This window comes from Cuculus canorus, chromosome 1 (genome assembly GCF_017976375.1).
Source record: "Cuculus canorus isolate bCucCan1 chromosome 1, bCucCan1.pri, whole genome shotgun sequence".
Lineage (NCBI taxonomy): Eukaryota > Metazoa > Chordata > Aves > Cuculiformes > Cuculidae > Cuculus > Cuculus canorus.
The window spans coordinates 44,318,660-44,462,838 of NC_071401.1; the positions used below are offsets into that span (position 1 = coordinate 44,318,660).

Consider the following 144,179-nt stretch of genomic DNA (forward strand, 5'->3'; position numbering starts at 1 on the left):
GAAGAAGAAAAAAAGTGGCCAGAAAAATAAGATAGAGTGGAAGAAAATAGGCTCTGTGGGAAGCCTCCTCCAAAGTGGCCTGCAATGTCTCAGGTCAATGCCATTATTCTTTTGAGATTGATGGGATTTTGCTCTTGGCTTTTGAGCAGTCAGGATCTCACTTTTGATGCTTATCACCCATGCTTGACCTTGCAGGCAAGGAAGTCATTGCAGTTTGTAGTGCCTCAAAAAATAACTTGTGTCACATGCTTTTTGGGCTCAGTATGTGTCAGAAAGGCAGATATATTTATTGCGTCTAAAGTTCATCAAAGTCAGATTTCTGTATTGGATCACTTTGTTTACAGAGCAGGATGAAAGCTGGGCATGTCTAGATTTATCCTACATGTTGACTCACAACTATCCTATTTGAAGCCAAAAACCACTCCTAGTTATGCTTTCAGTCCCCAACAGCAGCTGCCAACCAGTAAAAGTAGATAACAGCAGAGACAAACTTTCAATCTGCTTTAATCTGAAACTTGAGTCTTGGTAGAAGAGGAATTTTAGCTGTAGGAAATAGTTATTGGAGGTACGTTAAGAGTCCTCTCTTCAGTGATCAATAAATCAACAACTTTATAAGCAGTAGAAGTTCTTGCATCTGGAAAGCTGACCCTAGCTACACCCTTCAGTGCCAAAATTGGTAAGTTCATGTTATAGCAATAAGCTTACCTGTGGAACTTGGAAATGGGGATTAATTTGAAATATAACTAACTAACTGACTAACCAACCAACGAACTAACTAACTAAAATTAAGGGCATTTGTGTTTGACTTTGTGTTTTTTTCAATATTACCTCGGCTTAATTTACAAGTACCATTTCCCCTACACTCCTGCCATATGTAATCTGGGCTCTGATTTTCATGAAAATTTCTTTTTTTTTCCCCTCTCAGCTCTGCATTAACATGGAACTTCTTTAAGCTTGAATCAGGACACTGTTCGAGTAGCTAGACTAAAAAGTCTAGAGTAAAAAGTTCTATTGATGCAAAATCCAATTCATACATACTTAGCAGATTTGGAATAACAAGACAATAAGAAGACTTGCCACCTTTTTCTAGAACTGTTTCAAGCAGAGATGATACTGAGTGGACACAGAAACCTAATATCTTAAAGCTATGTTGCCATTCTGTCTTTATCAATTCCTATATTTTATTTAGGAGTTGATTACATTTCAGTTGGAAAAGAAGGATGACAGTACTGCTTTATTGAATTACGTGGAGACTTCCACTTTATTTAAGATGTGTCTTCCCCTCGAAAACACGGCTTGAAGGATAAGGATTGGGATGGCTACTTTGAGACAGACAAAGAACCAAGTTAGATATTACTTATCTACAGATTTTTATATTTTTTAAAAAAAAAAAACTGAAGCAATATACTGTCTCCCACTGGTAGATTTAAACAAATGGCATCTGTAGTGACTTCCTCAAAACCTTTCCAAACCAGAAATATTTAATCTATACTTGCATTTATATCTTGCCCTATTTAAGTTTCCTTTCACCCATCACACACAAACTTTCTGTAAGAATGCAGACAGTAGGTCTCATGCACCTACCTGATATTTGCTCTTTGAGTTTAGCTTAGCATTTGTTCCTAAAGAGTTTAGAAAATGTATTTGAAATCATTTAATCTAACATATTGAATTGAAATACCCAGTAGATAGAAGGTTATGTTTACTTGAATGGGAAACGATAGGCTTAGTTACTCCCCAGGCCTCAACAGGTTTCCAAGTTCAGGTAAGATTTTTTCTACCAGTATGAATAATTGTTTTGGCATCTGAGTCAATTGACTCAGTCACCTCGGGCAGCTGAAATCTGTTTCAAACTGTTTGTAAAACAAGCAATAGGATGAGAAGAAATGGCCTCAAGTTGTACCAGGAGATGTTTAGATTGGATATTAAGAAAAATTTCTTTGCTGAAAGAGTGGTGAAGCATTGGAACAGACTGCCCAGGGAAGTGGTGGAGTGCCCATCCCTGGAGCTGTTCAAAAAGTGTGCAGATGTGGCACTTCAGCACATGGTTTAGTAGGCATGGTGGTGTTGGGCTGCAGATCCTAGAGGTCTTTTCCAACCTTAACCATTCTATGAAAATATTGCAGGAAAATTCATGATATGTTATGCGTTAACTCTGGATACAAGTAGGGTACCAATCACAAATGAAAAAGCATGTCATGAACTACAAACTCAGGATGTCCCTTGCTACCACATCAGCCTTGTTGACCCAGACCTTTCAAGCCCTGCAGGCAGTGCTGACAGTGGCAAGGAATCACTAGACCAGACTCTTTTGGGGCTAAGTCATTACTGCATATTTTCAAATGTATGGTCTTACACTAAGACTGGTAATTTCTTGAAAGCAAGAAAGCATCCTGGCCATGCATGCTTGGACCAGTGCTACTGTTGTGCAGCTCAGTTCTTTGTAGTTGCCAATGAAGTGATACATCATTCCTCCTTACTTCTGTGAGCTCTTGCTGCAGGTGTGTTCTCCATACAGATTTTTCTGAAGTCAAATTTTCCACAAATAACACAATATCTAAAAGATGGCTATCATCCAAAGCTAAATAGCATGAGCCCTCTGAACACATGTATAAAGCAAGCCAATGAGCCAAGAATATACTTTTTTTATAAAAAGAAGTTTAAGAAGTCTATGGAGTGTATTTTCTCTTCTTTTGTGCAAGAAAGGAGAATGATCGATACCTCCAACCAAATGAAGTGGGTTTAAGCTGCCATTTCTCCCTCCTGAAGTCTCACTCTTGTGTTGGAAAAAGTTCTTCCATTTGTTGCACTGAAGAGTTGAGAACAGGTTTTATTTTCATTGCTCTATTTCCACCTAGTGTTCAAGATGCACATTGCACTAAATTCTAAGTATGTTCTAGAACAGCTAACTCCAAATCAGTATTGGTCTCGATTTGGAGGGAACATGCATTACAAATAAGCTACTGGACATAGTGATGTTACATATGTCTTCTACAAAGAGGTATTTGCAGTAGCTCCTGGTCTAAACGCTGTCAAGTATCTGCTATGGGCTTTGATGCACAATCTGTTCAGAAACAAGTGTCAGGTATTTAGTTTAAATGTTAGAATCTCTCTTGTGGATGTAACATTTGTGTAAGTCCTGTTCTCAAGTGAAGGCTCATGAACACATATGAATAAGAAGGGCACATCCTGGTCATTGAGAAGCATTTATTACTCTCACGAGCTAGCGTGTGCTTAGGATGAAGTCTAGAAAGGGGTAATTAAACCACCTGGAAGTTTTGAGGGGGTCTCATCTGAATAGATTTTCCCCATATATCTCAAACAATAAAGTACCTTTTCCACATTATAAAAACTTTAATAACGGAACAGGAAGATTCTAAAACTCATGCTGCAGTAAGGAAGTAGGAGAGATTTTGTGCTGAGCTATGACAATTTTTTTTTTTTCAAAAGGTTGAGTAGAGCATAACTAAAGACACAACTTGTAAATCTACCTTGCAAAACTTAGCAGGAGGCTTATGGACAGATAAAATGACATGTAGGCAACACAAGTGATGTATTAAATCTCTTTTGTGTTTTAAGACAAAATTAATTAGTGTTACACTTTATAATGTGCGACATAAGCTTACAGAAAGTGAAAAAACACCCATTTGGTATGGCAAATATCAAGCAGCACTTTGTTTGACACAAATATGGCAATAACTTCGATAAAAAAACATGCTTTTTACCCCTGCATTTCTGCAGCAAAATCTAGATACAGAGATTCTATCTATTTACCTGTTCTTGTAACCAGCACAAAGTAGCTAAATTAATCTTAGCTACACCACCAGCACCATCTGAAAAACACAGGATGGTTATTTCTCAGAGCATCTGATGTGTAGGGAGATGGAGCCTCCTGCCTCCAGACTTTGTAGTTTGGACATTGTCTTTAGGAAAAAGGCTTCAATTCCTGCATTTCTATTGTGGTCTCTCTTTGAGCACATGCACAACGTAGATGAGGTAGTGTCCAGACTAAGACACTGCAGTGTCCTTCACTCAGGACAGTGTACCAACTGCTGGTTTACGATGACAGATAGGAGGCAGCACAGCTGTGGCCACCTTCTTTTTCTGGATACAAGCAAGGCACCAATCACAAATGAAACAGCATGTCATGGACTATGCATGAAACTAGAGATGCCCTTTGCTACTGCACCATCTCTGGTCACATTGATTTAATAATAAAGTATCAGCAGTAGCTCTGTTTTCTGAAGTGCCCAGCAATCACTGCTGAGTTAGGCAATGCCTGAAAATATGTATTGCACCGAACTCTTTTTCAGCTCTTTGTAGGGGAGTATCGCCTCTGGGTACTCCTCACCTGCTTTAGATGTGAGCCAAACACCAAGCTGCTTGCTCCAAACCAGGGAGATATATACAGAGAGGCATACGCTTATGTGGCTGAAGAACTCTGAATACGATGACTGGCCTATGAAATTTACATTTTCTAGAGACAGGCAAGAGCTACGCTAAGGTGCTCAGAATTACAGCTTTGGATTTAAATTTCATTTTGCAGAACAGTTTGTTTAACCTTTTAAAAGACTAAGTGGACTAAATGGACTCCATAGGTCAGCAGTGATCTAGCAGAACCTTCTTGTTAAAATATTGGATTTTTACCACTGTGACCATTACAGTGAACTTTGAACTACAGAATGGCTTACACCAGCTGGCCTGGTCCAGCCTTCTTGTTTGAATAGTAAAAATTTTATTTACAGTCAAATTCTTCTTATTTGTGGAATATTTTTAATTGAATAATGATTTTAGTGGAGAATACATGGGGAGAGGGAAGTAAACAGCACTATCATATTCTCCATTGTTACCTGAAAGCTATGTTCCTGAAAGGGTGCTTTCTGCATTGAAGCATGGATCTGCTTTGATTTGAAACCTAAAATCACCTGGCAGGAGTTGCAAACTAGGGAAGGGATTGCTGTGTACGTAGCTCTGCACTACAGAAAGCAGCCTCTGAAGAGAGTAGGGTCTATATGTGAGGAAGTCTGACCCATCTGGGAACAGCTGCTCTTGTTTTGGAGTGTGGTAAGGTGAGGGGCTGTTTATTCTCTGCAGTTGCTTCGTTAGTTGAAGACTGAGTCTTTATGTCACTTCAGGCAGAGTGGGACTGAGACAATGTCCTTCCAGGGGGATGGAAGGCAGGACTTTGTTACAGGGGAAAGAAAGTACTACTGGTATCTAAACCCAACTATAAATGAGTGCAAGCAGAATATACGATCTAATGAAGGATGGGAAGCTTCAAGATTACTTGATACAATTAAAAGTAGTACATTCATCTCAAGTAATTATTTGTAATAATATGTGTAGCATTTCTTACCCTATAATCCTTCAAGGAACTGCTCTGGGCAAAATAAAAACGTATTGCCTTTGAGGACTGTATTTATGTAAATACTTAATAGATTGTGATTAAATTAAATTAGCACTACGCATCCTCTTTAGACTTGTGCATATTGTCCTGTCCTGTGATCTTTGGGCTATAGGTATCTAGATGCAAATTTTTTATTTTGAGAGAACATGGAAAAATACATAAATTGTTACAGCTAAAAGTGAACCTGAGTTCAATATTTGTAGCATTTCAATGCCAATATCATATTTTGAATCACTCTTTTCTGTTGCCAAGACTGGTAGAAAGAAGGACACTTCTGCTTTTAATGCTTTCAGTATAGAGGTATGTACACGCTAGATTAGATTAAACACCATCCAGGCCAGTAATTTGTTTCTGACAGAGCCCAGAGTCAGATGCCTCAGAGGAAGGTGCAAGAACCTGCAGACAGAAGTAAGGGCACTGCTCATCTTTTAGCATGGAGATAATAAATCTGTTCACACAGCTTGAGCAGCCTCCTGAAGATTCATCTGGTGGTGCCAGAAATAATGAATAAACTCTTTGCAGATTTTTCTGTCTATGGTACTGAGTGATTCTGAAATACAGCAGAAGCTCAAAAGTCTGATCCTTCCTTTGGTGTAACAAAATGTAGGAGCTGCTGTGACTTGGAGGCTGAGAGGCAGCTGCAGCAATAGCTAGGGCAGACCCCAGCCCAACATCCATAACAATTCATACGTGGACATGCCTATGCACAGGTACAGAAAACCCCTATCTAATGACAGAAGTAAGCAGATATTTCCAAGTATCTGTTACAAGGGATTAATCCAACCCCTTGTGTTCAATGTTGTTGTATGAGGATTTTAGAACTTGCATCTGACCTTTGTCTTAGTCCTGCGTTTCTTCCTGGATTTAGGGGCAGAATTTGTGAAGATCTCAACAAGAGTATTGGAACAGTACAGGGAAGGGCAGACATAGCCAGAGGATCCAGTGAGGTGTCCGCCACTCACACTGGCATTAAAAACTCTGAGTCAAGATGTCTCTGCCTGCCTTAAATGATGCATTGAGTCAGAGACCCCTGAATACGGAGCCACCTGAAACTCCCTTTCCCTTTATTTAGTCACTTAGGTGTGGTCAACACAACAATACTAAGGGCAGGAGATGTCTCATATCTGGCTTACAGGTGCCTTGTTCTGAACTGTATCAATCTGGAACCAGACACAGGTGGGTGCCCACCATCATTACTTCAAAGTACTTACTAAGGATCACTCCATTCAACACAAATTGAGGAAAAAGTAATACAAGGGTCATGTGTGTGGCTACCTTGTGTCCAGAGACTCTGCATGTGCAGCCCAGGGACCAGAGCTGGAGCTCCTCCTGTTTGGATGGCACCCTGCCTGTGACAGCTATAGAAAAAGCTTGGAACATCAGTTTTGTACATGAGTATATTTAAGCTTATTTTTTACAAGCATGTTATTTACTGTGGAATTAAAATGTATGAACTAGTGGGTATAGTTTCCCTCATCTGTACACTGTCTATGATGTCTGCTTCTACTCTGTGGTTATACATTTGCCTGGATGCATATTCTATACCTTTGCTGAATAAATCAAACCTATTATATATTTTACCTTTCTTAATACTACCGCTTATGAGATACTGTGCCTGTGCATTCAGATTAGCTTAGATGATTATCACAGAGCAAAACTTCTAGTAGTTGCACAAAACTATAATGATTAAATGCTATTTGACTTGGGGGGATGTTGCAGTATATAATAATATGCTTATTTATTGTGTTCAGATCTTTTGCTTCTAATAAAAATTTATATTTACATTTAAACAGCTTCCTGTATGTGAATTTCAGTTTTTGACCTTGTGCTATTCTTTCTTTTTCCAAACTTTTTAATAGTCATCTCTGTTGCAACACAAGAATGAAAATAAATCAGTATATTTTAGTAATTACAGTAAATTAATTAGAAGGTAGAAGTGGAGATAATTTACATTTCACTGACTTTATAATTACAGAGTTGCCAATATACATGTGATTACCTCCTTCCTTCTTCATTATTAAATGAAGAGTTCAAGGAAGCCCTTAATCTTTTCTACTTACCATTGTTGCAGAGATGGATTTGGCAAGGATGGGAGAAAAAGAGGAAGGAAACAGGTTAGCGCTTTCCCATGTACATAATTACAGAGAGAGAGTGTAGACTGCTTTTCAAAGCACTTTCCCTGTGGGGAAGTAGCAATTTATAGTTTACATACAACTTAGGGAGAAGAGACATTATCACTCAGAATAGGAAGAAGGAAGGTCTACGCTTTAGATGGTTGAATCTAGCCTAATGAAGTCACTAGTGGTGTATCCAGCACTTAGTCTGGGCCAATACTGTTCACCATCTTCAATAATGACCTGGACAGTGGAGCATCTTCAGCAGGTTCACAAAAAACAGCAAGTTCAATAAAAAACTTGGTTGGACTGGCTGAGTGACAGATTGTTGTGCTACCGTTCAGAGGGACCTTGGCAAGATGGAGAACAGGGCAAAAAGGATTCTCATCAGCTTCAAAAATCATAGAGGCAAAGTCTGTGGAGGAATAACCCCAGGCACCAGTACACAGTGGGGGCTCAGTGGCTGGGAAGTTACTTTGCTTAGAAGGTCCTTGGAGTGGTCCAGAAGGTGGACAACAGATGACTATGAGCCAGCAATGCACTCTTCATGGCAAATACAGGCCAGCAGCCTCCTGGGATACGGTAGTAAGAGCATTGCCAGTAGCTTGAGGGTGGTGATCCTTCCTCTATTCACCATTGTTGAGGCCACAATTGGAGTACTGCATACAATTCTGGACTACCCAGTGCAAGAAAGATATGGACTTACTGGAGTGAGTCCAGTGTGGGGCCACAATGATATTTAAAGGACTGGAGCATGTTTCATATGAGAAGAGGCTGATAGAGGAAGGAACAGAAGGCTTCGGAGCAACTCATCAGGGAAGGGAATAAAGAGGCAGCCAGATTCTTCTCGCTAGTGTCCACTGACGGGACAAGAGGCAACAGGCATGAAATTAAAAATTAAATTCCATCTAATAACAAGAAAACACTTAACTGCAGGGTTAGTCAAGCACTGAAACAGATTCTCAGACAAGTTGTGGAATCTCTGTCCTTGTAGATATTCAAAGCCCAACCGGACACCAGAAGGTAAAGCAAAAGCTGCATGGACAAGCAAAGCAAAATAAGGAATTGGTTCACTTCTTCCCATTGGCAGGCAGACGATTGGCCGTCTCCAGGAAAGTTGGGTTCCTTCATACATAACAGATACTTGGTAAGACAAATGCCATTAACTTAAAAAGTCCCCCTTTCCTCCTCTCCTCCAGCTTTTATTCCTGATCATAATACCACATGGTATGCGATATCCTTTAGTTGGAGTCGACTGTCTCTGCTGTATCCCCTCGCAAGTTCTTGTGCACCCCCAGCCTACTTGCTGGTGGGGCAACATGAGAAACAGAAAAGGCCTTGTGCCTGTGCAAGCACTGCTCAGCAATAATGAAAATAAACCTCTGTTATCAACACAGGTTTGGTCACAGATCCAAAATACAGTGACTATGAAGAAAATTCTATCTCAGTCAAAACCGGTACAGTCAGTCTTAAAGGCTAGTGGTGGAGAGACATAAGAAAGAGGTCTTTTTTTTTTTTTGAGTTATTGCCTGCTTTGGATCAGATGAATTCCTTAATATCTAAAGTGATAATGGTTCCCGTCCTCGAGTTTTACCCTTCCCCGTAACGCCTGAAAGATATCAAAGACCACTAACATGAAAACAGATGTTGAGATCAGAAAACATTCTTCCATATGGAAAAGATGTTGTACGGGGAATAATTTGAAATTTCCCATATTACCCAGTTATGTTTTTAATGGCTTTTCCCATATATGTATGTGTAGAGATTTGAGCAAGGTGTAATTTGTAAATGAGAAGAAAGCTAATGTAGTACTACAAAAAACTTATGACGTACTCCGAAAGGCCATAGATGGCTCCTCCTAAGTGTTAGGAAAGTCCTTTCAATTGAATACCTGTGGGAGACTACTCTTGTATTAAAAAAATCTGTAGCTATTAGGGCAGGGGAAAAAATCTAAGCAAGAGAAATCACTAGTAACAATGTGCTTGAATTTACAGAGAGGTTCAAATATTGATTTTGAGGTATGAACTGTCCTTTTGGCTCAGTAGTTAATAAATTAAAATGCTAACTTTAAGAGCTGGTTTTCTGACTGGTGTAAACCACCTAATAGCACACTACAATGACGGGGTAGTCTTGCCCTGCCCTATATCTTTCTCCTTAAGCACAGAATCATTGAATCACAAAATAGTTTGGGTTGGAAGAACCATAAAAGATCCTCCCCCCATATTCAGGGACACTTTCTGCTGGATTACCTTGCTCAAAGCCTCATCCAGCCTGGCCTTGAACATCTCCAGGGATGGGGAATCCATGACTTCTCTGGGCAACCTCTTCCAGTGCCTCACCACCCTCACAGGAATTTTTTTTTTCCTAATATCTAATCTAAATCTCCCCTCTTTCAGTTTAAAACGGCTCCCTTTTGTCCTATCCCTGCATTCTGTGATAAAGAGCCCCTCCCCAGCTTTCCTGTATGCTTTGCTTCAGTTCTTTTAATTGTGAGATTAGTGAATTGGATCACAATGTCTGCTGATCTGACTGCCACAAACTAAGGGACTAGTTGGAGAGCATGTTCAAGGGCAGTACAGAGAAGGCAGAGCTATTCGTTTTGGTGGGAATGTGGTAAAAGATCAGTTTAAACTAATAATGAAACCACACCCTTGCTGTTCACTGCAAAACCTATTGTCAACACCCGTTTACTGGGTCACTGCGCTGTACAGCTAGATAAATGACAGAGATACTGATTCATAACAGTCACCGTGGTGCTTCCTGAACGGGTGGACCCTGCAATTATACCTTTGACTGTTTAGGAAACTGACCTCACAGAACCCTGAGAAAAAATGTATTAAGAGACTATAACTGAACTCGCCTTTCTGCATGAACCTCCGAGTATAACTCATTTGTGGTATTGTCTTTAAATCCCTTGGTTCCCTTGTTGGCAGCTGAGCAGCCATCCTTTCTCTTGCTGTGTGTTATTTGCTCTTTCTGCCGCATAATTCAGATGTTAATCTGTCCCAATCACAAACCATGTGGAAGGAATATCTGGCATGCCATGCACTGTTCATGACATAGCTCTCATGCAACATCACTGCTCATTCTGTCTTTCTCGATTTGATTGCAGATTTCTGGGGAGATAGTTGCTCTATTTTTTATACCAACACTTCTATCATTGCCTAAAAAAAAAGTAGGAAACATTAATTTTCATATGCAAGGCTACACTTCTTGAAACCCTTGATGAGCGCAGATCGTAGGATTTGCAATGTCAGTATGTGAGATCAGATCTTTGACCTTCTGGGTCTTTTTCTGCTTGCTTCCATTTTCACTTTGACATCTTTCTCTTTCATTTCTCTTTCAGTTCTTCTTTGGTTACTTTGCTACCTGCTTCCAAATTTCAGTCTCCATCTGGTCTGCTTCTTCCAAACAGTGGCACTTACAAGTCACATCCCCGCTCTCCTCTTTTAATGGACTATGTTTTGGTTTGGCTAACAATGATTTTTGTATGTGTCATAGTACTTCCTTATTACTTTGGAAGGGGGATTTAAAACATGTACTTGCTCAAATAACTAAATACTGGACCCTTTGGCACTGCATGTCAACCTTTTGGCACTGAATGTTTCTGCTATACTGAATGTCAAAATAGCACTGTAAGTAGTATTATGCAGCAGGAAAGATTAAAAATTTAACATACTTACCAGCCCGGGGGAAAAAGAAAGTGGTTTAAAATGTTTCCTAGAGAGTGAGATTGAACCCTTCCAAAGAAAGACTGCAGCCTTATTGTATTGTGCAGGCTGAAGTTGGTATATACATTGTGCTCTGCTCATTCTATTCTCCTATACTAAGCAAGGGATTGAAATTTATATTCCAGTCATCACTTGAGAAATCTATTTAAGAAATATTGCTTTCAGTGTCAATTGGAATTATCCTTAATTCCACTAGGATATTCAGAAGGAGAAAATACCGAGTAGATCTGCAAGGCTCAAAGCCAATGCTATGTGTATAAGAGATTTCAGATTATGTCCATTCTCCATGCAAAATTTCTGAGAAACAAGAAAATTCAGGTTAAAAATCATAGAATCACAGAAATCATAAAATCACTGAGTTTAGAAAAGACCTCTAAGATCATCAAGTCTGCCAGCCCAACACTACTGTGCGTAGTAAACCATGTCTTTATCTAAGGGTATTTTGAACCCCTCCAAGGATGATGACTCCCACTGCTTCCCTGGGCAGCCTATTCCTATTCTTCATCACTGTTTCAGAAAAGAGATCTTTTCTAATATCTAATATAAACCTCTCCTGGTGCAACTTGGGGCCATTTCCTCTCATCCTATCGCTTGTTACTTGGGAGAAGAGACCAACACCCACTTTACTACAAGCTCCTTTCAGGTAGGCATAGAGAGTGATAAAGTCTCCCCTCAGCCTCCTTTTCTCCAGGTTAAACAATCCCAGTTCTCTCAGCCACTCCTCATAAAACTTGTGCTCCAACCCTTCGCTCTTCATATGATTTTTGTCAGCTATCCTGGGAACCTGCAGCCCTGGCTTTGGATTAGGGTATTTCAGACCTTCAAGTGGTGGCCCCAGAAACGCTAACAAATAACTTCTGTACTGCTCCGAGTGGAGAAATAGTTTGATCCAAGCGTTGCCTGTCCTCACCACAAGTATTTTTACAGAAAACCACAAAATTTTACTGGCTGGACTTGATGGCATGTGAATTCTGCCCTCCAAGGAGTGCAAAGAACAGCAGTTCTGGCAGTTTTGTTTCCTCACATGACAGCAAAAAAAAAAAAAAACGAAAAAAACCCCAGAGAGACCAACCAATGTGACACACACTGCTACACTGGATTTTGTGGTATCACTTAAAAAGAGAGGCAGGGTGCAGCTCAGCTGCTTGTAACCACAGAAACAGAAAATGTTATTTGGAAGGAAGGAGGAAGTACACCAACTCTCCTATGTCTCAAACTTGACAGTGTCTCTTTAAAATGTTCTTAAACCTGTTTAGCACACCCCTATTTTTCACCACTCCCTGAGAGCATACACCTCTTATAGCAACTTGTAAATCAAGAAAAACCAAACCCAGCAATTTATTCTCTAGTATGCGGTGGCTATTTTCACACGCCCAACCTGGTCATATAATTAAGCTACAACATAGCTCGCTGACTCGGAGCTTTCTATTTCAACCTAAAATGTGTTTAGCACTATCAGTTTAAGTTTCAAATATTCTGGAACAGAATTGCATATTGCAAAATGAAAATCAATAAAAGAGAAAGATTTCAAAGACTGTGATTAAGGCATGATACTATGGAGATTCTGTTCACAGGTTCTTAGAAGATGCAAAATCTCGTTTATACTGGTTTGTCTGCATTTCAAGGATGAATACAGTGAACTACAAGCAGCTAAATCTAAAAATTCAAGTCCTACTGTTGCTGTAACTAGAGGGTTAAAATCCAGAAATATCTGATATATTCCTTCTGAAAATAAAAGGAATATTTCCTTTGTACCTGTGAATGAAAGGTACAGAACTGCCAGAAAAGTACAATGATTTTTTCTCTCCTCTTGTCTTGCAGTTTTTTTGTGGGTCAAATTCTCACATAGCTAGATTATAGCTTCCTTGTCAAGCTTTTTGTCTAAGTGGCCACAGTGAACAGGAAAGTAAGTTTCTACAGTGCATTGCAGTTTTTGATGTGATATAAGTGCAGTACTGCTGAGACTGCAGAATGAGCTTTGTGACTTCAATTTTGGCCAGACACAGAGAAAAAAAAATCTGCATGCTTATTTCTTTTTCATTTTAATTTGGCAAGAAGCAAAAATTTTATTTTAAATCCTGCCATTACATGAGATTCATCTGACACATCTAGGTGTTTACAATGTAGATGTACATCTACATCTGATTTGTCATCTTGGGCTTCCTGGAGAAAAATAGTAACTTCTAGAGCCCAATACTCCGACCTACTTTAGTCTTCTACATCAGAGTAAGATAAATTACTTTAGGGGAGCCTTGAGTGACAAATCTAAACACAGAAGCCTAGCTTTAGATGTAGCCTAGCTTTTTTGTTAAATAGAGTCTGTGATGGAAAATCTTGCCCAGCTCTGAGAAAACAAATGTTTGAAAAGAGCTGTTACATGTTTGACTTCCCCTTTCGTTGAGCAAAGTTCACTTTATTTACTTAGACATTAATTCACATTTAATTTTCTCAGTATAATAGCATGTACAAGGATCCAGAGCAGCCCACTCTTGAAATTACAGAGTTCTTGCTATACTTCTGTAGCACTGTGGCAGGATCTGGAACTTCAGGAACTGATATGGGACTCCATGGTTACATCCAGATAATTATAAGAATTCTGCTCTGACTCTTTTCCCTTGTAACATCACACAAAATATTTTGAAATCTTCCTGTTCTAATGCCCAGCCCTTGTTGTCATTGCACAACAGCAGTAAAAACAAATGAAAAAAACCTTCAGCTCAATACTTTGTGTACTGAACATTGAAACTTATGTAAAAGATTGTTTCTGCCAACATTCTTTCCAAAGTACTCACAGTTTTGAAAACAATTATTCAGAAGAATATAATTTACTCAGAATAAAAGGGAAGGAGAAGTTGATATTTAAAATGTACTGACTTCCTCACCATTGTAACAGTCTAATGGCCAGATTATATCAAAAGAGAAGTATTTTGTAAAGGCAAGAAGAGAGCTCAGTTGTTTCTTCAGCTTCTCAGCCCATGAAACCTTACTTGCAGATGAGTAAATTTAGGAAATATATTCTCCTTTCTTTCACATAGTTCTCTTTGTGATTGAAACCTGCACCTGAATATCCTTGGAATATGCTATTAATCCTCTGCTTCTGTGATCAAAGGAGGGCAATGACACAGCTAAATACTTCTGCAGAGAAGCTGGAAGGGGAACGTGAAGGGAAGATGCCACTTTTGTGATACCATTTTCTATTTTACTCCTGCAGGTGACCTACATTTCAACACATATCATAAATCTGCCTTGCTATTTTATCTGTTGTTTGAACAGCTGAACGATTTTATGTGACTGCAAAGGTATTTGTGAGTAAGAAAAGGGTCTTAAAAGTGTGCTAACAAAATACAGTGCTCTCCATATTTACATATATACATACTCTCTGCATTTGTCATGTAACTAGCAAAGAAATTCAGTCTGAAGAAATTAAAATTGCAATGCTGACTCACCTGACAGTTGGTTTATTTTAATACCTAAAGAATCAGCATTCTACAAAGAGTTGATATCAAATTGATTGTATTGTTCATTGTTTACAACAAAGGAAAAGGAAACAATTTTAGTGCAATTTTAGTTATGTGCCTCATGCAAATTGTGGCCATGGGGCATAATATAGGAGTGGCAATCCTTGGTCAACCCAAAGGTCTATTTAGCCCAATATTCCATCTCTAATAGTGAACAAAAGCAGATGCTGAGGGAAGAGTTGGAAGGACAGCACATAAGTTGCTTTCCCTAAATGCTTTTACACGAGTGTCTATGAGTTTGCATGTTGGGGTCTTTCTTACACAACTATACTCTCTGTTTACTTAGTAACAAGCAATGGATTTCTATTCCAACATCTTGTCTTGTTTCTCATTGAACTGTATTATGGCCAAGTACACACACACGCATCCACACATATGCACACAAGTAGAGATTATAGATGTATGTAAACAAACTGTTGTATTTCATAAACTATTGGAAACACAACTTTCTGCAGCAAGGACAGATTACATACATATCATAGGAAGAAACACCTCTTTTTCCTTCTCTCCTCACCCCTCTGCCAGCTCAATTTTGATGCAAAATAGCTCTTGTACTGGGGGGAATTGTAATATACCCTTCTCATACTGTCTGTGATTTTTTTTACATCACTGATACTTCCTTTCAGATATTCCTTTACCACACTGAGAGGAACGTAGATGATGAATTTATTCCCTGTGTGAAGAAGTAACTTTGTTTCTTTGATCATCTTTTTTTGTCCTTCTCTGAACCTTTTTAAGTTCAGCTCTGTCCTTTCTGATTCCTGTCTCCAGCCTTTGTCTTGTTTCTGCAGTTATTGATTTTGGAATGTATTTTCTAACAACTCTTCTACAGGAGGTCATTCTGTACCACAGCAGCATCTTCCAGGAATGAGGAAAACCCTGCCTTTCTTCCCTGCTTCTATTCAGCTTTGATGTGGATAGAGAAAAGGATCATAATCTGTTATATTTGGCTGGCATGCACAGCAGTTACATGTGCTGATAACACCTGCGTCGAACCCATCCGCCAAATGAAGATTTCATCAAATGGGTGGGATATTGGTTCATGGGGTTTTTTTTTGATTGGCACAAAATTTCCATATAGGTTTTCAAATGACAGTTAAGTTCTCAATCAACTATTTTGACCCAAATAGTAAAAGAAATATTCATCATTACAAGAGAAAAGGCTACTTAGGTCTAGCAGATAATCCCTGCACAATACCAGGACAAAGAGAGAAACTCTGTCTATCAGACAGGTATAATTTGAAGCTCCTCATGTGAAATAATTTGATAGGGGAGATATATGTCCTTACCTGCTGCATAAAAAGAATACCCTGTGGGGGTTGTGTACTATGTATTTACAGTGCTCACGACGAATGAATTGGTATAAGAAAATTTCAGATAGGGATTGGGAAGAAACTTTCCTCCCTGTAATTTCTGCTCCTCTAACATTGTTTAACGAGATGGCTTTCCCTGAGATCAGTCCTGTTGGTTCTTTCTCACAGCTCTCTCAGTGAGGATTTTTAGGAGATGGGGATATTATAAAGTCTCCCTTACTGTTTTCTGAAAAATGCCCACCTAATCATAATTCTCACACTCCCAGCACTATTGCCCAGAGTTTGACTTTAGTTTCTTTAACCTCCTGTATGAATGTTCTTTGTTAATTCAGATGATGGTATCACATTAACAAATAAGCTATTTATCAATCATATAAGCTACAAAACTGGTTACAGCTGGTATCATACAGATGTCATTTGACTTGGCCACGTTTTCATCACAATTTTCCTTAGATAACTGATTTTATCAGTAACTCTTTGTGTTGTTTAGCTAAGGTAGTAATGGCAGTGTTGTAAGATCAAGATGCACAAGATAGGCTGAAAGGCGGGTTAAACTGAAAGAGGCAAGATTTGAATTAGATATTAGGAAGAATTTTTTTACTGTGAGGGTGGTGAGGCACTGGAACAGGTTCCCCAGGGAAACTATGGATGCCTTCCAGCATGTCCGCTTTTATCAACTGATCCGTGCTGGGGGTTTTCTTGAAGCCAGGCAGATTCTGTCCCACAATGCCTCATCCCTGAAAGTGTTCAGGGCCAAGCTTTGAGCAACCAGTGGAAGGGGGTTGGAACTGGATGGGCTTTAATGTCTCTTTCAACCCAACCCATTCTACGATTCTAAATTTACTATACTATGGATCAAACTTTCAGGGACTTCAGCAAGACATTTCACTCATTTGCAGAGCAGGGAGGTATTTGTATTGTGGGAAAATCTGGCCCAATAATGCTAAAGATTATGTATCTCCATGAAATGTGCTGGCATCATATTAGGGCTATAAATTGGAGAAGGGTGGATTTAGACTAGACCTTAGGAAGAATTTCTTCACCATGAGAGTAGTGAGACACTGGCACAGGTTGCCAAGGGAAGTTGTGGATGCCCCATCCCTGGAGGTATTCAAGGCCAGGTTGGATGGGGTCTTGGGCAGCCTGATCTAGCGGGACATGTCCCTGCCCATGGCAGGAGGGTTGGAACTAGATGATCTTTAAGGTCCCTTCCAACTCGAACTATTCTAAGATTCTATGATTCTATAATTCTATGATTCTATCTGCTATGATTAGCACTTTTCTCTGCCAAGCAATTTTAGGAAGGAAAATAGAAAACGGTATTTAGCCGTTTTCTCTGGCAACTAGAGGCAGTGAAAAGGTTTACACATTTTGTGTATTATTTATAACATTTTTTTCTTCCTTCCTAGTTTATGAACTTTGCCACACCTTTTGGGAGAACAATGGGCCGCCAAACACTAAGGTTTTCTTAGCATTTAAAATATGCATATGAAAAATGTCTGACGGTGCTTCCTGTACTCAGGCAGGTGTGGTTAAATAAGACTGCATACCTTACACTAACCAGCTGAAAGGTCTTCCCTGGAAATGGCAATCTGCAATAGCAATAGGAAACATGCTCTGGGCTGGCAAAAGCTGATCCGTAGAACTCAGCGTTATCCTTTCATATCAGGCTTACTGAAATGTACTCACTCTAACAGTAACATAATATCAAGCCACAGTTTAGATAAATTTTGGCAGCTAAAAGCCATACAGTTGAGCTTCTAAAATCCTCCGAACTCTCTCCACAATGAAAAGGGAGAGGGAAATGAGAAGAAAAAGACTTACAGGCTGGAAACTAAGACTACAGATTTAATGAAGTTGTAACAACAATACTAATAATGAAAATAATTAGAAAGCAACAAAATATATACAAATATATGAGATTGTGCCCCCATCCCTTGATGACTATATGTCACCATAAATGCTGCAGAGCAGACATGAGGGAATGGGTCCACAGCTAGCAGGGAGCTGCCCTTGGGAATTGGAATCAGGAGCACACGAATCTGGGATCAGGAGCAACCAGCCAGATGAAGTCCTCACTGGGTATCAGCCATTGCAGAAGAGAATCAGACCCTTGTGATCTTTCAATTTTATACCAAGTATGACGTACATGGGACAGAATATCAGTATTCTGATAGAATATTCTATCAGTATTGGTCAGTTTAGGGTAGCCTGCCCTATTCACATCTCCTCACAGGTGCAGCTCCTTTTCCAACAGCTTGAAGATGGCCTCGGTTAAGTATAAGCATTGGCCTTTTTGCATAACAACGCACTGCGTTATCACTTTAGAGAAGAACATTGTCTCAAAAACATGGAGTTAGTTTTCAGAGAACGAAGTCACTCACAGCAACCGAGTTAGTCACAAAACTGACTCCAATTCCCCTTAAACTACGACATCTAGTGAAAGCGTCTTTAAGTTGTTCAGCCTCCACACAACAGCTGTTGCTGCATGATATCACAAAATTGCTCTTCACTCTGCCTATTTTAATTATTCAAGTGATAAATTCTGAAAAGTACAATATGAAAATAAAATGAAGAATTCCACATATAATATCTAAATATTCACTTAGACAGTGGTGGGACCAATATTTGTTGTGTCATGGTGAAATGGCTGTAGCATTATTTTCTCTCCAGTGAATATTTAAACATCAGGGAGGTAGAAAAACTGTGGTAATTGTGTTCCCTCCTAGAAAAATTATAACTGAGTGGTTAAGGGAGTCTGGTGGTAGAAGTGGGCTGCTGTTTAAAGGAGGAATGATTTGAACTTGGCCATTGGCTAATTGACTTTTCCAAGTGGTAGACTGTTGTTTTCTTGTTCTATCCTTTGAAAGGGTTAGGCATGCTTGGAGATGAGCATTGCATAGGGATTATGCAGAGGAGTTCTGACTTTCTGAGTACTAGGGGAGGAACAAAGTTGTTAAGAAGGACCCCAGGTGCTTAGTGCTGCCAGTAGCTGGCCTTTGCAAAGCTGCCCACAACATTGTTTGTGTACCTTTAAAACCTGCATTTTAGTCTGAGGTACAATGCCCATGGAGAAAGGGAGTTTCCATCTCATGTCACATCAGTAGTTCAGTTTGAGATGTCTCTCTAGAAGCAGGAGGACCAGAATCTTCGGGAGGAAGTTACAGAAATCCCATGGGAGTCTAATGATAGAATAACCTGCCCATGGCAAAAATCCGACTCCTTAGTTCTCCCTCTCCTCTCTGTTACAGTCACGAATGCTATTGGGATTCACACAACCATTTTTGTGTCTAGTTCTGAATCACTCATACCTCCTGTTTAGGGTGTGCCTGTAGGCAATATATTCCACTGGTTAATTATTTTGACCAGGGGTGAAAAATACCTCTTCACACAGGTAGCATAGAGAAGTCCCAAGAATCCCCTTATTTTACATGCGGCTGGACTGGGAATTAAGGGAGGAGAAGTCCTTGGGTTAGTCACCTTCAAGAGGAAGGTGTCATCCTTATGCATGAGCACCTCTTCCTTTTCTATGCTAAGTAGTAGTATATTTGCTGCACTGAGTGCTTTTTTTCCCCCTAAATGATTCTTTTCCTTTTGACTTAATAATAATAGCAAGACAATAGTTTACCAATCCTACCTGGAAGGTTTGAATTATTACAGGATGTCTCTACTGGAGGACTCTGTGTGTGAAAAAAACATATTCAATAATGTGATGCTCCCTTTTGGGGAGGAGTCACAGAATGGTATTTGTCCAAAAAGTTGCCTGCTGAGTCATTGCTTATTCCCATCTCTCTCTAGTGAATCTACATAAAAGCTCAAGGCTGACTGCATTATGCTATTTTTATATGACAGCCATCTCAAAAATCTTAATAAGGACGTAGAGGTAGCACAATATTTTGCAGTATGCTTTATACTTAAAAATGGAAATGTAACAGAAATTGACAAGAAAATCATGTAGAGAAAATTCATCTTACTAGCAGTCAAGAGATGTAAACTAAAGCCAAGTACAGAGAACACAACCATCTTGTTCAGAGAATGGTGAGAATTGGGAAGTACGATAATGTATTGCCACTGCAGGGTGCTACATACATTTGACTTTAATAACACCGAATAAACCATTTAATCTTAAATTATGGCATTTATGAGCTAGTTATGCTCACTTTTCTGCCAGTGCTACTGTATTTTAAAAGTCAATGTCCCCTTCTGGCACTTTCTTGGGAGGAATTTTAAGAACTCTTTGGATGACAAATAAGCCTAAGCCTCCATTGTTGAGGCATTTAAAACGAGCTTGCTATAAATAGCCTCCAAAATATGTTAGCAGTCTAAGCAGCAAGAGACAGTGACCTCTGATTACTAATCAGTAATATGTCTGTATTGCTTGTAATTAATAAATTAGAAAGAGCATTTGACATAGGCAGGAATTCTAAGACCTTTCCATTGTCTCTCATAAATCATGCCAGGCCATGCACTCTGATAGTGTGAATCAAGTTGTCGGAATTATTTTGGTGAGGTTATATCCCATCGTATCAGCTGCAGATGTGGCCATTTACGTTTATATCTATTTTTCAGAGAAGTTCCTCTTCTTTCTTGAGAGAATGGCCAGCAAAAGCAAAGTGTTTACTGAACTCACAGCAAGCTCCCACCATAGACATTATGGTGATAGGTAGATATGAAATTAGCTACTTCCATTACCAAAGCACTTTACTGTTTGAACTAAAAAAAAAATCCTTTAGCTCTGATATATCAATAGTAAAGCATGGTCCAATGTGGTGATTACACCTACTGATTAAAAGTCATCGGAGGAAGGGGCGTATACTCATTTGTTGGGGTTTTTTTGCATCACTTTTTTGACACTGCTGAAAATCTGGGTCCAGAACATTATCTCTGCTACACCTGGAGCATTTTCTTGTGAATGAGAAAGGGACTAAATGAGATGATATTAAAATCGCAGAATCACAGCATGACTTGAGTTGGAAGCGACCCACAGGTATCGATTCCAACTCCTATCTCCGCATAGGACAACCCCGACTCTGATACAGTCTGACCAATTAAATTTCACTGTATCTATTTTTCTGTCCTCCTCCAATCAAATAAGGACCTTAAATTAGAGAATGAAACAAAACCATTCTCTAAAACAGGGAGTAGAACACTTCACACAGCCTGGATGGCTACTTCTGTTATACATCATCTGCGATACAGCAAGGCAAAGCTGGATAAGTCCAAGGCTCAGCTGGAGCTGAACTTGGCAAGAGAAACAAAGAATAACAGGAAGGGCTTCTACAGTTATGTCAACCAGAAAAGGAAGGTTAAAGAAAGCAACTCCCTGCAATGAACAAAAATGGTAGCTTTGTATCAATGGACAAGGCAAAGAATGAGGCACTCAGCCACTTTTTCTCCTCAGTCTTTGCTGGTAACTGTTCTCCTCAGCCCTCCTAAGTCAATATCACCAACAAGATGGGGACCAAAGGGGTAAAGCCTCTCCCAGTGTAGGGAAAGATCAGGTTCATCACCACCTGAGCCACCTGAACATCAATAAATCTGTCAGGCTAGATGAGATGCATCACAGACTCCTGAGGGAACTGGCTGATGTGGCTGCCAAGCCACTCTCCATGATATTTGAAAAGTCACAGCAGTCAGGGGAAGTCCCTGGTGACTGGAAAAAGGGCATCACTGTGTCTATTTTTAAAAAGGGTAGAAAGGATGACCCTGGGAACCACAGACCTGTCAGCCTCACCTCTGTGCCTGGGAAGATCATGGAACAAATCCTCCTAGAAGCTATGCTAAAGCACATGGAGGACGGGGAGGTGCAGCCAGCATGGCTTCGCCAAGGGCCAGTCCTGCCTCAACAACCTAGTGGCTTTCTGTGATGGGATGATGATATCAGTGGACCCAGGAAAAGCAATGATGTTATCTGTCTGGACTTCTGTAAAGCCTTTAACATGGTCCAGCACAACATCCTTCTCTCTAAACTGGAGAGATGTGAATTTGATGGGTGGTCTGTTTCTGGGTAAGGAATTGGTTGGAAAGTTATGTTCAGAGAGTAGTGGTCAATGACTCAAAGTCCAGATGGAGATCTGTGACAAGTGGTGTACCTCAGGGGTCTGTACTGGGACCAGTGCTGTTTAATATTTTCCTTGATGATATAGACAGCGAGATCAAGTGCACCCTCAGCAAGTTTGCACTGGCTTATTTTGTGCAGAAGAACTGGCTTTCTGTATCCATATTTTCTTCTCTGTGTTCAAAGTTTATAAATACAGAAACATAGAATCATTAAAGTTGCAAAAGACCTCGAAGATCATCCAGTCCAACCATCAGCCCAACACCACTGTGCCTAATAAACCATGTCCCTAAGTGCCATGTGTATGTTTCTTGAACACCTCCAGGGAAGGAGACTACACTAATTTCTTGGGCAGCTTGTTTCAATGCTTGACCGCTCTTGTGGTAAATAATTTTTTCTACTATCCAATCTAAAGGAATTTTTCTGTAGAAAAATAAAAATTTAATTTCTCTAGACTGCGTTGGTTACATCTCTAACCAACCAATTTTCTTCTTGATAAACATATGCTATATTATACCTGAACACGCCAGGACTGCTGCAAATACTTTTCACTTTCAGAAACATGGAAGATGAGATGTACAAAGTTCAGAAAGGTTTGCTTGTTTGTACTCATTAATTCTAAAACTTGTGGTAATTAGCTGTTTATACTTGGTGTTTTCTTGTCTATTGCTCTGCTTCATCAGCTGTCTTTCATCTGATATACCGATGTTTAGACTATAACTTCATGCTAGTAGGTACCAAGCCCACAAAGAGGTAACCATCAGCAAAAACAAGGACTAGAAATATTGCTATATATAGACGTATACTCCTTTGCGTCTGAGTTTACTTCTTTTATGTTGAAAGGAATTTTTAATTTTCACAGAAAACACTTGGACTAAAGTTTACTCAGAATCTTCTATAACTGCGTCCTGCATATTTCATTTCAAAAGCTCCCCAAATATAAAATAAGTGTGGGCTTGTATAAAATACTTTAAAAAGAGACTTTGTATCTTAAACAGAACAATAGGGTCATATACAGCATTTGTGTAAGGGGGCTGATGTTCCTTGCTACTGTATTTGTTAGTAGCAAGGCAGTTCTTAGCCTGCAAAGAAATGTATTGCAGACACTGTCAAGGGGAAAAAAAAAAAAAAGGAAGGTAGTTTCTTCTCTCCTTTCAGTTTGTTCCAGGCTGTACTGAAAGAGACTGCACGGATAAGAGGGACTTGCAACCAGATCTTATGTGGGAGGGTTTTCCCCCACAGCTCTTTTGCTTCTCCCCACATAACTCGAACAACACAAACATTTGATGCATATCAGATTTCAGCGTGTGCTCCCTCTGTAACACTTGTGCAGAATTTTCCTTTCATGAAATACGGTGTTTATCCTGTTCACCTGTATAAATACCTGACACCGTCTGGCTGAGAGGCAGGCCTGCAACCTATATTTCTGTGGAAAATCCAAATGTCTGTAGTGCGTTTTTCCAAATAGTAATTGCTTGGCTTTCTCTTTCAAGGTCTGCGAAACATTTCATTTGGTGAAATCCAGCCTTACTGCACTTGAAAAGTACAGCAAGAACAGAGGTATAAAAACGCACCAGTACTTCTAATTGATCTGGTATTTCTATAAGGAGCCACCCTTTTCCACACCTCCTTCCACCTCCTTAAGTGACTCAGCCTCTGAAGGGAAGTCTCTTGACTTTTCAGACAGTTGGATGGGGAACAACAGTTCAGCTCTCTGTCTGCTTTGATTGTACCTCACTTCCAGGTGTCTCCAGGTTGACTTACCACGCTGAGCCACTCTAGGATACCAGCTTCTACCATACCTAGGTAAGGGTGTTTATTTTTCTGGTTTTATATACCGCGTAGCAGAAGTCCTACATATTCAGATGTTCTGTGATTTCTTAGTGTTCCATTTAGGATTCTTTTTCAAAGGATCTGATTTTCAAGAATTGTGGAGGACTTGACTGTGAAAACTCAGATCTTGAAGTATTTCTGTTTAGGAGTTCAGATATAATGTCATTTTTTGCTCTTTGTTTTGTTTTATCATTACTTTATGCTTTCTTTGGAAATTTCGTGATAATGAAAGAGTATTAAAATATCATTTGTTTTAATTTGTTTCAAGTATAGGATTTTGGGGAAAAAAATTGCAACAGTTTCTTTTCATTTCCACCATTATGAGATGTACAGCAAAACCACCAATTCTACTTTAATACAATGACATCTGTACCATGAAATGACCCTCTGTATAAGGAGAAATGGTTCCCCATTAAAAATCTAGCAAAGTGATATGAAAGAATCTAATAAAAAATATTAAAATCATCATTTCCCTCCTACAGTCTATCAAACAAATTATTTTTAAAAGCCATCTAAAACTGATCATATATTTCTAATTTGAAAAAGCATACAAATTTGTGTTCTGACTTAGCAGCTCATTTTACATTAGTGACAGTTCCAAAAAATGTCTTTCAAAACAGACTCTCCTCCGCCCACGTCCTGAAAAACCAGTTCTGAGACCTCTCTCTGCTACAAAAAGCCAAATTATTTCTGTTGTACATTCACGTGTTCTCTAGTCCTATCTTGCATCTTCTAACCTTGCCTATTTTCTCTTTTACACACATACACGCTATTTCTATTCTCTGCGAGGGTTGTTATCAGTTCTGTGGCCTGAACTGTATAGTAAAATACTTATTTAAACACAATATATTATTTCCAAAAGTTTACAAATATATTATATGGTTATTGCTCTGGTATGTAACTCTTGAAAAAAAATAACTCTAGGAACATATTTTTGTTGTTTAATATCCGTATAATAAAAGCAGTTATTTTTACATATATTTTTCAGCAAAAGAACAAAAAGACTAGGTAACTGCCAAATGAAGGACTGATGTTAGAATTCTGAAGAATAAGAATAATACTCAAGTATTTAGTTATTAAGTGCTGACTATACACTTGGTATTGTACTGAGTTAGCAACGCCATTATTCTTTCTGTTCCACGACCCGACCGACAATCTTGAGCTATAGCAGTAGATACTGGAAAGTTTCATAGGGAAGAAAGTGCTGCACCTGTTGAATGTGCAGAACTGCGCCTGACAGAACGGGTCTTTGAGGCTTTTTAGGAGATCATATGTTTGGAAGTGTGAAGCATGGTACCGGTTTGGGTGGCTCTAACTGAGATGGTTCTTTGAAAACAGCCTGTATCTCTGATCAAGAAGTGAAGCAGTGTTTACAAACACATTTTTATTATTTGAGTCAAAGTATGGGTAGCCAGGGCTGACAGCATAGTCTCAGCGCTTCTGATACTCAAGGGGAGAAATTATCAACATAGAGAACAGCAAAATTGGTGTTGACTTCCAAACCAGCAAGATTTCACCTCACACGCTTGTGGATGTCTATCTAGAGGAACAACTATAATGATGTGTCTTCCCAGTGTCTTATTTCTAAGGCTTCAAAATCCTTATGTGTATCAAGTCAGAATAGCTTTAATAAGTTTCTTGCTCACACATGTAGGTCTTACCATATTCAAGAGAAATGGAGCAAATAACAGTTTGCTGACCTGCACAGAAGTTGTTAACCAAAGGCAAGGAAATACGGCAGTGTGCTTTGAAACTGTGATTAAATAGGGTCGAATGTGCTTATATTTAGAATATCATGTTGTCTGCATTCATCTCATAGGAAAGAAAGATAAACATTGTAGTACAGAATTAACATTAACAGTTCAACTGGACATACCTCTCCTACCCCCTGAAACAAAAAGTAAAGTTGAAGTAAACCTTAATTTTATTTGCTTATAAATACTTATTCTATTCAAAACTCCTCCTGGACGGCAGTGAAAATAAGCAAAAGGCTTAAAATGTAAAGGATGTGGAGAATTATTTTGCTAACCTTTTATTATATTTCTATTGGAATAGTTCTAAAACTTTGAGCTCTGATTACTCACAAGACATTGATTATTCAGCTTAAGAGCAGAACAATCCTTCAAGAAGATAAATTTTGGTTGAAAGTTTCATATTTAGGATAAGGAAAGAGCAAAGTATCTGTTTATTGTCTCCTTCGAATGGCAGATATTAGATGGTTTTGAAAAGTTGGAACTTTAAGGATGTGTGGCAAATAGCAGTCAGTAAGTGGTATGAGAAACCTGTCTATTCCAAACAGCATTTCACGTGGTGGCTTCTCTACAATCCAGGCTGCTTTAGCAATGCAGCAGAAGAAATTAGAAGACAGAAAAATTCTGGAATATATTTTTCAAACTAGTTGTTCACCTACAAATTTTTGTGTCATTAATATCAGTAGGCTGGTGGCTATTTGAGGCATTCACATTTGGCAATGCTTAATATGCAAAACTACAGTATGAAAACAAATGTTTCTACTTTTAAAAGCAGAAGGTGTACTTCCCTCAACACTCCCTCAACATCAACTATGTTGAATTGCTTACTATAGAATGTGATGACATGCAGTACATCTAAGCTGCAGAAAGAAATATTGTTTATTAAAAGCAAAATACATATACTCTAAATATTCATAAATAAGGTCTTAATCACTGTCATAGCTAGAAGCTAAAGAACAAAGACTTTTTTTTGGTTGTGACTAGTTCAGTCTGATGTGGAAAACATGACTGTCACAGGAAATATTATACTTAGGTATTTTTTTAAATATAGCAATACATATATGTGAAACCTAATTACGTAGAAAGTTACAGCCAAGAGCAGAAGAAGGCAGGCAAGAGGCTCTGTGTTGGAAGAATGGGTGTGTTCAGACCAGCTGAAAACTAGAAGGTCTAGCTTTGAGAATTTAAGGCATGCCTGAGGTCTTCTGCTGATCAGTCACTACAGGATGCAGAACGGCGATGCAGAATTGTGAATATGGTTATTTATGATAAAAATAGAATTGGAGATCTGTGTCACTTTCTGAATAACTTGCTACCAGCTTGGAGGGGTGTTTGACTTTCCATAACATCATGTCTGAAATTTTTTTTTGATTTCTCTGTGATTCTATTTGGATTTCCCTAAAAATGGAGGAGGGTCTGAATCCAAGAATGGCATGTCTTAAAACTTCTTGGGAATTGCTCAATGGACTGCCTTGGGCAGTTTTAATTTTCTTTTAAACTTTCCTGACGCTGTTTTTAAATTCAAATTACACTAGAGCTGCATTCCTGTTTGTTTTTGTTTTGCATTCCAGCTGAGCTGTTTTCCTTCAGTGGTTGACATCTTATTAAGAATGCCTGAACATAGCTTACTACTATAGTATAGAAGCATGTCACTTCTCTTTCTCACAATTTCATTTACAAAGCTAAAAACTGTTTTTCTCTTACGTGAACTGTGGACTGAAGATAAACAGTCTATTGACCTGTGTGAATAAGCTGAAAGATGGTAGGTTTAAAGCAGATTTTTTCCTGTGAGGGTGGCGAGGCACTGGCACAAGTTGCCCAGAACAATTTTGGATGCCCCATCCCTGGAGGTGTTCAAAGTCAGGTTGGATGAGGCTTTGAGCAACCTGATCCACTGGAAGTTGTCCCCGCTCATGTCAAGGGCGTTGGAACTGGATGATGTTTAAGGTCCCTTCAATCCGAAACCATTCTATGATTCTATGAACAGTGTGATGATTCCAGATCTTTGTGAGCTGAAGTTTTCAAACTAGTGTAATCTTCACAGTCTCCTGTCCATTTCCCTTTCCACATACACAAATAAAAACATACACATACTTAGTTCACAATAGTGAAGACCAAAAAAATACTGCTCTGTTAAGTTGTATTCTGCCTCTTTATGCAAGATTCTTTTAATTTCTTACATCTCGAAATGTAAATCTTACTATAACACTTCTTGGTTATCTGTGATAATGATTAAAGTAGAATATATTTTTAATTTGCATTTTAAATTTTAATGGATTAATCTTTGATATACAACTTAAAAGTTCTGAAGCAAGAAGTATACCTTAGGGACAATATGGCAGTATTCTGTAAAACTAATGCCTGCATTTAAAATGTCACAACAACTGGCACATTTTCAGTGCTGACTGTAAAAGGGAGTGTGCCTGTTTCTCATATTCATTTATGCAAATTAGTTTCAGGCTTGGAGTTTAGGTAGTAGTTTATACAGGATGCCATACACATGTGCAACAGAAATATTATTTTGCCCTAGAAGCATTTAAAAATGAATACAGGACAAAAGACAAAACAATGTTTCATTTAATAATGGAAGATGAAAGAAATATGCTTGCTCTAGACTGATTTTAGTCCTTTGATGGAATTTCTTTTGCCATGCATTGATAAAAGCAGGAGTTGCAAACCTGTCTCCCAGTTGCTTTTCAGGTCTTAGGGTCATTAATGCATTTGTAGTTATTCTGTGTATTTTAAAGACAAGCTTCAAAATGAATGGATTTTTTCCTTTAAGATAATTTTTATTTCAGAACAAATGTCTAAGGCTTTCTTGTTTATTTTTAGCAAAGGTTTATGATACTTTCTTGCCAGTTCTTTGAGAAATTTCAGTTCCCACCATGAATCTGTGGAAAATAAGGCTATAATATAGAAGGCAACATAGCCATTTCCTGTCATTTTTAATGAAAAATATTTAAATTGCAAAATGTGTCTTTTTAATAAGATATTCCAAGCCTTAGAATGACCACATTTGGTTTAATTTCCACAAAAGAAGGCTATGTTTTCAAAGCTTTATGATTCAATTCTCTTAGGAAATGGCTTTAGAAGTCTTTATTAGAAAATAAATCTAAGTTCCTTCTATACAAAACTACTGCTTTTTCTCCAGATGAAGAAGTGCCAGCACTCACTGATTGTGAAATATACTGAAATGTCAGACTCTCTATTACCCTGGGGCTCATTGAAATAAAGACCGGTGTCAGATGTCCAGCTGTTGCTAAGCTGAAAACTTAAATAAATCAGAACCCTCTCTATCATCTTGTGACAGTTCAGGAAAATTTATAGCAAGTTTGATTATTATTGAAAAGTGATTGCTCGATAACCTACCTAAACAGTTTCTAGGAAATTCAGCGTATGTGTGCTTAAAATCACTCATCAGAAATTTTGACAGATATTTTATAATCTATTGCAAAATAAATAAGGCTCACCATAGCCCTGAGCATGTTTTTACCAGGTGGGAATCTAATCCAGCAGTCACATATTTTCTGTGCACACAGTGCCAATGTATACTTGGTATCAACAGCTACAGTAAAAAGAAAGGAGTGTGGCTCAGGTTCTTCCAATCGACATATCAGAATTTTAAACTCCTGTAAACATTCAGAATTTCAAAACTGGGTATGATATGTGTGGACTTTTGGACTCCAATACTATATTATATCTTTAGTTTCTAAATATCTTTACTTTCTAAAGAGATCCGTATATGTTTACATCCAGATCTTGGTTTCTGGCTTTCTTCTCGTGGCAAACCTGGTCACTTTTAGCAATTGTCTGGCAGTAAAAACATAGAAAATGAAAGTCTGCACTAAGTGCAATTCATTGTGGCATCCACTAGTTTTATGATTCAATGTCAGCATTACTTCCAGTATATTATTTTGATAAAATTCAACATCTTCACCTTCCATCAGTAAAGAAACAGACATAGGCTCTGGTCTCTTGTTCCACTCTGCCTAAGGTGAATGAGCAACACACTCAATATCTGCAAAAAAACCAGGATAGCTCTGTCACTCAGATAACTGGGAATGTTTCTGATTTTTAATGATTGCTTCACAAAAAAAATGTTTTCTGGTGTTTCTGTAGATTTTAGCAGCCTGGCCAGTGGAGCTGGTTGGGAGCTTTCCAGCTTAACATTGTGTCCTTCAAAGATGCTGTTTTTCAAAAAGGAATCCTTTTGCTTAAGAAAGTCAATGTTAGGATCGCTTTTTTTTTTTCTCTTACTTAAGTGGAGTTTTTTTGTCATTAAAATGTCATTATGTTCTGCTTGATGCTTTCTCTAGGAAAGCTGATATTCAAAATCCAGTTTCAAAGCATAATATGAAATCTTTTGGGTAGATCAACTCCCAGATAATATTTTTTTTTTAAATCAGCAGTCTTGGAGGCTTATTTTTTAACTTGATTTGAGATAAGGGAAGAAGTCAATGACTGCAGAACTGCTGCAGGGCAGAAGAATCTGTCTTGGAGCAGGGAACACTGAAGCTGCGAGATCAGTCAGCAGGGCTGGGTGCGCCCACATGAGCTCCAGGCGTAGCTCTGAGCCACAGGCTGATAGCATCGTCCTATTAAGCTGATCACCTCACCCCATTCTTCATTACCCTATCTTCTTCTCTGAAGGCTCTCACCACCTGACGGAGTTCTCAGGGAAGGAGCTTCCAACAAGGAACAGGAGGGACAAGCACTGTGACAGGCAGAGACACAGGGCAGGGATACACATAGTCACCATCACTGAGGGTAAAGCCACCTCCATGCCTGAGCTTCAGCTCAAAGCAGGCTGCAGCTAGTGTTAGAATCAGAGCATTGTGGAATCATAGAATCATAGAATGGTTTGGGTTGGAAGGGACCTTAAAGATCATCCAGTTTCAACCTCCCTGCCATATGCAGGAACACTCTCCACTAGATCAGCTTGCTCAAATCTTCATCCAACCTGGTCTTGAATGCCCCCAGGGATGGGGCATCCACAACTACTCTGGGCAACCTGTTCACTGTCCTCATTAAGAGAAGTCATTCCACCCTGTCAGATGAAACTTGTGTGAACAGTTGATCAAACTAGTGAACGAACTAAAACTGTCTTTGGGGCTGATTCCTAATTTTACCACCACCTCTCCTTTTCTTTTTTTTTTTTTATGTGTGTGTTTGTGTGTGTTTTCTTTTAGGTTCGCACAGAAGGACAGCCCACTGAACAAAATGTCAGCTTTCAGCATACGAAAACAGTCTTCTAATCAAAGCGGTAAAACGGAGTCTCCTTAATTTTCTGCTTTCAGGACACTTAGGCATTTAGGCACAGGCCTCTTCCTTTCCGGTTATCACCATGTCCATCACGTAGCTCCTTCACAGGGCACCCCATCACTCTTCAGATGTGAAAGGTCGGTTATTAGATTTACAGTAGGACCCACTTCACCCACCGAGCCTACGATGTTGTGCATAAGCTTTCACTGGCAGACATTTAGGCTGAAACACGAGCAGTGTGGTGTGATGGAGCAGTGGAGCTGGGCAGTGCAGCACAAGATGGTACTTTGTTCCACAGAGGCGTATCGTTGCTGGTGAAACCCCACAGGAGCATAGCAGCTGAGAGGACAGTGGGCAGAGAGGGCATCACCACTGTTTCTTTGATTTGTCCAGGGGAAATGAGGAGAAATGGAGGGGGAAGGGAGAAGAAAAGCTATTGTCAGATAGGATGCGTTGTTCTTCTGGAGGGACAAAAATTGTGGAGTAAACTACTATAGAAAGTAGTTTACTTTCTATACAGAGAAATGAAAACTGGAGACACGATGAAATTTGAACATGCAAAATAATTCTAAAGAGTAAAAGGTTTTGTGTTGGATGAGGACCTGGTTTGGATGGCACATGCCAGGCCTCAGTACACCAAAATGGGTGCACACATGGCAGCAAGAAGCTTGACTCTTTTGCATTAAGGACATAAACTTTTTATTGCCAAAATAAGAAGGGGATAAGTTCTATCTGCCTGTCTCACGTGACCTGAACTGTTGTATCAAATCTATATTTAATTTTCAGTTGAAATTTGGGAGACAATATATTAGACAAGAAATGAGTCTTTGAGCAGTGAAAGATGTCCCTGCCCACGGCAGGGGGGTTGGAACTGGCTGATATTTAAGGTCCCTTCCAACTCATATAATTCTGTGATTCTATGAAATAAGTAATCTTCAGCAAAACTTGTGCATTAGCAAATTTCTTGTGATATTTAATTAAAAGAAAACTCAATATATATTCCTTGGATCCTGCCTTTATAGATTTCCCAAACTCTTTTTTGTGCTAAGCAATTAAGAAAGCCATGATTTCTGTGGCATCCAGATGATTTTTATTTAAGTAATAACAGCTCTCCTAAAATGCTATTGGAAAAAAAATGGCCAATATTACATATGCAAGGTTAATTTTAATAGTTGGATATATATTGAGTGCTTCTTAAACATATAGAAATGCTTTTGTTATGTTTGTGTCATTGAGGAGTTTTTCTTCAAGATTCATAGTTGGTTATGATTGTCAGTGGAGTACAGATTAAATATATTGCAGACAATTGGAAGCATCTTTGGCTAAAACTATTAGTATTAAAGGAATGCTGGAATCATTTCCTCCCCTTTAGCTGCCAGCTGCTATCCTTGCTGTAGAGAAGGTTTGTCTCTGGAATGCATATATTTGATTTCACATTTTTTCCACTTAATAAAGTTAACTTTATTTTTTTAATACAATTAATTGTACCAAATTAAAAATATCTAAATACATTCGAGAATGGGAGACTACAGCTTTTGCTTTTGGATCTTCATTTGAATCCTTAATTATTGGATGTTGCAAAGTTTTTTTCTATCTATACATGTTCATCCCAGTTACTATCACATGCCAGTCGTTGCTAGTATTAGCAATACATTGAAAACACTGAATAGTTAGATAAAATGCACTTAATATGGTCTTGTCTGCTAATTACAACTATTTCCATTCTTAACAGTGACTATGAGGCAATGCTATTGTTTAAACTGATGGAGATCCTTCCACTTTTCGTTTTGCAAGTATTTATTTTAATAGATATTTTAATGAACCACTGGACCTATGCAGGCAAGGCTGGAGTGTCTACATTTTTTGAGATCTTCAAAGTCAGCTTTTAGTAAACATTTTTAAGACAAAAACTTGCTCAACTGTCAGTGAACAGACTGATGCAGAAGCCATGCAGAGAAGACAGATAACTTTTTGTTCTTAATGTACTGTGATTGTCAGCATACTCTTACAAATCTCATCTTTGATGCGCCTGTTCATTTCTCAATGGTCTCAAGGGGCTGCATATAGGCTGCTTGAAAAAAGAAAGACAAACCTTGGCATCAGGGCCAAGAGATAGCAACAGACATTTGCTCTATCACACCTTGTTTTCTAAATGTTTGTCACATCTCTAGCAGCTCAGTCTTTGAGAGAGCAAATCCAACAGAACCAGAGAATGCTTTCATCTAGGCAAACATGAATGATGAGTCCAATCCTTTAATTTCCTTGCTGGCCTTCTTCCATTTGGCAGTATGATCATATCGACAGTGAACTACAACAGATAAGAGCAGATACAATTTGGGTCACGTTTTTAGACTGAATTTTATCTTTTTACTGCACTGCTGTTCATTCATGAGAAAAATGTATTCAAATAATCAGTCTTGGCCATTGTCATTTAAAATAAATGTTTTGGTGTTTTGGTTTTATTTGGTATTCCACTAAAGTAGCTATTTGACATTTTTCATATTATCACCACAACTGAAATTCTTGGATTAAAAGCAAGAGCTAGAAATCACAGGAAAATGCCAAAACATAGCCCTGACAAATGTCGTAATACTGACTGCATGTAATTTCTGTGAAGTATGGTCTTTCTGTACGCAATAGTAAGGTCAAATGTTCTTACTGAACACCAGATAATGTTTCCTGAAATATGGTGGCGTTCAACTCCTTTTGCATGGATGTTCAGAGACTGAGGAATTCATAGAGAAAATTATGAAGGTCTCTGAAAGAAAACCTGAGAAACTCAGTCAGTTTGTTGATTAACTGCATGCTACTGACAAATATTTTGCTTATTTAACCTTTCATAGAATCATAGAACCACTAAATTGGAAAAGACCTCTTAGATCTTTGAGTCCAACTATTCGTATCTGCCACTAAACCATGTCCCTGAGCACCTCCTTTACCCATGTTTTAAATACCTCCAGGGATGGTGACTCAACTACCTCCCTGGGCAGCCTCTGACAGTGTCCAATGACCCTTTCTGCAGAAAATTTTTTCCTGATGTTCAGTCTAAACCTTCCCTGGCGCAGCTTGAGGCCATTCCCACTTGTCCTATCACCTGTCACTTGGGAGAAGAGGCCAGCACCCACTTCTCTACAACCTTGTTTCAGGTAGTTGTAGAGAGCATCATCTTCTCTTTTATGGGAAAGTTTAGGGCAAGTATCACAATTAAAAAATGGAGTTTCTAATTTTACTCAACTTTTAGTTATGTGTTTTAAAGGGGAATGTTAAAATGGCAGAATATGTTCCCCTTCACCTCAAATAGGCCGATTATATGAATCTTAAGTGGGAAGGAAAAGAAATGAGAATACTAGACAACAGTCTTTGAATTGCTTTGCTTGTTTCCCGGCCAAACCCTTTATAAAGGGAAGCCAAATGAGACAAACATCAGCTTTCCAATACAGTGAGGAACAGATGTTATCACAAATCAAGTGAATATTTTATTGTCAGTTCCTCAATATACTAAGTATCAGTGTTGTTGGGCACAGATATTTTAGGTTTTTTTCATAAGTAGATAAGGCTTCCGTGTTCATGTCCTGTCTGTCCCTCCCAATAACCTTTGAATCCATACACCAATTTTAGTTTAATATAGCATAAAGATACAGACCTTAATGGTATTGTTTTTATTAGAAGTTTAGCAAAACTACATAGCTGGTTAGAAAAGAGAACCTGTTCATGTTCATGTTGCCCTATGTGGATCCATTAGAGCGAGTCCAGAGGAGGCCACAAAAATGATCAGAGGGTTGGAGCACCTCCCATACAAGGACAGGCTGAGAGAGCTGGGGTTGTTCAGCCAAGAGAAGAGAAGGCTCTGGGGACACCTTATAGAAGCCTTCCAGTACTTAAAAAGGGCCTAGAGGAAGGCTGGGGAGAGGCTCTTTATCGGGGAATGCAGGGATAGGGTGAGGGGAATGGTTTTAAGCTGAGAGAAAGGAGATTTAAATTAGATATTAGGAAACTGTCAAGTTTGAAGGGATTAAGCCACAAACTTTTCAAGGGAATGGTCTGCACTAAACAGGAGTGATAGCTGAAGATTCAATCTGTGCTAAATTTTACATATTTCATCCTTTCTAATAATGCTTTACATTTCCAAAATTACCCCATACGTTCTTTTTCAAGATAAGTTTCTTTGCGTTTGCAGATAATCAGAGCCCCTCTGTTGCAATTAAAAGCAAACAGCAGGCTACTCATGATGTCAATAAACGACGGACCCTTTTGCAAGATAACAGCTGGATAAAGAAGAGGCCTGAAGAGGAAAGGTAAGAAAGAGAAGAAATAAGTTTCTTGTGCATTTAGGTCAGTGTGCTATGTATATTTTCTTTAAGTGTCTACCTTTTCATGAATGGTATCAACCAGAATTATGTAAATTTCATCAAATAACTGTTGTTTGCTTATTGATATTGATTGTCTTTTGGAAGTATAAGACTGCTGGATGTTCAATGACTAAGTTTTTCATTGGGATTTTTGAGCACTGAGCATTTAATGATATGTCAGGCTTCTGCTCTACAAGAAAAATCCCACATTTCATATATTTAGGTTGCAAGAATGCAATCTGGCTCTTTCTTTTTACAAGCATGAAGATTATAAATTTTGACAAGCTCTTTTAAGGAGCTTGAGTCAGAATCAGTTGAGATTTACTGTCATGCAAACTAGGACTTGTATTACACTGGAAACTCCACCTTTAGACCACGCCCTCATGACTTGTTCTGCGTACAGCACGTAGGAAGAGGTAATTCTTACTCCAAAATGTCTGGAGTCATAAAATGCAAAGATCTGTAGCTGCTGTGGTTATGGTGGTAGCAGACAGCTGTGAAATCTGGTTGAAGACAGAAATCCCTGTCTAGAAACAATTTTCTATTTTTAATATTCACATTTTAAATAACCCCTGTCTTTCTTTTGTTTGAAGTGCTGATGAAAACTATGGAAGGGCTGTGCTTAATCAATACAAGTCCCAAGATAGCCTCAACAGGTACAGTAGAGTATCTGAACACTTTTCTAATGATATTGTAAAAGAAAATTGAGTATTTTTTTTTATTATATCCTGTTTATAGAAAGAGCTTTGTTTACTTTTACTCTATACATATTTCCACCATAAATCTGACTTCTATGTCAATAATTGTTAAGTCAATAACTGCAGTGGATGTAGGGCTGGATCTGCCAACACTTGGATAATCTGAAATCCTGTATGATACCTTAATTCAAGACATATATATTGTTTTATTGGTGATGAGTTTTTTAATAAAAACATTGACCAAAGTGGCCTTTCTAACCTTTTTTATAGCAGTAGCACAAATGAAAAGGAAGATCAGAAAGCTGTACTTGGACGATACAGGTCTGATACTAACCTGGATAGGTAAGTGGTTTTTCTGTATGTATTTTATTTTGTGACTCTCATACCTGTGAAAGGTCTTAAAAATAAAAGCATGACAGAAATCAGTAGGGCTTTAAAAAATGTTGTGATTTATTAAACATCTAAGTAGATGACTTTGAATGATTTTTGGATGAATTGTCAACTAGACAAATGAGAATGTGATTTGAGAAAATGTTCTTTTGACATCTTGCATTTCTTTTGCTGTATCAATTTCTGTGTATTCTTGTCCTCATAAATATAAGTATCTCTGCATAGATGATACCCACTCCTCCACGGTTTCCATTTTCAAACTATAAATGAAATTAGTATCTTTAATAGTTAAATAGAATATGGCTATGTCCTCGGTTCTTTGCAAATCCTTGCTGCCACTTCATACCAGGGTCAGTAGAAATATCAGAATCATATATTTATCATGCAGGTACTTAATTGGAATGCCCTCTTCAGCCTTCATCTCTGTTAAGACATGACCATATCTGTGTTTTCAGATTCTTTCTGTGTCCTCCATCTCCAAAGTTCAGCTTCCATTGATACCTGGTGTCACCAGCCTGCTGAGCTAAGAGTTGCAGCACTCAAATCCACACTGTGGAAAAAGTGCACTTGTTGGGTTAAATCTTAGCACTCTCTAATTTTGTTTGATGGTCTTTACTTCTGTAGTAAGAAACAATGAAAAAGAGTGGCGTAAAATTCACCTTTTCCATAGAAGCCTGAAACAGAATAAGCTACAGAGCTGTGTGATATCACCCCTTTATCAATTCTTCCACGGGCTGGGGAACCCTGCTGTATTTGTCCACTCATCACAAGGGAGATGTTCTATATTTCAATTTAGCTGTTGCTTTTTCTATTTCAATATTTCTTTTTTGATCTGGGAGTCCAAATCTCCACAACAGGTATTTAAGGTGGAAACACACTTTGTACGTATAAAGGAGTACATCAACATGGTTAATTTACTCTTCGTTCCCTTGTACTTCATAATATTGAATTTGCTTTTTTGAGAGCTCCTGAGAACTGAGCTTTCATTTTCATAACTATCTATGTAACTCCAAGACCTCTTTACTGAGTGAAAACAGCTGGTTCAGAGATCAATTGTTTTTCTTGGCAGCCACTACTTTGTATCTAAGAAAAGCGAATGTCGTCTGCCATTTTAGAAATCTGAAATGCTAGCAGATGACTTCTGAAAGCCTTGCTTGTCAGCATTTGTTTTGCCTATCATGAGTTGGTGTCACTGGCATGCAGCACCATTTCACTTCCCTTCTTTTCCAGATAATTTGTGAACATATGGAAAAACACAAATCTCATACAAATCTCTCCTTCCACTTTGAAAAAAATTGTCATTTATTCCAAAACTTTGTTTCCTACCTTTCAACCGGCTATTTATGCATGAAAGGACCTTCTCTATTACCACATTGGATTATCAGTTTATTTAAGAGTCCTTAAAACAAATTTCTATGAAGCCCTTTGGAAATTCAAGTAGAGTATGACTTCAAAACAATTTTTAAGTCTTTATTTTCATGCATAGAGACCTGATTGCTAATTTAGAAGTCATAGAACAATTCCACTTTCTACAGTGTTGCTGAACAGCATTGTCCTTTTCTACTCTACCTATGTCTTTTTGCTTTATGCCGAGATATTAAGATATTTGAATTCTTTTAGGTTATAAGGTGACTGTCTTTGTGTTTTCCTGTACACAAACATGTAACATAAATTGTTCTTAATATGCAACAGATGGCAGAGAACACAAAAAAAGGATTATAGGTATGAATATATACTTCTGACAACTAGTGCAGAGTACGTTCATAAATGAAGTGAATAATGATAGTTTTGTCTTGAAGTTATTATAATGAGGAAGCTGCTTTCAAGTTGCTTATATTTCCTCACTGATATTCTCAAAACTATGGAATATAACCATTCTAAGATTAATTTGTGCACACCCATTGCTAGCAGGCATTTGTGTAAGGGATGACCACGTGTTCTACATCTTCTCAAACTTGCAACCTAAGGCACAAAAGGGTGTGGTAATTTATTTTCTATTGGCACCTTTTTGTTAGCTTGCAGTCAAATTTGGTACTTCCACTTCCTCTGTGAAAGATGTTCTCTATTGGGTGCAATTCCCTTATTTTCTTATAAATTATTTCTGGCAAGCACAACTGTAATACATAGACTTCCAAGCTTAGACCAGCTTGTAGAACAGCTATATCGTTTTTCTGTTTAAAATTAAAAGGCAGGGCTGAAAATGGAGCATGCTCCTGGGATGTAGAATAAAGTCTAAAGGACTGCTCCTAGCAGGCAGTTCTTGAGGAGAATCATCTTGGTATTGGAGATTTCTTAGAGCTGTTCACAGGATTTATTTTAGGTCACGTTGTCTATTTGGAAAATAATTTTTATCTAGCTAAGATGCTGTAAAATAGTAGTCTTTTATCCTGTAAAATGTCTGAGGATTTACGTGTTTTCAAGCCAGAGATCTGAACATCTTCCCATAATTCTGATTTGTATCTCTTCTGTAATATTCCAAAAGACAAGGATGAAAGAATCTTGGTCTATGTGGATGAATGTCTCTTCAACAGCTACTTCTTAAAATGGCAATTTTAAAAAAAAAAATTCCAAAATAAACTGTTTGAGGAGTATAGGAGTAATTTGGAGTTCTTCATTTGTAAATATGACAGTGAAAACACATCTAAAAGCCATTTTAAGCACGGATTTTTTTCTTCCTGGATACTGCCCTATCTAAGTTCAAAGAAGGTGTGGTTTGATATAAATTTTGCTTAACCCAATGTCTACCAAAGCTGAACATTGGTTGCAGTATTAAGAATCTGGTACAGATGTTGCAGATGGATACATAGAATTGTACCACCGGCTGCAAGCACAAAAAAACCCACCAAACACAGTGAAGTTGTTGGCAGAAATCCATAGCTTGATAGAAGCAGATGTGCATACACTTGTACTGACACGTAGATCTACACATCATAACACAGACAATGATTGCATTATGCAGACGATCACAGACAGCCTTTCTGGATGGGAGGAAAAGTTTTATTTATCCATTTCATTCTCTCTTATTATTAGCAACTAACTAATTATTTGACAAAAGAATAAAATAGCAACAATGAAAATTACATTGCTATTTTTCCAAGTATTAAATGCTGCTAATTCCAGAATAGTTTTCAGGAAGAATGAATACTAACCACGTATATAGCAATCAGAACTGAAGAGAAGGGACTGAAGCAAATCAGACATTTTAATTGTCTGCTTTATTAATAATCTAATCTTTTGAAATGGTAGAAATTATTTGAAAATTAACTGAGAGCAAACCAGAAACCACCGTTTGGTTGTGATATGAACCTAGTTTGCACATCTTGAACGTTGCATGCAATATTTCACTTATGTGCAAAACTAAAGGAGAACCAGAAAAAAATTAAGAGAAAGGATGATCACAGGGATGAATCAGCTCTCATACATGGAATGTCTGAAGAGACAAAGCTCCCTCAGCTTTGAAAACATATATATTATTTTACTATGATATAAGGAAAGTGACTTTGAGGGCGGCGAGGCACTGACACAGGTTGTCCAGAGAAGCCGTGGCTGCTCCATCCCTGGAGGTGTTCAAGGCCAGGCCAGATGAGGCTCTGAGCAACCTGACCGAGTGGAAGGTGTCCCTGCCCATGACAGGGGAGGTGGGCTTGGAATTGGATGATCTTTAAGGTCCCTTCCAACCCAAACTATTCTATGATTCTATGACTAAGCAAGGAATACATTCTGTTTGTTGCACTGTAAGAATGAGATACTGTATGAAATGTTTAGGTAATGATTTAAAAATAAGAAAAAAAAACCAACAGAAAAGAAGACCACACTTTTTCCCCTTATCACATATGTTAATTGTAGGAGTCAAACCTACAGGGTATGGCAGAGGCCAGAAATCCAGAAATGTAAATTGATTCAGAAAAACATGTAAGAAGATGGATCATTGATCCAACGATGTTTGCTGGAGACGGTATTCTGGGTGCAAACAGAGGATATTCTTTGATCACTGTTTATCAGAAGCTGAAAAGTTGTACAAGGAGAAATTAACGTTACACCTACCTTTCTTCTGTCACGTTTTTCAAAGCTTCTGCTACATTGGGCAGCAATGGAGTAGGATTCCAGATGGACCAGTTAAGTCTTTAAAATGAGCAAATACAAAACTACTTAAAGTATTGTGCAGAAAGCTTGAAAATATGAAATAAAACATGAAAGAAATGACGGTTTATAGGCTAGTTCTGAATTAGATGAAACGCACGTTTGCATCTGTAATAATGCTAGCAAGTTTAGTGAGACCTCTAGTGATCTTTTGAGTAACTGTAACTGCCAGTCACAGTCCCAAACTGCCAGCGGTGCGAGACAGTTATTTGAGCAATTAAATCTAAGATTTTATAAAGGCACAGAGCACATGCTGGTTCAGATTGTGACCAAGAGCTCCCTTAGTGGCTCATCATTACACACACCAGTATTCTGTGATACTTGGCTTAAGGCAGGACACAAAATGTTTCGTGCATTGCAGTTCTAGCATTAATTATTTTGTATCTATAGCTTCAGTTTATAGATGGGAATAGATAAGTAAAACTTAGTAATTCTATATGTAAAGAAGTTGTAGCTCAGAACGAGTTCCAGCAGTTCGAATCAAATATTTAAGATAACCCTCTCAATGTGGTATGTGTTTTCTATTTCAATGTACATCACTTTATATATGAGCTTTTCTGAGCCCCCTGTTCTTTTTAAGCAATATTCCATTTATGGGAAGAATGTTGAAATAAAGTGAGCACTTCAGTTGTTTCACCTCTGACAGCTACATTGTGCTTTCCATGAAAATTCCAAAGGGCTTCAGACAGCAACTGTAGAATCCATAAAGAGGTTGAAAATTATGATTGTTTCTTAGCATGTATTTCATCGCTTAATACAATCAATTCAAACACCAATATTTATTCCTGTAGGTCACTACCGTGCTTTATCAGGGATTTTACACCAGAGTATTTTCAAATCACATTGATCTCTAAAGGCTATGAAGAAAATGAGACCGTTTATGTCTGAAGGGATGGCGAGGGAGTGGGAAAGGGAGTGGTTTGTACATTGCTTGACTGAACATTGCTTTCTTTCTAATATTCTGGTCTAATTCAGAGGAGTTGTAATAAATTGTTAACAACAATGAGGCTCAATAGAGTACATGAATTAGTGCGTGAATATAACCTTTTGAAAGAGTTTTTTTCACTAAGCTACTTAGATTCTTCAGATGTTAATGTGCTAAATTTCTATTCATTCAGCTTTTCTTCTATTGATTCCATTCTATTCTTCTACACCTATTTCGGTACTGGGGAATTTTTATTCTGTACACAGAGCAAAGTGATTCTCCATATTTTAACTTTATTGAAAGTGTTTTGTTGTTTGTTTTTCTTTTTTTAAAAATCTAGAGTGTGCATTATAAATAACTTCTGTGTTTTTGACAGAATTCCAGCCAGAAGTAATGACGATAAAATAAATAAGTCCCCAACTCTGAATAACAAGCAAGGCAACAGGTATGAGTTTTGGAAACTTCATCATCTAAGTATTATGTATTATATTTTATCAACTTCAGGACATGGTTTAGTAGGCATGGTGTCATTGGGCTGATGTTTGGATTTCATGAACTTAGAGATCTTTTCCAACTTCTATGATTTTATGTATCATGCATCATTTATCATGCATTATCATAAAAGTATTCTATATTATCATAACTTTTGATTACATGTACATACCAAGAACATAGAGAGAAATTATTTTGTATGGCATATGGCCTAATAGTAGCTTCAGTTTTCCATCTGACATCAAATGCAGACATCTGTATCTAGGTTACCATAGGCTATTTTTATAGCCAATGGGGAGCAAAAGCACCTTTTGGAGCACAGTCATCTGATGTCACTCAGATATTTTCTTTAGAATAAGAGGAATTTTCCTTAAAAATGCCTGTTTCTCCAAGCAGATTACACATGTACTCAGCATAGCAATTACTTAAGAAACAAAATATTTTAAATACAGAAAAAGTGAAAGAATAAGAATGTTTTGAATACAGTTCAGCATGGGTATGTTCTAAAGCTCTACATTTCTCTGCATGAATTCTACCAAATATAAAGCGTATTTTAGAGGAAAGAGTACAAGAAAAAAATCTGATTAAGGTTTTCAGTGGAAAATGCCATTGAATGTTGCCAATGGAAAAGTTGAGTACTGAATTATAAAAAACACTCTTTTTGATAGACATGCTGATTTTTCCAGTGGAAAGCTGTTCTTTTTTCAGAAGGTAATTTTTTTTAAATGCATCTTGAAATGAATTTTTAATTTAAAATAAATCATGATTTTTTTACATGCTATTAAAAAAGTTGTTATGATTCAGAGATAGCCACATTATGTATGTAACATAACTACACAACGATGAATATTTCTTTTCTAAAGAATTTATTTCTCTTGCCTAATTGAAATTTTTATTTAGAAAAAGAAATTCAGGAGAGCTCAGCCATCACTTTTCTAAGTGTAAATGAACAAATACACCTCTTTGTGTTTCCATCAATGTCAGTGGTGTTCTCTCAGTACCAAATCACACTGAATATAGTTGCTCGTGAAGACTGAGCGTAGCAATTAAATGTCATCTTGCGAAATGTTGAGATATTACTCTGAAGAGCAAATGAGTATCTCTGGCGTTTAAAGTTCAAGTGAGGTCATTCTTTTCAATCATGTTTTTGCACCATTATGTTGTAAATCATAGTGATGGTGACATATGAAACATCATATAAATTTGATTTCACATTATTTTGTCCAGACATGATTCTTTTGGTACACCTACCATGAATTCTAAAGCAGGACTTCAGTGAGACATAAATGGTCTATTTTTTTCCTGTCAGAGAGTAATAAAATTATATTTAAAGCTGTTCTTCAGATATTCTCATTACATTAAGAATTGCAGAGGACAAGAGGCTAACTTTTTAATAAACATCATGAGAAAAATCACTGGCTTGGAATTTCTGTTGTTAGGAGTATGAGGAATACTGGCTCCTTTCATGGGCATATCATGAAATAGAGCAGCATTGACGTAACTGAATAAGAAACATGAAAATTAAGGTATGAAAAATAAGGATATGAATATTGTAGTGACTGGAGACTGAAGTGTGGGTACAGGAGGCAAGATTTTCAGATGTCAGAAATTACTTTATATATCGAACATATCTTTTATCTAAGGATCAGAATTCCTTAAGGTATCCAAAATCTTTCACCCTTCGAGGTATTTCCAAAATTTCAGCTGGCATATAAACATAGTCATACCATTTACCATATTGAGACATGATTTCTTATCTTTTTTTTTTTTTTGATTTAAAATGATGCACTTATTGAAGATGAAAGAATTAAGTATATTTCTTTAACAGATTGTCTTGGACTCCTAATGCAGCACCCACAAACACTGCTACAACTTCTCCAATCAAGAAAAAAAGGTATTCATTACCACCATTGCTTCCTTGCCAGAGGAGATGTAGCATTTTATTAAGCCTCAGTAATACATCACAATTACATAAAAAAAATATCAACTTTCTCCTCTAGCACCCCTAACTCCTTGGTAAGCTTCAAGAATTAAACTTCCTCATGCTTTGCCTTTTTTCATAGTATAACTGTGTCGGAAGGCTGTCTCAGTAGAGTCGGTTTTGTGAGCCTGGTAGACATAGCACAACAGATGCTGACTCTTTGCTGCAGCCCCTAAGTCAGCGAGCATATGCCTTTTTGGTGTCTAAATTGAAAGCATTGTAGCTCACTGTAATTGTGACCAGCTGAAATCTATGATGCCAAACTTGACCCTGTGTTGTTACAGTATATACAAATGGCACAGTTTTCTGCATAATATACGGACAGCTTTAAAAATTTGTATTTTAGACAGTATTAGCTGAGCAAGAATAAAAACAGGGTGTAGAATAAAGAAGAACATTTTTAATTTAAAGTGTACTACTGGTGATGATACATCCTTCCCACCTCCAAATTCTGTTTGTTTGTGATTTTGTCTTTCATATTTAATGCATAAAAAATGTGATTAGTAAAATTACGAAAATAGAAATTAAGATGTTATTGTCTTCATATTAACAAATCTGTTTGCTCAGTGGAAGTTTGTGGCAGTTTCAGGCCACTAGTTCTCTCCAGGCTCTTTGAAGATGTGAAAGGTCATCACTGAATTGCACTGTTTATGGTGTGATTGCTTTTTCCTCATGAAAAATTATTGGATTGATAGTTTTGAGGGGAAAAAAAGAGAACTGAAATTGTTTGTGATGCATATGTAAACTCTAATACCAGCCTGAATGTGTTTCTTCAGTTTGTACTTGACACCTTTTCTTTTGTGAATTCTGTCTGGTTGTCCTTCCCATGAGCGATCCATTCAGGTTGCAGAAAAGACCACCTACATTCAGCAAATACAGTTCTCACAACAATGATTAAAATTAATATATTATTTCCAATTCCATTCTGTTGTCTGGGAAAAAAAATAGTCTACACTGTATCTCTATGCAGTATCTCAAAATAACAATTTAAGAAAAATTCCCAGTATTTCTACATCACTTCTGACATTATAACATTCAGAGTATGCTGTTCAGCTCCACGGCACTAAACTAATACTCAAAAAATTACTTGTTAACACTGACAGGCAATCTTGGATGCCTCCTCCAGTTTCGAGTAGTAAGACCACAACGGAAAGAGTGGAAACTAAAGAGTAAGTATTGATGATCGCTAGTTATTTCCCAATTCTGGGGTAGAGCTGATTCTGGGGGTAAGCCAACAAAGCAGTTCTTTGAGGGACTGAGTTTGATAAGTAAAATGGCAGAAGAGAAAGTATGCCATGCTGCTATGCATCGATGCAAATAACCACAACTAAAAAAGATCACTTTCAGTCTTAAAGATGGGTGGAGCAAAAAGCTGGGTCCTTTCTTCAGTCATAGACTTATAGAATTACAGAATGGTTTGGGTTGGAAGCGACCTTAAAGATCATCCAGTTCCAACTCCCATGCCATGAGCAAGGACACCTTCCACTGGATCAGGCTGCCCAAAGCCCCATCCAACCTGGCCTTGAACACTTCCAGGGATGGGATACCCATGACTTCCCTGGGAAACCTGGGCCAGTGGCTCACCACTCTCACAGGAAAAAAATTCTTCTTAATATCTACTCTAAATCTCCCCTTTCAACTCAAACCCATTACCTCTCATCCTATCAACTACTCTCCCTGACAAAGAGCCCCCATAAAGAGCTTTCCTGTAGGAAATATAACAACGTTTTGTTGTTCTGCTACCTTCATGAAGGGAGTTCAGCAGTCATGGGTTTGTGGGGGGGTTTTGGTCAGTTTCATTATTTATTTACCTTTTCTGATCCTGAGACATGATTCCAGCCTTCTGCAGTAAAGCATGATGTGTAAATTTTGTAGAGTGCTTTGCTTCAGATCCAAGACGATAAAGCACACTTTACAGAACACTCTAAAAGAAATCGGAATTCAAGTTAAGAATATAAGCAGCACATTGTAATTGAGTTTTTTTGTTGTGAATTGTGTGAAAACAAAACACTTTTGATCAGTATGATTGACTGGAGAATGTTGTTTGAAGAGTGATTGTCTTAGTAACATATAATATATATGATTAGAATTTAGTATTATGCTACATGAGTTAAACATATTATCTTCCTCATTAACAAACAAAGAAAAATACCGTTATGGAAAGAAGGAAAAGTAAAATTAATTGCTACTAATTGATCTAAAATCTTGCAAAGTGCTTAGATACTTGGTTTCTGAAATATTAACTCTTTTCTTTCTCTAGGACCGCTTCAGAAAATTCAGAGGATCCAGTGACGTATGTTTTGTGTTCTTTGCTTCTTAATAGATCTAGAAATGCAACATAATCCTATGCACAAATGTTATCATTTTACATTTGTTTGTAATACAAACCATGTATAATTTATCTGGAAGGGTTCCTCCATAGTCAGTGTCACAAAAGTGCATGAAGAAGATGTGCTTCGTTGCAGAAATGTAATTATTTTCACACAATTTAGAACATTCCATTGGATATTTATTCAAATTTAAAAACTGTCTGTAGTTGCATAAAAGATTAAAAACTGCTTCACAATGTTTGTTCCATAGTTATGCATCTTGCTAACACAAATGCTCTTTTATATTAAATTTATGCTTTAAAGAGAGAGTGAAAAAGAGAATGTGAGCAAAGTGAAGAAAACAAAAGCAGTAAATGAAAAAGCTGTGCACATGTAAAGACTTGTAATAGCAGGAGTTAACGTAAGAGGAATTGGCATAAAGTGCTGTAAACTTTCTTGTCTGCAAATTGCTCTAATTTTAGAAAATAAATTTATTAAATTAATTCATTAATTAAATAAACAAATATTTCACATGGTATAAACTAGAAAAAGATTACTTAACCAACCCATCATCTTATGGATAATAATTAAGAAAGCTACACAACTTATCATAGTTTAGTTTCCTAATAGAAAGTTTCTCTAGAGCATGCAACTGTCATTTCCAACCGTTTTGGCCACCTTCTCCCTTTGTTATAATTTATTTAAATTTTAATATTCCTGTAGTGACTGATCTGAGTGTTCACAGAAATAAGCAAAATTAGGAAGGTGTAATTATTATTTAATTTTTAAAAAATTAACACTTTGCTAAATAAGTGAAAAGTGAGTCTTTACTAAATGAGTAAAATTTATTTAGTGGGTAGTAGAAAAGTATTTTAAAATTCCTTTATTACTAAAATGATTTTGAAACGGTAAAGAAACTGCACATGATTATTATACTGCATCCATGCTAGCAAAACAACTAGTCCCGGAATACTGATTTTCAAAAGGCTCAGTGACTGCAGTAATCTAGTGAATTAAAGCATTACATAGCTCTTTATATGTGTATTCTTTGCATATATATATATATATATTTATATATATAATTCTTTATACGATATATATATTTACACATTTTATATATATATAAAGGAAAAATAAACCCTGAAAAAAAGTTTCTCTAAGGAAATCCAAACTCTCTGTGGTAACGCTTGTAAGAAATATAACATCTATAATGCTAATCCACTTTGATGATATAATGTGTTTCCAAGTATCTTCTTGTGCCTTAAGTCTATTTTCACCATTCCTATTGCAGGACTACCTCTTCCTCAGAACAGGTGACCCCTCAGAAACCAAAGACTGATGGGGATGATCAAGCTAAAGCAAGGTAACATAATCAGACATAATCAAAACAATGTATAAACATTGATAAATCTGATAAATTTGATATTAAGTTCTCAATTTGTTTGATTTCCATATTTTGACAGTTCATTTGGATAGGCTGTGTGATAAATGCAGTATTTATCTGCTACTAACAATGGGCCTAGATGTGCAAACCTGTGGTTCCATCTCCTTCACTTTCTAAGTTATCTGTCTCAGACGTTTCATTTTTTATTCTTTCAATTTGTCTAGCCTGCATCTTAAACAGCAGCATATAGATGTTTATGAAATAGATAAATTGCAGTAGTATGGATTATATAGTATATTTTCTTCTATCTTTAACAAATCGTGGGAGAGGTAATATCTACACACTACTATGTGCATAAAAAACCCCCAATCTTGTGCACTGTAGTGTTAACATTTTAAATAATAAAATCTCAACATATACCATTTAGTATTATGAAATTAGTACATTTAAACAGATGGACTTATTCTTGTGATATGAGTTAGAAGGCGTATGTACTAACATATTTTGGAAAATGTACAGAATACTATGAAAACTATTGACGGAGAAGACATATTTTTTAATTATTTTTTTTACTGCAATTCCATCAAATTATAAGGTTCTCTACTGTGGGAGATGTTACAGTTTTCAAAATCATCAGCAATAACCATGCAAAGAATTAGACTCTGTGACTTTGACCAGAATAAAATGCCTGAATATGCAATTAAAAAGTGAGTGAAGCAGAAACAGATTTCTAGATATGCACTGAGAATTACGGTAGCTCATTTTGCATTTTCACCTGGGAATATTCAATGATGCAGACACTACCATTAGTTTAAAATAGCTGATTTTATTTAATTTTATTCATAAAGTACAGTTTTCCAAGGTCTGAAGCCACAGTCTATATTATTTTGAATTGTGCTCCCCTTCCCCAGAGCCTCCAGTACGTAAAACAATTAAGAAAACCATCCAAAAGATGTCTGACTGTAATCTTTAGGAGGAAACCGGTGTTTCGGTGTCAACAAATGTGAAAGTTGTCAGAGAATTAAATATGCCACTGTGTTAACCAGGGGAGTCATGGCCATTCTTCACTGTAAAGGCTTGTTAAGGCCTTTCTTAATCCTTACCCTCCATCAGTTCCCATTCATCATCCCCCAGTAGCTCATTACAATCTCAAGCTTTGTTTTTCCATCCCTCCATTGGTGGAGAGCTGGAGGAATATTTTACTGATCTACAAGTTTCTATGGTAACATCATGCTGCTACAGCTATTTGTGATAGTATATAAACTACGAGTAGCCTGTAATCTTAGTGGGCAAAATTCAGCCCTCTCTACTCCTGCTCTAATTACTTTTCATTCAGCTGGTCCTTCAGATGTCATCCATCTGCTGCTGATGTGTTAGCTTCACAAAACCACAGATTTCTGTGAAATATATGCTAACCAAAAATGCATTAAGCAGCTGCCAGCAGAAGTGCCTTTTTCTATTAAAGATGTCGGATAAATGCTACACTTATTAAGTGCAAAAATTATTGTGTCGCACAAGGGAAGTAAACAGTTACATGAAAAATATTTTGTTTCACCAACTTTCATTAGAATATTAGAATTTATATATATATAATTTATGTTCAACAACATTTGTTAGAATAATATTTTATCTTACATCCTTTAATTTCCCGTAATTTTGCTTAGAATGGAAAGATTTTCAGGTCATGCTTTTTAAGTCATAGTTAATTGATTATTTGTCTTTCACTGGGGGTTCTGATATGGATGTTAAAGGAATAATGAATTAATTTCAGTTTAAAATGAGTGCAAAATGGAAATTTGTTTTCTCAAATTGGTCAATGATACAAGCGAAATCTTTTGGAAGGGATTTACCCTTGGTTTATTCAGGTAGGAGAAGAGGAGACTGAGGGGACACTTCATCATGATCTGCAGCTTTCTCACAAGAGGAGGAGTAGGTGCTGATCTCTTCTTTCTGGCTGCCAATGATAGGACCAAAGGGAATGGCAGGAAGAAGTGCCAGGGGAAGCTTAGGTTGGATATTAGGAAAGAGTTCTTCAACCCGAGGGTGGTGGAGCACTGGAACAGTCTCCCCAGAGAAGTAGTCAAGGAGCCAAGCCTGACAATATTCAGGAAGCATTTGGAGAACGTCCTCACACACATGATGGGAATTTTGGAGTTGTCCTATGCAGAGGCACAAGTTAGACCTGATGGTCTATGTGGGGCCCTTCCAACTCAGGATGTTCTATGATTCTATGATTCTACCCGAAATGTCAGATACAATGTCTTTTGGATAAAACTGTAAGCTTCTCTGTGCACTGTTCCATGCAAGGCCTAACACTAATTCTATTAAAGTAAAGAGCAATAGTTTTCAAGCACAACAGTTAGGCATGGAATCCATCTTAAAACACAGAGTATGCAATAATATATATAGCATATTTGTAGGCATGGACATAAGATCTCCTTTTGGAGATGATTAACAGAATGGGATAGGCATCTCATGATTAGTTAGGGCATCTGCAGGTACCCTAGACAACACAGGCAGGCTAAGATCCAGAAAAAGTGAAGATAACCACTGTCCAATAATTTATTTTTCAGAGCATAATAAGTCATGCTCAAATAACATCTCTGTGTTACAAACGCAGCAGCTTATGAGCATTGCGCTGGAGACACACAGAAACATTTATTGTTTGTCTTTTATTCTTTGCTTATTGAGTTATTTTTGTCTTTTATTTCCATTTAAGAGGAGATACATGAATTTACTCTGTGTTTTTCCATTACAGAATTTTAGCAACCTTAAATGCAGGTGTTTAAAAACCTGCATTTTTTATAGAATTATGTTCTGTAGGCAATCATGTTAAACCACTTCAAATGTCCTGACGGTGTTTAACACAGCTTCAGTCAACCTTTCATTAATGACTACGGTTAGAAAGTGAAAACGTATATTTCCATAATCTGCTTATATATGGAGTTCACTTGGGTTCAACAATGCTCCTTCCTTGCACATACATAAAGTTATGGTATTTGGCACAGTGGGCCACATTTACCAGTGCAGTAATAAAGATATTACCAGCAAATGATGCAGAACAATCAGGAAGCTCTACGTCTGAGAGTTCACAAATTATAAAAGTAATTAATTTATCTTTTATTTTGCATAGATATATTAGAATTTCCTTTGGACATATCTCAGGAGAAGCTTCTGAGGTGATAGTAACTCGAGCTATATAAGAACTTAGAGAGAGATCTCACTCAGCTCTTAAAGGATCCATAGTGAGATTGTCTGCTATCAGTGAACCACTATGAGTCTGTAGGGGCACAGGGCATGTTGGAGAAACTTTTACATAAGCTTGTCTTTTTAGTATGACATCAAGAACAGAGTTAGATTGAAGAAAATATTTCAGCTGTGTATTTGTCTGTATGTGGATGAGAGAGGTAACAGAAAGCAGGAACATTTCTTTGACATTATTAGACAGATATTACATTCTTGGGTCTTTATCATTAAATTTTCTGTAAAGTACAGTACCCTGAATATTAGTTCTGTTGATAGTTTTCCTATGCTGTAATGGGTAATACACTGTAATTACTCCTGACAAATGGAATCACAGAATAGTTTGGGTTGGAAGGGACCTTAAAGATCATCTAGTTCCACCCCACTAGTCCCACTATGGACCCCTGAGGGACACCACTTGTCATGGATCTCCATCTGGACACTGAGCCATTGACCACTACTTTCTGAATACGACCATCCAACCAATTTCTTATCCACCTTACCATCCACCCATCAAATCCATATTTCTCCAATTTAGAGAGAAGGATGTTGTGGGGGACATGTCAAAGGCTTTACAGAAGTGTAGATAGATCACATCTGTCGGTTTACCCGTGTCGACCGCTGCAGTTACCCCATCATAGAAAGCCACTAAGTTGGTTATACAGGATTTGCCCCTGGTGAAGCCATGCTGGCTGCCATTAATCACCTCCCTGTCCTCCATGTGCTTTAGCATAGCTTCTAGGAGGATCTGTTCCATGATCTTCCCAGGCACAGAGGTGTGGCTGAAGTCGGTAGTTCTCAGGGTCGTCTTTTCTACCCTTTTAAAAATGGGCACAACATTACCCTTCTTCCAGTCACCAGGGACTTCTCCTGACTGCCATGACTTTTCAAATATCACGGAGAGTGGCTCGGCAACCACATCTGCCAATCCCCTCAGGAGTCTGGGAAGCATCTCATCAGGTTCCACGGACTTACATATGTTCAGGTTTCTCAGGTGTTCACAAACCTGATCCTCCTCTACTGTGGGAGGGAGTCTACCCCCCTGGTCACCATCTTGCTGTCCCATGACCCAGGAGAGGTGAGGAGAGCAGTTATCGGTGAAGATTGAGGCCTTCTCATCTGTTGATACATGATCCCCATTTCCAACCATCAGTGGGGGGATGTTCTCTTTGATCTTCCTCTTTTGATTGATGTACCTGTAAAAGCCCTTCTTGTTGGTCTTCACTTCCCTTGCCAACTTCAGCTCCAGCTGCACCTTGGCCTTCTTGACTTCATCCCTACAAAACCGGGCAGCGTCTTTGTACACGTCCCAGGTTCCCTGTCCCTGCTTGCACTGCCTGTGCAGTTCCTTCTTCTTTTCCAGTTTAACCAGCAGGTCTCAACTCAGTCATGCTGGTCTCTTCCCTTTCCTGCCTGATTTTCTAGATACGGAGACTGAGTGCTCTTGCACCTTGTGGAAAGCTTCCTTAAATATTTTCCAGCTCTGTTCCACTCCCTTGTCTTGGAGGACCATGTCCCAGAGGGTCCTACCAAATAATACCTTGAAGAGCTGGAAGTCTGATTTCCTGAAATTTAGTGTCCTGACTATAGTCCTCACCTGTCCCATATCCTTCTGGACGTTGAACTCCACCAGTGCATGATCACTGCAGCCTAGGCTGCCTCCAATCCTAAAGTCACTGATGAGTTTTCTTGTATTGATGACCATAAGGTCCAGTATTGCATCTCCTTGGTTGGAGGTCTCTATCAGTTGGAGTAAGAAATTATCCTCAATGCGCTCCAGGAGTCTCCTGGATTGCCTACAGCTTGCCGTGCTACTTCTCCAGCATATGTATGGGTGGTTGAAGTCCCTGAGTAGGATGAGAACTTGCGAGCGTGAAGCCTCCTGTAGCTGGAGGAAGAAGGCTTCATCAGTTGTCTCTCCTTGATCGGGTGGCCTGTAGTATACACCAACAACAAGGTTCCCATTGGTTCTTCCATCTTTAGTTTTTACCCACATGCTTTCAAGCTGTTGAAATAGTAGCAAATGTAGAGCTGATACTGTAAATCTATTTTTATTGTGGTCCTTCTTAAAGCTATTCCTAATTTAACCAAGATGTGTTGCCAACTATTATTTTAAAACATCTTGAAAAACAACACATTAATTACCTGTGCTTAAGCTACCTCTTCTATCAAGGACATATTTTTCTATGCCTATCAACATGTGGCAACTGTGAAGAGTGGAATAAATAAGATACAGATCTTTTTTCAAATTGCTTTAAAAATATGAGCAAATTGGTATCAATTTGGAATTTTCCCAACCAAGAGAATTAAGACCATCATGACAGGTCTCCTAAATTAATATCTACTGCTAAAACTTGTATTGTTATATAGCTGTATAGAGCATAAAACAAAGAGAGCACGTAGAGGCATTGGCCAATTACGTGTTCCTGTTACATGAAAAGGAGAAATCTGGTTTATGGAGAGAGACAGGCATTTCCAAACAGCCACTAGAAACATCCCAGAGAATTATCTTAGGTTGGTCTAAGGTTTATATGACCAAAATTAGAAAGCATGAATCCCATACTAGTGTGATTTTTTGATTGTGATGTGTTTTTTATTCGATTCCAGTTTTTATAGACTATATAATGCTTCAGCAGACCTCTAAAATATTCTGGACGACATTTGTGTCACTCAAAAACTGTTGGAAGCAAGGGAACTAAAACAAAACTCATGTAGGCATACCCATAATTCAGTAGTCATAACTACAGCCAGATCTTGCTTTGTCTACAATGACAATTTTTTTCCTTGTGGTAAAGATAAGTGGCTTTAAATTTTCTGATAGTACAAATTAATGCAGTCATTTTTGATGATACATGTTTACATTTCAGCAGCAAGCAAAAATATTAATTTACTTCCTGGTGATAGGGACCTTCTGCCTCATAATTCTGATAGATTCGTCATTCAGAGGAATGCTGGCTTACAGTTCTTCTGCACGTTGATGTAAATGATTTGCTGCTGCAGAGCCTACGTGAAGAGCTCCAAGCCCATTATTCTTAACTGAAAAGTTTATACAGGTTCATACATACCCTCCAAGCAAAAAATGAATAAGTTGTTGTCCTTTTTGTAGTGATCTTTCGCAGTCCACCTCCCATAAAATATTCTGATTCTTCCTCTGTATTTAACTCCAAAATCCTCTGGGCCACTAGTTTTGGCACAGTATAAATTGGCTTTCACAGTTGACTGCAAAGCTCTTCTGTTCCCTCGTTCTTGGCTATTATTGATGAAAAGTCTGAATGAGAACTCCTGGCACCGATTAGTGAGCATAGCAGCGTGGAAGGAAATGCACGCTGCTTCAGAATAAATACCATTCTTTTTTCAAAGAACTTCTTTAGTCATTCTCATTTATTCATGATGAAGTCTGATACATGGACCATAAAGCAGCCATGGATGGCAGATCAAAATTCAGATAGGCCCATGTGCTAAGCTTTACCCACTGAAATGCCTGACATAATACATTAGAATCATAGAATGGCTCAGGTGAGAAGGGACCTTAAAGACCATCCAGTTCCAACTCCTCTGCAATGGGCAGGCACATCTTCCACTAGATCAGATTGTCCAGAGCCCCATCTAACCTGACCTTGAATGTTTCCAGGGATGGGCAATCTATAGTCTCTCTGCACAACCGGTTCCAATGTTTAACCACTCTCGTTGGAAAAAAAATTCTTCCTTATAGACAATATAAATCTACTCTCTTCTAGTTTAAAACCATTCATTCTGTTCTACCACAACAGGCCCTGCTAAAAAGTTTGTCCCCATCTTTCTTGTAGACCTCTTTTAAATAGGGGAAGGCTGCTATAAGGTCTCCCTAAAGACTTCTCTTCTCCAGGCTCCAACTCTCTCAGCCTTTCTTCACTGGAGAGGTGTTCAAGCCCTCTGATGATTTTTGTGCCCCTCCTCTGGACACACTCCAACAAATCCATGTATCTATTGTGCTGTGGACTCCAGAGCTGGACACAGAAGTCCAGGTGGGGTCTCACAAGAGTGGAGTAGAGGGGCAGAATCACCTCCCTTGACCTGCCCGCCACATTTTTTTTTATGCAGTCCAGGATACAGTTGGCCTTCTAGGCTGTGGACACACATTACTGAATCATATCCAGCTTTTCATCTACTAGTAACCTGAAGTCCTTCTTGGCAGGGCTGCTCTCAATACCTTCGTCCCTCAGCCTACATTGGTAATGCGGATTGCCCCAACCCAGGTGCAGGACTTCGCACTTGGCCTTGTTGAAACTCATGGAATTCACATGGGCCCACTTTTCAAGCTTTTGCAGGTCTCTCTGGATGGCATCCTGTCCTTCAGGTCTGTTGAGCAAACACTCAGCTTGGTGTTGCCTACAAACTCACTAAGGGTGCACTTGATCCCACTTTTATGTTGTCGATGAGAATATGAAATAATACTGCTCCCACTACAGACCCCTGAGGGTACCATTTGTCACCAGTCTCCATCTAGACATTGAGCCATTGACCACTTCCTTTGAGCTGCTGATCACGAGCCACTATTCTGGATCAACTCTTTTAGTTCAGATTTGGAAGTGGGCACTTGGTTGGTTTTGTCTTTTTCTGTGCTGAAATGACTAGGTCAGAAATGCCCTTAAGGTTTTAGCCAAACATGGTTAGTGTTGGTTTTGCATATCCAATCATGGCAGAAGAAACTGCTGATTACAATGCTTTATAGGAGGTCATTTCAGAGAGATCACTTAAGAGATGACAACAGATGCAACTTGTTTGGTATAACATTTAGAAATATTATATGCATCTAATAATATAATCTATTAAAACGAGGGGGTTATCTCAGTAGTTTTTATAATCCTGTTCAAGGCTTTTAAGCAGAAGACAGATGGAGAGCTATAAAAATACTCTGTATGACTCCCTTAATAGATCTCCTTCTGTATTTCTTATGCTGATGCTGACAGAATGAGTAGATGTGAAAACTGGCTGAACATCCTGGGATTTGACATGAAATGTCCCATTGATTAAGGACATTAAAGCAAGTCTTCTGAAATTTGTGTGGTCCTTCAGTTTTCTGGTCTATAAACACCACATAAAACATTGGTGCTCGGGTATTACACTATCTGTTTGTATAACAGCGAAGAGAGATGATGAAATTCTAGGTAACAAGGCAAGAATGCCTTCAGGAATCAGGGACATCTGGAACTAGAAGTGGGCTCAGAAAACCTTTTACAGGTTAAATAAGCTTTTACTGAATGACTAGGGAATTGGGGTCACATACTCTCCTGCCAGGTACTTAAGGTTCAAGACTATAGCTGGGGCCTGTTGAAATTTTTTTTCTTACTCTCTTTCCCACACATGCTCAGGATCAACTTCAATTTGTCCTTAGAATAAGAACAATCAGAATAATGTGATCAAACTTTTTAAAATCTATTTTTTCATGACTATTTCCTTTATTGCCTCCAGAACTGCAAATACAAACATCAGAAATGTGATCATTGCTTTCATCAAACAACTAATGACATCACTACAGCTCTTCTTGTAGGCATGGTTCATGTGTTTCCTGTTTCTATGCCATTCAAAACTTTATCTGAGCGTTTTCAAGACAAAAATACCCCCACTATTAGCTGTGCTTGAATGTCTGGATTGGATTAATTCGTGTTTTCTTTTTTGATGGTGATCTGACTTGTCACTAGTTAAACCAGAATTACAGAACTACTATCCACGGAAATAACTGATATTCACAAACATATCTGACAGAGCAGAAGGACTGAAAAATATTAGAGCTTTATCTCAAGTGAACTGAGTTAGAAATAAAATGCAGACCAAAAATCAAAGCAAAATATAGGGAACTCAATTTCTCTAAGATATTAATACAGAGCACAAGAGGAAAAAAAATGTACTTTGTGATTACATTAGATATTTTTATACCTTTGGAGATTAATTATTGCACATACCTATAGGTCTTTTATGCATTAAATCAAGGAAGACATTAGATACCTAACATCAATAAAATGAGATAACCTTTCTTGTTGATATTGATTCAGGGTCAGAGATACTAAGATTCTGAAATTTAGCTAATTTCTGTACAGCTTGCCACATACGCTCTAAATAATTTCCCTTTTTGTTTGTATCTGAGAGGTATAGATGTCCAAGATACTGTGGAATAGGAATGTCTGTTTAAACTAAGCTATAAATTTTGCGTGTAGCCTGACTTGACAGCTTTTCTAAACCCACTTATCTTCTTCACTAGCCTTTTATTCCTCTGGACTCTCTTCATTAGTTGTCAAATTCCTAATCCTATTTTACACGAGCAGCTAGAGGCAAAATACCAGGCAGCAGCAGCAAAATTCATGGTTAACATTATAGCATGAGGCCCTCTGTGGCCCACTTGCACTTAGGTATTTCTGCCCTTCAGAGTGGGGATTTCTTGTAGATTCGTAGTGCTATTTTCAGCATTTTTCTGCAAGGGGATGTTAAAGGCAGAATAATTTTATTTTTTTTCTAGAGGTAGTCACTTACAAAGGGAAAATAAATGAATCAATCAAATTGTCTCCTATGCTTCAATGATAACAAAAAGCACCCCTAGATCTTAAGTCTTAATGATTCTATTTCATAATAAATTCATTAATTTTGTCAATACTTGATCCTTTTGTACAAAATGAGGTACAAAATGTGGTACAAAATAGTCTGTGCTGCTGCTCTAAGTATTTTTATACAGCATAAAAAAATACATATTTGTTATCCCGAGTTCCTAAAAAATTCCGGTCATGTGAAGCAGTATTAAAATATCTTCTTGGATTTATAAGCAAACTATATATCCTCCTACTGGCAGGCTGTCTGACCTACCTCATTCTCATCCGTTCTGAAAAATACTCACCCTAGGCATAATATTCATAGTGATGCAATGGCTGTCTCTGAAAATACTATGCTTGGAGGTGGCATCTGTTGGAATGACCTATGAAAAATGTCAGCATCCATTACAAGCCACCGACAACATTTGAAAGATATTTCCCCAAGTTTGTCTAAACTGCTTTGTGTAGAAGTTTTATGCTGCTGTTTTCCATTATCATCTATACTTAAAAATTGCTGAAAAATGTAAGAAGTATGAATTCAATTCAGCAGCCTCGGACACTGAAATATTTTATCTTTTCAAATGACATTTGCAACTGGAAAGACTTCTCCGCATTAGCCTTTCACTGCATGTGATATTCTGATATTCAAGGAGCTTCTTTAGTGTATGAATATATAGGCTAGTCTCTTCCCTGTTTTAATACTTGACAACTCTTTTAGAAGTGTTAGAAAAGGTATAAATTGTATTGCTAATATTTAGCATGCTAACAACTTTCACATGAAACCTAAACTGGAATTCTGTTTAGGCTCTGTATTGCGCATCCACTCTAATTTTTAATGTGAGACTAGGTTATGTGGTTTTAGCAGCATGGTGTTCACTGTCTGCTATCGCTAAAGCAAATGTAGCTTTGCTAACAATGAGAGATTAAAATATCAACAAAAGTATGTCCCGAACCTAATCAGATAAATTCTGACTTATTCACTATGTCCTGCAGCTTGCCCAACTTTACATTTTATCCTTTTATAAATAACAGCGCTCAAACTTTCACTTCTACTAACCTGAACTAAGCTTGAATCACCAGCTTGAAGTTGCATATCCTACGACCCCTCCTTTGCCCTACCAGCCACCTCAAGGCAAAGAGCCTGCAAGACGTCAGCCCTGATTATTTGCTGCAGTCATGTCAGGCAGATGTTTCATGAGGGTGGAGGTTTGAGAAGCTTTACCGGTGCAATACATTAATGCCTTTTAAGGGTTAAGTTTTACAGAAGTTTTGTTCCATGGGAAGCATAAAATACAGCTGAACAGGCCAGTCTATGTATTTTTGTGCCATAATGTGCAGCCACAACAATTTCGCTTATTAGGACTCTTCAATGTTGGGGTTCTGTAAATCAGACTGCTAGTTGCCTAGACCTTCATTACTTTTGTTACTATCCCTTTGGACATCAAGTAGAATCTTCCTTGTGAGCCAGTCAGTGCACTGTGATACTCAAAGCAGTAGAAATAATGTATGAGGAAGTGAAAAAATGCTGTTGGCTGCAAAGTCATGATGATTTAAAGTCTACGGAAGGGAACTAACTCATCTGTCCCTTGAATTGCACCAGGATTAATATGGGCCAGTAAACACATTTCTGAAGGAATGATGCTTAAGTTATTGGAAGTTCATAAATCTATTCTTTTTTCTTTTATTTCCCATTGTTTCCAACAAGGCAGTTGCTCAAGTTTGAACTATTTTCGATAACTCTTCTTTTTCTGTTCGAAAAATCTATGCAAAGTGGATGGAGAAATTTAATGTAAAATGAATCTGAAGTTACCTGGGAAGAATGTTAAAATACATGTGAAAGCTTAAAAAAAATGTAGTTTAATGCCAGAATCTTTCCTGCTGATCTTGAGGGAGTTCCTTCCCTGCTGACAGAAAAATGTTCCTACAACAAGAACGAGTATATAAGTTGAAAGAAATTTTCTGTATTCTACAATCAATTTATGTAGTATTATTATTTCATTTGTGTAGCATTTGGGCCTTGCAAATTGTAATATTTGGGCCTTGTGGTGGGAACATATTTTATCTGCTCCCACCTGGTTATTTTTATGGGAAGATGTCTTTAACTAATTTATCTGATTCTGAAAAAAGTAACCCTGGGAATTATTAAAAAAAATAGGAAATTGAAAACTGTAACACAGTGAATATAATATTTTCTGTCTATGTTATGAATAAGAATTTCAAACATATCTGTTTTATGGAGCTAAGTCTTATAAAAAGCATACTGGAGCTTTGTTTTCCAAATGCTTATATGGAAACGTATAGGAATACACTGGCCCGCAGGGCACAGCTCAGCTACTGTCACAGCCTTTCTGCTGCTCCACTTTCCGAAAGTCAGCAGAAGTAAGCAGAAAGGTTACTGATAACCCTGCTGAGTAAACTGGATATAATCTCATGTCTGCAGCCAGAATGAACAGGAGACCCAAGTCTGCTTTCTGTGTTTTGGATGAATATGCAACACAGAAGCAGATACACATATGTGAGGGTTGCATAGCACCTAAAGATTGTAACTGAGGTAGATGCAGTTGCAGAGCTTCAGTAGGCTTTATAGAATACCCAAGATGCATGTTTAGAATACTTCAAATAAATAAGGGAATTAAGGATGCAGGGAACAAAAATAGTAATAGTGTGTGTTTTAGGACATGGATCTGTTAGAGCGAGTCCAGAGAAGGGCCACGAAGATGATCAGAGCACTGGAGCAACTCTTCTATGAGGACACGCTTGAGAGAGTGGGTTTGGTCAGCCTAGAGAACAGAAGGCTTCAGAGAGACTTTATAGCAGCATGCCAGTACTTAACGACTTTGCTTGCATGGAACTGAATTTGTCTAATTCCTAAACTAAGGGAGATCTTGACAATCACAACAAAGGGAGCCCCAAAGCTGACAAACATAATCAAGAAGAAATCTGTAAAGGCTATCTTTACCTTTCATTGAGGTGTTGCTTCATGACAGAACTGTTCATAATGAAACATCAGTAATGAGATATATGGAACTATCAGGTTACAGAACAGGTCCCACTGTCATACCATCATGGGGGATAAATTTTTTCCCCGTTGCTTTCTTTTTAGGAGTCAATTTTTTAAATTTTTATAATGAGTTAAGGTTATTAGATTATAACTTTTTTAGGTAAAGTTGCTGAAAGTTTTTCAGTAGAGGAGTTTGCTGCTGGAAAATGCATTTTCATGGAAATGAAGTGTTTTATAGAAGTGCTGACACCAGTGCAATCCTTTGAAGGGAAATAAAGTCAAAGCAACACCTCATGTTTTGTCTTGATACTACTAAATGTTCCATTCAGGCTATAAAAGAAATTGATTTTTATTTCTAGAGTAATATTTGTTACATTAATATATATGTTTAATGTTATTGTACTGAAAAAAGGAAAATGAATTACCCAAAAAATCTAATTCACGGAAGACTTTTTTTCCCCTTACATCAGAAAATTATAGCAAATGACATCCTGTCTCTTTTATGGAAAGTAAAGAATTAGTGGATGCAACCCGTCCTCAGCGTTTCTTGGTTTAAACGTTAAATTTCTTGTTATGAGGGAGGGTTTAATTGGGAAGGAGCTGGTCCAGACAGCCCACCAAATAGACCAATTGACTTTTTTTACTGGTTTAGCCAGAAAGACTTAGTCCATAATAACATTTTAGGCAAGAAATTGTTTATGCATATAATAATATTTGGTCGATTATTATATCATTGGTTCTTGCTATATCACAGCATGTTAGAGGTCAGGCACTCCTTATCCACCATACATATTCATAAGGGAATTATAATTTTTGACACAAGTATTAGATATAACTTGCTGTTTCCAAAACATAATTTGGCCTCGTTATTCTAGGAAAAGTGTGAGGGACATGTGGCTGTGTCTATGAATATCTTTGAATTAGTAAAATGTTTTATGCTTTAACATTTTCATAAGTTTAATTTTGTCTTTCATAAAAAATGTATTGATAATAATCTCTTTTGAAGTGAGTATTTAATTTGGCTAATTGACAGCTGGCTATACTAGTTGTGATTTGATCTGTTGTTTGTTCTGTTTTTAAAGGAACCAAGACCTCGATAACAACACCAAAGTGAATCCAAGTTCTTTCATAAGCGACAAGGAGTAAGTCTTTAAAGCTTCTCAGGCCCTGCTTTTCTAAGGCAATGAGTAGTTTGTAACCATGAGAATGTCAGGAAAGGTAATGTTGCAAATCTCTCAGTTGTTCATAGATGAATAATTAGCATTCCTTATACAGAATGGTGAGTATAAAAAACTAGATTAATTAACTGACATCTGCACTGTTGGCTGAACAAGTAATATCAATGGCAAGCTTCCATACATCCATCATATGCTTCTTCAACAAAACTATTAGAGAAATATTTCAACATAGTTAGAGAAGGGGTATTAAACAAAATACTGTAGAGCTCATGGATAAGAAATGTTGCCCCAAAAGGATGTAACAAAGCATTTCGGTCAGCAAGGGCAGTGATCCATAAAGAACAGCTTGAACTTACATCTTTGAACAGCACATCAGTTCAGTGTGTTTCAGGCCAATTTCTTGTGGTAAGCAGCCCTTCAGCATTTGGAAAGGGAAGAACTGCCAGGGTATTCTGGTAGTAAGAGCAATGTCATATTTAGCACACCTTACACCAAAATTCTACAGATAACTTCAAAGATGATATCCTAAACAGTAGCATCACGTTAATGTTGCCAGCATCTGTTTTGAAGTAGACAGTCTCATATATATACATACATACATCTGTGTGTATATATATACACACGTACACATAGCACTAACCTATAAGTTGGATATGATTGCAAATTTTAATTCATAGCAAACGTATTAGGAAAGTCAAAGACTTTGAGGCAATACTGAATTTTAGGAGGCATCAAAAGTTTTAAGATTAATAAGCCTATTATAGATTGAAGTGACCAAGTTATCAGTTTCTCAGACCTAACTTAGCCTTTTGCTCCCCACCTCTACCTGGAGAGAATTAGTGTTTTTAACATTAGTTAGAGTGCTTTCATAGGTTGCTCCATTCTCTAATTCATTGAACCTTTCAAAAATAATTTTTAAAAATCCAGGGAAAAAGCTAGTGTCTAGTTTAACTGTATTTATGAATTTTCCAAAAAGTTTCCTTGTATGTAAACCTTGGGAATTTTTGGATGCTTACATTTTCAGCATAAGCACAGAGAGAATCAACGCTTTAATTATAAACTATGATGACAAATGAAGGCAATTTCTTGTCAGTCCAGAAGCAAAAGTATGTGGACATTTAGACATATTTTAATTGTCCTCTTAAGAAGTAGAAGTTTCTTAGTTTAACTAAAACCAATTTTTATTTATTTATTATATATTATATTATATTATATTATATTATATTATATTATATTATATTATATTATATATTATAATATATTATGTTATTTATTATTTATTATTTATTATTTTTTTATTTATTATTTATTTTAAATGATGTGAACAAGCAGCAAGCTGCTTGGAGCCTGTAAATTAGTACTAAGTTCTTTGAAAGTTCATGTTTCTCCTTCACTATCTTCACAAGCAAAAAACAATCTTAAAATATGGCTTTGGTATGATTAAACAAAGGCTTTTTATTTTCTTGGCTATAGTAGATAATACTTTTCATTTAATTGTAAAGAAGTACAATTGCTAGTAAATTGGTAGCACCTTGCTAGTAAAAATTGTAAACCTATTTTCCTATTATGCTCAATAACACAAGTGTTTGCGAGATTTGAATATAAACTTAACTAACAAATATTTTTTCCTTTTAAATGTGTGGATAAATATATTTCTTTCTTTTTGCAATTTGCATCTTCCCAGATGGGCTATATTAGCTATATTTTAACAGTTGTATTTGTTTATTGTTTCAGAGGAAAAGACGTTGAGGATTTTACTGAAATGAGCACTGCCGATCAGAAGAATAAGAGGCAAGGCTGTCATAATCTTTCCCTTATATTCTTATAAACTGTTTGTGGTTGGTTGGATATTGGTATTAATAGGTTCTGTTCAGTAGGACTCAAAACTAATATTTTTATTTAAACTATAGAATTTTAACTTCTTAAAATTCCACATTAATTACAGGCTAGTAAAAATAAATAATTCAGTGAGGAAGAAACACAGGTAGTACTTGACTTTACCTTATGGAAACCACAAACAGTCAGTTCATGAGCATAAAAATTCTTCACATTAATGTGAAATGCTCCATCAAACTAAAAATTGTCCTTTAAACACAAAAGAGGAGTATCATAAATAAATTATTAAAATCCTCTTTTTTTCCCAGTATAATTTTTCATTTTCAGGTGAGAACCAGAGTGATCTTTTTTTCCTAATCTTAAACAGTTCTTCAATGGATAACATCATTATTATCGATTACAGACCATTTGATACTCCATATTAATGTAAAATTATATTAATATATTATATAGATGACATACATTAATATATGAAATTTATTATATGAAATCAGCTTTTCCATAGCCAGTGATTAACAAGTTTCTAGTATAAGTGTGATTACATGGTCCTAGAGATTGTGTACAACCCTAGATAACAGCAGTTGTCATAGGAATATGAGCTGGATAGAAAGACAGAGCAAGTAACACAGCTTGGCAGCCGTTCCCATAGATCATGATGTTGGTGCCTGTACTGAATGCAATTATGTTATCAAGTTAAAATGACAGAGCCACAGTCAGTTTAGAAGGAGTAGGGGTACCCTTCACCTCTCGCAACAATGTGACACAGCTGTCATAAATTCAAATATGAGACATTCAGACTTGATATGAGGAAAACCGTCCAGCAGCGGAGCAGGTTGCCTGGATAGGTTGTGCCATTTCTGTTCTCGGACGTTTTCAAGACCCAGCTTGAAATTGACCTGAACAACCTGGTCAGACTTCAGACCTGGCCCTGCTTTGAGAAGGACATTGGACTAGAGGCCTCCTGAGGTCTCTGAATTATCTTAGAGTAATGAGATATATATATATATATAAACATCTAGTATGTTTAGGTTGAATCAAATAATTTGATTGACTCTGATGTCTTTCTCACTTTCACAGAGATGAGGATCTTGGTGATAGCACTGAAGGAAAACCTGCTGATGACCAAAGTAAAAAGTGGTGAGACCAAATTAATGATTCTCTCTAAAATTTAAAGAGACATTATCAAGCATTGTAGCTGTTTAGCGTGGTACCAGAAAATGTGAATTCCTAATGCAAGCAAGCAGAATTTGCATAACTTGACAAAGATATCTATATTATTGCTAAAATGTGCCCGATTAACCAAATATGACAATATACCCACACGTATTTTGATAATAAGCAATGACTCAAACCTATAATCTCTTGTAGTGAATGAAAACACCTGGTGACAAGATCCTCTCAAGTATTTTTGTAATTAGGTACTTTGAGAACTCATCTACTTAGGTACTTATTAGGTACTTTGAGAACTCAGAATTAAGTGAAGTTAGTATGATGGTTTTGGGTACCATTCCAATGCTAACTTTTTGAGTCTTCCATTTAGTTGTATACCTCAATGAAGAGGAAGACTATAGCCATCTATATAAATAAGCAGTTTGGCTATTTTCTAACATAAAGTATTTTTATCTTAGCCATCCCACTTGACAGCCTGACCAGAGAGGCACATACTGAATATCTTCAGGGAATGAGTTCCTCCTCCAGCTCTGAAAGGGGGCTGCCAGATGAGGAGTCAAGCACAATAGCGGGTGCTGCTTTACGCAGCATGCTATGCATATAAAACAGTGACCAGCACTGAGCAAGGTTCGTTTAGCAAAGCTTCAGGCCTTGGCAAACTCACTGAAATAAATCAAGCTGCAGCCCAAACATTCAGAGTTAAGGCTTATAATCATCAAGTTGTTTCAGAATATAACCTTTGGCAGAACCAAACAAGAGCAGCCTTTGTCTAAGCTGCTTTGTAAAATCACTGAAAACATTATTAGCACTTATTCCTTAAATCCTATAATTTGTCTGACAAGAGGTTTTTTTAATGTTTGGTTGTATGTCATGTTTGTGGCGGGGAAAACTGCAGGAGACAAGGTTTATCTTGCTTGAATTGTAATCCTGCTTTTTGAAATATGAATTTATGTATCTATTTAACTAGTCAATTCTAATAAAAACATAATATATATACATATATAAAATTCAGAACTGAAACATTGCAAAACAAAGAATAAAACATTATTGAATACTGCCAAGAAAATGCAGAATGCTATCAACGACGACACAGTTGAAAACCTCAGTGGGCACTTTTAGGAAACTACAGTTAAAGTTAGATGAGGCTTCTGTTATGAATATATCTACCAGCATAAATCAGAGGTCAGTGATAGAATCAAAGAATGGGTTGGGTTGGAAGGGACCTTAGAGATCATCCAGTTCCAACCACCTACTATGGACAGGGACAACTTCCACTAGGTATTTCAAAAGCAAAAATTTAACAACAGTAAGAAAATGATATATTTATTTTTACCTACTGTTACTAGCCCAAGCTTCTGCATTTATGGCTGTAAATGTAACTGAAAGCTGTGTGGCTGAAAATTATTTCTAAGATGTGTTTGTTTTCTTGGGTTTTCGGGGTTTTTTTAAGGATAACGGAGCAAGAAAATGAAAATCCTCCACAGGCTACAAATAATCTTCCAGAAACAAAGTATTCAACTGACAGTGAAAGAAAGACCAGGTAATGAGGACAATTGAGAATCGTAACATCTAAAGGGCAACTTCTTGGAAAAAAAGAAAAAAAAAGAGAGAAACCATCTTTACACAAGAATTTCCAGGGATGTTTAGAAACATCACACTGTTCTCTGGAATTAAGCCAGCTGCCTTCCAAATTCTGTTTCCAGGATCCCATGCATGCTAGCCCAGAAAGCATAGCTCTAAAGCACAGGTTTGGGAACACAAGACATACTCCATATAGGTCTAGAGATATAGCTGAGGTATGAAATTTAGGAAAGCAGCTAATCAAGAATTCTTATATAATGATAGAAGAAAGGCATTTCCTGCATATTAGATACTCCATGCTCTCAGGGAGCTTATTGCTTCCCAAGACTCTAAGCAAAATATCATACCTTTCACTCAAGTGCCTTGTTAAATTTCTAAAACTACATGGGATGAGTCTGAACCCATGTATCTTCTCTTATCCCAGTCACTGAAACTGTGGCATAGCTTCCTGACTTTTTGACCAGGTACAAACTATTTTAAAAACCACTTATCTTGTAATACTCTTGCTCTAGCTGGATTCTGACAAGGACACGCATTGCAAATCTGAAAAAAAGTGATGTAGGGATATTAAATAGATCTAAACACCTGGTCTGTTGGTAACAGGAAATCATTGAAATAAAGGAAACAATATGGTTTTCTTCACAGTCAAAAAGTATTTTCAAGAAATATGACAATAAAAAATATAATATCTAATTCTTGAATGAAAGACCTTTCTGGATTAGGAAAACCTCTCTTCATACCAATGCACTCATCTATGTGGATTTATTAAGTATTAATGTAGGCAGGATTGTTAAAAGACATAGTTGTCTTGAATTGCCGGAGACAAGGCTGATGATTCGGAAAGCAGAGGAGAAATCTTCTATTGAGCCTTACTAATAGGAAAAACAGCCTGGTACTTTATGGGAACTATGGCAAATGTCCCAATCCTTAAGCTGATACACACCTGAGCCTCGGTGTGGGTATGACTGGGCACAGGGTCTTCAATCTCTCATTTTCTTACATTTGCTGCAGGACGTTGGAATGCGGTTGCAATGTCTGTATTCTGAAACTTCTGGATGGCCTTGAAGGCAAAGCCCATAAATACAGCATACAATTTTAAGACTCAGCATGAATGTTCAACAAAAAAATAATTAGTCTCCTGCAGCATTTTGCACACATACAGCTAAGGATGTGTAATATTCTTATTATCTCTGAAAATTAAAATAGAGGACATGAAGACAAGAATGGCAGGACAAAGAATGCACTTCAATATGTGGTGTTAGCTTACACTTGACAAAATGCATACCCCATACCTGAAGCTTTAATCCCAATTTAATTCATGAAAGCTTATTAAATGAATGTTCTTCGCAGGTTATTACTTCAAGTATACACATTGCAAGACAGGTATGTAGAACAGTGTGCCTAGGCTGTGTAACACCTTAAATGATATTATCAGTCTATTATACTTTCTCTGTAAAAAAATTCATGTTCTGCAAATATACATGATTATAAAAAATTGTTCCTAACATTTCTCAACATTATTTGAGAGTGATATGAAATATATAATAATTGCCATATACACCTTAAGAACTTCTGGAGGAATAGGATAATTAAATCAGTTTGGAAATGTTCAAAACATGTATGGCAAGATGACTTATTCAGCTGTCACATAGAGGCTCACCCCTTCCATGTTAAAAAGGGGTTCTTTGATAGTTAAATTTAGCATATTCCTTCCTACTCTGATACAAGGAACAACAAAGTTACTGTAATGAATACAAATCACACATTGAACAGCCTTTGTTATAAAAAGCCTTACTCTACTTCTAGGGACATTTTCTAAGTTGATTTGGCTGTTTGACAGCTCTTTGAGGAAAAAATGCAATGTGTCATCATTTCCTGTTATGTATCACTTAGGCTGGGATATCAGCACAGGTAAACCCAATACCATCGTGTAGATTTTTCTCAGTGGGCTTGTGGATTCAATTTTGAAATGCTGAAGAATCAATTCAACAACAGAACATAGTCTAAGGACACTGTATTTATAACACATGCTCTTTTCATATATTTTTGTTAATGGTTGTGAAAATATATAAAAAGAACTCATTACTAAGTATGATTTTTTTTTTACAAGCATATTACATTAGTTTAATATGCCTATTATCATCAGTGTAGTGAAACCCTTAAAAATAAAAAGCACTGTATAGTGATTGCTATTCACTCACTACTTCACAGCAAATCATCATATGGTGCCCATGAAGAAAATATAACTGGAAATACTATCAAAACTGTTTACTCTACTTCTGATCGGTAAGTACCCATTAATAGCATTATAGAGTATCAAAGGACGCAGACATTTTACATAAGTGTTCAAGCATTCAGACAAAAGCAAGCAGTGGAAGTCACCATTAGGCTTGTCAGATAGCTTTTCACAGAAAGCTCCCTTTCAGTGGGATCTTGCCATCAAATCATTTCCACAGTTCAGCAGCTTAATATTATGTTAGACTTGTCACAGCTGACATTTTATAATATCTATAGAAACAATAGACGGTGCCTTAAGTGACAGAGTTGGCTTTGTGATTCTGTAGGTTTCCACCTCAGGCAGCTGCTTACTCTGCACAACTTCCTTCCTTTGTGAGAATGGTATCTGTAATGACCAGCTTTATGTATAAATGCGGACCAACAGGTTTATATGACAATGCTGTTAAAAACTCTGTTTTTACACCAGTTAAGATATTCCCAAATAGAAGAAGGGCATTTGCTCAATCAGTAATATCTTACCCCATGGGGGAAAAAACCATTAAATGGGCCCACTATGTTCAGTTCATATAACTTGGACATTCCCATTACATGTAAATACCAAATCAGAAAAATGTACATCCTTTCCAACCTAAATATAAGGCACTCTGGGAATATTAAAAATTAATACAATGATTAATCATTGAGTGGAAAGGAGGTAGTCAGTTGATTCTGTAGTGTAAAACCAATAACTGTTGTATCTGGAGAAATTACAGACTGATGTCACATAAGAACGCAAAAAGAGCTGAGAAAATTTTAAAAAATATTGTTATACCTACCAGGCAGGTTGTTCTATACACGTGTTCACTAGAACTGCCACAAAGGTAGGATTTCTGTCTGCAATGCAGAAAATTAAAAATGCTTTCAGGCACTTCTGCAACATAAAGGAAAATTCTATCTCAGACTGATCAAATGATGGCAGTTTAATTCAACTACCAACTTACTTTTGATTAAAACATTAAAATTATTAACCTCCACTTCATCCTTATTTAGCATACATGCTCCCAGACATTCAGCAGCTTAATACAGTCCCGTTATTGTTCAAAATCATTCAGTTCACCAAAGACCATCTTTTCTATCAAGGTATTTTTGATAATTGACAATTATGCTCAGCAATTTTCCCATCACAGGATTGTGAACTTTACACCTGTCAACTAGAATGGAAGGAATATACACATGACATTTTTCCATTTATGGCCATTGTGCAATATACAAATGTGTTTCCCCATGCAGTGCACTAAGCTTATCATATTTCTCCTTGAGATTTCAGTAGCTTTTTTTCTGACAGCTGATGTTATATACACAGGAGCATAATTGGAAAAGATATATGTACATACTGCAGGAAGCCTCTGGGCATAGATGCCAAAATGATCTTAGACGCCTTGCAAATTTGCTGTCATTCAACTTGTTTCAAGGTAAGCAGATTTCACCGGCTATTCAGAAATGTAACTTGAATGTAATATCCGCATTATATTATACTTATAATAAAAGAATATTTAGGCCTTTGGCCTTCTCAACCTGGAAGAAGAGGAGAGCTGGCACACTGGAGGAGAAGCTTGATGTAGGATATACTAGTCTCTCTCCAGCCTCTACACAATCCAATCCTCTTTCTTTCCATCTCTGCCTCTCCCTCTTCCTGTACTCTCCCTTAACCTGCCTCTTCTTCTCTCTGAGGATAAAGGATGCAGTGGAGTGTATCCCTAATATCCTACACATTTGTAAGCCTTCAGTCATACACACTTCCAGTCTGATGATTAGGGAGTTATATTCTACTTACACTTTCTTCTTATTGTAAAATTTTCTTTCTTTCTTTTTTTTTTTATGAAGTTTTGTAGGTGTTCTTGATTAAGAGAAACCTAAGACCATGGCTTGTGAAGAAGCCACACTCAGTGGTATTATTAAGACGTATTTAAGCCATGGAAGTGAAATAATTTTACCCACTGGTGCCAAAGATCTGGTTAAAATTTGGATCTTATGGATATTTTCTGCTGTAGGATAAAATAATGTTGAAATTGGACATGACTTCGCCCTAGTCTTATTTATTAAAAAAATATGTATTTTTTTCCTGTTTCCAATAAGAAGGAAAGCACAGAAGAATTTTTTTTTGCTTGTCATTCCTAAGCCTAAGCCTCTGCCTAAAATTTGCTCTTAAACTTTTGTCAGGGTATGCCTCCTAGTGCTCAGCCCTCTAGCCTGTGTTCTTTCTGCCTCGTTTGCCTTAATTCTGTTTGTGCCTCCACACAGAGTTTGTTGTTCTAACAAACAATACTCATCAAAACCACTGCAGTAGCATAGCTCATTTTTCTCCCTAGTCTTGCATAGCTTTTACGTCTGCTTCTGACAGCAGTTCTTTTACCCTGTTATCACATGAAAAGTAACCCAAACCAGAATACAGCAGTAAGGTTGTACTTAACATGTATGATTTAGCATATGCTTTTTGTCTCATATGGACTTCACAGGCTCTGTGAGCACTAGAAATGCAATTTCTTCCATGGAAATCACTATGTAATCTATCATTGCAAGCAAATACAGGCTCTGGTGTGTTTCCATTCTTCTTAGATGCATCAACCTACATGAAGAGAAATGTGGGGTTTTTTTATGCTGTTGGGAGTGTTAACGTGTTAGTATTGGCTGAATTACTTGTTAAATATTTAAGCTTATTGTTAAAATTATATTATTTTTGCTACCTATTTCCAAGTGAATACCTGTCTGGCCAGCAAAATTCAGCTTAAGTTTTGTGTAACTACACAGTTATGAAAATATTGGCAAAAAAACTAATGTAAGAAGTCTGTGGTTCATGCTTGTATGCAATTTCTCATTATTAATATTAATTTAGCTCCTGTATCCCTGTATCCATTAGAAAGTTGCATGTAGCTGACAGCAGTATAAGGTCTGTGTTTCCTTGTAAAGGTATATACCAAAAGTTCAGTGATTAAATAATCCAAACTGTAGGTGGTTTTATATATATATATATAAAAAAATATATATATAAAATATATATAGTAGCTAATCTTGGTGATCAAAGCTTTGAAAATATGCCTATCCTTTGGCTGATTTATATAAGGAAACATAAAATGAGTGAAGGGAGCAAGCTGTTTAGTAATACCTTACTATAACAGCCTATGTTGAAAAGATGTAGAAAAAAGGTAGTTCTGTAGAACTTAAAAAAGAAATCCTTTGGTGCTCTAGCATGTTGCAAAAATCAATACTGAGTGCTTGGTTTCAATTTCATGCTTGCCTCGGTGAGCATGTATTACACAAGGCAATTGCATATTGTCTGGATACTGGGTCTAATCAGTCACACTGCCTATATGTCCACAGTGCTAACATCACACAATTTCTTTATTCATTTAGCTGCAGAAGGATATTCTGGGTCAGACTGTTATTTTTTTTTTTTTATTTTAAGAAAGGTTTCAGTCCAAATTGATCTGAATAGGCAGCCATCATGAAAATTATGGAAAGGCTTACAGCCCTTCTGAGATAGCTGGCAATTCAGCTACTGAAATTCACTGTAGTAAAAAGTAATGCTGATTTTCACTTAGCAGAGGGTAAAATATCCAAAGAAACCAGAATTTGCCATTCTTTTACTAGGCTGCAAAAACAAACAAATGTATAAAAATCAATATTGGTGATCTGAGTGTTCAAGGCCTGGTTGGATGAAGATATGAGCAACCTTCTCTATGGAAGGTGTACCTGCCCATGGCAGGGGTTCTGGAACCGGATGATCTTTAAGATCCCTTCTACTCCAAGCCATTCTATGTTCTATGATTCTATAATTCTAAGATTCTGGTTTGTATACTGAATTACTTTGCTTCTTAATCCACTGTAGGGTTTCCTTGTGATCTTGGCAAGTCACGCTCGGTATCTATCTCTGTATTTCCATGTGAAATGGGCACTGTTTCTCTTTCTCAAAAGTTAGCTTTTTGGAAATTTGTCAAAGCAGCGTCCAGATTCTGCAGTAATGGTTAAGATGAAGTAGCATAAAATATTTTGAAATAAGCAGGTTTAGATTTCTTAAGGCGTACTCTGAGTTGGATGAGTAAGTCTGATCATGCTTCCTTTACTCAATGAAGAAACAAAAGTATCTCAAAAGGGTGATTCATCTTATTTTAGAATAAATAAAGAGAGAAATTTGGAAATATCAGGGGGAAGGAAGCGGTTGGTGAGTATATCAAGAACCTATGGAACCAGTTAAGACTTATGTATCCGATTTTTGGATTTCTGAAAGTTAGATATTCAGATGTCAAATTTACTGTTAATGAAACCTGTGCTTTCAGAGTTCAAATTTGGTAATATTGTAGTACTCATAACCCATGTTCTGGTCTGGAGTTTCCTACTCCCTAAAGGATAGCATGCTGGGTGTGAATACTAGAGAAAGTTTTCATTTTGATTTCATTTTAATTTTTCATCTTACTTTTACTTGTGTGTTGAAGTGTGAAGTATGTAAAAGACCACTGGAAGATCTGAAAGCAGGAGACAGCATTTGGATTTATAGACAAACTGTACATTGTGAGCCTTGCTATTCCAAAGTTAAAGGTAAGATGCAAGATGCATTACGCAGAACATAAGAAAAAGACTTAGAGAAATTAATTCAAAGAACTCCAATACAGTACAACACAGCTGTTTATTTTGCTCAGATCTGCGTACTTAAACCTTTTTCAAAGTATTTCATTCAATGAGACTGGATTGCTTAGGATGATAACCAACCCCAGGCCCTAGACACAATAATTATTCAGTACCTGTGAGGGAAATCTTTTAGTGTCTTATTGTAACCCGCAGTCCTATCTGTGCAGTCAATGGAGACATCTATAGTGCAGCAACAGCATCTTGCTCCTATAGTCACAAGAGCAAATTGCAAAGTTATCTGAGAATCGGGTTGTTCTACTGAAAATAATAAGCCAGGGTTCCAAGGTATTCTGAACTAATGTAGTTATTCTGACCAGTAAAGAAAAGATACAAAATCTATTAAATCATAACCATAATACTATACTGTGAGTATCACTCTTATCTTTGTGAGGAGCATAGTGAGCAAACAAATGTCCAAGACAGTGAAGAATTAAACTTTTCTTTTGTTAATTTTTCTAGAAATTGCTAGATTGTAAATCTTCTCCGTTCATGGTAATTATCAATTCACAATACTACGAATCAGTACCTCTAAAAAATAATGACAAATAGAAATGTAGATGAAATGTTCTGACAAGCTGGTGTTCACTTATGTTTTGCTAAAATACTCTGTTGTTATTACGCCATTGCAAATTTTGATGGGAAGAGTGAATTATACAAGTAATCATATTATACAAATAATAAGGCATTGTGACAGTTATAAAATGGTAGAAAGACATACCAAGTGTCTGTATATTAAGCATTATAAATTGACATATCTTAATTCAGCAAATGACAAGATGGTTCAGTCAGAATTCAGCAGATTGCCTAAAAAAAAAGTGATCTTAAGTTTCCCTATGTGACATTTGAAGAATACTGATTTGTTTGGCATCTCTGACCAATCTTTTCTCTCTTGCAGAAAAATGGATCTACTAATTTTGACATACGGAAAGCATAATAAAGAAGTTCCACTAGTGTTTAGTTAAGAGCATTGGCCTATTAATTCAAAACATAATGGAAAATGATTGAATTTTATTTCTAGGAACAAGTATTTTAAATGGAGTCCTACTGCATGGTTCCCAAGGGAACTAAGGTCATGAGAATTTAGATGGCTCCTCATACGCACATTTCAGCAAGCAAATCAAGATACTGTTCAGTATATTAATCAGATCTGTGAAACTTCTAAACTGTATGTAAAACTAATGATAACTTACTGAGATTTTCTGAACAGCAGGACATACCTACACATAAGTTGAAGAGGCTGTGTTTTCTCACTGCAACCACATCTCAGATAGAAAGATCTGTTATCTTTTCCTAGTACGAAGATTAATCTCATCAAAGATTCGTCATTTAATAGTCAGTTATTCAGTTTAAATTACTGTTATCATATAGAGTGAGGTGGGTTCGCCCTCTATTGAGAAGAGTCATCAAACTCCAGAGGAAGATTCTTTCCAAGTAACTGAAATTATAACTTTAAGATGTGACAAATAATCTCTGGAAAATGCATCTCTATTGCTGCAGAGGGATTCTAGACAAAAATTGTTAGAGGGTTTTAATTAGAAATGTCCCACTCTGTGTTTGTAATTCTGGTAACTATTGTATTACTTTTTTTTTTTTTTTAAGACGTGCACACTTAACAGTTGCCATGAAATCATGAAACACATACTTTGCATGACATTCTGTTGTTGTATTTATCTTTCCTACTTTATTAAGCTATCTAAACACTTTGGATGGTGTTCATCTTGCCTAAATGTAAACATCTACAGTGTAGACATCTACTTTTAAGTTACTTGACCTATTCTGTCTTTATAGTCACAAAGAGAAATACACTTTTTTAGGAAGTCATTCATTTGGTTGGGTTGCAAACATCTGTTTTACTGTGATGTTAACCATGCTTTGAATGTACATTTTACTTTCCAGGCTTTGCAAAGGAACCTGGAGTGACTAGTTCAGACTTCTAAACATCATTAGGCCAGATAAACTCCTTCTTTTGAGATTATGGTGAAAGCATTTTTTTTCCCTTTTGGACACCATATCTGTATTAAAGCACAGAAACTAAAAGTTGAGTTCATGCTTTGTTATGTTTCCACAATACTCAATATATTGTTACCTGCCCTATTTGCCTAAATTAATATATAGTTCAGTGGTTCACTGGACGAATGAAGTTGTTGACTATTAGTTTCTGCCATGAGATGTTTAACACTATGGCTACTCAGAACTGATTTTTCTCCCTTACCTCTCACTGAAAAGGACTTCTTGGATATGATCATGACAGAGTTAGAATGCTCAGAGGTTGCTGGACCTGAGCAAGAGCTTAGAAGGGTGAAAAGTGCCAAAGCCATAGATTAGTTTCATACTGCTGAACTGCTGTCCCAGCCAAACTTCCTTCCTTGTCTGCATATTCAGTAGTGGAGACATGGCATGTGGATGTCTGTGTAATTTAAACCATTGGGTCTGCAGCCGATTAATGATGTAATCTGTCTCGCCTTGCTTAAAGGATGTTCAGACTGATACGCAAAGGAGCCATGAAACAGCAGATATTTTGTTATGTTATTTTAATGAAAATGTCTTATGAATTAGTGGCAGTATCTTTAATAAATGTGTTATTCTACATAATTTTCTGGTGCGTGTCTGTTGCTGTGAATGACATATTCTAGTTAATACTATCCTAAATATTACTTTGTGGTGCATCAGGATACAATGAGACTTGCACAGCAGGTGGAAATCAGTGGCAAAGTTTTAATGTTGCGATCAAAATTTGGTCCTGCTCAGAGACCAACAGTTATTTCCAAGTCTCAGTTACAATGGAAGGTGTCAGATATTTATTTGAGCTAGCGCATTAGAATCCAAGACTTCCATGTGTGGGAAGGGGTGCGAGATTTTAGTTCACTCCATTGGAGATCTGAATCCAAATATCTGCTACTTAAATGCTCACTGATAGAGAAGTATCAATAAGAAACAATAAATGGTAATTCTGTGCTCTCTAATTCATCCTTGCTGAACATCTCTGGTAATTTTGCCACACGGGGTTTATTTTTGTTATTTTTTTATTACATATTGTAATTTCGCTGAAAAGAAAAACCAGTTTTGTGATTCCTGATATTTACCCTATAGAAGCCTGGATGGCAGTATTCATTTAAAAAAATAGTATTAACATCTCAATACGAATGTATCAAAACTTAATTGTTATTTGTCCTTTTTGCATATCATTAGCATATGGCATTTTATTTCTCTTGACTAGTACTTCCATGAAACATTCCAAATGAACAGTTTGCTGGCAGCTGTTTTAGTGAACGCGTTATCTTCAATAATGCATTAAATTAGACTGAAAAGCTATCTTGAGAGATGATGTACTAAATTATGGGGGTTTTGTGATTCATTAGGCCCATTTTCTCAGTGTGTAATGTATACTTTTTTACAAAGCTGGGCAGAGCTCTACAGGGGGAAGAACCGAGTAATAAAAGAGGAAACCAGTGGAATTAATGCATATAATACATATTGATGATATAAATATGTAGATGGCTTCAAAGCTACTGGCACTTAAAAGAACAAGGACTATCACAAGAACCGTTTTGCTGTATTGATATATTCTGTTGTATCCTGTGCAGATTCTTACAGAACACTCAGTCTGAGCATCCTCACCTTAGCAGCACTCAATGCAAGGTGACAAACATCGGTAACTTTGTCCTCTCATCCACTTCCTCTTGTAATAAACATCTCTGTGAGTTTGGCAAGACACGCTCTCTGTTACTTTGTAGAGCCTCCTTAGCTAGACTTTTAAAGCACTGGTCAACATCAAAGGAGCTTTGCTTTTATTCAATAGGCCAGCTCTATTTTTTGCTCTTTCGTATAGAGAGTTGTGTCACAGAATCATAGAATCATTAAGGTTGGGAAAGACCTCCAAGATCACCAAGTCCAACCATCAGGCCAACACCACTGTGCCTACTAAACCATGTCCTGAACTGCCTTATCTACACGGTTTTTGAACACCTGCAGGGATGATGACTCCATCACTTCCCTGAGAAGCCACCTCCTGTGTTTCACCACTCTTTCAATAAAGTTTCTATGATTCTATGATTGTGTTGTGTTGGGATAGTTTCATGTGTTCAGTTTATTCGATCGGGACATGTACAGGTCAGAACTCTGCTACCCCTCTCGCTTTCCTTGACATTTTAACATAATCCTGTTGCTTATAATGAAAAGTATCCACTTTCCTGGATGGATTTGCTTTCTGATCACACTTGCATGTTGCTCACTGTAGCTATTCTGTTCCACCAGCAGGTGGGTTTAGCTTCCAGTCAAATTGGTATCAGACTAGGAGGGAGAAATGTAGCCTCCTCTTTTCCCTTCTGCTGCACCAAAACACCTCATTTTCTGTCACAGCAGCATAATAGCAGACACCCTTCAATCCATAAAGATGAAGGATAAAGACTTAAGTAGGTTTGATGTGCTGAAGCCTGAAACTGTTGACCAAAATAGCTCTGTTTAGTTGCATAACAAATGCAGAATCACTGAGATCTTAAATCCATGAGATATTTCTTTCTTTGACTTCAAAGGCCTGCTGTCCTGTTTTCCCCTTTGCCTGGTCTGAGCAACCCAGCTCTGATCTCTTGTATGAGCAAAACTGGGACTTAGAAGCATCCCTTGTATTTCAGGGAGAAGAATCTGCAGATATTTTGAAAACTTGTTTGTCGCACACCGCTAACATCAGACACCCCTCAAAGCTCTCCTGATAACTACCACCTTTTAAAATCATGGAGAACACATTCTCCTTTCTGTACAGATCACTTGCCAAGAAAGTGGGAGGGCCAGGTTCAATTCCTTCCTCAACATACTCACATTTTAACCAAGCAATGTAAGACAGTGGAACGGATTCACCTAAAAGAGATGTCCCCATCAACGTTTTTGCTGTGATCCCCAGCATGTGCAGGTGGATCCTTATGGCTCACAGACCACAGGACAGCTGCACTGCCTGCACATTCACTGTGTGCCTATTGACCCTCCAGGAACGACTGCTGGATAGAAAATACAGAGACAATCCTGGGAGCAAAGACCAGACCCTGAAGCTACTTCATCTTATCCGAGTGGTTTAATTCATAATTAAAAGCAGGGTGTGGAACTCCATTTACACTGTGTTCCCTTCTAGCAACATTGAAGAGTTGTCTGTGCTGAGATTTGTTTGGAGCAGAATGGTGAGGGAGTGGAAGTTTGAGGTTTTTCATCTGAGTGTACTAGAAATATGTACATCTTCATATGATGATCTCTTCTAAACCTTACCAACTTTTTTCCCTTTCTAGTCTCTGAGCTCTTTTGGAGGGGACTAATTCCTTGGGTTTGTGTAGTGCCACAGCAGTGGCCTCTGGGTGGTACTGCTGCACCCATGTAAGTGGCTCAAGAAAAAAATCAGATTTCACTTCCCTTTCCAAGCAAACTACTTGTAAATTTACTATTTTTTGTGGAGTTTTTATAACTGTGTCAGATATAAATTGACAGTTACAGTCTCATAGCCTGTGCCAAGACTTAAAACTGATTGGTTTTATCCTATTAGAGTCAATATCCGAGTATAATCATGCCAAAGTACTTGCCTGAGTCTTGGCAATGCTGTGCAGTGATCAGGCATCTGTTTAGAGAGCTCAGACAACTGTTGTGGTCAAAACAATGGGCAGCCAACATTTTAAAACTACCTACTCAGGAGCAAATGAAACAGAATCATTTCTGGAAAGAAAATGCAGTTTTTCTGGTATTCAAGCCATCCTTGCCAATAGGGGAAAAAGTAGTGTTCACATGTCAAAATACTGAAAAGAAACAGAAAGAGGAGAAAAGATTAAGACAAAGATGAAAGCATTATGCAAAGAAACCAATTAAGGGCAAGTAGAATCAGTGATTTTGAAAATCAGAGATAATAATTTAAAAAGTAAAAGTGTTGCCATAAATAATGGTGCTATTGAAATCAACAGTCAAACTTGACTGCAAGATGAATATCCCAGAAAAAAGTTGGTCTGCCTTTATACTTTCTGGTTCTTCTAGGTAGTTTCCATCTAAACACTAAGCACAAGTTCCTGCAGCTGGGTTGAGGCAATCACAAGCACAAATACAGGCTGGGTGGAGGATGGACTGAGCAGCCTTGAAGAGAAGAACTGGTGGATTAGAAGCTCAACATGAGCCAGCAATATGTGCTTGCAGCCCGGAGAGCCAATCATATCCTGGACTGCATCACAAGTGTGAGCAGCAGGTTGAGAAAGGAGATTATGCCCCTCTACTCTGTTCCCATGAGATGTCACCTGGAGTCCTGCATTGAGTTCTGGAGTCTTCAGCACACGAAGGACATGGATCTGTTACAGTGAGTTCAGAGGAGGGCCATGAACATGATCGGAGCGCTGGAGCACCTCCCATACGAGAACAGGCTGAGAATTGGGCTTGTACAGCCTAGAAAAGAGAAGGCTCCAGGGAGACCTTATAGCAGCCTTCCAGCACTTAAAGGGGATCTATAGGAAAGATGGGGAGGGGCTTTTTATCAGGGTTTGCAGTGACAGGACGAGGGGGAATTGTTTTAAGATGAAAGAGGGGAGACTTAGATGAGATATTAGAAAGAATTTTTTGTCTTGGTGGGGAGGCCCTGGCACAGGTTGCCCAGAGAAGTTGTGGATGCCCTATCCCTGGAGATATTCAAGGACAGGTTGGCTGAGGCTTTGAGCAACCTGATCCAGTGGAAGGTGCCTCTGGTGATGGCAGGGGCTTGGAACTGGATGATCTTTAAGGTCCCTTCTAACTCAAACCATTCAACGTTTCTATGATTCTATGTAACTTTGAGTTCCGTTATCCCTGTATATAATCTCAAACAGCCAAATATTTACAATATTAATATTTGGAAAATACACAGAATTATACAATTGAAAATGTAAAGCTTTCATCCATTTACCAAAGTAAGCAATAAGTAAAGTAACAGAAAAGCCTCTTGTAATGAAATACAAGTTTTCTCACAATGAAATTCTCCCTGGGAGCAAATGCAGCAGTTTTGACATGAATGACATCTGTGGGAAGCTGAAGGAGGGAAGCAAGAAAGGAGCAGTGTTTTTCCTGCCTCTTGCATTCTAGTGTGAGACATCCCATATATTCATTCAGAGGTGAGCATGTACTTTGAGAACTCTGGTTGCTGTTTTTTAACTCCAAGTTTATTGGCACTGTTAAAAAACTCCCCTGCCTTCTAATTCAGAATCAGGAGGAGGAGGAACATAAATGAAACACGTGAGCGGAGGTAGCAAGAACTTTGCTTCTCATTATGAAATTGGAACAAACAGAAGGAAAAGATCTAGCTAAGAAGAACAGAGGCTTTTGGGCATACCACAATTCATAGACCCTTCATCAACCCAGTGAATGTACTCAAGAAATGCCTTTGCTGCACCACATTTCTTTCCTTTCTACGTTGTCCCAGAAAAGGCTGATTATAGAGCATCTCTCCTCTAGTACACCTCCAGAATGGACAAAATGGACTACCCAGACCCAGGATACCTGGCATGGCAGGAAGAATGGCAAAGATTTCTATGCCGGCCTAATGAACTGTTGCTGGAAAGATCTGAAGAAATCTGCAAGTTGTATGGTGTATGGAACAGAGAGTCTGGAAAATAAGTTTGGACTCAGGTTTTCTAACTGTACCTAAATTCCCCTTTAAGTATCTTTGCCATTTATTGGGTCTTCTGTGATTGAGTGGATGATAGACAGTGCAAGGACAGGTTTAGATCCTATCTGACAGGAAAAAAGAAATCACAAAAATAAATTACATGGGCATTTCTGAATATCCAGCAAAGAGTTTTGCTTGATCGAGCAGAACTTGGGTGAAAGTTCAGGAACCTATTCTTTGAAACCATTCCCATCTGAAAATTAACCCACTTTGACACAAGAAAAACCTTTCAAGCAACTGCAAACTTCCCATGCTCTTTTGACATACATTAAACCGTACTGTCAGTGCCATTCAGATGTGCCCTCTCAGACATATTTACTAAGCACTGAGGGGGTTTTGCAACATTTAATTTTTCCTAGATATGTCACATAACTAATGCTAAGTGTATTGCTGTTTACTTTTTTTTTTACTTGGTAACTTCTAAACCACTGGGCCCTTCACTACAAGAAGGATATTGAGTCTCTGGAGCGTGTCCAGTGAAGAGCAACGAAGCTGGTGAAGGGACTGGAGAACAATTCTTATGAGCAGCAGCTGAGGGAACTGGGGTTGTTTAGCTGCCGGGAGACGTTATTGCTCTTTACAACTACCTGACAGGAAGCTGCAGGGAGGAGAGTGCTGGCCTCTTCTCCCAAGTGACAGGTGACAGGACAAGCAGGGATGGCCTCAAGCTGTGCCAGGGGAGGTTCACACTGGATATCAGGAAAAAAAAATTCACAGAAAGGGTCATCGGGCACTGGCAGAGGCTGCCCAGGGAGGTGTTTGAGTAACCATCCCTGGATGTATTTAAAAGATGGGTAGATGAGGTGCTCAGGGACATGGTTTAGTGGCAGACAGGAATGGTTGGACTCAATGATCCAAGAGTTTTTTTCCAACCTGGTGATTCTATGATTTTACAGTGTCATAAGCATTCAGTTGTTTGCCTATCCTTACTTGGAGCACCGGTGTTAACTAGGAGCAGCTGAGGAAACTGGGGCCGTTTAAGCCGGAGGAGGTTGAGGGAAGATCTTATTGGTCTCTGCAACTACCTGAAAGGAGGCTAGAGCCAGGTGGGGGCTGGTCTCTTCTCTCAAGTAACAAGTGATAGGATGAGAGGAAATTGACTCAAGTTGCACGAGGGGAGGTTTAGATTGGATGTTAGGAAAAAATTCTTCACCAAACAAGTGGTGAAGTGTTGGAATAGGCTGCCTAGGAAAGTGGTGGAGTCCCCATCCCTGGAGGTGTTCAAAACCATGTAGATGTGGCACTTCAGGACACGGCTTAGGGATGGTGGTGTTGGGCTGATGGTATGACTTGATGATCTTAGAGATCTTTTCCAACCTTAACGATTCAATGACTCTATGACTCTGTGATTACTAAAATTTTACAAACTGTAAAAATCACTTAATTATCCATATGATAGAGTTGCTAACATCAATAGCAATTTTTTTCCACTTTACTGCAAAGCTGATGAACTTCTTGAATCGCTTCTCCAACTATATGCAGACAGGCAAAATTAAAGATGACAGAAGACAAACGACAAAAGAAAAAGAATAGGACCAAAATTAGTGGAACCCTCCGGTATATTCCTGCCATCACGAAATAAGGACTCTTTCCTGTGTCAAGGGCCACTGTTCCCTGAAGAAAAATCTAGCTGAAATGGAGATTCTTGGCGAAATGTGTGCCACGGTTTTTTAGCCTCCTGGAGAGAAGCTTTACTTCTGTCACTACGATCTTCAGCATTTGACACTCAAACAGCCTATTTGCTATTTCAAAACCTTTAACATTATCAGCTCATTTATTAACAGCCTTGAATTCTGCTACCCTTCTGCCTTGTCCTTCTTATTCATTAGTGGTAAGAGTCTGTGAATCAAATTACACTCTAAAACATACATGTATACCGGAGACAATGCAAATGTTCAAGCTTCTTTGCAAGCATAATTAGTCTTCGTCTTGATGAAGACTCATTAGAAAGAAACAAACCATCCTGATTTCTAAGATTCAGGCCTGATGCTTTCTTCTTATAGGAAAGGGAAGAGAAGGGAAAGGATTAGTGCCTTTGAAAGCCAGAGTGATTCAATACAGAATTGATGAGTCAAAATAAAATAACAATGCATTAAATTAGAACCGTCACGTATAGTTCTGTCTAGATGGATCTATAGAGTAGAAATCCCTAAGCTTAAGGTGCAGATGATATCTTTGGATATCATAAACTGATTTTTGTTCTGATTTTCAGAGGTAACGGTCTCACAGAAAATGATGATGTTTTGGATTTGACCCTATAGAAAATCCACTCTAATAGGAATTACAATGTACTTCAGTTTAATATTAATTTAGAAAACCAGAAGGAATCACACCAGTTTAAAAACTGAAATTGTATAAAAAGCAGAAAGCCAATTAGCAGGAGAACAGCGTCAGCTAGGAAGCAAAAACGTTTACAAGAGACATTGAGAATGAAGAATCTATGCTGTAACTTCTGGAAAACTACTCAAACGTCTTAGCACAAATTCATAAATCTAACAGTAATAAGTTGTTAGGACCAGGTAGTATCTATGCAAAAACTCTACAGTAGCTAAAGTGTGACATGCTGAACTTTTCACAAGCATTTACCCTACCATTCAGAGCAGGCTTGGTGCCAAACAGACTAGAAGCATCAGCTGGGACATCAGTCTTGAAAAAATATGAACCCTGCCCCGGGAAAACTACATTTCAGTTAGTCTGATTTTCTATCAAGCCAATTTGTACAAATTATAAAAAATGACAGACTATAAAGGCAGATAGGTATGTATGATATATCGGAGGAGAGTCTCTATAGCTTTTTTTAAAGCAAGGCATGCTCATGAATATATGTGTGTTTCTGAAGGAGTCAATAGGCTTTTAGTTAAGCCGATTTCTTTAACTGAGTATATTTGGATTTGTAAGAATTTTTTCTGTCACAGTCTTTCCCTTATCTATCATGACATAAGGAAACGTGGAGTATTAATAGAAAGGAAAAAATGGGGAAGAAAATTCAGTTTTCATTATGGAGGGAGATGGGAAACAATGGGACGTTCAGCACGACCTCTTTGGGAGCCAGGCCGTATAAATTAGGGCTTGTCAGTTTGTAAGACAAGTAACCCAGTTTTATAAAGTCATGAATGTCAAAGAGAAATTGAATAGAGAATCATTAATCATTCTGTCTTTTTCAGAAAAACAGAACTAAGGGACACCCAATTAAATTACTAGGCAGCAGATTTAAAGTAGATAATAGGAAGTAGTTTTTCTTAAAATATATAATTAAATTGCAGTGCTAATTGCCACAGGATGTTGTAGAGTCCAAATCTTTAAACAGTTTTAAAATGGGGTTTAGCAAATGTAACATTATCGCACATTGGTGGCTATCAAAAATAAATGGTCCAGATGTCCTGATTTGGTGACTTCGGAGAGCTGGAGAAAATCCTTCAATATTTTTTTCTCATTTCTGAGATATTTTCTTTGGGAAGCTACTATCAGCCTTTGTTAAAGACAGAATACTGGATTAGAAGGACTTCTGCTGGCATGGTAGTGGCTCTTTTTTTATAAAATCACTTTCATGGGCATTTGTCAGGTTGGAACTGTACTTTAAAATAACCTCACCAGACTTGGAGTTCACTGCCCGTGTTCTGACCTTATTGTAGCACGTCTTTTGTATAGCCCAGACCGGATTACTGCAATTAATTCCTTACCGGCTTGTCTGAAAAGCAGGTCCAGCCTGCAGCTATTGCAGCATAAAGCAACAGGCTTATTAACAGAGAAGAACAGATGGGATTTGCAGACTTCCTTCTTCTTTGTTCTCTGCATTGGGAGCGTACTTGTAACTGTACTGATTCACAAATTTCTACTATTGGATACCATGTAAGTAGCATCATATAGTAGGTCTCAACTGATTTGGAGCATATAATTTCTCAGGTCCGGGAATAACAGGTTTGATGGGCATGTTAGCATGTTTGAGGGTCATGTTAAAAACATTTCATCAGTGCCTTAAAAAGTGGAATGGAACCGTCAAGTCTTCATTGCGGTTTGTAAAGAGCTTAAGAAGTCCTGGGTTGATGAAACTCATCAGCTAGTGTTGAGACACTGAACGGAGCTCATGAACAATTTATTACTAATGTCACTATCGGGAAGAGAATAATTTGTATCTAAAAACCCCAAACAATTAGGTCAAGCATTTTAATGACCAAGATGCTTGAACCATCTTTGCAGAAGACTATTAGGCCAGCATGAAGACCCGGAGATGGTGTGTACGTGAACACACATTTTACGTGCCAGCATCTCTAAGTGAAGCTACATTGTTAGTGAAATTACATGTACATTTAAAGTGGAGCAGCAAATACAAAACAGTGAAATGCATTTTTACCCTTTATTTGATCCACTTGTCCAGGAAACGCCTGGGGAAAAAAAGAGGGTCTCTCTGACTGCAAGCGTGGTGGCTGAACCATGCACAAGTTTAAGCCATTTTATACCCATATAGCTGGATGGAAATGATGGTCAAAGCAGTCCCACTCAAGGCAGAGCCAACCTTCTGGATCATTTTCTTGGAGATGAGATGTAATGAACCTGATCCTGCCTGTGAACAATTAATTTGAACTGCCTGGAAAAGCTTTTGTACACCTGCCAGGCCACTATGCTCAGTCCTAAGCATTCTATCCTAGGGAACTCAGTTCCGAAACAAGTGTTTGCATGAGACATTTGCATAGGTGGCACAAACAGTAGAAGGCAGTCGAAAATTTGCAACTACTTTTACTCATAACTGAGGATAATAATTTCCATGGTGACTCTTAAGAGTCTGTATTGCGATGCTACATGCTGAAGTGTCTCTCCAATTGTGTTTCCTGATGTGTCTACAAACTGGTGTAGATTAGATTTTTTAATTGATGAAATATCTTGACTACAGTGTCATTTTCCTATTCTGGCAATGGAAAAAATCAGACACCTGTTTCCTGGTTTTCTGTTGGCCCACTACACAACTTTGCTTGCCTGCTCTAAAGACAAAAAGCAATTCCTCAAATCTGAATCTCTTTCGAGTATATCTTCTGCTTTATTGCATCATCCAGCACCTACATTATCATCTTTTTTTCATTGTGCATTACTGTTGTCTAATAAACTCTATATTACATATACTCTGCTAATTATCTTTTTTATCACTTCAGAGTTTTATTAGATTAGTATGTGTTTCTAAGAATTAAAGCTAGCACCATTATTACTGATAGCAACCTGGGAGATATGCCTTTTGCCTGGGGCTAAACATGTAGAAACTACATTCTTCTTTTACTTATGGGAATAAAGATTTCAGCAATCTGTAGTAGTGAAAACCGGATTATATTACTCGCTCTGATGACACATGGCAGAATTGGGGCCAGACAGTTTTTACACTTTCAACATTTTTCCACTTCTTTTTTCCAGAAAGAAAGAGGACACCAAAGCTTCAGATTAAGCACTACCTGGTAGCAATCTAATCGACTGGGGCTTATATTTGTTCTCCTCAGTGATAAAAGTTATGTTATCTGGAAGTTAATGTTTTGTGCCGTGCTTTATCTTCCCTTCCAGCCATTCTCATAGTACCAGTTGTTATTATTTGCACCGTAAGAGTGCGTAAAGAGTCACAAACAATACTGCCATTGTCCTGTGTTCGTGCAGAAAGTTTCCAGACTGTGACAGGCTGGATGATTTCAAAGTTAACTTTGCCCTGAACAGAGAATTAGAGTCTTTACCTCCTTACATAAGAAATCTGATACAGTGCTGAAGCTCCATGAAGGCAATTGTGGCTGTTACTGCCACTGCTCTGCCCAAAGCTAATGCTTAAGAATGGGCTAGTGGCTGATTGATAACTATTATGAGTGGCTGGCTGAACAACTTAACATGATTCCTGGAGATTTATTCCCTATTTCATATCAGAGCTTTAGGAGGCTTTTATTCCGTCACTTAGGGGCTTGTCCACAGTCATTGTAGCTAGGGGAAACGAACCCAATGAGGGCTGTGTGACAGCTGAGCTGCTTTGGGCAATACTGAATCTCCGCTCACCTGCCAGGCGCGAAGAAGGGATGTGAGCAATGGTTTCTTTCAATAATGGGCAATGTAGGACAATATAAAACCCCTACCATGAGTGAATGTTATTCAATTATTTCTCAGGCAAAGATCTGAATGTTACATATCCACGTATGTATTAGGACTATGGTAAAGGAAGTTAATTTTCAGTTCCAATACGAGGGTATCTTTCATTTCATAGCAGCCTTCCAGTACTTAAAGGAGACCTACAGGAAAGATGGGGAGGGGTTCTTTATCAGGGAATGCAGTGATAGGACAAGGGGGAATGGTTTTAAGATGAAAGAGGGGAGATTTAGATGAGATACTAGGAAGGATTTTTTTCCTGTGAGGGTGGTGATGCACTGGCACAGTTTACCCAGAGAAGTTGTGGATGCCCCACCCCTGAAGGTGTTCAAGGCCAGGTTGGATGAGGCTTTGAGCACCCTGAACCAGTGGAAGGCGTCCCTGCCCATGGCAGGGGTGTGGAAATGGATGATCTTTAAAGTCCCTTCCAACCCAAACCATTCTATGATTATGTAGCTACGCAGTTTTCTACTCTGCTTGGCTCAGTCTTGCTGCTTCACCAGCATCGCATCTTCAAAAATACGTCGCTTTCCTCACTGTGAATCAAAACTCCTAGAATCAGCACATTTCAAAGCCACAAACGCCAGCTTTTGGCTGAATCCCTTCCTTTACTAAACCAAACAAAGCCTCTATTTGTGATTCCCCATTCCCATCACACTTCCAATCTGCATAATTACCACCCTCACACCACCAGGCTCTAATTACACGGCTCGCGAGAGGAGCGCGGTCCTGGGCCAGCTCCAAAGCCACTCGGGAAGGGGTGGGCTGGGGTAGGGGCACCTTTGTTTGCAGACCCCCGCCGGGAGGGAGGGTCCCCGCCAAGGCTCCCCGCACCTCGCTGGCCGCGGGGACCGAGCATCTCTTTGTTCCCACGGCGGGCGCAGCGTTCGGGCGTGGGAGGGGACGCACCCACCCGCGTTCCCCGTGACGGGGGGAGCGGGGAGGGCTCGGGCAGCGGCAGGGCTGGGCTCCCAGCACGGGGAGAGGCTCTCCCGCGTCCCCCAGGCGCTGCCCTCCGGCGGCGCGGCGGAGCAGGTGCGCGGCGGCAGGGATGGAGGCTGCTCTGCTGAAGCCGGCGATGATGGCGGAGGTGAAAGGAGGGAGCGGTGGCGGCGTTCCCAGCGCCGAGCTGGAGGTGAAGAAGCTGCAGGAGCTGGTGCGGAAGCTGGAAAAGCAAAACGAGCAGCTGCGGAGCCGCGCCGCCGCCGTCCCCGCGGCCCCGCACCTGCTGCTGCCCCCCGCCAGCCCCCCCAGCCCCCCGCACGCCCTGCTCTGCCCTCCCGAGCCCCTCGCTTATTTCAAGCCCTCTCCCGGCCTCCCGGCGGGCGGGCAGCAGGATGGGGGCGGCGGGGCGGCGGCGGCCACGGTGCTGGATGAAGTGGCGGTGCTGGAGCTGGAGGACGGCGGCTGCGGACAGGACGAGGATACATGGTACATGCGGCTCGGACCCGACCCCCTGCGTCCCCCCCGAGGGGCCCCTGGCACCCCCATATCCCGCCCCGGCCAGGCTGGCAGCGCCCGCCGCCTCCCTCATCCTGGTGATGCTGTGCAGGCTCTGAGCAGCGTTAGCCCCGAGTCCACTTGATCTCGTTCTGCTTAAACTTAAACCTCCCTTTGGGGTGTGCGTCTGTCTGTGTGTCTGTGTCCCCCCTTAAACCTAAGGAGAGAAGGGTCTGTGTGCGGGATGGGATTCGGGTCGGAGCTTTACCCCCTCGGCGGGAGGTTGGTGTTTGTTTTCCCCGTTGAGCATCATCTTGCTTTAATATCAAGTCTCAGCCTAGTTTCAGCCTCCTGTTTACATAAGGAATTAAAAATAGCGGAATTGTTCCCGGAAAGCCTTTCTCTGAGCAGCTCTATCCTCCCCATCCTAAAACCTCTGCCCATTCGTCTCCCATCTTCGGGGATTTGGGAGGGCTTTTGTCTTTTAGACGTTGTTCTAAATGGTTGGTTGAGTGTCTTAAGCACCCCGGTAGCTCCTGAAGGCGCGGTGGGGTGCTAATAAATTGAATAAACCAGAAATTGATAGCAAATTAATTAAGCTGCAGATAAAATCGACCTAGAGGAATGATTGTGCTCACTTAAAAACAAACAGAAGGGAAAAATTATGGCCTGGACGTATAAATAAATAAGTGAGCCTGGTGCCTCATAACTTGTCCCAGCAATGTGGGCCGACATTGTAGGGACCCTGGTGGAATACTGTGGCAGTCATTGGCTGCATAACCATATTAAACGTAACTGATATTCCGTTGTTTTAAAGTGTCTGTAATAAAATGTATATTACTAATAATTTATTACTTAAATAACTGTTTTAAGCATATGGTTAAAGTTCAGCATGTTTTTTTATGTGATTATTTTTAAATTGACCTGAAGTTTGTGTCAGCTGAGAATAAAATACAGTATCATGCAGCTGAGATGCAATTAAACATCCTTATTTTGGATAGCAGAGAAAGGATTTTTAAATGAATCCCAGTACTATAAATATTTATTGTGAATATTTGTTATGTGCTGGTTGTGTGTGCTTCATGGTACAAACAATACCATGCTGCAGGTTTGGAGAATTGCTTTTGAGATTCATCAACAAATGGTGTGGAAATTTTTGTCAGTGTTGTTTCATGGTGTGTACAGTTAGTCTGCGCAGGGCTTTTTGGGAGTTGTCAATCCGGACTTGAATAAAATTTTACGTTGGTCTAAACCCTAACGTTCCTTCACATTAAAGAATATGAAATTTGTTTTATCTCGTCCTGTTACACAAAATGTTTTCATTTTTAATGTGTCGGGGCAGTATAAAGCATTATTTTGTGTGCCTCAGGAAAGTTACCTAAATTCTTTTTGGGGCCAAAACTTACCTTCGTGTTAAGGTAAGTTTTGGCATATGCATCCACGGGAAGAAATTGGTAGCAGGTATTTGGTAATAAATGTGTTGCACTAAGAGTGAATTGGTTTAGCTGTTGATAGTTTTTAGTTTCAAGGCTAAATCTCTTCTTCTTTTCCCTAAAAAGTCAGCTGTGTGATGCCTGCTGCTTGGGGCCTTTTTGTAGTGTTAGTCTGTAAAACAAACCGCTATCTGGAAAGCCAAGGACTAATGTATTTGCTGGTTGTTGATCAGTAATTGTAGGCATTGAGTACTTTTGGTTTGTGGGGTTTTTTTGTTTTTGGTTTTTGTTTTTTTTTAACTGGAATTACCAAAAGAAATGTAGAATTAGCATTATTGCAGACAATTCAAAAACTTTTTTTTTTGTTTGTGTTTCTACACAAGTGTCTGATCATTGCAGATTCGTCAGATGTTTGAATTTTGAAGCACTTCTGCAGGTTAACAAGAAACCTGAAAGCTTTTATTTTCTTCCCCCTCTTTTTCATTTTTTTTTCTTTAAATGTGTAGCAGGAAGTTGGAGGAAGTGAGTCCTCTCCTTAGAGAAATTCTGTAGTTGATTTCGTTGGGATTGCCAGGAGAGAGAGGGATTGCAGTGATTTTATTTATTCCATGGGAGCTGGACAGAGTGCTGATTGACTTCACAGGGAAACAAACCATTGAGCAGACACTGGAAAACAGTTGCTCTCTGGGGACTTGGGTAGCTGTTGAGCCAAAACCCTGAAGGTGAAAGGCTGTTAGCTGTTAGCGGTCATCTGAGGATCTCAATCCCTTTTATTTCCTGTTCTTGCCCTTTGCATCTTGTGTACACTTCAGATTGGTTTGTAGCCCATGGAGTCTTTTGCAGGTGCCCGGGAATCTGCCTTTGCAGCCCTATCAGTCACAAAGTGGTCAGGCCAAGGACCTGCAAGCTGTCTTTGATGGCCAAGAATAGTTCCCTTCCGGGGAGATCTGTGCTTTCCCAGGTGTCTGCTTGTGTCCACTAATCTGCAAGGGCAACAGCAGCAATACAGATCCCAGCATCAAGAATTTCCCCATGAAATCTGCTTTGATATTTGGCTTCCTAATGTGCTTGACCCTCTGATTAGTTGCCTACTCTCATTTGAGAATAACATGTATGCACTAGATTTTCTTCCTTAATTTTTTTTTCTCTTGGAATTGAATATCGACATTGGATTGTCATTGTTTCCCTGCAAATGTTTTCTAATTTTTAAGATCTGACTTGTTGACACTTGGTTCATCTTGGAGAAGATAGTATATGAAAATTAAATTATAATCGGCACTCTGACAAGTTAATTAAGTTGTTACAGGTAAAAGAGTAAACTAGGTAAGAATGAAACTTTCATTTAAATGTAAAGTCAAATACTGAAATTATCTAATCTGTAATACAGGTAAATGTAAAGAGAGGTAAGCGTAGAGGGGAAATTAACAGCATCTTTAGTGTGTATTCAGCACTTAATGCGCTTGAACTTCAGGGAGTGCTGAAATTCAGCGTGTGGTAATGATAATATATAAGATTTTTATGAGAAGTCTCCTTGAACTTTGATTTGACATGCCAGACCTGCAGAGTTCAGGTTTTGACTGAACTAATGTACTCTTCTACTTCAGAATATCTTGTGTTATTAGAATATCATATTGCAGGATTTTGCACTGTTGTAAATTATTAGTGGGCACAAAATTGATATTACAAAAGTAAAGGTTTCAGTATTGTGTGTCCTGCTGATCTTTCTTTGTGTTTTGGTTAAGGTTGTACGTCTCACCTACTAAGACTCTTGCTCCTCAAGAGAAATCACTGAGTACTCTGCAGTGTTGCAGGCGTGTTCTGGATCATCCAAGTCCAGAGATAGAGGCTGCAAAACGTTCCCTATGCTTTAGATTGGAACAAGGTAATCTTATGCTTTGAATTTCTCTACTAGTAAGTTGGCATTTTTGGTCTGGCATTTTACTTATGTTTGGTGGTTTTCACAATTCAGCAAATTTTAAGCGTAGCAGACATGCATTTTTTTCCTGTATATATCAAGTCTTTTCTACTACATAGATGGTAACTATTATTTAAATTTTTTTTCTGTTCGTATACCTTTTTAAAGTATTCTCTTTTTGTTATACTTTTCTTTCTCTGCGTAACTTACATTTTTTTAAACTTGGAAGTTTTTATCCATTGCTTAAAATAGTGACCTCTTGGCAAGAAAGCTTTGATGCTAACTTTACTATTGGTATCTCTACTGAGATTTGAAAAACAGTGCTTTTGGGCTTTTTATTCATAAAGCAAATATTATCATGGTGCTGTAAATTTTTAAACACATATTTGTCCAGATCTAACATAGTATCAGGACTGTACAGAGTATAGGACAGACCAAGAAGAGCTATGATTTAACTGCTAGCACTGCTTTATTGGGCTCTTGGTAGTCTGAAGTCCTGGCATCAATCTAGTTGGTGTTTGAAGCCAGTGAACTTGGGAGTGTTGTATCTGCGTGTGCTGAATTTTGTTCTAAATAGGTGTCAGCCAGCATTATTTTTAGTTTTTTTACCATCTCGAGTTTATTACAGTAAGACTGTAATAAATGTCGTTGAAGAAAGTGATTAAGGTAGAATATTATCTTAAGGTTTATAACTCACTAGGAAAGAAGAAGCAAAAGGACAATGTAGGAGGATGACGGGAGAAGGAAATAAAGCTATCGATATTATGAGCATGTGGTTCTATAAGCTAGCTACAGCCATCGTTAAGAGAGATTAAGCGTGTTCCTATATGCTTTGAAGGACATGGGTAGCTGTGGATTAGCCTTATCCAAAAACAGAGGTTTTAACTCAATCAGTGTCTGAAGGAATCTATTTCTTTGCATTAACAATGAAAGATCGTACAATGGTTATTGTCTTAGCAATATTCAGTTTGAACTCATTTGCCTAAAGTTAGGTGGGCAGAAATTAGGTTTCTATGTTGGTCATCATCCCACCTGGCCTGAGGGTGGAATTTGGCTGGTGGTTCAGACATCTGAGTTCAGGTATCTCTAGTGTGAGCTGTGTCCATGCTCAGCAGTCAATGGGAATTCTGTCCACAGGGTCAGAGGAACCTGGGGGATACTTGAGTGATGAGGTGCAAGTGTTGGCCTTGGGTGAAGTCAATAGCTCTCTCGAGCCCACTGACAGTAATGGTGCTTGGCACTCAACTCTAGTCTGACACACTTGATGGTATGTCTCTGTAGTGTAGGGCATCCCAGGCTGGAGATGAGTCCTGGTATAGAAATGAAATTTAAATTTTCCCATGCAGGCATTTAGTGCCTTTTGAGATGGCTTCAGTTATCATGGCTGAACTCCAACTTCCACTCCAGACAGATAGAGAGCTTCCATAGGTCCTATGACATTCCTTTGTCATCCTTTGGATGATACCTTGGCCTCCAGATGGCCTCTCAGACAGGCCCAGCACACCTGGGTATGGGCAAATGAATCGTATCCATAGATGGGAACAGTAGAAACAGAGTGTAGAAACAAGCCAGAGGAGTGTGTGATGTTACCTATTTTTACCTTACAAGGTATTATTTAAATTTAATAGGCAATAAAGACATTAGAAAGGCAAATTTATTGTTTGGAATTTAAATCACACTGTGGTTGTCAACTCAATCTCTCTATGCTGAAGTTGCAATGAGTGACATATGTCACAGAGAGTTATGTTGGCAGCGAGTTGTTTTGATTCGTATGGTCTGCTCGTGGTGGTGAGCTCATGAATTTTGTGAGTTCTTTGGAAGGTTTCTGAGAAATTATATGCCAAGTACAAAACCAGTATGATCAAAGAGGGAATGGACTCATGTTTCTACTGCAGCAATTCTATGCTGAAACAATTTTTATTAATAATTCAGGCTTAATTATCTCATATTTCTAAAGATTTTATCACCTGTTAGTTTACAAATAATAAGTAATAAGCACCTGTCATATTTCTTACCCTAACTTTGTAGAAGTTTGTTTCACAACATTTATTCCTTCATCAGTTTTGAAACCATATGTGCAGTTTTCATAAGAATCCAATAATTCTGTTTTGAAGTACAGCAAACTTTTCTGTAATCTGTCTTCTCTGAGATTTGTTTTGAACTCTTCTCAGTAAGCATTTGTGTATAAATATAAAATACACGTAATTTTAACCTGGTTTTAAAAGTGTTTCAGTAAGAATAGCATTCTTCTTTTCCGGTACTAAAGTTTGCACTTTGTACTTTTAAGTTGACCAGTGCTTTCCTTCTTTAGCCATATGCTTTGAAAGGGCATTTTAGAGGAATTTTGAAATCTAGTTGTGCCTTTTATGTTTGCACTGAGCCAATAGTAATGCTTATATACTCAATAATTATTAAATGTGTACTCAAAATTTGTCATGTACCAATCTGTGATTTCTGAAATGGCTCATAGGTAGAATACGCTTAGTAGTTTTGTTTGTGGTACATCAGCCAAAAATTAATCCAGTATAGATTCTCATAGCTCTTTGAGTTCTATAGTGTGCATAGAAATAAAAAGCAGTAAAAATTGATTTCTTTTCTGCAGAGTCAGTGTATCTGAATAAGTGCATGCAGAGACATAAGATATGTGAGCCAGAAGTAGTAGAACTTCCCAAACTGTTTTTTTCTGATTTTTAACTGATTTCTCTTCTCTTATTAAGATTTTAAATCTGTGCTCATTCATTCCTGCTCGTGTAAGTTTTACTTACTATATTATATCCTGATTTTCGTAAAAGTATTTATTTGATCTTTGAAATATTCCAGCATTGGGATAGCTCATAACAAGGCTAAAGGTCTTGTGGGAGACTTCTGCCAAAGCAATCCTAGATGGTGAAATAAAATGCAGTGACTACTTGGCTTTTTAGGCTGGAGAGTCACTTGAATGATGCTAGTTTACTTTTCATCTTGTGCTCATGAACCTATTTCTTTTCTAGTAAAAATGTCTGTTTTAAGTATTTCATGGTGGAAATAAGATTTCATCTTGGCCTAAATCTTTGAGTTGTAAGCACAGTGGTGCTTGCCAGCAGGTGGTTTTTGGACAAGCTTCTGAATATTTCTCTGGTCTACCACGAAGTAGGTAAAGCTTGTATCTAGTTTAGAATGAATTTGGCTTATTACAAGACCTGTTGCTGTGGATTAAGCATGTTAGCTTTAAGGAGGAAGAAAGCTAACTGCCTACGATAAGATCTGTGCTTGGAATTGTTCCTGTTTTCCATGAGCAATTCTAGTGTTAAGGTAACATTTGTTTGTAGGGTTTTTTTTCTGTAGCCTAACCTGGATTGCTTATTTCTTTTTGCTCTTGTTCAGTCATCTTTTGTTTGACAACTTCCTGGTTTGTTTTCTTGACAGCAATTCTTTATCTACTGTAGGGTCAGTTTCCTTTGCTTTTTAATCTTGCTATTTTGTTCCTTCAGGTTCGTTCAAATCAACAGGGCCACATAACTGTCTTAATGGTGCGATGGAGCTGCTGCTGTATTTTCTTGGTGGTACTTGAAGATGTTGGCACATGTCAGTATTGAGCAGAGAGCTGCCATGTGTAAACTTCCTAGCTGGCATGGATGGGAATAACCCCTCTGAAATTGAGGAGATGGTGTTGATTGACACCCTGTATAGCTTTACTTCTGCAAAATGCTCTAGAGCAGGCGGGTGGATAAACTGAGGAGTTAAGAGGCTTAGCAAAGAGTCAGTCGGTAGGAGCTCAGCTTTTATGTAGTGCTTGAAAGCATATCTCATCCAATTCAGCCTTCCAAACAGAAAACTCATCTTTCTCAGAGAACATGAAATATTGGCTAGATTCAGTGTTTGACTTGCATGAGTTCTTATTCAGAAGTGCTTCTTCAGATGTTTAAAAAGAATAGACAACAGAAGCCTGTAGGTTTTGCAGTTAGCTGCAGTAATTTGTAATTTTAAGATTAAACTCTACTTCATTTCTTAAAATGAGTAATGTATTTCAGCATGAATGCTATTATATGGGTGATAAGGTATGTTGTGAAACAGATCCATTGTGGTTTCTCTCCAAGTGCTTATGATTTCACAAAACCCAAGAATCTCATCAGTGAAATTTTAGCCATTACTGTGCTGGAACCTACCGTCACATGTCAGTTAAGTTTGATGTCCAAACGTATAACAGAAGAAAAACTGTGGGGGTGGGGAATAGCATGACAACCAAACCAAACAATTTAATTTGACAATGATATGTTCTTTTTATCTATTAAAAAAAAAAAATAAATCTTAATAGCTGGTAGGGCCCCAGACAGAAAGTTTTACCTGGATGGGCAGCTTCTTAGGGCATCCAGGAGAAAGAGGCAAGGTTCTGTCCCATTCTGCCGATTCTCTTCCACTTCCCAAGAGTTTATAGTGGTGTCATTTATTTTGGAGCCTTCAAGATATAAAATACTTTTTATCAATTGTTAAGGATTGCTGTCATAGGAAACTTTTATGATGTAGTCTGTTAACAGCAGAAGCAGACTGAAAATACTGTACAAAGAATCATAGACTGGTTTGGATTGGAAGGGACCTTAAAGATCTTCCAGTTCCACTCCCTCTGTCATGGGCAGGGACATCTCCCATTGGATTGGGTTGCTCAGAGCCTCATCCAGCCTGGTCTTAAACACTTCTAGTAATGGGGCAAGTGCAACTTGTCTTGACGGGTGGATGAAAATTGTTATTTTATGTGCTTGAGCTGGATCCAGTGCTGCATCCAGTGCTGCAGGGCGGGATCTTTTTCTTATTCTAAAATTAATTTGTTTATTTGCTGCCCGTGATGCATCAGAGGTACATGTCATGGCACTCGGAACTGAATTGATGAGATTTAATACAGCCTTCTCATCCTTATGTTTTGTATGTAATGTAGATTAGAGTGTTACCTCAAATCCTTTTGGAGTAGCAAATGATAATGTGCTGAAGCTTGCAGATGATTAAATTGTTGTTCTCATCATAAAAAATAAAATGTCTAAAGCTCTAGAAGGAATGAAAGACATGGCGCAGGTGACTTAGTTCCTTTTTTGTATGTTTCTGGTAATAAAAGGCAATGAGCAACTGTAACTCGTATCAGCATCTGAGCGCCTTTCAGGAAATGCGACATCTCAGAGGACAGGATGCATAGCTGTCTTCTGCTACAGTGTGGGCTTAGTGCTTGGAGTGCAGATATGCATGCAGAGGACTTATTTTCTATTAGATTTAATTTATTTGACATAACATTGTAACAACTGCATAATCCCAAGCAGCTCTTAGAGGTTTTGCAAATGCAGATATCACTGGATTTTCTAGCACAGCTTGAGGATGATTAGTATATTTCAATTGGGAAAAGCTTGTGTTTGATATTTTACTTAGAAAAGTGTGCTTGCATTTCAGACAGAATATTTCTGTCTAACACTGGAATATTTCTATTCTGCTAGTACCCTCAGTATAGAAGTGTTTGTTGAAAACCCTTATGGCAACAGATGTATAGAAGATTAGACGTTTCGCTTTTTATTCATTTCACAGATATCTCTTGCCTTTTTAATATCGTTGTTAGTTGTGACTTTTACTTTTTATTGAATTATAATACATGTACTGTTGAAGAATTTCATTTCATAATTAGGTATTGGTTGTTGTGCAGCTCATAATGAAATATTTTCTTAGAATTGATTTCTGTTTTTCATTATACTCATAAGAAGATGGCGAATTCTGAGGTTTATGTGAAGAACATAGATCTGTTAGAGTGAGTCCAGAGGAGGCCATAAAGATGATCAGAGGGCTGGAGCACCTCCCATACGAGGACAAGCTGAGAGAGTTGGGCTTGTATTGCCTAGAGAAGAGAAGGCTCCAGGGAGACCTCATAGCAGCTTTCCAGTACTTAAAGGGGGCCTACAGGAAAGCTGGGGAGGGGCTCTTTATCAGGGAGCACAGGGACGGGACGATGGGGAACAGTTTTAAGGTGAAAGGGGAGATTTAGATTAGATATTAGGAAGAACTTTTTATTGTGAAGATGATGAGGTACTGGAAGAGGCTGCCCAGAGAAGTCATGGATGCCCCATCCCTGGATGCATTCAAGATGAGGTAGGATGAGTCTTTGAGGAATCTGATCCAGTGGAAGGTGTCCCTGTCCATGGCAGGGAGTTGGAACAGGATGATCTTTAAGATCCCTTCCAACCCAAGCCATTCTGTGATTTTATGATGAAGTTGATAGACGTCAAATCATAGTTGACAAGATGCCCATCCCATCTTAGAATACAAATGTTCTAGTAATTCACTCTGGCTTCCGAGCAGGGACTTTCAAGTCATCATGAGTGGTTAAATGGCTAGAAACATTGTCAAATTTTATTTGAGGATATCAGTAGGTTTATTTAAAATAAGAATAACTTCTGCTTGTAATATAGGCTCAAAGTCTATAATGCAGCATATGTGTAAAAGGGATGGTAGTAGCATCAACTGTGCTAAAACTACAGGCATGAGCAGTGTTCTCCAACAGAGTACTCATCCCTGGTTCTGTTTCCAAAGTATGCAACTACTTTCCTAGATAGCAATTAAAAATATTTTTTTTTTTTTAATGCACCTGAGGGTACTTGATAGCTCAACCTTTGAAGATAATTTTTGTGTGAAAAAGAGGATCTTTTCCAAATTGGGCTGTTCTGGAAGCTCTCATTTCATTTCGCTTGCGATAGTCTGTGTGTCTTGCTGATTGCTTGCTGGTCCCCATGATATTGCTACAGCTTTTGTGATTACATTCTGACTTTTTTTTGCTGCCTGTTTTTGATGTCTGTAAAAGAGAACTGGGAATAATGTCTTAGAATGTAGATGAGCTTCCCCCATGTATTATAAAGAGGTAGCACTGCTTCTTTACTCAAATATTGTTTTGTTTTGTATTTTGGGGAGCACTTTGGTTCTTCTCTTTATAGCTCTGCATCTTTTGGGAAGATTTTGGTCGGAGTGTTTTATACCATCACCCGTAAGTATCTTTTGGTTGGTTAATTCAGGGATATACTCCATAGTCCTGTACACATGCCGTACAATCTTTCTTCTTGACAGCTGACCTCAAATTTTAATACATTAGAAAGAAGTTGATTATCTGCACTCGCTTTACCAAGTGTTCTACCACCAGCCTGTTTCTGCTCATATTTAGTGGAAACACAATATTTAGACCAGCAATTTTCTTTTACCTAGGGACTGTGCAGAAGTTCTTGTTCTTTTTCACTCTACCTGATAATGAAATGTAGCCAGTAAGCTCTAATCTGAATATTTGTGAGGCCTGGGCATTCACAGCTTTGCTTAGTCTTTTTTATGTTGCAAGACTGATGATAAATTAGTATGAATGATAGCAATGAAGACCTGGAACAATCCTATGAGAGGAGGTTGATTTTATTTTTCTCCTTAGAGAGATATATATGTTAGTGTCTTAATTCTTTTAATAAACATAGGTTTTGCTGGTAGCGGAATTAATCTCTTCTACAGTACATGCATTAACATTGCAGGTGACTTTAATGTGTAACCTGTTAAGTTGATGGAAGTACCTTAGTAGTTTTGGAAGGAAAATGTGTAATTATTTTCTAATTAATTCTGGATGTAGCTTTATTCTATGGCTTTTAAATTGTTAGCATGTTGGCATATGGCTATCATGTTTTTTTCATATACCATACAGCAGCGTGTATTCATTGTTTTGTCTTTTCTATTTAAAATTGCTTTTTATGTACAAAGAAATTCAGTATGCGCTTTGCATTGATGCTGTTGTGTCACTGAAAATTGGCATACAAGAAAAGTTGTGTAAGGTAACTTGCAGTTGATCATCTTTAGCATGTGAATGGACTTTCAAGTAGCGTTGCTGCTTCTTTTAGAATCACTTCAAAGCTGTGTAAAGAGTTTGTCAGAAATTAAAGTAAGCCATTAGGGCTAGGGGCTGTTTTTTGTTTTACCCTTCAGGAGTGGCACTCATAATGTTGTTCCAGTTTCATTGGGCTCAAGGTGCTACCACAGTATGGGCTTAGAGACTTAAGAATTTGCATGTGACGGGTGACATATCTCTTTTTGAAAGGAATTGAGTTATTTAGCACTTCTTATTTGTGATTTTTGGCTTCAGGCTATTTTTTCTTCAAAACATCTCTTAAGCCTGTAATGGGTGCAAGATAGGATTTTGTGGCTTGTAGTGTGTGGGTGATAGTAATATGGTTATCTCTTGTGTTATTACCTGCAACTACAGAGGACTGGGCTCAGCATCCTAACATCTTAAGGTCTTTGCTTGTCTCTCATTTGGCTCTACAAAACAGTAGCAAAGCTACTTTGCACATTACTGTCTGTAACAGAGGTAAGCATAACAGGTACGAAAGCCTTCTGTAAATAACAAGACTTAAAAGAATAATATGCTACCAGAAATTTTAAAATTAGGAAGTGCAGTTGGCTATATTTTTCCTATAGCCAGCTGAGAAAAAAATTACGTCTTTGGTTTAAATTATTGTTACCATATCTGTTCAGAAGAATAGTAGATGACCACTCAGGAGACCTGTTGCACATCCTGTGTGCCGTGTGAAATTGAAGTTACTGGAGCAAAACCCTAGCTGCCTTAGCATCATAGAGTCCTAGAATAGTTTGTGTTGGAAGGGACCTTAAAGATCATCCTGTTCCAGCCTCCTCCACCATGGGCAGGGACAACTTTCAGTACTAGATCAGGTTGCTCAAAGCCTCATCCAGCATGGTCTTGAACACCTGCAGGAGTGGGTAAAATGGAAACCCATTCCATTGCTTCACCACTCTTAAAGAAAAAAATCTCTTCCTAATATCTCATCTAAATCTCCCCTCTTCCACCTTAAAACTGCTCCCCCTCATCCAATCCCTGCACTCCCTGATAAAAGAGCCCCTGTTGGAGTGAGTCCAGAGGGCTGGAGTGCCTTCCGTAGGAGGGCAGGCTGAGGGAGTTGTGCTTGTTCAGCTTGGAGAAGAGAAGGCTCTGAGGAGATCTTACAGTGACCTTCCAGTACTCAAAGGCGGCCTACAAGAAAGCTGGAGAGGTACTGTTCACAAAGGCTTGTAGTGATAGGACTAGGGGCAATGGGTATAAACTGGAGAGGGACAGATTTACGTTAGACTTAAGGAAGAATTTCTTCATGATGAGAGTGGTGAGGCACTGAAACAGGTTGCCCAGGGAAGTTGTGGATGCCCCATCCCTGGAGGTGTTCAAGGCCAGGTTAGATGGGGCCTTCAGAAGCCTGATCTACTGGGACATGTGCCCCCATGGCAGGGAGGTTAGAACTAGATGCTCTTTAAGGTCCCTTCCAACCCAAACTATTCTATGATTCCGTAGAGGCCCCTGTTCAAGTACTGGGAGGCTGCTAGAGGAACTCCCTGGAGACTTCTCTTTTCTAGGCTGAACAAGCGCAACTCTCTCAGCCTGTCCTTGTATGGGAGATGCTCGAGTCCTCTGATCATCTTTGTGGTCTCCTCTGGACTCACTTTGACAGATCCATGTCCCTGTACACCTCTAGATATCAATTTTTTTTGTTTTTCTTCTAGTCCAATGACTAGACTAAGCAAATAGCATGTTTTCAGCAGAAAAGCTTGCGAGCACCGTGTATAATACCTGAGCTCTGGTCTGCAAGGGGAGTTGAACTAAACCTGTTCTCTAAATAAGCAGAGGAGGAATAAGTAGCCTTGCTCGTCATCCTAGAGGAATCCCTTGAGTGTGAACTTGGGAGTGAAAGTGCAAAGGCACTGCTTAATCTGTTTTATTCCATTAAATAATGCTTTCAACATGCTGCTTAATTTTTTGTTTGTTTACACTGTCATTGAATGTTTGCCCTAGTTATTCCATATTTGTGAAGAGTTTTAGTTGATATGGATATAACACCACCCACCCCCCACCCCGGAATGGCACCTTTACTTCTGTCTCTAGTCTTTTTTTCCACCAAAGCTGCAGAAAGGGAGCCTGTCCGGCAGAGTTCTGTGGGGCTGCTCTACTCGAAATGACTCCGCTCCTGTTCTGAATGTTCAGGAAGATAAATACGATGGCACTGACAATCTTAGACCTACCAATACAAAGACACAAAGAGCTAAGAGATCACAAAGCAGCTGTTGTTCTCAAAGGGATGAAAACAGCATTTTCAAAATAGGGGATGCACTGCTATAATTGGTTTTTAAAACTACTTTTGGCTGATTCAACTGGAGATGTTTGCCGTACGGTTGCAAGAGATTTAGGGAAATTTATTTTTGCACAAAAAGCCTTATTAGGTCAATGGGTTTTGAAAACAGGCCTCCTTTTCAGACAAAGCTAAGAAAATACACTATATCTGTACTTCTTTGCTATGTGGAAAGCAGCTTGCTGACAACATAAAAGCTTAGTAGCCTTAAAGGGTAAGCTTATGTGTAAAACACAGGCAGGCACTCAGAAGCCCGCACCCTTCCTTGCTGTGTTATCAAAAATAAAGTAGATTGTAAGAGTCTGTCAATGCATACAACCTGTCTATGCCATGCAGAGGCGCATCAAACAGCCTAACTCTGATATATCCACAAACTGCAGTGCGGTGCCACATGGATGATACAGATCGGTCTAGCTGTCTCTTGGATCCAACTTGAATGAATGTGATGATACTTCAGCTTTGAGGTCACATCTTCTCTAGCTAACGTATTTGTCTTTCTTTCTGTGTATTGTACATGTTATAACTGCTTTCAAGACAAAGTTCATACTACTTTATTTAAGCCATCTTAAACTTCAGACTTGAAGCCAAGGACTGGTTGAAAACCGAAGACATTTCCAGTGTGTGAGATCTGTCTTGCTCTAGTGATGAGGAGGGACAGAGAGGACCATAGTTGTTAGGTAGGACTGAAGGTCAAATTTCACACTGAAACACTGAAAACTAGTTGAGATGAATGCAGACCACAGAGTTTATTAAAGGTGAAAGACATGCTGCAAAGAATTGCAAAACATTCTTCCTCCACCTCTCCCCTCCTCTGTGGCTAAAATTCAGATTGGCATCCATACCATACCTTTTTAAAGAATTTTTAGTAATCTAACAATATTAATTTCCAAGCTTTACTTATGCTGTGGCAACCTGGAATTATTTCTGTTGAAAGCAGACCTTCCACTGCTGTAAAATTGACCTGAGACAAGAATCAAGTGAAGCATGTCCAGTCCTATGGAAGGAGGGGAAGTAACTAAATAAATGGTATTAAAAAATGGTGTTAAGATAGTCCGTTGTAATTACTTCTCACATACAGGATAGAAGTAATAGAAAACTCATAGTAGTAGAAGTGTAGTAGGAAAAGAAAGCATGTTGATGCAAAACATATTGAAATCACTGGAATTCTTTAACTGACTTTCTCCTGGTTTGTGTATTGTCCTATGTTAGCTCCTTAAGATAGTACACCTGCTAATTGTGTGCTTTTGGAGGTGAATGTCAAATAACTTTGAGGGGAATCTTCTGCTTTAAAGAGAAGAGAAGGCTCCAGGGAGACTTTACAGCAGCCTTCCGGTACTTAAGGGGTGCCTATAGGAAAGCCAGGAAGGGACTTTTTTTTTATCAGGGAGTGCAGGGATTGCTTAAGGGGGAGCAGATTTAAGCTGAAAGAGAGGAGATTTAGATGAGATTTTAGGAAGAGATTTTTCTCCTCTGAGAGCGGTGAGGCACTGGCACAGGTTATCCAGAGAAGTCGTGGATGTCCCATCCCTGGAGGTGTTCCAGACCAGGTTAGATGAGGCTCTCAGCAATCTGGTCCAGTGGAAGGTGTCCCTGCCTGTGGCAGAGGGGAGTGGAACAGAATGATTTTTAATGTCCCTGCTAACCTGAACCATTGTATGAGTCTAGTCTTCTGTATAACTGTGTTAGTTCATAGCAATACTTGTAGAATGTTAAAATGAAAACTAACTTTCCTTAGTGGTGTAGAAGTCCATTTACAGGTGGGCTGTATTGGCAGAATGCCTCTTCCCCAGCAGGCTGACTCTTTAGTAAGTAACTCAAAGAAAGAATTGAGTGGATGTATGAAGTAGAGTGGTTTGGGGGAATTGGGTATCTCTGAACTGCAAGAGAGATTCCCAAGAAACGCATCATTATCATAAGTAATAATTGAAGGGGTGAGAGAATGGTACAAAAATAAATTTACCTTTATCAGCCTTTACTGGAAAAAATTGTCACTATACCTACGTGATTTGTACAGTGTGGGTGAAACCCTTCTATGAAAAGGGGACATGAAACTGCTTCTCCTTGCCCTTGGATGCTAAGGCAAACTCCACATGGAAGGGTAGTCCCAAGAGATGGACTGTATGGCTGGGGAAGATGAGGACCTGTAACAAGAGTCACATACCCAGTATGTGTACCAGATGGATTGGTAGCTTGAAAGCCTGCTCCTGAATAATAGATAACCATGTCCAAAGAAGTGACAGGCCGGATTTCTCTTAAGTCAGCTTCACCACCAGATGGTTTTTAGGATGATGAAGTGCTTACTTAATTGCACAGATTTATGATTGTGGGCCCACATTACAAGAAAACCCTCTGCCTCAGCATGAATTAAGCTTACGTATGATACCAGGTTTCTCTCTTCATTGATCCAGAATGATCGAGTGAGAGTGGTGAGTTAGAGCACAGCATGGCCCAGGGAACATGCCCAGGAAGGTTTGTAGAGCTACAGCTCCCCAGAACCTTTCTGTGAAGTGGTTTGCGAAGTCTCTCAAAATAGGAACACTGGTAACTACTCTCTGTCTCAAAGTGGAATGACCCATCCTTGTGATTTGGTAGTGGAACAGAAAGTGCTTCTTCTGAGGCACACAGCATTTCTGCCTTCTCTCTATAAGGCAGTTTAATTAGCATTTTTATTTAATATCTTGATTAGATTCTGAGCCTGGCTTCAGACTTAAAACTTTCTTTGTTTCTTTACAGAAAACTTGAAAATTAGTGACATAATTACACACTTTACACAGAAATAGGAAATATTAACTGTCTATATTCTGGTCAGCACTCTATAGCTGTATAAAACCTTTGCACAGGGACAACTGGAAAATACAACCGCTGCGAAAAATCTGATTTCAGGTGATATTGCCAAGACTACACCTCCTCCCCTCTCCCTGAGCATATGTCATTGATCCTGTTACAGAAAAGACACCTCTGGGAGATGATGACAGTATGGCAGATTTGAGTCAGAGAAAACAGATTTAGGTTCTCCTATTTTTTTTTAATTCTATGCTCCGCAGAACTGTGATGTTAACAATCTAGCACAGTAGATATCAAAGGTCCTGCCTTTCTCTAAGTAGATACACCAACCTCCTCAGAGCTTCTTTAGGGCTGTTGAATGCTCTGCTTTATTGTATGGTATAAACAAACCTGCAAGTCTTTTGTGGATCCCCACTCCATTTGAAATAACATGATCATAGGTTGCTGTGGTTGAGTCCTCCTCTCATCGTTTTAGTTGGAAATATAACCCACTTTCTCTTTGGCAGGGATGTATGTCCTGTTCTAACTTCATTTGTGACTGCAGGAATTGCTGCCCTTTCAGGTCTATGAGCTGGGAAGATTAGATGGTGGTTTACTTGCCCATCTCAGTTAGTACATCCTGGATGAGCTTAACCAGGGACCTAATAATTTACAACCAGAACAGGCTGAGGCAGGAGGTTTATCCAGCTGGCATGCCAAGAGCTGGAGGAAGACTCTGCTCTCATGAGACCTCACCTGGAGTACTGTGTTTAATTTTGGAGTCCTTGGCAGAGGAAGGACATGGGTCTGTTAGAGCCAGTTCAAAGGAGGCCACAAAGATGATCAGAGGGCTGGAGCATCTCCCATATGAGGACAAGCTGAGAGACTTGGGCTTGTTTAGCCTAGAAAACAGAAGGCTCTGGGGATACCTTATAGCAGCTTTCCAGTACTTAAACAGGGGCCTACAGGAAAGCTGAGGAAGGGTCTCTTTATCAGGGAATGCAGTGAAAGGACAAGTGGGACTGGTTTTAACATGAAAGAGGGGACATTTACATTTCATATTAGGAAGAATTTTTTCCCTGTGAGGGTGGTGAGGCTCTAGAACAGGTTGCCCAGAGAAGTCATGAATCCACAATCTCTGGAGGTATTCAAAACTACATTGGATGAGTCTTTAAACACCCTGATCCAGTGAAAGGTGTCCCTGGCCATGGCAGGGGTTTTGGAACTGGATGATCTTTAAGGTCCCTTCTGACCCAAATCATTCTGTGATGCTAACTTTTTGTCACAAATTACCAAAACCCACTGGTAATTGCATTCTCACTGTCTAACCTATGTTAAGAGCTTGAGAAGCCATAGGATTTAGGGTAGAAAACAAAAGGAAAATGTTGACATATATTTCATAGAGTCATAGAATGGTTTTGATTCAACGGAGTGAATCGTATGACTAATAAGTATCAATCCTTTGCTGACCCTTAAATACTATGAAGTTTTAATTTAGGCACAGTGGTAAAAGAGATCTATCTAGAGGTATATCTAGAGATTTAGTATATAGAGAGATTAATGTAGATAGAGTTTCTTGGCATCTTTGTCCTTCTTGCTTTGAGAACACATGCTCTTTGAAAGAAGAGTTTGGAATCTGGTTTGCCATAAATTCTTACGATATTCTCAGTGTGGGTTCTTGCTTTTATAGCCACAATGTCAGTTGCTTTTTGCGTGGCAGGCCAGCTCACAGCAGTTATTGTAGAGAGTAATGAATGATGTTTATTTGTGCTGCACAGTTGACCACATCTGGGAATGAGAACATGCTGGCAACTAATTGGCCTTGCAAATGATCAGACTGCTGCAAAACAGGGCCTTGTGTTAGGGAGAAAAATAAAATCACAAGGAACTGACATCCCTTGCTCCTTACCATTGGTTTCTAGTGAAGGTAACAAACACTAGCTGTGGATATGATATTGAGATCTACTCTCTCGTATGCATTTCTCTCAATGAATGCCTCAAATCAATTTGTAGTTATTAACTTCTTGTCAGTTAATATCATCCCCAGCAATCTGTGTTAATTACGAATTTGTAGAGTTATGTCCATCAGCACTTCCTCTCTTTTTTTTGTCCTGGAACATTTGTGTACTTGACTTTTGAAATGATCATGTTAGGGAATGTTAAGGACAAATAGCCCTGTCTGGAAGTCTGTGTTGTGTTTCTTGGCATCGAGCTGTTTCCTAGAATTATAGAATTGAATCATAGAATGGGTTGGGAGGGAAAGAGACCTTAAAGATCATCCAGTTCGAATCCCCCTGCTATGAGCAGAGACACCTTCCATTGGATCAGGTTGCTCAAAGACTCATCCAACCTGGCCTTGAACACTTCCATGGAATGGGCATCCACGACTTCTCTGAGAAACCTGTGCTAGTGCCTCACCACCCTCACAGGAAAACATTTCTTACTAATATCTAATCTAAATCTCCCCTCTTTCATCTTAAAGACTTTACCTCTTGTCCTGTTCTTGCACACTCTGTTAAAGAGCCCCTCCCTAGCTTTCCTGTAGTCAAGGAAGTGGTGCTGATGCTGCTCCTAGTGATGATCTTGGTCTTTTAGGTTTCTTTAAGCTTGAAGAAACTAGAATAATCACACATGAGGAAATGGCAATAATTCCTTTATGAGGGGAGAGCAAAGATCGCAATTTGCATTTTGTTATCTTACTAATGTGTAGTTCAGCTCTCTTCCCACAGAGACAGCCTTGCAGATACTCCCCTTCCTCAGCAGACTGCCTTGTGCTGGTGCTGGAACCAGGCAGTTGCCTTCACTCCAAGCTTAGTAGCACAAATTGGAAGAGCAGAAAAGTCTGTTTATTCCTTACAAACCCAGGAGTACCTTTGAGTGAGTCAAAGCAAAAGGGAGTAGAAGGGAAATAGCATGTTCTGGATTGATGATGAACTGATGACCCCAAAAATTTGCAATGATGTGATTGACAGCCCGCCAGCAAGATATGGTTCCCTGCTGTTTCCGTGGCCACTGGTGGTGATGTTAGCAAGAAAGAATAAAGTTCATGTACCCTACTAAAATAAATCATTTTGGTCACACTAGAGTTTTAAAATAGAGAGGATCTGAATATTATTTGAATATCTGTGAGTGTATAAAATAGCACCTATCAATAGGTTCAAATAGTGGGGCAGATTTTGTTGTATTACCTATAGTGGAGAACAGCTTTTGAGGGCTTTTGACCCCTTTTGGTTTTGAAAACTGTTTTGTGGCATCTGTTGCTGCCGAGTACACTACCTAAGCACGAAGGTGATGCCATTGATTTCTAAGTTAGGTATGGGTATGTTCCTAGCTCCCTCCCTTGTGTTACTGTACACTAACATCTATCAGGACAAAATAGATTCTATGACAAATAAACATGCAATATTATAATTTGGTTTTTATCTGTACAAACTTTGCTTGTATCTGGATGGATTCTCTGAAAATCACATTTTTAATTTTTTTGCCTTCTACTTAAAGCAACTTTATAGTATTTTTCTTTCCCTGAAAAGCCTGTGGATATTTTTTAATTTATCTTTATAAGTTGTGTTAAAGAAACAGGCCAACAAAAAGGCAGTTGTATTCATATTTTACTGGATGAGCTAAGTAAAAGTAAATTAAATAGGCCTTTAGATTTTTTTGCCTACTCTGACCTCTTTGTGAGCAATATTTATTAAAAAGAGGTGCTCTGTTCTTCTGTTTGCTTGCTTGATTTTCCAAAAACAGTGAAAAAAAAAATCATGCTTACGTAATCAGGAATTGGATGTTGTAAAAAGAGAAGGAAAACATAGTAGCTTAAAAGCTTGCTATGGGATTATGGTTGTTTTTAGCACTTGATGGTTAAGCGTCTTTTACTGCTATGTCTCTGAACTCCCATAACTGATAATTTAACTGCTAATTCGGTTGTGTGATGATTGCTATGAATAATTCCTTGAAGAGCGCTACAAACGTCATCTGTGTTTCTCTGTTAACAGGAGTGGGTTTTACTTCCTCTGTTACTTTGTGTGTTGGTACAAAGCAATGTGTGTGGAAGGTATATACCAAAATGGCCTATACAGAGAAAATGGTAAACAAGACATACTTGCTAGGAAACCTTTTGGAGCACACTCTTAGATGTAGAAGGCTGTACTGATTTTCTGTTTTCCTGCTGAACTTTGACAATTATTTTCCTTTTGCTATAAGTAAAAAGTCTATAATAAAAATTAAGATTAGATTATTTTTCTCTCTAACAGCACTATTCTGTTTATAACCATAAATGTTTTTTTTTCTTCCTCCTCCCTTGCATCCATAACAGCCAACCGATGGCGGAACCTCTTCTCTACACCTGTCTCCTTGGCTTTTCCCTATAGTCCTGTTGCGAGACTCACTCCATTTACCAATGGCTTTAATAGTCCCAGCTTCTCTAAAACCTCCAGTAAAACAATACTAACACCCGAACGGACAGGTAATGCTTCTGGTTTTATTGATTTACAATGTTTACAAAAATGCTTAATTTAGTCTGTTCTTGGTAACATTTAAGAGCAACACACTGTTCAGATGACATGGTCAAGTAAGCATGGTGGTGTTGGGCTGATGGTTGGACTTGATGACATTAGAGGTCTCTTCCAACCTTAACAATTCTATGACTCTCGTCTCAGAGGGAGATCTTTTAAAAAATGATCTAGAATTGGCAGTTAACTGGCGGTGTAGGTTGTCTGCTGTGTTACACAGCATGTTATAGTAAAGTGATGCTAGTTAACAGAGCCTATTTCTCAATAACGATTTAACTTGGAGTATAGTTACAACTGTGTCAACTTAAACAGTCCCCAGCTTTGTCTGCCCTTTATTACTCATTTCTGCCCCTTTTGTCTACGGAAACATTTATGCAACTGTGTAAAGAATTTATAATAAAAATAGCTGGCAGATCATGGCTGTTTTCAAGCTGGCATTGTTGCTACTATCCAAGATTTTTTTTTCGTTTGCCACTGATTTGCTGGTCAGCAGGAGGGCACCTGAAGAGCAACATAAAGGATCTCCAGTCAGTCAGTCGGCTTCACTGGAGACCCAGCTTAAGTGCATCTATGCAAATGCACATGGCATGGGGAATAAACAAGAGGATTTAGATGGATGCACATCTACAGGCCTATGATCTCATTGGCATCACAGAGACATGGTGGGATTGATCCCATGATTGGAGTGTTGGGATGGAGAGACACAGGCTCTTTAGGAAGGACAGGCAAGTGAGAAGAGGAGGGGATGTGGCCCTCTATGTCAGTGACATAGCTCCACCTGGGGATGGATGAGGAGCCTACTGAGAGCCTATGGGTCAGGATTAAAGGGCAGGCAAAGACAGGTGGAGTTATAGTGGGGATCTGCTAAAGGCCACCTGATCAGGAAGACTGAGTAGATGAAACCCTCTAGAGACAGATAGGTGCAGCCTCACGTTTACAAACCCTGGTCCTCATGGGGGACTTAAACTACCCTGATGTCTGTTGGAGGGACAACATAGCAGGGCACAAGCAATCCAGGAGGTTCCTGAAGTGCATTGATGACAACTTCCTTCTCCAAGTGATAGAAGAGCCAATGAGGAGAGGTGCTGTGCTGGACCTTGTTCTCACCAATAAGGAAGGGCTGCTGGGGAATGTGAACCTCAAGGAAAGCCTTGACTGCAGTGGCCATGAAACGCTGGAGTTTGAGATCCTTAGGGCAGCGAGGACATTGTGCAGCAAACTTACTACCTTGGACTTCATGAGAGAAGACTTTGGCCTCTTCAGGGATCTGCTTGGTAGGGTACCATAAGATAAAGCCCAGGAGGGCAGAGGGTCCAAGAAAGCTGGTCAGAGATATGAACAGTGGGACTGGAGGCACCTTCAGCCAGTTTGCCAACAACATCAAGCTGTGTGGCACAATTGACACACTGAAGGGAAAGGACGCCATCCAGAGAGACCCTGACAGGCTTGAAAAGTGGGCCTATGAGAACCTCGTGAAGTTTAACAAGGCCAAGTGCAAGATTCTACACCTGCATCGGGGCACTCCCAAGTACAATTACAGGCTGGGCGGAGAATGGATTGAGAGCAGTCCTGAAGAGAAGGACTTTGGGGGTGCTGGTGGATGAGAGGCTCAACATGAGCCAGCAATGTGTGCTCACAGCCCAGAAAGCCAACTGTATCCTGGGCTGCATCAGAAGAAGTGTGACCAGCAGATCGAGGGAGGTGATTCTGCCCTTTTACTCCGCTCTCATGAGAACTCACCTGGAGTCCTACATTGACTTCTGGAGTCCTCAGGGCAGGAAGGACATGGATCTGTTAGAATGAGTCCAGAGGAGAGCCCTAAAGATGATCCGAGGGTTAGAGCACTTTCCGTACAAGGATAGGCTGAGAGATTTGGGCTTGCGTAGCTTGGGGATAAGGGGACAGGGGACACCTTAAAGCAGCCTTGCTGTACTTAAAGGGGACATACAGGAAAACTGGGGAGGGGGTCTCTATCAAGGAGTGCAGAAATAGGACGAGGGGTAATGATTTTTAAGCTGAAAGAGCTTCAGATTCAGTATTGGGAAGAAGTTTTTTCCTCTGAATGTGATAAGGCACTGGCACAGGTTGCCCAGAGAAGTTGTGGATGCCCCATCCATGTTGGATGAGGCTTTGAGCAACCTGATCCAGTGGAAGGTGTCCCTGCCCATGGCAGGCTGGTTGCAGTTGGATGATCTTTACGATCCCTTCCAACATAAACCATTCTATGATTCTACGATTTTCAGGGTACAGAGGAGTTTCAGTAAAAATACAATCATTCTATGGGCTGTAAGTTGCAAAGAGTTGCATTTTTCCTTCTTTGCTACAGGTATTATGAATTGATTTGTATCTGTGACTTCTCTTAAGCTGCAGTTGTAGTGGAGAAAACAGTCTTCTGGGGAAGAGGCATTAGAATTTTACTGCTGGCTGAAATGGGTGTAGTGTCAGGAAGTTATTAACATCAGCGTCACATTATTTTCTATACAACACATTAAATCAGTGCAGAAAGCCCTCTTTGGGATGTGGGCACTATGGATGAGATACAGCTCCAGACTGAACACCTGGTGTAAGTGCCTGTGTGAATGAGATGTCTGAGTTCCCCTATTCAATGGAACGTAGTTTAGGCCCTAAATGAAGGCATCTTGTGCTATTTGAGATACCGTCAGGTATGTAGTCTGGCTTCCGACTGCTGCTCCAAAAGGGCACAGCTGTTCCTACCTCCGCAAACCTCGGTGACCATTGTAACTTGCAAATTATATAAAGCAAACACGTTTGCTCCTTACAGTCCTTCCAAAGCAAAGCAATCTCTGCGTGTCCTTTTCTGTTGGAGGTGTTACTAGAAAACAGCTGAATTTGGGATGAATTTTTGGTGGGTGCTTTGAGCAGTGCATACACTTCTGCACACCCAGTGACCCATCGTCACAGCAGTTCTTGCCCTGCAGGCTGGTGGTCCAGAGGATGCTAGAAAGTGATTTATTTTTTATTTGAAGAATTTTTCTTTAAAGCTGGGCAACAACTAGCTCATGCAACTAATGGCAATTTAGTTTATTTTTTACTGTTGTGCAGGGAAAAAGAAGACTCCAGAGCCCTCTCCAAGACATAGCTCAGTGAGGGCAGCAATACCTTCTCTGTTGCTGCATAATTCAGTCTTAATTGTTAAAATCATTGATTTATGTGGTGATTATAAACAATTAAAGCCCAGTAAAATTTAGATAAATGGCTCTGATGTGGAATCTGAGTACTGAGCAGAAGCTGGTGACACATACATGCTTGATTTTCAGAACAGAATAGGGAGAACCACAATCCCATAAGAAAGATTCAAATGCAGATGTGTTTACACTACATTAACTAATCTGAGCTATATCAGAACTGTGTTGGGTAAACTATTCATTGGGCTATGTCCTATTTTGGGAACAAGCAGAGGAATTTATTGTGTGTTGCTAGACTTAATACGTCTGAGCCCTTTGTTAATTGTTGGTGGATTGCACTGCACTTCTGAAGATTGTAATACAGAACGTATTTTAAGCTGCGGTAACATAAATGGGCAGATAGTTGTGAATGAAAGCGTGCCAAATGTATTCACAGACTAAAGATTATGTTTGCTTACATAGGTTATATTTCTAGAAGTTCCCCTTTGAGCCCACAGTCATCAATAGACAGTGAACTGAGCACCTCAGAGCTGGAAGATGATTCCATCTCCATGGGATACAAGCTGCAGGACCTCACCGATGTTCAGATCATGGCTCGTCTACAAGAGGAGAGTAAGTGGCTTTTTTTAATTTTTCAGAATAGTCTGATAAAGATTTCTCAGTAACAGTCATAACTGCTCCAGTATGGTCTTGGTCAAGTGGATCTTTCTTAAATGGTGTCACTTCTTGGGTGACAGGTGGAAAAGCTCTCCATCTACAAGGAGAAGATGCGCATTTCAGGTTAATGATACTTTAAAAAATGGGTCTTTCAAAATCTGTTGCTTATATATTTCTGAATCCCAGCTGGTAGCTCTATAACCGCTGAATATGTCTAGATTTAGAAGCTTTATAATGTCTTGCCACATTAATTAAAATAATTTTATTTCTTCAGAGGGAAGATGCTAAAGCATTTTTCTCATGCATATGTTTCATGAGAGAGGTAAAAATAAACAGCTGTCATGGATTTCTCTGTCTCTACTTTGATTTTCTTAATTGTCAGATGAATTTTGAAATTAATCCCACTTTAAATCCTGAATTGCGGCATTTAAATTCAGCATTTTGTTTCAAGGCTAGTGATTATGCACAGATCTGAGCCCTAATCTATTTGACATAGATTGTAGTTTGGCTTGATAGTAATTTTTGGAAAATGTCTTTATTCATAAATAAAGGATATTTTGATTAGAAGTCACTCAAGATAGTAAATGCAGTGTCTCACTTCCTATTAGTGCCAAGTGAGACATCAGGAAGGAAATGATGAGATGGAAAAATGAGAAATTCAAAGATAATGATGGAAGGAAAATGCAAAATAATGAAGAACTGAGTGAAATGAAAAAAATGTGAAGAAAAATCAGAGCTGTGATCTGGCTTCAGCAACCAGGCTGAGGAGGTCAGCATGATCACTTGTCAGCAGATGAATTCCCCAAGCATTTGTAGCAGTTGTTGTGTTCGGCATAGAGATTAGCAAGCGTGAGATTTCCCAAGATAACCGAATTCTTAGCTGGCAAATGCATGTGGTCACAGCTTGGAAAAATTCTGATATTGTATGAAGGTTCTAATAACTAATAAAACCAAATATGACTATCAAAGATACGAAGGATTGTATTACCTAAATGACGGCTGCACTGATCTCCTTCAGCGTGGGGTTTAAAAAAGACTTCAGCAACTTACCTCTTTAAGGAAAAACACTATTTTTCTTCTAAATGTCAGGTGAAATGGTCGTATCTCAGCCTTGTAGCAGCATCTGGTACACGGTGTTTGCACATGTGTTGGTCGTTGTCCACTTAATCACATGGAAAGTGGTAGTGTTATATGTGCACACAGGCCTGCTTTCTTCATGGCCAGGAGTAGAAATGCCCACTCAGGGCGGGAGGGGAAGCTTATTAAGTATCCATCCTGAAGCAAAGACATCTGTCAAGGATGAGGGCTTTTTCTAAATCTAAGGAATCTGTTATCTGCAGCTGTTGGTAGAATTACTGAGCTCCTGGAGATGTTACATATGCTCCCTTTTTTCCCTCGCTACTGTGCAGCTGGGGAAGGAGGGGGATGTACAAGAGATATGGACGTTTCTGTCTCATTTGACGTGGACCATATATGCCCTGCTGGGGCAGTGCTAATAATGGGATGGTTTTCAAAACCTGCCATTCTGAGAAGGTGTAATAGGATGAGTAGATGTCTAAAACACAGCCATGTTACTGCTAAGCCTTGTCCATGAGACTTACTGCTGGCAGAAACGAATTCTGGTCCAGAGAAGTTGGACAGCCAGAACGTTTACATAGATTGTAAGTTTAGGATATGTCATTGTCAGCATTTTCATTGAAAAATTGATAGAGTAAGTGTTATTTCCTCTAATTTAGGGTATTTAAAAGTTAAATACTTAATACTCATGTAGTCTTTCCATTGTCGGGGAAATAGGCACCTCCTAAAAGCAGTTCATCTAACTTTAAGAGAGGCATATGAGATGTCTCGCAGGTACTGCATTTTGGAGATGTCTGTATTCTTTTTTAATTTTTATTAAAAGAGATCTTGAGGGAAATAGCTCAGGCTTAGGTGCTTGAAACGTAGATACTGAAATTTAGATCAGATGAATCTTACGTCAGATCTTCAGCGTGGTGACATTGTAAATCCAGTTCTTGCTGTAAAATTATGTCTGTTTACTTGCTTATCTTTCAAGATTGAAGTGCATGTGAAGAGTTAATCATTTAGCAGAAGCCAAATTATCCTTTTCTTGGAATTTACAGGCCTTAGGCAAGATTACGCTTCAACTTCAGCATCTGTGTCAAGGCACAGTTCGAGCGTCTCTCTGCACACGGGGAAGAAAGGGATGTGTGGTGACCAGGAATACGATCGTTATAGTCTTGAGGATGAAGAAGAGTTTGACCACCTCCCACCTCCGCAGCCACGGCTGACTCGCTGCTCCCCCTTCCAGAGAGGTATTCCTCACTCACAGACTTTCTCCAGTATGCGGGACTGCAGGAGGAGTCCTACCTCTCCGCACTTTCCTTCAAATACGTATCAGCAGCCCTACTACTCTCCTCAAGCCCAAACTCCAGAGCAACAACCAAACAGGATTAATGGAGGTGGGTCACATGCTTTTCTGAGAAGTGGTCTTTTCTCTGGGTGAAGTGCCAGTGCTGTTTTAAAGATCGAGTTTTTTTGAAGTGAGTGAAGTGTGTTCAATGTATGACAGCTAGATCAGGCAATGAATGGTGACAAGCAATTTAACCCTGTGCAAATGATTGGACTATGTTACTGTTAAGTAATTTGCTATATAATGTAATCTGTGACCTAGTCATGAAAGTTGTTGCTTTAGACTGTTTCGAAGTGCTGCAGGTACGACCACAAGTGAACAAAGAAGAAGAAGGAAAGAAGAGCGTCTTTCAGCAGGCTAATAGTTGGTTAGAAGAACTGATTAGGCTGCCGAGCATGTCCTACCTATGTCCATGATGGAGACAGTAAAACATAAAATGGAGTTCTCAGATTTTTCGTTCCACTTCTTATTGCTGGCTTTGCTGGTAATGTAACTATGTTGTGAATCACAGAATAATAGAATCATAGAATGGTTTGGATTGGAAGGGACCATAAAGATCATCCAATTCCAGCCCGCCTGCCATGGGCAGGGACACCTTCCACTGGATCAGTTTGCTCAAAGCCTCATCCAACCTGGTCTTGAACACCTCTGGAGATGGGGCATCCATGACTTCTCTGGGCATCCTCTTCCAGTGCCTCATCACCCTCACAGTAAAAAATTTCTTTCTAATATCTAATCTGAATCTCCCCTCTTTCATCTTAAAACCGTTCCCTCTCATCCTCTGATAGAAGAGCCCTCTCCAGCTTTCCTGTAGGCCCCTATTTAATATTGGAAGGCTACTGCAAGGTGTCCCTGGAGCCTTCTCTTTTCTAGGCTGAACAAGCCCAACTCTCTCAGCCTGTCCTTGTGTGGGAGGTGCTGTAGCCCTGGGATGGTCTTTGCTGCCCTCCCCTGGGTTCACTCTAACAGATCCATGTCCTTCCTGTGCTGAGGACTCCAGAATCTGCAGTGGAACTTCTGGAACTTTACTCCTGTTCCAGGCCTGGTAGAGAAGGCTGCTGGAGTAGTGGGATGTCACTCCTAAACTACCATGAGCCATTGCTGCTCTTTGAAATGCACTACAGAGTCTCTGGAATGTCTGTTTCTCAGTGCTTACTCAAGACTGAAGTTTCCCTCTGTAGTTGCTGTTACCTTCCTTTCATTCCTTATTATGATCACAATTTTATTCCTCCTGCTGCATCTTCATTTCCTGTTCCTTCTGTCTTTTCACCAAGCTAATTCAAACCAGTCAGTTTTCAGTCAAGATCTTGTTTGTAACATTACAGGTTACAACTTACCTTTGGGCAAGAAAGTAAATGTGTTCTTTGAAACAGTTGCTATTTATAGAGTTATATAATGTTTTCAGTTGGAAAAGACCTTTAATATCATTGAGTCCAGACAGCAGTTCAGCCCTGCTAAGTCCATCTCTAGACCATGTTCCCAAGTACAGCATCTACTTGTCTTTTAAAGACCTCCACGGATGGTGACTCAACCACCTTTCTGGGCAGCCTATTCCAGTGCTTGACAACCCTTTCAGTAAAGAAATTCCTCCTAATAGCCAACCTAAATTGCCCTCTGGCCATTTCCTTGTGTCCTGTCACTAGCTACCAGAGAGAAGAGACCAGCCCCCACCTCGCTAGAACCTCCTTTTAGGTAGTTGCAGGGAAACTCCCCTCAGCCTCCTTTTCTCCAGACTAAATGACCCCAGCTCCCTGAGCCGCTCTTTGTAAGGCTTGTGATTTAAACCCTTCACCAGCTTCGTTGCCCTTTTCTAGGCACGAGAGCTACATGTAGAGCAGTACAGGTATGCATGTTGCTTTCCTGACAAATACAACATGACAGGTTGGTGCCGAAAGCACTTGCATTCAAAGTAGGACATGGTGTGGAAGTGTAATCAACAAGTGGCAGTGTATAAAGCAGGCTGAGGTTAACAGAGGGCAGAGCTATGTGGGTATAACATGTGTGTCATGTTATTTTCAGTGTTATTTTTCTTGCTGGTGAGATGCAAGAATGAAACAGCACTGAAAAGCCTGCAGAAAATCTTCTGGGGAGGTAGAAAGGAAAGTTATGGGATGTTTTTGATTGCAAGAATAAGGACAATATGTGGTGCTGTCATCTTTTTTATATGGCCCCCAAACGCTTTTTGAATAATTTTTTCATGTTCCTTGTAACAGAATTGTAGAATGGTTTGGTTTGAAAGGGACCTTAAAGCTCGTGCAGTTCCAATCCCCTTTGCCATGGGCAGGGACACTTTCTACTGGATCAGGTTGCTCAAGGTCCTATCCAACCTGGCCTTGAAAACCTCCAGGCATGGGGCATCCATGACTTCACTGGACAACCTGTTCCAGTGCCTCACCACCCTCACAGTAAAAAGTGACATCCTGATATCTAATCTAAATCTCCCCTCTTTCAGCTTAAAATCATTACACCTTGTCCTATCCCTGCACTTCCTAATAAAGAGCCTTGAGCCAGTTTTCCTACAGATGTCCTTCAGATGCCAAAAGGAAATACTGTGATCATCATTGGCTGTTGCTTCATTTGGAAAGCTGCAAATGTTTTTTTTCTATTTTATTTCCAAGTACTCTCAAGGCAGATACAGAAAAGCAGTATTTCAGGGGCAATAGGTTAGCGTTTGGGCATCAGTTCAGAGTAGACTAACATTGATTTGTGTGTTTGGAGACATGGGAAAAGGTCTTTTCTTTCTGATTTACGAAGTTTTTCTACTCGTGACTTCTCTTGTTCAATAATAAAGGGAGAATTTGCTGTGGGAAATTATTGCAGACTCTATTAAAAAAAAGGAGAAGAAAATGTTACTTAGTCATCTTTGAAGTTATATTGAGAATAGTGATTAGTGGGGAGAAGTCATGGAAGGATAATGAAAAATCTTTAATTTAGTGTAACTATCTGTGGAGGGAGACACATGCCTGTGAAGCCAGAGTGAGAGGAAAGAATAATTCTAAATAAAATGGAAGTGTACAGTGTTAATAAAATGTAGATATTGACAGTTATGAAGAATGGTGTCTCTCTCATAAATGAAAGACTTGGGTTTAGTTCTAAATCCGTATTTGCATTTTTACACACTGAGCTCCATGTTGTGTCAACTGACGATTCCACTGACATTTAACTAGACCTTGATGTATTTGGGGTGCTATAAATGTTATAACTATAACAAATGTAATGCAGACACTGAACTCAGGTCTTTAAAGATGAGGAAGATAAATTGATCCCTTGAAGTAAACTTGTTATTGAGACTATAAGTATGTTAAGGATTTCAGAACAAACTGAGTATCTACACCACATGGAACGTCATATTTAAAATAGAACAGGACAGATTTTTTCCTTATGTTTTTCCCCCAACTTATTTGTGCGTACAGTACAGATAAGGCAAATCTGAATTTGCAGGATTGTTTGAAGGATTTAAATACGTGTAAGGAACTGTTAATGTAGCTTAAACAGTGGTATAGATTTATCTGAGATACTAATAATTATGATTGGTAGCATCGTATTGCTTAAGGATAGTGCACTTTTGACAAGTCTTGTGATCCTTTCATTCAAAGAAACATTGACAATGCTTGCAGAGAATAACAATGAATGAATAAATGTATATTAAGACGCTTGACTAGAGTGAACTTAGACTCTTCTCCTTGCAAGGAGAGCCTCGATGGGTGAGTTATCTTGGGAGGGAGATGATACATAGAATCATGGAATCATGAAGCCATTAACATTGGAAAAGACCTCTAAGATCAAGTCCAACTGTCAGCCCAACATGACTGTACCACACTGACCATGTCCCAGTGTGCCACGTCTACACACTTTTTGAACACCTCCAGGGATGGTGACTCCAGCACTTCCCTGGACAGCCTGTTCCAGTACTTCACCACTCTTTTGTAAAGAAATGTTTCCTAATATCCAATCTAAACCTCCCCTGGCATGACTTTAGGCTGTTTTCTCTCATCCTATCACTTGTTACTTGGGAGAAGAGACCAGCATCCACCTCACTACAGCCTCCTTTCAAGTAGTTGTAGAGGGTGACTACATAAGAAGAAGCGCTACAGAACACCCAGTCTGGCAGCTCACCAAGAGTGCACCTCTTCTTTGGCAGCTTTGCCCTGAGGGCAAGGTCTATTTGCGTGCTACATGGACATTAATCTTGGGCTGATGATTGTATTAGGTCAAGGAAGGAAAAAAGAAGCGATTGAATGGGGGCAGCGACCGACAGGGCCTGAACCAGAAGACAGAAGGCAGATACTGACTGTGCTGGTGTCCTGCCAGAAAGAGAATAGACAGCATCAGGGGAAGTAGTTCCTGGAAAAAGTCAGATCTGAAGCAGCTGGGAAAGAGACAAACTGCTGTGTTTACTGTAATTTTGTGTAACTTTTGACAAAAAAAGTGTAAACGTACAGTAGTCAATTTTTGTTGTGTCATTCTGCTGCACATCTGTGAAACAAGGGTAATATGTGCCACCTAAAGAACATTCATGAAGTGACTAGCAAGCATGTTTATATGCATGGACTATTCTAAGAAGGTGGCAATATCCAAGAGCTGGTTATTAACTCCTTTGCATGACCCGTCCTTGTATTTTCTTCACACTTTCAGATATCTCAGTAGGAGGGTGTCTGTAAGACATACTGTTACATCTTAAAGAAGGCTGGGACAGATGAAGTTGTATCTCTGATACTTTATAGGGCTGCATCATATTTAAACAGCGTATCCTTGTTTTGGCCTAGATTATAGTTAAGACTCAGTAGTTGATCACAATAACTTTGGATGCTGTAGAAGGTGCAAGTCTTTTGGAATTCTTGGTGTTAATAGCCACATCTTCCTAACAGAATGAACTGTAAGCAACTGATGATTTTTGAGGTTTCCCGCTGAACCAGATTAGTGCATGGGAGGGAGCAGAATCTGTAGCAGATTTCAGCGTTCAGCATAAACATCGTAAACTATTTGGGCAGATTACTTCTCACCTGAGAATACATCTCAGCTCTACTCTGTTGATTTTCTCATCAGTTATAGGAGAGTGAAGAGCTCTAGAAAGGGAAGGTTTGCTACTAATGGCTTGGAAAAATGTTTTGTTTTCATCTCATATATTTCCAGCAGGTTTCTATCTAGTCATGCCTCAGTGGCCTGAAATAATATTAAAATCATATAACTTCCCCCTTCAGCTTCTGTATATCAAGCTCACAAGAGCCAGCGTGTCATAATTTAGCCCTGGCCTGGCCTAATAGGCAGCTCAACGGGAGCAGTTTTGGTGGTCACAATTCCCTTCCTCCGCTAAGGAAAGGGGAAAGGGAAACGAGAGAAAAAATACTTGTGGGTTGGAAACTAGAACTAAAATACCTTTACTGAAATAATAATAATAACAATGAAAATACTATTAATAAGAAAATATTAAAATATATACAAATACACAAAATTGCCCTCCCCCTTCCAATAACTACATCACCTCAGATGCTGCAGTGCAGGCATGGGGCAAGGTCCTGGGCTGGACTTAGTGGCAGGAGGGAAGTGGGCTCAGGAACTGGACTCGGGAATGCATGGGCCAAAGATAAGGGCAAAAAGACAGACAAGATCCTCACTTCTCAAAGAAGAGAGGCCGACCCCTGTGATCCCTCAGTTTTATACTAAGTATGATGGGATGGAATACTCTGTTCGTCACTTTGGGGTCACCTGACCTGTCCACTTCTCCCTGTAGGTGGGACCTTTTTCACCCCTTTCACTGGTGGCATTTCACCAGCTCAGGAATGGCCTTGTTTTCTATAGGAATAAGTATAAGCAATGGCCTTTCTGCATACCAGTGCTCCGTGTTATCACTTCTAGAGAGACAGCTGCCTGAAAAACATGCAGTTAACTTCCAGAAAATGAGGTTACTCAGATAAGACTTAGCTGAAGTTAGAAAACTGATTCTACTTTAGCTGAAACCAGAATACAGTGTTTCATTTACAAAGTGTCTGTAAGACTCTTTCCATTGTTCTTAGGAGGGGAACATGTGACAGAACAAACTTCAAGAGATGAAAGGGATCCCAGGAGATGAAAGCTGCAAAATTCTATCAAGACAAGCCTTTCTGGGTTTTCCCCAAACACAAAACTGAGTAGCTATTTTCATTGCTTTTCAGCACCATTTATCTCAGTAGACACAAGAACCCATCAAAGAAGTAACACAGATGCTCAATGAATGAGAATTTGCAGGTGCAGCAGGAATGTGCTGCCAAAGGACTGAATCAGCAGCACAGCACACTGCTGCAATGGGAAGGGACTAATGAACAGGAGGCAAAAGACATGAAGGAATCCAAGCCGGTTCTCTACCTATTTTTCCTGCTGTTGTACCTGCATCCACTGGACAATTCAAAGAGCAGATCACGCCTGCAGTGGCCGATGCAGTCCCTGAGTGGAAAATCACGTAAAGCCCAAGGAATTCTTGCTTATATGTGGATAGTATTAGACAAAAAGCTATTTTCTGCACTTTTGTCTTCCCTAGCACCATCCTACTGCTCAAACCTTTTTTGCCAAGTACTGTAATGTTAACCTGGGATTTAAAGACTCGGGGTTTTAAAGGGTAGGGTAGGGTTCCAAAATTAGCAGTAGTTACAGACATCCCATATTCATGAATTTTCTGCCATACCGAGCTAAGGCTTGCATCATAGGAAGAGAGTTCCCTTTCCAGTCTGCAAAATCATGAGTATTTCAGAAATAGGGATGTATAGTAGCTGTATGGATGCCATTTTTTGCTTCCCCAGGATACTGTTGGAATCCTGGTAGCTGTTTTGTCATTGTTCTATCAGTGATGGTAGTACTTACCAGATACTACTTACCAGGTAGTACTTACCACTGAAGCACAGTGATAATCCCTTTGCTAATGTTCGTTGCTGTACCACTAGCAGTTTGAGGTTTCGGTTGGTGGTGAGACACGGAAGCACCTCTAACTATTTGATGAAGGGTTACCCTTACAATGGTTCTTTATTAGGATTTGGCTATACTCTAGTTTCTGGGAACTCAAACCTTGCATTTTTTTACTTACACTACACTCTTCCCTATCTCACCTCCCATACCCACTGTTTGGTTTCAAAAATATGAAAATATGAAAATATTTAATTCATGGGCATTTATAAACTGTTTCCTAGACGGCGATGGTTTTCTATGTCAGACTGTCTGTGGTAACTGAAAGTCAGCCTTGGTTAGGATGGAGGGGAAAAAAATCTCTTTGTTACAGGACAAGTGTGCATGATACAGTGTTAAGGGTAGGTGAACACTAGTAATTGGGACTTGGGACACGCAAATATGAGAAAAGCTGGACCTTTGAATCAATCATAGAATAGCTTGGGTTGGAAGGGACCGTAAAGATTTATCTAGTTCCGACCCCCTTGCCATGGGCAGGGACGTGTCACACTAGATCAGGCTGCCGAAGGCCCCATCCAACCTGGCCTTGAACACCTGAAGTACAAGGATGTTGCACTTGAAGTTCAAGATGTTTTTGATTATTTGCTGCATTCTGTACGGGTTCTGATCATGAGGACTGATCATAAAAAACAGCTGGAGTTGCAGCGTTGCTGTACCTCAGTTTACTGGAGAATATATTGCATGCATTGAAGTTGCTGTTAGTGACTACTAATACATTGTATACATAGAACTGTACTGTCACTTCTTATTACTCGTCAGTTGTTAGCAGCTTTAAGGATTAGAGGTGATGATGCTAAATGATGGTGCTTAATAGGTTATATATTTATGTGGAGTGATAAACAGAGATTCCTAAGTCAATTCGATGTTTCTGTGGACTTGCCCTGTGTGAGCTTGGGTGACACAAAACAACAATTATAAGCCGTGTGTGATATGTCATTCCTGTGGATAAATTCAAAACAGCAGTCTTGAAATACCTTGCTTGCCGTTGGAGAGAGCAGTCATAGCTGCCTGTGAGAAGGCAAGCTTTCTGTTGGCGTGCAAGGGCTGGAGGCAGTTATCTGCCAGGCACTGGAGCCTATGGCAGGGCCAGGAACTGGTGGCTTCCACACTTATGATGGTACCAGGAAAACTGAAGCAAACTTAGCAGAGCATAGAACTTGTGCTCCTGGACCTGGCCAAGAGGCCAGTATCTGTCACGTTGTCAATGACAATTTAATGAATGACTCATAATTTCCCCACAGTGGTGCTTTACTGAAGTCTGTCATGTCATAGGAGGCCATTCAGACCAGGTCATTCAGTGTGTGTCTTTCTGGCCCTGGCCCTGCCAGTCTCGTCTAATTATAGAGAACTGAGTTATCTCTCTTTGGCCCCAGAGCTGAAGAGACCAAAAGAGATTCACCTCAGATTATCCAGTGCTGTTGTGGTTGGGAAGGCTTCTTGAAGTGTCAGGCTTGGTTTCAGCTTCTGTCTCCAAATCCAATAGCGTGGGAGGGCGTGCAGACATCCTCTGACTTCTCAGACACTTGCCTTAGCTGTTGAACCTTGGGGCATTTGCAGCTTTCTTTTTGTAAGATGTCCTACAGGCCTATTCTGAAAGTGCCCGCCAAATAAGGCACCATGAGAGTGAGATAGGAGAGAGAACAACCAGAGTTGACAATCATGATATCAACCCAGGGCTCTAAGCATCACAACTGTCAGGTTTTGCACATGGCCACCTGCAGAAACTTAAGATGTTTGATTTAGACTAGATATAAGAAAGAAATTTTTTACAGTGTGGGTCATGAAACACTGGCACAGGTTGCCCAAAGAGGTGGTAGATGCCCCATCCCTGGAAACATTCAAGGCCAGGTTGGATGGGGCTCTGAGCAACCTGATCTAGTTTGAAGATGTTCCTGCTCAATGCAGGGGGTTTTGACTGTATGACCTGTAAAGGTCCCTTCCAGTGCAAAGCATTCTATGAATCTATTAGTAAGGTTGGATATTGAATGGAATTTTTTAGCATCAAAGCAAGATTTAGTCACTTAGGATTGATTCCTCTCACCTGTCTTTAGACGTATACAGCGTAGATATCTGTGTCTGACTTTGTCACTGCAGCTTTGCTTTGTATTCACTGCAAAGAAAGAGGCACATTTAGGGCAGGATTTGTCTGACCTACTTTACGCGTTTATGTGAAACTCATCCTTATTATGACACTCTAGTGTTTAAACCCATGTGATTCCAAAACTGTGCTGCTTATTGGTGTCTTTAAAATTATTTGTGAATAATGATGCTGTTAACAGCCATCAGAAGGGTTGAATTAGTTAATATTCTTTCTGCAAAGCAAAACTTTTCTTTGTGTCAAAGTAGCTGTTTTAATTGTTATTTTGTACAGAAATTATTCATAGGCTGCTTGTATTTGTTGGAAATTCTGACATGACTATGGTTATTGTTTTCTTCTGCTTCAGATAAACTTCGAAGAAGCATGCCTAACCTCGCTCGGATGCCGACTACCCCCACTATTAGTAGTAACACTGGCTTTGCCAGTTCTCCAGTCACTGTGAGGAACAGTCAGAGCTTCGACTCCAGTTTGCATGGAGCGAGTAATGGGATTTCAAGGATGCAGTCATGTAGTAAGTACCCATGTTCTCTGCCTGAGCTTGAGGAATTGATAGAGTGGTAAAATATATGTCCCAGTACAAAATGAAAAGCAGGCTCTGTTCCTTTTGCACCAGATTTTAATATAGCTCAGGATTTCCAAAGCTTCTGTTTTGGAAAGGAAATTCTGCCAATCTTTTTTTGCAGTATTGAGAGTTTCATCACCTCCTTTGTTTTTTATTTGCCCATCCATTTTGTGTCTAAAGTTATATAACAATTAGTAGTAGTAGTATTGTAGAAGAACCAGTAATGCAATTAATTCATATAAGCTTACATTTTTAGTTTTGGTCCTAGAATTGAAAACTGCCTTTCTGGATAATTTATACAATGCTGGTTTTACAGTATGCTACATAAATACTGCCTTAAAATACAGGACCTCTTTCCTACAGAAATTGAGCCACTTTATTCCAGGCAAATATGGTAAACATAGGATTATATCCTCAAGTGTAAGATACCTGTTGAGTGCGGGTATTAAAACAACGCTGTAACTAGTTTAATTTAGATGACTTCTTGGTGGAAGGGTGGAGGGAGTATTGATCTAGCGGATATTGGATTATTAATGTAGAAGGGGACTGAAGTATATCAAGATCCAAACTAATCTTCTCTAGCACACTGGTTGAAGTACTCTCAGAGGAAATGGAAGAAGCGAATTTCATTTGACAGAGGCAGGAGAGAGAATTAATTGAACTTCTGCCTCCCATGTCCTGTGAGGTTTTGGAGGGAGAAGTTGGCAAAACTTTATCCTGTAGGTGTTTTCTTTCAAATTTGAGCAGAATTTACAAATGTCTTCAGAACCATTAAAGTGTGTCTTTTCTGGAAAATGTGCTTGACTGCTGGATTTATTTTGGTTTATTTTTGTCCTGTTTGAATAGGAGAATGGAAGTAGTTTCTCAGATTCCCACTTGAATTTGCATGGTGTCGAGAGTTTAATTTTATTCACTCTTTTAAAAATACCTATTTCTCTATGTGTTTATGTTTATATATATATATGTGTGTGCATGTGTATAAAATGCGTTTCTTCTGAAGTAATTTTTTAAAAAACATTTCCAATCAGTGGCTGTGCTGGGGTATTTAAGGAACTATGTTACGAGAAGTTCCATAGGAATATATTGCTGGTATTGTTTTATTGAATCACACACCTCTATTTTTTCTGTTTCTTTATATTAATTTAAGGTGTCCTTTTTCAAAGACTTGAGAAAGGATTGGCCTGTAGGTACTCTGCTACTTTATGTGCTTCAGGTTTGACAGTTTGCTTTTGATATGTGGACTCAGAAACAGATGCCGGTCTGATGTACACCAGAGGGCAGGATTGTGCAGAAAATCTATATATAAAGCTTCTGGAACCTGTAGCATTGATTTTAGATGACAGTTCATGTAACATCAGCTTTGGAATATGCTCTTATATTTGAGACCTTTTTATAGCCTTGTTATTTATTTTATACATAAAGCTTAGACTTCTGTGATGTTTTATAGGGCTTTAGTGCAATGTTCCTTAACCAAGATGCAGTTATTGCAAGCAAGCTGACAAAAATCTCGATGATCTAACAGTAATTAATTTATAGCTTGAGCAGTTTCTCCTGCTTAAAGCTCTAATTGCATTGGTGGAATTAGTGTGCTTCTAAAGGCTAATGAAACCTCTTTGAGGGGAGAAAGACGGATGAATATGGGGCGGTATTTTTCTTCAGGATGAGGATGGAACAGGGTGCTTTTAGTTCAATGCAGCGTTACTGGATACAGTATTGCATCTAAGGGAGTTTTCAGTGGTTTATAATTAGCAAGTAAATTACATAATTATGTGTTTATCCCTATTCAGATCTATCTAGGAATGAGCATTACTACCTGGCCTTGCCTTTTGCATACTAACCTTGTTGCTTCCTTCTCTATTGCTCTTTACAGTTCCGTCGCCAGGGCAGCTTCAACACAGAGTTCATAGTGTGGGACATTTTCCAATGTCTGTCAGACAACCTCTCAAAGCTACTGCCTACGTAAGCCCAACCGTACAAGGTAGCAGCAATAGCAGTAGTAGCAGCAGTATTCCAGTGTCCAACAACTTACAGGTATATTCTAACACTGGGATCCCGATGCCAAACAAGACTGCCAGTCAAGGGATTGTAGGGCGCAGTGCTCTTCCAAGGCCATCACTGGCCATCAATGGGAGTGGAATACCCAGAAGTAAAATTGCACAGCCGGTTCGAAGGTAAGAGTCAATTAGGCGTCCTTCCCTAAATGAATGGGTTTGGTTTAGAGCGTGTGAAGGGGGGTTCTCCTGAATGTGAGGCTAGGCTGTAAAAAATGGAGAGTTTCTGGATCCCAGTGCCGAGTCACTGAATGAGTGAAAATTTCTCTCAAGAAATAGTGATGGACAATGCCAGCTGGTGGTTCCTAGTAAACCGTGATCATTGATAGAATGTAATCCCATGTAAATAAGAATGGATTGCCATCTATGAATAAGAAATAAAAACAAATGGAAATCTCATACCATTGACGTATGTGATTTGCCTTCTTCCAGGCTTGTGCTATTTGACGAGCAAATCTTAGAGTATTCAAATAGAAAGAGCTGCATCCGTGTTTTTGCAGAAGGCAGTATACTGTAAAAATGCTACTTGTGACATTACGGCATTGTGAAGAAGGAAATATCCTGGATAGTATGGTCTTGGGTTGAACCAGCATCTTTTCTATTCCAGCTGGGAGGCAACGGGCAAACAGGGAATCCTGAAGGAAACACATGAGCTATACTGTTGAGGAAATGTATTCTTGCATTTTTCCAAGAGAATTTAATCTCCAAATCACTTTTTTTTTTTTTTTTTTTTTTTTTAGGGCAAGCAATAAAATAAGCCTGAGGAAAGAGACTGTGTTCTAATCAACTTATCACAGCTGGGAGTTAAACTCGGCTATATGTTCTGTGATTAATAGATCATGACATTTCTCAAAAAGAAACTTATATCAGTTGTGTCACGGAATCATAGAATTATTAAGATTGGAAAAGACCTCCAAGATCAATTCCAACTGTCAGCCCAACACCATTGTGCCTATTAAACCATGTCCTGAACCACCACATCTACACATTTTTTGAACACCTCCAGGGAAGGACACTCTGCCACCGCAATGGGCAGCAGGTTCCAGTGCTTCACCACTCTTTCAATAAAGAAATTTTTCCTTGTATCCAGGTAAAACCTGCCTTGGCCGGTTTTACTTGAGGCCGTTTTCGTTACTTGGGAGAAGAGACCAACCCTCGCCTTGCTACAACCTCCCTTCAGGTAGTTGTAAAGGACGATAAGGTCTCCCCTCAGCCTCCTCCAGGCTAAATGGCCCCATTCCCTCAGCCAGTCCTCATAACCCCTGTGCTCCAGACCCTTCCCTACTCCGTTGCCCTTCTCTGGATATGCTCCAGCCCCTCAAGATCTTTCTTGGAGTGAGGGGCCCAAAACTGAACACAGGATGTGAGGTGTGGCCTCGTCCGTGCCAAGTACAGGGGGACAATCCCTTCCCTGCTCCTGCTGGCCACAGCATTTCTGATACAAGCCAGGGTGCTGTTGGCCACCTTGGCAAACTGAGCACACTGCTGGCTCAAGCTCAGCCACTGTCAACCAGCACCCCAGGGTACTTTTCTGCCAAACATCTTTCCAGCCACTCTTTCTCAAGCCTGGAGCGTTACATGGGGTTGTTTTGACCCAAGTGCAGGACCTGGCACTTGGCCTTGTTGAGTCTCATGCAGTTGGCCTCAGACAATTGATCCAGTCTGTCCAGATCCTCTGATGAGCCTTCCTGTCTTTAAGCAGATCGACATTTCTGCCCAATTTGGTGTCATTTTAAACTTTAAAATTTATTTACAAAGGAGTTGTGAAGCTTTGGAAGAGGCTGCCCAGGGAAGCAGTGGAGTCAAAAAACATGTAGACATGACACTTTGGGACATAGTTTGCTAGGTACGGTGATGTGCTGACAGTTGGACTTGATGATCTTAGAGGTGTTTTCCAACCTTAATGATTCTATCATTCTATGATTCTATGATATCAAAGATAAGTGATCTTGCAACAAAGTGGAGTTGTACAACTTGGCTGAACCTAAGTTTAACCACCTTTTTATTTAAGTCCATTTGTTTTGCTCATAAAAAAACCCAGTCATAGCAGAGAGGCAAGAAGCTGCTCTGGTGACTGATTTTAACTTGCTGACTCTTATCTGCCTTACAATGTACCTCTCCCTTTTTCCACCCCAAGGGTATTTGAAAGAGGGAGGAGGCATCAGTAACTCACAGGAGAAGTAGAGAAATGAGAGAACAAGGCTTAAGAACTGGTATTGTAAGAAACAGTTTCACAGAGCTGGGTTACTGTATTTTCTGCAAATTGTGGTGTAACTAAAATATGTTTTTGGCAAATCAGAGAGAGCCTGCATCACCACCAGTGACTTAAGAGATCTTCAGAGTTCTTCAGCCGATAAGATGCCTAAATTCCTTAGTGTTAGTGCATAGGGTTTTAATAAAGTGCTGTTTTTTTATGAGCTTGCTGAGCAAAACACCTTTGTGGACAGTATTTCCCATCAGATCTCTGTTGTCTGTTGTGACAAAAAACAAACAAAATATTTCTTATTGCCTTTAGCCCAGAAGAACCAAATTTTCCCATTTAGAGGGGTCTCATGCATCGTGAGAATTATTCACCAAATTCCTTTTTACAAAACTTTTATCTTCTTGAGATCAGTAACAGAACTGGGATGTCGTTGGAGGTGGCCTTAATTTCACCATAGCACTTTCTATTCACATTAGCATAGAGCCAGAAATACACTTGCTTGGATTGATGTCTCCAAGCAAGCCACAGAGGCCGCCTCACCATAGAAGTAAATGGTGTTTTGTACCTTGATATTTCACAAGAAATATGACTCTTGTCTTTTTTTTTTTACTATCTGTCTAATACAGTTTTCTTCAGCCACCAAAGCCGCTTTCATCACTAAGCACCATGCGGGATGGAAGTTGGAGAGATGGCTGCTATTGATGAAGGATGCCCATCAACAGAGGAGGACAAATAATCTGGATTTCATTACCCAGCTGGCTGGGTAACAATGATTTGGGAAAGGAGGGTCATACAGTATTATTTCCCCTGGGATTTTAGTATGTAATGATCCCTGATACAATGTCATTTTAAAAAAATGAACATATTTTCAAATACTAAATATTGCACTTAATCAGTTCCCTGACCAGCAGTGTTGTTAGCAGACTAGTGATGGCAGTGTTGGCATTTGGAACTGAAGAAATTCTTAGAGATGTGCAAAGTACCAGAAGATTTCCTTGGAGAGAACTAGGAAATAATGCTTTTGGGCAGCTTTCCCGTACTGAAATTCTAAACTAATTTACTCAGTGTAAAGACATCATGCGTTTTATTTGGAATTTAGGGGGACTTATATATGTGCTTGATTTTTTTCTAGTGTTTCCAGTACATTTTATTTTGTATCCTTGAGTTCATTTAAACTTGCCTGAACCTTGAACAACAGAGAGATAATTTAACTTTTCTGTGCCATAAATAATATTTTTGGGATAATGTACTTTTTTAGCACTAGGAACCTATCTTACAGAATCGTACCATTGGCAATATGAAGCAGTATATTTATGTTGCAGAAGCACAAAACAAGTAGCATTCACTGGAAATTGCCTTCCAGCTGGCTCAGCATGGTTTCGTTGGTCTTTCACCATTTGTTCAATTGTTAATTTATTGTCATAGTGTTTTATACTTAAAATGGCAGCATAAGTCACATTGCACTTACAAAGATACAGTGATCTCTAAAACTACAGTTGGTTTTCAGTACTTTATGACAAAGAGTAAAATTGTAATGTTTTATTAACAGTTGCTTATTGAAAATGAGTTTTAATGTGAATAAATCTTTTTGATAGATCTTTTACAAAATCCACTTGCACTAATCAATGCTTTCTTATAATGGCATATGACTTAATATTTGACTACAACTGTGTAAACTGCTGTTTTGGAATGTTTCAGAAATAAAGAATCTATTTCAGCAATAATGTTCTTGAGTGTGCAGTGTAAACTTTGTCAGAGTTTAGTAACTGACATCTGCTTAACTCCTGATAGTTTTATTACTGAGCATTTAGATTGTGCTGGGATTTTTGCACAGGAACAGTTTATCAGAAATTTTTTTTTAATTTCTGTTATGAAGCTGTAGTATGCATAGAAGACAGGTAAGTATTATTTTTAGATCAATCTTTTTATGAGCTTAGATTTTTTTTCTTCAACGTAATGTTTGGGTTCTGCAAGTGCAGATGCAACTGGCAATGGGAAAGAGAGATTGCATACCAAGTGGGTCTTTCACTATGGCTCTGAATTTGCTCGAGGACCTGGTTTTCTTAAAAGAGCAAGCTAAAGTAAAAGACAAAGGAGAAGCATTTATTGATTAAAGCCTTCATTACACTGCCAAGTAACTGTACAGTACAGTTGTGCAGTATCTCTATACAACTTCATGTCATTTAACAGAGATAACAATTTTTCACAATTTCATTCTTTTAATCCAGTTAAAATCCTCCCCCCCAAAAAAAAAATAAAAACAGAAGAGGATATGAAGAAATATTCCAGCAAGGAAATTATCTCTGCACAGGTGAGTATTTGAGGAGCAATGCACCATACTCATCGTGTTCGTAAGAGGATTTAATTAGAATAAATTAACTGCTGGGTAAAGCGACTGGCCATTTGGGGATGATCTCTATTGTCCTGGATGGTTTATCTCACTTCCAGGCTGATTGTGGCAGGGGTGCAGCACCAGCTCTGGGGATATTTTGCTCTTTGCCTAGGACAAGGAGGGCTGCAGAATCTCCCAGGTTGACTCCCAGCTTCTGCTGCGAGGGATAATACGTTCATCTATTGCTTCCTCACCCGAAGTCATCTTTGGCCTGTTTTTCAACACACACACCTCTGGCTGAATCTGCTCCTTCCCCTCCCTGTGACAGATGATCCGTACATTAAATCCCTGACTTTGTGACCCAAAGAGAGCTAAGCTCCTGGCAGCATGCCACACCACACATCCTCAGAGAGGCAGCTATGCCATGCGGGTGAGCAGCACCCAGCACCCACGCAGAGGGAGATTTGCTGCAGCCATTGGCGCATAGCAGAGCAGAGTTAATCCTGCCCCACCGACCCCTGCTTCCCACAGCTTCATCCCCTTGGCCCTGGGGATCCAGACACTGAGAAAATTATCTGGGACCCAGCTCATTGCAGGTCTTAAAGTTAAGCCCAAGGTCCTGGAATCGGTCGATGCCCAACATAGGCAGGGAAGTAATCACAGCTGTGGGCAGCGATAATCCCGATCCCATCTCAGAGAGTATCGGAGCTGCTGCCTGGCCCAACTGCTTGGATTATCTGGGTGCTCAGTGGTCCTCACCATGGTGCAGCGAGCACCCGCAGCCTGTGTCTCAGAAACGTATGGAGCACACTGCAGAACTCTTGAAGAGAGGGGGTGCTGAGGCAAACAGCAGTGAAACAGGAGCAAAGAGTTGCTCAAAGGAACAAGAAGTGCTCCTTTAAGAAGGCTATACAGCGTACAGCCCAGCTGAAGTGCCTCTACATCAACGCATGCAGCCTGGGCAACAAACAAGAGGAGCTGGAAGACACCATGCAGTTGGAAAGCTGTGATCTGGTTGCCATTGCTGAAACTTGTTGAGGTGAATCTCATGACTGCAGTGCGGCTACTGGCTGCTACAGGCTGTTCAGAAGAGACAGGCGAAGGAAGAGGGGTAGAGAAATTGCCCTCTACACCACCAAGAAATGGATAGAGTGTGAAGAGCTGTCTCTGAAGAACAGCCATGAGCAGGTTGAAAGCCTCTGGCTAAAAGTCAGAGACTGAGGCAACAAAGGGATCTAGCGGCTGTATTTTACTACAGGCCACCTGATCAAGAGGAGGTGATTGATAAAGCCTTCTTACTCCAGCTTCAGGAGGCACAGCACTTGCAGGCTCTCATCCTGCTGGGGGACTTCAACCACCCAGATATCTGCTGGAAGAGTAGCACAGTGAGCTGTAGGCAATCCTGGAAACTTCTGGAATGCACTGACAACTTTTTAAGACAGTACAAGACACCCCTACCAGGGGAGATGCAATTCTTGACATGGTGACCACCAATGTGGGTGACCTGATTGGGGACATCAAGGTTGGAGGCTGTTTGGGATGTAGTGATCATGCACTGGTGGAGTTTGTGGTCCTGAGGGGTATGGGCCAAGCAAAAAGTAAAGTCGAGACCTCGAATTTCAGCAAGACAAACTTCCAGCTCTTCAAGGAGTTAGTCAATAGGACCCCATGGGAAACTGCTCTTGGGGACAAGGGAGAAGAACAGAGCCAGCAGATCTTTAAGGATGCTTTCCGTGGATGGCAAGAGCTCTCCATCCCCAGCTGCACAAAGTCTGGCAAGAAAGGTGAGACTAGCATGGCTGAGTCATTACCTGTGGCTCAAACTAAAAGACAATAAGGAAATGCACAGGCAATGGAAGCAAGGTCAGGTATCCTGGGAAGATTATAGGGACACTAACTGGTTGTGTAGATGTGGGGTCAGGAGGGCCAAGGTACAGCTGGAGCTGAACTAGGTGAGGTGCAAAGAGTAACAAAAAGGGCTTCTACAGGCATGTAAATAAGACAAGAAAGGTCAAAGAAAGTGTACGTGCCCTGATGAGTGAGGCTGCCACACTGGCAACAACAGACAAGGAGAAGGCTGGAGTACTCAACAACCTTTTTGCCTCAGTCTTCACTAGCAACCTCACTTCCCATATCTCTTGAGGGGATGTCTTTTATCTGCAAGACATAAACTGGTAGAGCAAAGTCCTTCCACCTGTAAGAGTGGATCAGGTTTGCAACCACCTGAGGAACCTGGATGTACACAAGTCCATGGAACCGGATGAGATCCACCCAAGAGTTCTGAGGAAACTGACTACTGGAGTCACCAAGCCATTCTCCATGGTATTTGAAGTCATGACAGTCAGGTGAAGCCCCTGGTGACTGGAAAAAGGGTAATGCACCCATTTTTAAAAGGGTAGAAAGAGGACTCTGAGAACTACTGACCTGTCAGCCTCGCCTCTGTGCCTGAGAAGATCATGGAACAGATCCTCCTGAAAGCTATGCTACAGCACATGGAGGACAGGCAGGTGACTCAAGACAGCCAGCACAGCTTCCCTAAGGACAAGTGCCTCACAAACCTAGTGGCCTTCTACGATGGAGTGACTACATCAATGGACAAGGGAACATCCATGAATGTCATCTACACGGACTTCTCTCAGGCCTATGACTTAGAGAAGTTGCCCACAACATCCTTCTCTCTACAGTAGAGAGAGATGGATTTGATAGATGGACTCTTTGGTGGATAAGAAATTGAATGGTTGCACTCAGAGGGTAATGGTGAACCGCTCAGTGTCTAGACAGAGATCAGTGATGGATGGTGTTCCTCAAGTTTCTGTTCTAGGATCAGTGTTGTTGAATGTCTTCATCAATGACATAGATGATGTGACCGAGTGCACCCTCAGCAAGCTTGTGGATCACACCTTGATGAGTGGTGAGGTTGACACCCCTGAGGGATGCAATGCCATCCAGAGGGACCTGGACAAGCTGGAGAAATGGGCCTGTGTCAATCTCATGAGATTCAACAAGGGGAAATGCAAGGTCCCGCACCTGGGTAGGGGCAATCCCAGCAGGCTGGGGGATGAAGGGATTGAGAGCAGCCCTGCAGAGAAGGACCTGTGTGTCTTGGTGGATATGAAGTGGGACATGAGCCCTCAATGTGCACTTGCAGCCCAGGAGGCCAACCACATCCTGGGCTGCATCAAAAGAAACTTTGCCAGTAGGTCAAGGGAGGTGATTCTGCCCCTCTACTCTGCTCCGGTGAGACCACACCTGGAATACTGTGTCCAGCTCTCGAGCCCTCAACACAGGAAAGGCATGGAGCTGTCGGAGTGGGTCCAGAGGAGGGCCACCAAAATGATCAAAGGCCTGGAACACCTTCCCTGTGACAAGAGGCTGAGAGATGGTGTTGTTCAGCTTGGAGAAGAAAAGACCATGAGGAGACCTTATTGCGGTCTTTCAATAGTTAAAGGAGGCTTATAAGAAAGGTGGGAGAAAACTTTGTATCAGGTCCTGCAGCAATAGGACAGGGGGTAATGGTTTTAAACTAAAAGAGAAATTTAGACTAGGTATAAGGAAGACATTTTTTTTGCTGTGGGTGGTGAAACAGTGGCACAGGTTGCCCCGAGAAGTGGTAGAAGCCCCATTCCTGGAAATATTCAAGGTCAGGTTGGATGGGGCTCTGAGCAACCTGATCTAGTTGAAGTTGTCCCTGCTCAATGCAGGGGGGTTGGACTAGGTGACCTTCACAATCCCTTCCAAACCAAACCATTCTATGATTCGCTACAACTACCTGAAAGGAGGTTGTAGAGAGGCAGGTGTTGGTCTCTTCTCCCAGGTAACAAGTGATAGGACAAAGCTGCCCAAGGAAGGGGTGGAGTCTCCTTCCCTGCTGTTTTATGACATCATAGAAGCAGGCCATCTAGGGGTGGGGCCACCAGCTACTTGGGATGGGGCAGAGAGGGTCATGTGCCACTTGGCCCACTGGCAGCACTGCACACCTCGACACAGAGGGGCTGCGGTGCTGCCAGTGAGTGCATTTTGTGTGGATTGTTGGCCCTGACATTCTGTTTTCTGGTGGCACCGGCTGTACCTGCACAAGATCTGCAGTTCCTAAGGTTTGATACCTCTCTTACTGGGGTGGGGGGACCAGGCCCCGCATTCCTTGGAGCTCTTTTCCAGCAGTTGCCACTGCCCAACTGCCAGCCTCCATCAGGCTGTGCACAAGGGATTCTGCTCCCTCCTTGCCTTCAGCTCACATGGCAATGGCAGCGCTCCAGCTTCTCTTCCTTCAGCTGCTCACCTACTGTTCCCGAGGCTGGGGGGGGCCTGCTCCCTTTTGGGGAAAACAAACTCTTTTGCCCCTTTTGTCTGTGGCAAAAGGTACCACAGCTGTTCTTCCACTGGCTCTTTCAGTAGCCAGAGCCAACAGCCATGCTGCAAAAGCCATGGGAACACCAGAGCCTACCAAGAAAAAAAACTGTTACATATACAGCCTGCATATACGGAAGCCTCCTTATACCTCTGTCCTGGAATGCAAAAGGGGAGCACCTTGTGTCTTCTATGCCAATCTGAAGATAGACTGCAACATCCCGAAAATGGTCCAATGCTTGTGGAGAGTCTATCCTGTTCTGGACACAACAACTCCTCCGGACTGGGAAAAACCCATCAACTCTTCTTTGTTGCACGGTGTGGATATTGTGCTGTTAACTATTCCCAGTTATACCTTAGAATATGGACTGTATCTGGTTTATTTCAATACTACCATAACCGCCCTCTATACCAAATTAGTCCTCAGGGCCTCAGATCAAATTTATGTTAAATATGAGAAGAGTAGGCTAGTGGCAAATATTGCAGGAGGCACGTTCCGTGTAGTGGGTTATTCTGATAATTGGACTCTCGATGGCTCTGCATCCTACGATCCTGATTCACATGATGGACAAAAGGGAATCACATTTACTTGGTACTGCACTAAAGAGGTGGCAGACTATGGAAACATGAAAATCAGCCCAGGAAAGAAATGCCATCCATCCCAGAGGGATTTGAAATGGTTAACGTCCTCAGGTCCAGTTCAAATAATGGCACCAGAATCCCTCCCAGGAAATGCCATCTACTACTTTCGTCTAGAGATTCAAAAGGACAGTAGGAGTAGTTACGCTGACCAAACTGTAGATGTGGAGCCCGGCTCCCCAGTCCTTCTGGATGCAAGGTGCCTTGAAAACTGTGGTAGCGCTCTAATTCCAACACAGAGATTTACCTTGTCTGGAAAATGCCTAAATTGTAGAACAAACAACCAGCCAGTCTACCACTGGTCCCTTTTGTCAGGAAACTCTACAGAAATCAGCTTAGACTGGTCTTCCAGAACCTCAACAGGGAGGTCTGGGCCTTACCTCTCAATACGCCCTGGGACTTTTACAATGGTTGCAGAGCAAGCCTACACACTTCAGTTAAAAGCAGCCACCTGGGATGGCAGGTCCTCAATATACAGACACACATTTATAGTCAATTCTCCTCCTAGGGCTGGGAAGTGTACCATCAACCCACGCTGGGGTACAGCCTTCCAGACAAAATTTGTTGTTCAATGCAGTGGATTTTTGGACAACAATTTACCTCTGACATATAAAGTGATCATAGCTTCTAGTGTGCCCACCACTACCAAAATAACGTCTTTGGAGGAAAATACATTTGGCCCAATTCTGTACTTTGGTTATCAGTTTAGAACTCCTCCATCAGTTCTACCAGTCGGAGTGCCCTCTCAGAAGTATACACTGACACTCTATGTTCAAGTCTACGATTCGCTTGGAGCGTTTACCCAAGTGAGTTTATGTGTTCGCGTATGGAAACCTGTTCAGCTACAAGCTGTTGTGTTTCACGAACTACTGGCCTCAGTGAACAGTTCAAGTGCACCGATGGCATCTCATCTCCAGACTGGAGATTCTTTGAGTGCCAGTTATTTAGCTTATCTGGCAGCCTCAGTCTTAAACTCTATGAAAGCCACACCAACTCTCCAGAACCTTAAGGCTCAGTTTCGGGAAAGTCTGATTCAAACTACCCTGAATATTTCTGCTGAGACCACAATGGAAATCAACCAAGTAGTTGCAGCTCTTTCTCAAATCACAGAGGAAGCTTCCGAAGTGAACCCCAGCTCACAAGACCTGGTCATCAAGAAACTGACAGAAGTAGCAGCAGTGCTGAAGGTACGGAGGAATGAGAGCTATTCATCTGAAGAAGCTGAAATTCAGAGCAGTGGAATACTAAGATGCTTGTCCAACACCATGAGAGCTGCTGTACTGCATCAGAGGAATGTCAGTACAAGTGGAGTGAAAAAAGTCTTTTCCATCTTGGAAAAAATAACAGACATAGTTTTACAGGGCAAAGTCCCTGGAGAAAAAGAAACTCTAATGGAAACAAAACACTGGACTATCGCTCTGAAGAAAGATGAAACACGGAACATTGCAAATGCTTCCTCTACCGGAAACACTTGCAGGAATTGCTTTTATCCATCCCTGAGAAAGGGAAATAATTCAGGATTGCCCCCCGATGCTGTCATTTCCACTGCCCTTTTTGAATTTGAGGAGAATTCCTTCCCTTGGTTAGGACACACATCAGAAAACCCAACAATGGTCTTGGGCTTTGCAATGGCAGAGGACAAGGCTCATGGCAATCTACGCGGGATTGTGCCTGAAGGAGCAGAAATTACTCTGGCAAGGAGAGAGAAGGCATCTTCAACTTTTCCATTATCAATAGGACCTGATAAAACACAAAATTACACAACAGGAGGATTTGCTTTTAAAGTGAACAGAAATACCAAGACTGTGTACATCCAGATCCTAACAAAATTGGAAGTGTCTTTCCAGGTGCTGGTATTTACAGGCACCAAAGTCACCCACAGTCACCCCAGAGCTTCCTTCACTGCTTTTCACAACAGACCAACAGTTGCCAGCAAAAATGAGACAGGTAGTTCTGACTGTCGCATTAAGGGTCCCTATATTATCTGCCTCCCAAGGTCATTGCTGACAGCCATAGCTCTAGGCAGCAGTACAGACACTACCACCATCTCCATTGTCTTGCAGGCACCCTACGTTGTCAGGTATCAAACACAGAGTCTGGTGAGCATACACATTTTTAGTGATCAGTGCTTATCTCTGGATGGAGCTCAAAGTCTTTGGAGAGAAGATACGTGCAGGCTTGGCTCCTCGACAGATTGGCAGAGGGTACACTGTGTCTGCAACATGGAGCAGAGTCTAATGAATTTGTCTGGCCATGCTGCGTCAAATGCACCCACGTTCAACATCATGTTCCTGGCAGCCAAAGTAATAGTAAGTCCCAACCCAGTAGATCTGGGAAAAATCCTGATAACAGACATCCCTCGAAATCCTGTGACACTCTGCACAGTGCTCGGGATTTCTGCCATCTACTTTTGTCTGTCCCTCTGGGCCCTGAGAAAAGACAGGACTGACAGGGACAGCAAACACAAGATAATAGTTCTGCCGGACAACAACCCCTTGGATCAAGCCAGTTTTTTGGTCACATTATACACAGGCAGTCGCTGGGGAGCTGGAACCAAAGCAGATGTCTTTCTTCAGCTCATTGGCCGGAATGGCACAAGTGACGTCCATTGTTTATGGCACCCACAGCATTTGTCTTTCCAACGAGGAAGTATTGATTGCTTTCTCTTAGCTCCTAAGAAAGACTTGGGAGACATTTGTTCCATCATGGTCTGGCACAATAACAAGGGCCCATCTCCAAGCTGGTTCTTAAGCAGAGCCACAGTTGAGAACATATCCAGAAGGAAAACCTGGTTCTTCATGTGCAGGAAATGGCTTTCTCTTGACAAGGGCGATCACTTACTAGCAGGGACTTTTGCTGTCACAAACCCCAAGACACTTCTGCCCAGACTGGACTACTTTTTGATTAGTCTTACCAAAAGCCTGAGAGAGGACCATCTGTGGTTCTCGATTTTTGCTCGCGTTCTCAGTGGCACTTTCAGCAGGTTCCAAAGGTTGTCTTCTTGTTTAGCAACATTATTATTGAACTTGCTTGGTAACATTGTGTTTTTTAATGCTGAGAGGAATGAAGCATCTCCAAGACACTTGAGGTATTTGAGATCAATAGCAGTGGGAACTGAGTGTGTTTTGGTTACTATGCCTGTGGAAATGACTATCAAAGCCTTATTTAAGCATTCCCAGAAGGAACTTTCTCGTCGTGGTGTGGCTCACAAAGACTCAAAGGTACTTTCACCCCTCTTGTGGGCTTACTCCCTTCTTACAAACTGCAAAGATCATCTGCGAAAATCGGACCTTTCTGAAACTACAGCACAATCGAGGAATGTTAGTTCCTTGGAGAACCTTTCTGGTACTAGCAACTCATGGAACCCACCATGTTCCAGAAAGACAAGAAGCAAGGGAGGTCCCCAAAGCTGGCAGAATTGCACCATTTCTGAAAGAGATGCAAACATAATTGAAATTGAGGCACAGACAAGGACTGTGAATCTCCTCTCCACGGCAAAGGCCAGCCAGAGAATGCCACCATCAAGTTCCAATTGTAGTCATTATGCAGAAGAAGGGAGCAACTTTCAGAAAGAAAGGAAACCACCAAGCACTCCCTCTATGCCCTTTTGGAAGAGACTGTGCACAATTTCTTGTCGGTGGGGTGTCTGTCTCTCGTGGGTACTGGTTATTGCTGTGACTGGAATATCCTCACCTTTCATTGTACTATACGGTTTGTCTTATGGATCACAAACTTCCCAAGAGTGGCTTTTAGCTTCTGTGACCTCCTTTGTTGAGAATGTGTTTGTCTATTCAGTTCTACAAATAATTTTCTTCTCAGCTATGAGAACAATTAGACCAAAATCCCTTGAAAACATCCCATGGTTAACTCAGCAAAACTATTCTGAGAGTCAGCTGGCTAAAGAAACAATGGGAGCTGATGAGATGAGAGATATGCACTTGAAAGTTGCTCAAGTCAGAGGCACTAAGCTTTAGAAGCAGATGAAATTGTCAGAAAACAATTTCGAAAACCAGTAGGCCTGATCTCTTTCCCAGTGTGCTTTCTGGGCAGCCTGAAGAAGACATCAACAACTTTTAAGGCTCAAAATCAGGCAAATAAATACAGAAAAAAGGGATTATCTCATTGTCTGAGCAAGGAAAGATTTGGTATTCAAGACCTCCTTTCCTCTGTAATACTTGCATTTCAAACACATGCTCCTAAATAAACAATCCACTTCTAAGAATGTATTAACATTCAACTCCTCACTAGTGATTGTGCTCAGATTTTCTCCAGGCCATTTTGCATCAATTTCAGTGGTACTTGGCTGTCATAGTGTGGTGGCGCCCATAGTGCTGCGAAGCAGAGTTGTAGGGCAGAGTTGTGGGGTCCACAAAACTGTGGAGCAGAGTCATAGGGCAGAGATGTAGGACCCAGAGGGCTGTAGAGCAGAGGCACAGGTCATACCTGTGGGGCAGAGATGTGTTGCCCAAAGCACCGGGGGAAGAGCCGTAGAACAAAGCTGAAGGTAACAGACACAGGGCAGAGTAGTGGGGCAGACCTGTGGCTAAAAGTTGTGGGACTAAAAGCATCGTAGGGCAGAGCTGTGAGGCAGACCTGCAGGACAGAGTCTTGGGACACGTAGCCCTGAGGAACAGAGCTGTGCGGGTGATGCATCCCATACCCCATCCCTGATAAGCATCCCATAACCCAACCCTGGTCATCATCCTGTATACCATCCCTGCTCAGCATTCTATCCTCCATCCCCACTCACATCCCATACACTATCGCAGCTGCAGCATCCCATATTCCATCACTGCTAAGCATGTCAGTCCCTGCTCAGCATCCCATAAAACGTCTTTACAGAGTATCTCACATCCCATCCCAGCTCAGCATCCTGTACAACCTCACTGCTCAGCGCATTGTACACTATCCCAGTGCAGCACCACCAGCACCATCCCAGCTTAGCATCCCATACCCCATACCTTCTTAGCACCCCATACACATCCCAGCTGAACATCCTGTACACCATTCCAGCTGAGAATCCCATACACCATTCCCACTCAGCATCCTGTATAACATCCCTGCCCAGCTTCCCTTACAGCATCGCAAACGCTAGAGAGCCTCCTCAACCAGCCTTCTGGCCACCATCCCACCCAGGATCCCATGCAGCCTTCTTGCCCAACATCCCATAAAATCTACCACACCTACACTGTCCTGCACAGCCCCCATATCCTGGGCCCAGCATGGTGCAGGTCTGGGAAGGACGCGTTGTGCTGTTCGAAGGGGAAAGATGCTTTGAGACCATTCCCCTGGGGAAGGCTCGCTGCCTAAAGAAGCAAAAAGTGTGTGTGCATTGGTACCCGCCCATCGAATTCCACATTTTCAAATAATTTTTCTGCTTCCTTTGCTCTGCTATTTTCTCCCAGTGCCAGTTAAAATGTGGCTCTGGCAGCAGCACTTAGAATCATAGAATCATAGAATAGTTTGGGTTGGAAGGGATCTTAAAGATCATCTAATTCCAACCCCCCTGCCATGGTTGGGACACCACTTGTCATGGATCTCCATATGGACTTCGAGCCATTGACCACTACTTTCTGAATACGACCATCCAACCAGTTTCTTATCCAATGAACGAACCATCCACCCATCAAATCTATATCTCTCCAAGTTAGAGAAAAGGGTGTTGTGGGGGACCGTGTCAAAGGCTTTACAGAAGTCCAGATAGATCATATCCGTTGATTTACCCGTGTCCACTGCTGCAGTTACCTCATCATAGAATGCCACTAGATTGGTCAGACAGGATTTGCCCTTGGTGAAGCCATGCTGGCTGCCATTAATCACCTTCATGTCCTCCATGTGCTTTAGCATAGCTTCTAAGAGGATCTGTTCCATGATCTTCCCAGGCACTGAGGTGAGGCTGACAGATGAGGTTGACAGCACTTCCTCACGACAGTTTCAAATGCCTCTGGAAGAGTAACCATCCTGACTATTGGACTGCAGTGAGCAATTTCTCACTGGATAGCATCAGCAGTACAACACAACTTCTTTTGCCCTCTTTAAAGGTGTGCTGAATTATCAAGCCAAAGTTGATGTGTAGGTTGGAAATCCTTGTCCCAGATAACAGGAGAGTTTACAGCCTGACTCTACTTTTGACATGCTGATATCCTCAAGGAGCAACAACAAAGCTTCTCTCTTCTTTCAAGAGATTTGTCATCTTTTAATCTGAAGCCAGGAAAAACTGAGTTCTGGAGATCACAAGTCCCAGACTGATAACTCATATCCTCAGCAAGTGCTCAGCAAGGGTAATCCAGATAGATGGCACATTCTGAAAGGAACAGTGACTCAAGTTCTGCTCATGAGAAAAAAAGTCAACAAACTTCAAGCAGAAGTAGCATTCATAGCCCATGAATTTCCTTCTAATACCACAGTAAGTCACCATCCTTTTCTGTTAATCCAACTTGCAGGAAATTTATATGAATTTAAGCTTGTAAAAGCTGAATAACATATCATTTCAAAGGTAAAATGCCAAGATAAACACTTGATAAATATTTTATAAACTCTATCACCTCCTTCTCCAGGCATTAGTGGTCAATTAATTTTCCATATTTTTTTTAATCTTGTTAAAATCCATTCTACTTTTCGTAAGAAAAAAAAAAAAAAGCAGAACTGACAAAGAGGCTATCAAGAAATATTCCAGCAAGGAAATCTGATGTTTTCCAACATTAGCAATCCTATGAATTATAAATTATAAATTATTTAAAAATTATAAATTATCTCTGCATGGGTGCATGTTTCAGCAGCGATGCATCATACTCATCTTGCACATAAGATGATTTAATTAGAAGAAATTGCTGCTGGTGACAGCAATCGATCATTTGGGGATGATCTCTGCTGTCCTGGACAGTTTATCTTGCTTGCAGGCTGATTGGGGCAGGGGTGCAGAGCAAGCTCTTGGGGGTACTTTGCTCTTTGCCTGGGACAAAGAGGGCTGCAGAACCTCCCAAATTAATCAGTTATCATGGCTTCTGCTGGAGGGAACCAGTGGGATCTTTTCCATAAAAGATGGATGGAGAGCCACAGCAGTAATGAGATTCTGCTCATTGCTGGTCAGACCAGACATTGCCTGAGCTGTCTCTCCAGCCTGTGCCCCAGTGCCGGGATTCTATCTCTGTCCCTCTGTTATCTGGGACACCACAGTCCCTCGTTATTCTGATTTTTTTTTACATAGGTTACAGCTTTTGGTGATAATACTGAGTTGCACACGGGAGGGCAGTGTATCCTTTGGAAACGTGTTCTTTATGGGAGGTAAAACTCTTCCGTTTTCCACTCTGGGCTGGAAACCAGTGCTGATGTTTCTTTTCAGTATTGTTTATGAACAATACCAACCTGTTAAAGGAAGGCACACAGGTGCTTGTGATTTGCATTTTTAAATTTGATGCTACAAAATCTGTCATGGAGAATCAAGCATTTTGGATCTAGTGAGCTCTTTGAGGAGATGTGGTTGTTTTTCCATTTTAAATTGTCTTCTTCCAATGCAATACATCATGTCAGGGCCTGGTATATTCTAGTTAAGTCCGAAACTTGCATACATAATAGATTGAAGATATATATTTCCTTTCTCATCTATACAGACAGTGCATCCATCTACCACTTCCTCACCTGAAGTCATCTTTGGCGTTCTCATGTCTTCAGCAGGTGAAGACTGTCCAAACTAAAGCTATAA

General features: G+C 39.5%; 3 protein-coding genes across 4 annotated transcripts in view; all 3 read left to right on the forward strand.

Moving 5' to 3' along the window:
- The first annotated feature begins 456 nt into the window (after positions 1-456).
- SCEL (sciellin) lies at positions 457-77,096 on the forward strand. The gene is made up of 18 exons (XM_054058547.1): positions 457-676; positions 30,915-30,988; positions 35,165-35,282; positions 35,930-35,992; positions 36,305-36,376; positions 41,866-41,934; positions 43,810-43,875; positions 45,066-45,131; positions 46,223-46,255; positions 47,563-47,634; positions 61,542-61,601; positions 63,372-63,428; positions 64,551-64,610; positions 66,094-66,183; positions 68,436-68,510; positions 69,805-69,913; positions 72,932-73,034; positions 74,020-77,096. Exons 2-18 carry the CDS (start codon positions 30,946-30,948, stop codon positions 74,034-74,036), a joined length of 1,173 nt encoding a protein of 390 aa, XP_053914522.1. The 5' UTR covers positions 457-676; positions 30,915-30,945; the 3' UTR covers positions 74,037-77,096.
- A 10,644-nt stretch (positions 77,097-87,740) lies between these two features.
- Positions 87,741-130,859, forward strand: SLAIN1 (SLAIN motif family member 1). 2 transcript variants are annotated; one of them, XM_054056720.1, is made up of 8 exons: positions 87,743-88,311; positions 91,496-91,635; positions 108,904-109,053; positions 112,708-112,857; positions 115,023-115,361; positions 124,690-124,854; positions 126,776-127,076; positions 129,786-130,859. In XM_054056720.1, exons 1-8 carry the CDS (start codon positions 87,932-87,934, stop codon positions 129,859-129,861), a joined length of 1,701 nt encoding a protein of 566 aa, XP_053912695.1. In that variant the 5' UTR covers positions 87,743-87,931; the 3' UTR covers positions 129,862-130,859. The 2 variants fall into 2 exon arrangements, with proteins under 2 accessions (XP_053912697.1, XP_053912695.1); XM_054056722.1 differs by lacking the exon at positions 108,904-109,053 and having other exon boundaries at positions 87,741-88,311.
- A 2,112-nt stretch (positions 130,860-132,971) lies between these two features.
- The window catches only part of LOC104062999 (polycystin family receptor for egg jelly), a 13,451-nt gene continuing 2,243 nt past the window's right edge, over positions 132,972-144,179 (forward strand). Inside the window, exons 1-3 of the mRNA XM_054058668.1 lie at positions 132,972-133,275; positions 134,313-134,402; positions 135,851-140,444. Of these exons, the coding sequence (XP_053914643.1) occupies positions 132,972-133,275; positions 134,313-134,402; positions 135,851-140,444 (4,988 nt within the window). The remainder of the gene's footprint in view (positions 133,276-134,312; positions 134,403-135,850; positions 140,445-144,179) is intronic.

Excerpts from the sequence above, each read along its gene's own strand:
- SCEL (XM_054058547.1), top strand. The coding sequence starts at position 30,946 with ATGTCAGCTTTCAGCATACGAAAACAGTCTTCTAATCAAAGCG. Across the intron at positions 30,989-35,164 it reads ACAGTCTTCTAATCAAAGCG|ATAATCAGAGCCCCTCTGTT; the intron begins GTAAAACGGAGT and ends TTGCGTTTGCAG. Across the intron at positions 69,914-72,931 it reads GTCATTCAACTTGTTTCAAG|TGTGAAGTATGTAAAAGACC; the intron begins GTAAGCAGATTT and ends TGTGTGTTGAAG.
- SLAIN1 (XM_054056720.1), top strand. The coding sequence starts at position 87,932 with ATGGAGGCTGCTCTGCTGAAGCCGGCGATGATGGCGGAGGTGAAAGGA. Across the intron at positions 88,312-91,495 it reads GGACAGGACGAGGATACATG|GTTGTACGTCTCACCTACTA; the intron begins GTACATGCGGCT and ends GTTTTGGTTAAG. Across the intron at positions 127,077-129,785 it reads ATTGCACAGCCGGTTCGAAG|TTTTCTTCAGCCACCAAAGC; the intron begins GTAAGAGTCAAT and ends TGTCTAATACAG.